Below are 144,179 nucleotides of genomic sequence, written 5' to 3'. Positions count from 1 at the left end.
ATTGCTTCATATTAATCGCGACGATTGATCGAATCTCTGTGGTGTGGAGGTGCGTGTGTGTTTGGGGGGGGATGTGATGGATTGTTCCACTGTGAATGGTAATAACGACGATGACTCTTCAACTCTTGAGCACTGCATCTGTCCGCAGCCGCCGATGGCAAGGGATAGAATAGACTGAGGCGCATTCATTCCCACGAGCACCTCTGCTCACAAAGACAAAGCTCCTCGTGTAGCCTTTAACAGACTAGTGGGGCAAGTGCTGCTCGCGAGGAGCAGCTAATGAAGGTCGGAACGACACCACGCCCGGCCGCATTTGTCTCCCCAGTGGCGATGTTTACGCACCATAACAGCTACTCATTTGAGGCCGAGTCGGCCTAGGGAAGGCCCAGGTCCGATTCAGACAGTCTTCAATGGCGTTGACCGTGAGCGGGATACGAACTCGGGTCGCCGGGTTCGTAGCGCAGCGCTGCCACTCCCCGCGCTCACGCGCACGCACGCACGCGCGCGCGCATCCCTCAGCAGAGGGCCGCGCGTGTCGCGAGGGCCCCTCGCTGTGCCGAGGGCAGCGCGATGACAGCCCGCGAGCGTAATTGGGGCTGGCGCGAGATCTGACGGTCATCACGGGCGTAGCCACGTGGCCCGCGGTGGGTGTCGGCGGCTCCGTCCGGCCAGCTCATCCCACACTGACGAGCTCTCATCAGCATCATCAGCATCATCAACAACAACAACATCATCATCATCAGCCATGGTCCTATGCACTGCTGGATAAAGCACCATCACGGTCTGGCGAGGTGCAACAATCGGTGGCTCAGCGCGCCCGACGTCTCACCAGTGGACGTCCTCTCTGGCGCGTTTCCCGGCCACGATTCGACTCAAGAATCTTTGTGTGTGTTTTTTTTTAATATATATAAAACATTACGGTCAATATAGCGGCTTGCAGCGGTTAGAGGGGATCACGTCGTAAACCCCCTAGACGGTGGCCACGCACGTGGCCTGTCATCCAGCACCGTGGAGGCGACGGTTGGGGGATAACACAAACGTCGCGAAACTCCCTTCCCTTGGGCGTCAAGGAAGGTGCCAAACCCTGGCTTGCCAGCAGAAGCCAGTACAGCAAAAATGTAGACTAATATCATCTTTCCCTTCTGTATGGGATAGACACCTTACCCCCCCTCCCCCCCCCCCCCCCCCCCGTGGACCGGCGTGACATTTTTCCGGGTGCTCAAGTTTCCTCCATGCAAAATAATCGCTCATCAATTCGCCGAATTAACAATTGCTTGGGCCAATGTTGGCCTCCCGCTACGATGTAAAAACAAAAAACAGCATCGATGAAAATGACCAACGCTGTGAGCGGCTGCTGCCGTGAATACCGCTTGGGATAGCGAGGTAGAGGAGACTTCTCCCACTCTTGGAAATCTCGCCTGGTACGGAACGCCGCAATGGCTCTTTGCGTTGACGATCTACCGTGTGCATTGACGACAGTCACCAACGGAGTTGGCCAAACATGCCATGATAGGGCCACAGAGCTCGGGGCAACTGTTGGTAGTGCTGCTTCTGGCTGCCTTCCCGCTTGTCTTTGCCACCCGGCGCCACCGTGCAAAAACTGCGCCGCGTTACAACTTCCACAGCATCCTAAGATGCAATCGAACTCTTATTAGCATGATGACGATAATATACGTATCGACCGTCGACTATCACATTCTAAATGCGTGCGTTTTCTAACCTCGGCCAATGCCCAACTCGAACGTGGGGTTGCTGTATGTCGCGGGCAGTACAGCAAGTAGTTTTTCACAAGGCTGTCCGTGCATCGGACGTTAGAGCCTTTTCCTCTGGTCCGCGCGGGTTTCACCCCGGGCCCATCCTGAGCAGGCCACTGCATGCGATGCGAATCGTGGCTTCGTGGTGGTGTCATCTTTTGCGGGGCTGCTCCGTCACCCATCGGAGGTTTCTGCAGGGCGCGGCTTCACCTCGAGGTCAAGAGGTCATCACGGCCATCGCCACTGATTCCGTCCCTCCTTCTCCTACATTCAGCAAATGTTGCAAAGACAACAAAAGTAATCACTATCACCACTGTCACCACCACCGTCAGGTCTCCCTCCTGATTGGAGACCTCTGGGTGCCACTCCAATGCTCGTCGTGTAGATGGCCTGCCCTTCTTCCTCCGACACGCGTTGGCCATCCATTGCAATCTCAGAAGAGAACTCGCCAATTTCCTGCCACTTCCTACTCCTGGACTTCCAAGTTGCTGACCGTATCGTGCCACCAAATACCCAGCCCCTTATCGACCACTACTGATGAAGTCCACGGGGAGACCCAAGTCCAGCTAAGATATCGCTCGCCAATCATGACCAGGAATCGAACCCGAGTCGCCGGAGTCACAGTGCAACGTACGGCCCCTGCGCCATGAGTTATGCGCACAGTGGCCGATAAAAATAGATGCGTTCGAAGAGAAAGGTTGACAAAGAAACGGGGAGGGAGGGAGGGAGGGAGGGAGGGAGAGAGGGATGAGCGCAATATGGAGAGCCCCAAGGAGGAGGAGACGAGAGGTCACAAAGAAGAGAGGAGTCGGAGAGAGAGAAGCAGAGGGAGAGAGAGAGAGAGAGAGCAAGGGAGATGGGAAGCGGCCAGGACGCACGGGGAGTGGGGCTGATGAGTGCGTGTTTCCAAAACACGGCCTAGCGCGTGGCACGGCCGGCGCGCAGTCAAAACAACTCCGTCTCGAGCGCGAAGACGGCGGTGATGTGAACTTAAAAGGGCAGGCACACCAATCGCCCGCGTGCCGACAGCCGGGTCAGACGCGGCTCAACCCGGGGGCGAGAGAGAGATAGGGGGGGGGGGGCGCTGGGGTAGGCGGCCCCGGGGCACACGGAGTGGAGGTCGTGGAGGCGTGGGGAGGTGGGGGAGCGGGGGGAGGTGGGGGAGGGGGGGCGCACGGTTCAAGTCACGTGGCGACGCTCCGTATCGGACTCCGCCGGGGACAGCGGTACAGGCGGATTTGTGAAATGGTCGGATGTGCGAACGTCTGCGGAGACAATGGCAGTTACGCCGTGGGCACAGATAGCTTGCTGGGCCCAATCAAAGGGCAAAACGCATTAACCAAAGGGCGGTGCTTCGTTGTGTTTTAGAAGCGAGTGATTAAGGATTACGGACGATATTTCTTTTTTTCATCCGCGTATTCTCACGGCTTAGAGGGGTCACCCAGACGCCGTAAGACATTTTTTTTCTAATTATTTGCAATTACAGATCCGTTCAGAAACACCGCGGTCGTTCACGAACGACTTGGGAGAAGACAAACAACGAGCAAAGTGCACAAACGAAGCGTAGGACAGATCTTATTCTGGGAATTGGACTGCGAGACGCGAAAGAGGAACACGCGGATGAGAGGAGGTACGCTGGTGAATGGCATCATGCGGACCGCGAAGAAAAGTGGGGCTTGGGCAAGACACAGCGCCCGTGGTCAAGGAATGGAACGCGTTCGAGCTGAGATGTTAGCTACCTCGCCTGGTATACAGGAAGGCGTGGGTTCAATCCCGACTCTGACGCCTGAATGTATGTTTGGAGTTTGCGTGTCTCTCTCTCTCTCTCCCCGTGGTCGTGTAGATTTCTCTCTGGGTCCTCCGGGTTTTCCCTTCCACATTTAGAAACGCGCGTTTGGAGTATTTGGCTGCTGTACACTTCCACACGATGAGCCCCTTAGTTGAGCTCTCATCTGTGGCCAGGTAGCTTCTGAAAAAGATCTGTATAGCTCATTGGGCCTTATCTGGTAAAATTAAAATAAAAACACCGTTAGTTGTAGAAGAGGAGCGATGCAATAAGTTTGTGACGCCTTTAATCCAGCAGTGAATAGATCATGGCTACTGCTGCTGATGATGATGATGATGATGATCGAGGGCAGTGGGCTCACGGATACGCAAAAAAATCATCTTGTGATGATGCACGCCTCATCTTAGATAACCGCAGCAGCAGCAGCGGCATCGACAATCATCTCCGCTCGTAAACATCACGGTTCTCATCCGGGAGTTTCACGGCACGGTACTTTAGATGCCGTCCATAAATGACGTCACGCACCTAGGGGGGGGGGGGGTCAGACATTTGTACCAATGTTTGACGAGGGGGGGGGGGTTGAGAAATGTGACGTCACGTAAAAATGCGCAACTTTAAATAAATATAGACAACACGTTCTACTTAATTAAATAGACTTTTTAATAAAAGTTTTTTCCTACAACATCAGAGCGCAGTGCCACAGTAAATACGCACTACAATGTCAATAGTTTTAAGCGATTTGAAGCATGTTTTATTTTTTGGGGGGGGCAGAGCTTTGTGACGTCATATTTGAGGGGAGGTCTGACTTTTTGTGACGCCGTGTGACGAGGGGGGGGGGGGTCAAAAATCGTCGAGACTCATTCGCTAAGTTGACGTCGTTTCATCGCAGCATCCGTGCAGAGGTGCGGCGACCGCCCGGTGACAGGTCCTCATCCAGCAATGGACCGATCACGGCTGATGACGATTATAATGATCATGATGATGATGAGGAGGAGGCGGGGGGAATGATTATTGTATCGCAATAGCAGCTCGACGTGAAACGGAGTCAATTTTGCAACGATCGGCGTGGTCGATCAATCACGCCGTCCCCACTCTGGGGGGGGGGGGGGAGCGATGGTGGGGGGGTGGAGACGATGAGTGGGGGGGGGGGGCGCTCTAGTGGACGCGTTTTGTTTGAAACCACGGTTCCATTTGTGCCCTAGCGCCGATTGCATAAATATTACCGTTGCGACCTCTTGGCTCATTGGTTGAGCGAGCGGGCGGGCGGGCGGGCTGGCATCTGACAGCACACACGACCCTCTCTGCGTAAACCTCGCAATGCTCTCTGCCATGGAATGCGTTCATGTGAGTGCGGGAATGGTCATGCGGTTATTATGGGGAGGGGTGGGGGGCGAATTTAGGGGTCAGTGGTGACGGTAGAGAGGAGCGGTGACGCTGGCTGTGAGTGTTCCAGTTGACCCCGAGTCGTGTGGTGGTTGTACCCCCCACCCCCACCCCCACCGTGTCACCCCTGTACTTGGAGTTCACACAAAGTGACGATTGTATTTTAGTGACATTTGACAGGACCTTGTGCCACAACGCACGGATGGAAAAGGCAAAGGTGCAAACCTGCAAATTGCTTGCTCACGCCATGTACTGGTGGAAGGGGGCCTCCACTAGATGGAGCTCTATAAAGAGCCCCATATAGAGGGTATTTGGCCTACTCTTCCACGCTGGCTAGATGCCTTTGGATGAGGTCGGAGTACCCGCACTTAACCCTACAATATGATCCCTGCCGTTCGACTCAATGTGGTGCATTCGTTAATGCTGCTGGGTGTCTCAGAGGTAAGATGATTTTCAGAAACTTGCGCCGATATTTCAGGCGCCGTGAAATGGAATCGAACCTCTGGCCTGCAAGTCCAGCGCGGCAACCACCGCACGCACCACTGTGGAATCATCATTTGTGTTGTAAGACTCCTGCTAAATGCAAGCAAAAATAAACAAACGCGTGTCCTTCCTAAGCCATAACCATTACCACAGGTGCTGAATTCCTGTCCAATTTCACTGCGTAGTAATTAATATGCGTGACTCGAGCATTGAAAATGGTGAACGCGTGTAAATATTTGGACGCCTGGCCTGATTCTCGCCTGAAATCTTTCTAGTACTCGTTCGGAAAAGCCTCACAATGGAAATTAAAAAAATAAAGCTTCGGTTTTCTCCGGATACTCTGGTTTCCTCGAATTCTCGCTGATGGAATAGGCCAAAACGTCTCACTGCAACAGGGCCCTCTTGATCAAAGAGAGCCTTGAGACCACGGTGAGCCTCTCTCCTAGTTAAATAAATTACATTATTATTATTCATGATTACTATTAAAGCTGGAATTTTTTTTTTTGACCGTATAAAGGAAAACAATTCCATGCTTGTGTTGTCATTGCACTTTAAAGGAATAACAACATTCGGGCACGCGTGGAGGAACCCAACTTGAAACGTCACGACGGAAAATGAATGCCCTTTGCACCAGTGTGGCATAGCGTGGCTGGCATGGGCCTTGGTGAAAGGAGTTAAATAGAGAGGCCCCTGTCCCAACCCGACCCCCCTTACCCCCCCTCCCCGGCTAACAATTCCCCTCCTGCACCGTAGGCGCCGGGTGCAGCTGCACCGCCTGTACACTCGTCGGCAGATAGCTCCGCCAATGTTTATTTGCGTCCAGACCAGAGCCAGCCACGATGTTAAACTCATCACGAGCATTTGGCTTGCACCGCAACGCTCACCGTTCCCTGTATCGTCGGGGCGATCTCGCTGCCTCTGGGAGCTAAATCATCGCTGCATTAGCGAGGCGATGAGTGGCCGGAGATAACGTGGGTACATAAAAAAATATATAACTGTTGAGAAGGAATGGCAGCCATCGTTTTAGCTGAAGGACCTCGACCGCTGTGGTGTGTGTGTGCTGTGGAGTAAGTGGTTGTGCCACGTGCGCGTGTGTGCCTGTGCGTGCGTGCGTGCGTTTGAGTGTGCGCGCTTGTGTCCGTGGTCTTTTTATTTGCTCGCTCGTGTGTTTACACAGAGCACTTTAAAACACTTAAAATAAGTCACTCACATTCGCCAGACCGCCGCCGCCGCGGGGAGATAATGCGAGCGAATGCGTGGACCCAGCCTCCTACCCCGCTAATACTCAACCCGGCTCCCATCGCTACCTACAACCCAGCGCCCATCGCTATCCACACTACAGCTCCCATCGCTACCGACAACCCAGTGCCCATCGCGATCAACACCACAGCTCCCATCACAACCCACACTCCAACTCCCATCGCGATCCACACCACAGCTCCCATCGCAACCCACACTCCAACTCCCATCGCTATCCACACCACAGCTCCCATTGCTATTCATCCCTGCTCCATCATCATCTACCATTGCCTCATCATCATCATCATCCACCTCGTTACTGATCATCCACCGGCGTGGAGTGACTGGCTCACGCCAAAAATCCAGTGCTGCAGAGGCAGGATTCCCGGTATCATGAAGAAATCACTCCACTGGCTTTGCGAGATGGCCAGGGAATGGCAGTACAGAAAGTGGGTTCCAGGGCTGTTGAGTGTCAACCCCTCGCATCGGTGTGGTGGGGATTCCTCCGGGTTCTACCGTTCAGACGATAAACGCTCCATTAAAAATAATAAACTCCAAATATCTCATTGGAGGCCGCTCGTGGAATACGAGTGTTGGGAATTGGTGAGGGCCTCCCGTGTAAAACAAGACGTGGGTTTATTGTGTGTTCACAGCTGCTCCAGACACCAACAGAATCCGCCGGCATCGCGCACACTCATCCACCTTTGTCTCCCCAGTGCTCATGTTCAACGCAGCGCCACGCCGGCCGTTCATTTGAGTCTGAGTCAACCTAAAGGGGCGAGGGGATAGGGGCTCAGGCGAAAATGGACTATCAATTGCCACCACCATTATTGCGCATCGTGGGCCTCTGTGTGGTTTATTTTTATTTTGAGATTACGGTAATACACCGATTTACGTCTCCCTCTTCTACGTCGTTTCGCAAATACGTCGTCGCTTTACTAATTGACACCACGACTTGATTTTTGTCGGCTCAGCCCCACACTTACGTTGCTGACAGCAGCATCATCATCCCTCCTTTCTCGTATCCGTCGTCTCTCAGCTTTCGCCTCCACCTACCCTGTACATCGCTTTGACGTCGTTTCGATATTCGTCGTCGCACCTTTCAGGAACGCATCCCCCACGTAAACCGGGGTATTCTTTTATATCAATTCCACGAGTTGTCATTGGCTCCGCGTCCTACAGGAGAAGATTTTTCGATTAAGAAATCATGCAGCGAGCCGTCCACCCACCACCTCACCTGGAGTCTGCGAACGGCCTCCGGAAGATGACGCCAAAGAAGCACTTCCGAAGTCACTGCGAATTGGCGTCTCTCATCCAAGACACGAGAGGGGCGCGACAATTTACACGCCCGACAAACTGTTTCCGTTCGTCGTATATCATTGCGTGTGTTTTATAATTCTCAGAGATGTCGTTCTCAGGGCGTGTCTTTTTGTCTCCGGGTGCTTCCGGTTTCCTCTCACGTGTCATGCACGGATTCATCGGACGATGACACCTCAACATGTCGAGGAGTGCAGAGCTTGGGCAATTGTATGGCGCCTGCTCACCCGCGCGGCTGCTGCCTTCCCAGAGGTCGCAAACGGGTTTTGATTCCTTACCCGTACCCGTACCCGGCCGCACCAGGGTCGCAAATGGGTACCCGTAACCGTACCCGGCCGGGTACGGGTAGCCGTTCCCTACCCGTACCCTACCCGAAATGAGTGACAAACGGCTACTCACCAGTGACTCACAGCCTACCCGTACCCGTACCCGGCCGCACCAGGGTCACAAACGGCTACCCGTACCCGTACCCGGCCGGGTACGGGTAGCCGGGTATCGGGTAGGGTACGGCTATCGGGTACCCGGTTGCGACCTCTGCGCCTTCCCCGCTTGCCCGTGGTTCCTCCGAGCGCCTACGAGTCGTCCCCTCCTCCTCTCCACGTGCGGTGGTGGCTGTGGCGCATCACAACGTTGACATGAATTCGCCCGAACTGAAAATGAAAATAAAAAAGACAACCGAGCGAACGCGATCGGTTGTTTCGCGCGGTCATTGGTGGCTGGGCTGAGCCCATCAAATGCGACTGCCACTGGTGGACGCGGTTGTAACCACTCGGGTGGCTGCAACCCGGATTGGCAGGCAGACGACCTCAGCGGCGCCCGGCTCGGCCCTCCACCTCAACGCACTCGTCCCCTGGACGTACAGTGGTGGTCTCGCAAAGCGGTCACATCTTAGAGGTATATTTATTTATTTAAAACATTTTAAACGGTACAGTTTACCGGGGGAGCGAACGCTACTCAATCTCTCGTGCGACAGGTGGACAACACCCATAGACTCGCACGCGACGGAACAGGTTCCCCGGGGGGGGGGGGGGGGGGGGGCGTGCAACCCACTCCGGCTGACCGCAGAGGGTGCGAGCGGTGGCGCAGCGGTTAGCGCACCGTGCCGCGAATGGATCCGGCCCCACGCGAAACGCCATTCCCAGCCACGGGCTCACATCGGTGATGACGAGCGATGTCTACGAGATTATTTTTGCCACCATCGAAATGGGGGCGGGGGGGGGGAATAAGACGAGGCTTTACGCTTTGCTGGCAATCAAACTGGCGTTAAGAAGTGCTAACACCAAATGGACAACCTATTACAAGGCTTCAAGTCCGCGTTAGCCGTCCATTCTTGTGTCGGGAAAAAAAACATGCTAACAAACATGCTCTGATAACTATGAATACAGTATATGGCATTGTCTTTGAAACTGATTGGCCAACACCAGAGACGGCCTTCTGCACGGTCTTGTCTCACTAGCAGTGTCAGAGCAGCGCCAAGAGGCGAAGCGGTCCGGGGCTTCCCCCACCTTCACCCACCCGCAGTGAGCAACATGGTGAAGTATGGTCAAACAACCCCCCCCCCCACCCAATGATTGACTACGGCGTGGGGAGGCATTCACCCTGCAGCTGGTCGATTGGCAGCGGGAGGCCAAATGTAGATTCTGAAAAAAGCAGGCAATACGTCTGCGTTATCGATCTGTCTCTCCACGTAACAAATAAAACAAAACAAATGTTTTCTTGACACGATTTCACCGATCCCAGCGGCCTTCCGTGAGTCCACAAGTTCGATATGGGGGGGGGGGTCATAGTTCGACGCAAAATTATGAATATAAACATATTTCTCACAAACTTATCTGCATTGTTGTGCAGAAGACGAATACTGTAACAAAATGAATAAAAAGCAAAGCCAAAACAAAACGTCTCGTTCACAAATCTGTATCTCCACGTCAAAAAAAACATTATTTCTTACAAAACCCATATATTATTATATTCGTTATATTTTCCGCACCCCCGACATACATCACCATCAATCAGTATCACTCGTCATCACCACCACCACCACCACACAAAGCCACATTTGTGTTGCACCTTTCTTCGCCAATCCAATGGACGTTGAAAGAAGTTCAACACGCGTACGTACCTCCACACATACAAATGTGAATGATTGCACAAACAGAATCGACGCGTCAGTATTCTCGTCGTCGTCTGTAGGGGGGGGGGGGCTGGGGTTACGCGTGCAGCGGCAGAAACATCGCCACCAGCCGACCGCTTTCTACGCCTCTCTCGCCCGCGAGGGTCGAGGCGAGCAACGCTGCGAGCGGCTTCGTCACGGGACTCCCGGGATAGCGAATTAGTTGGGCAAAGAGACGTTTCCCACGCAATTTCGGACCCTTCAAATCTCGCCTCCCACAAGCGGGCGGACGGGGGGTGGAGGGAATGCGCCCGAGAGGACACAGCAATGATTCAGCTCGCGCGAATGTGCCAGAAGGATCGCGGCGGGCATTGTTACGGAATATAAAAAGATCCGCCGAATTCGAACAAACAAAAATATCCGACATTGTCATGAGAAAAAAAATGTATCCCAAGATCCAAAATGTTTAAATGTGAAAATCATGCATTATATAAACATACGCCGCGACATTACCGCTCCCCATACAATGCACGGCACACGAGGGGGTGGGTGACCAACACCACGCCCGGCCGCCTTTGTCTCCCTCGTGGCGAGGGTATACACACCGCACCGGGCACACATTTGAAAGCTGAGTCGATTGAGGGGAGGCCCACGACCGGTTCAGATAAAAAAAATTGTCACTTTGGTGTTGGTGGCCATTTAGCGGAAATCGAACTCGAGTCGCCGGGTTCGTAGCGCAGCGTAGCGCTCGCCGCTACCACTTCCCACAACACCCACGCACGCGCACACTCTCACCCACGCACACCCACGCACACACACGCACGCGCACACTCTCACCCACGCACACCCACGCGCGCACTCTCACCCACGCACACCCACGCACACCCACGCACGCGCGCACTCTCACCCACGCACACGCCCGCGCACACTCTCACCCACGCACACCCACGCACACCCACGCACGCGCACACTCTCACCCACGCACACTCACGCACACCCACGCACACCCTCGCACGCGCACACTCTCACCCCCGCACACCCACGCACACCCACGCACGCGCACACTCTCACCCACGCACACCCACGCACACCCACGCACACCCACGCACGCGCGTCCCACTCAGCCCCTGCGCGTGGGCGTGCCGTCAGACCGAGCGGCACATTCCGCTTCGGCCACAGTACGTGACTGAAGCGAGCGGCGCGGCTCGAGGTGGCCGCTCCACCCGGGACCCAACTGAATCCTCGTCGCATGAGCGGTGTCAATGAAAGCAACCTGACAACCCACAGACACACGCGCACATTTTATCCAAGAGATGTGCAAGAATCCCTCGGTCGTGTGCACGGCGTGTGATGAAGAGTAACTGGCACGGCACGAAGTCCGCGTTGTTGAGTCTGGTAACGCATTCGATGGCATTGGGAGTCGTCGATTGGCGCTCTGTCTTCTCGACAGACCTGTTCTTCACCTGAGGGCGGCTGCTTGCGTTGTGGTCGAAACGTCGTGAGAATTATTTTATTGTTTAATTTTTATAATTTTATTATTTCCCTTCTAAGTGACTTTACCGAAAGAACCAAGAAGATATCTCTCTTTCGTTTCGTCTGGCTGCTGGTGGAGACCCAAAGCAACAGCGACAATGTCACATTCAGCTGCTGCTGCTGCTGCTGCTGCCCATAACTGCACGACTTTCTCTCGATCGATCCGGTCTGCTTTGAACCGGGTTGGACCCGGTTTGATTCGGTTGGGTCTTTTGGTCTGGTTTGGACCGGTTTGATATAGTTTGGTCCGCTTTGGTCCGGTTTGCAGCTGTTTGATCCGGTATGGTCCGGTCCCTCCTGCCACCCATCCAGCTCAGACAGCCAGCCCAATTATCCCAGCCAGCCAGATATCACCAATCCATTCGTACAGCGTCTTGAAAAATGTTCACATTTAGACCCCGTACAAATACATATTGTATTGTAAATACTCTGCTCACAAGAATCGCTTGGCCATACCTCACCACGCTGGTCAGCATGGTTTACTGTACAGGTTCGGTTCAGGTTTCACTCGTCGCGAATGTTGGTCGTGGCTGGGAATCGACCTCGGGTGGCCTGGTTTGCAATTTTGTGTGTGAACCACTGCGCCACCACTCCTCAATGCTGTAGAATTATAAAAACAATTTTTACAAGAACGACAACTGAATCTTATGGCGGGACCCCGGGGTCCCGAATAAACGGAAGTCAAAATCGTTATTAATTAATTACTTTTTGGCGACTCCGTCCCACCGCGCACATAAACGCCGTGGCCCACCTGGCGCGGATCGTTCTGTTGTCGTGTCGTCCAAGCAGCAGCAGCGAGGACGAATGCGCAGAAGAAAGAAAACTTTGATTATCGCATCGTGCAGAGCTCGTCGAGAGGAATAGATCGCCGTGTCGTTCGCCTTCAACAGACGTAAAATGACGTCGCAACGCAGTTCATGTGAGAGCCGGGGGCTTATGGGACCCCGGGGTCCCGCCATAAGGTTCAACTTTAATCTTCTCAACAAAATGCTGAAACAAGGCGGAGTGGGGAGATTACTCCGCTGGGAGGGCAATGTATTTGTCAAATCAAATTAATTTTAATCACGTGTTTTTTATTTTTAATCTGCAGCTAAATGTTTCCAAATTGGAATGTGCATCCTGTAAGTGCTGTGCTATGAATGTGAGAATGTTGGTCCAATTCCTGACCACGGCTAACATCAGGGGGCCAAAGTGATTCCCAAACTGCCACTGGGCTTCAAACGTCCTTGCCTCTGCCACAGCACTGTGGAATGCATCGTGTGCAGCGTCCGTGGCCTTCTGCCGAAGCGAATGATCAGAATCAGAATACGTGGTTACACGGGAGGAATCCGATGAGCTATGAAGCTCTCTCTCACAGATGTCCAGTCGTGGGTACACAGCGGCGGTCGGTCACGTGATGATGATGACGACGACGACGATGATGATGATGATGATCAGCAGATTGCAACTTCACAGCATTCACAGCATTCACGTTTCTGCGCGGGGGATGCCAGCCGTACACTTCGCCGTCCTTGCTCGCACACGCAAGTTGCACGCACCGGGCGCTTGCGTAAAAAATTCCCCAGCCTCCTCTCAAAGCGCCTGACATCGCATACCTCGTCTCCGCCGTGAACAAAGCCGGACTGCCGCAGTCTAGCCAGAGGGGACGCCCCCCCCCCCCCACCAACCCCCCCACCAACCACCCCCCACCAACCCCCCCTTCCCTCATTAGGGGCAACTGTCTTCTCGTGGGGAAATGTGTACCCAGCACCGGCCTGCAAATGGGTATATTCGGTTAGTTTTTCGGGGGGTTGGGGGCGATGTTGCCTCGTGATTATGTTTTTCCACATCCAAATGAAGTCACGTATTTAACATAATCCATGGTCAAACTGCTTGAATTCTATCGCCTCCACGACCGTAATTCAATCGCTCGCTTTCTTTTATTGTATATTTTATCTTCTCTCTCTCTCCATTATTTCAGTAACGCGATCACAAATAAAATAATGAAAGACAAACTCGGAGATGCAGCTTTAATAATACATCGCTCGGGAACACCGGCGCAAATTCGCAGAGCAGCGGCGATTAAAATCGCGCGAGTTGCGCAGGCGGTGAATTATAGCAAAAGTGGCTTTTCTTTCTTTCGGCCAAAACAACTGGTCCCACACACACACACGCGCGCGCGCGCACGGAGAGAGAGAGAGAAAAAAGAATTACTTTCACCAAATGATGGGAATGAGGCCAGTAACATTTTTTTTGTACTTTTTTTTTCCAGGAAGCGGCTTCAGTGATAATGCACAGCCCATCGAAATTGCACGCAGCCCCAGCGCTAAGTGCGCCGTGACAGGGCCCGGGGGCCCACGCCGCGGGCCCCGGGCGCGGAGATTTGGGGGGGGGGGGGTGGTGGGGATCGGCTGCGCGGAATCGCAGATTGAGAAAATAACTTCGGAGGCCGAGAGAGAGAGACAGAGAGCTGAAATTAACCGACGATAAGGAGAGAGAGAGAGAGCCCCGAGATGGACGTCGTCGCTTGCAAGTCATCGCCGTTTCCATTCCTGTTTCAGACTCAACCGTCATCACCATCACCGTAATCATCATCATCATCACTGCCATTGCCACCATACCCAATAGCATCATCAATCATCATCATTGCCATCACTATGCAACATCGTTTTCATCATAGCCACCACTTCCACTGTTTGTCTCATTGTCACGACCACCATCAATACCTTCGTCTTTATCACCACACTCATCACTACCAATAGCATCATCAATCAATCATCATCGCCACCACCACCTTTGTCATCGTTATCATTGCCACTACAACCATCATTACCGTAGCTATCATATCTCCCCACGCTTGCTCCTGACTCCACATCTTTCGCCTCCTCCTCACCACCACCTGCCCCCACTCCCCCCCACCCCACCCCCCGTTACCTCTACCCCTCCTCTTCGACCACCTCCCACCACGAAGATTCAATTCCCCTCCCGCACGCCAGCGTGAACATCTGTAAGAGCCATAATGCGCTCGCTCCACGGAGTTGGCAATGTTTCAAAAATGACTTTAAAGGTGCGCCTTCTCCCCGCTGTCTCAAATTCTGCTCGAAATGTGTTGCGTGATGAAGTCTCGGCTGAGTAACAATATTTTTTTTGGTTTGCTTTAGAATTTCAGTTGTGTGCGGTTTTTTCCCCCCTCTTTCCCTCTCTCTGCTGCTTGGGAAACGGACGGACTTGTGTTTCACACACACAGACGTGCGCACACACACGCACGCGTGCACACACACGCGCACACAACAAAAGACAAAGATCTCCCGTATAGACTTCACATACTCTTGGGGCAAGTGCTGTTATGAGCGAGCACCTGTGAAGGGCGACAGGGCACACCACGTCCGGCGGTGTTTACACACCGCACCCAGGTACTCATTTGAGGCTGAGTCGACCTAGGGGAGGCGCAGTCCCGGTTTAAATAATCGTCGCCGGTGTTAGCCGTGAGCGGGAATCGAACTCGGCTCGCCAGATTCGTAGTGCAGCGCGCTAATCGCCACACTACCGCTACCCACACGCATGCACATACACTTTTACACACACAGATATGCACACACACACACATATCCACCGCATCTTTAGCTACGTCAGGGGTTCGGCTTGTTGTACGTGCCTTGCAAAGAGTGCCCGTCGAATGCCAGACCAAGGAGTGCAATTCCCTGGGTAACGCCAACATCGAGTCAATACCTCGACTGGGCCGAGGGAGATTCGTGGCTCACGATTACGCAACACTTTCGTTGCCTTCAAGCAATAAATGAGTGGGAAATGGTTTATTTCGGCACTAAATATAAAATACTATTTTAGTCCCTCACCCTTGTGGTCTCACGGCCGCGTTGTAGGTGGCTGTTAAGGTTGGTCAAGTCGGTAGGTTGGCATGCAGGCGAGTGGGTGGGTGGGTGAGTAGGCTGGTAGCTAGCCAGGCGCGTGGGTGAAGCAGGCATCGTGGGTAGGTAGTTAGGTTGGCATGCAGGTAGACGTGTGCGATTGGTGGATAGGTATGGAGGTAGGTGGGTACATGGGTAGATACATACGTAGGTAGGATGGCAGGCAGGTAGGTAGGTGAGTGGGTAGATAGGTAAGAAGGTTAGTAGGCATGTTAGCAGGTAGTTGACCGGCAAAATCTCCGTGTCCTATTTTTCACGAGAGGAACTGCAACGTCACACGTGGCTTTGTGGCAAACCTCTCCAATTTAAAGCTTAAATCCACAGACCGTACATTCGGGCATGTATTGAGATGCGTGCGTCGACCCATTATCTAACTATAAGTCTGTACCCCCACAACATCAAACTAAAACTATTTTCCATTTTATTAGGTAAGGCCAATTGAGCTGTATCGCTGTTATTTCAGAAGCCACCTGGATTTCACAAATGATAGCCCAATGAAGTGGCTTATCACGTGGAAATGTATAGCAGCAAAATACTAAACGCGCATGTTTCTAAATGTGGATGGAGAACCCTGGAGGACCCGGAGAAAATCTACGCCACCACGGAGAGAGAGAGACGTGCAAACTCTAAATATTCAGGCATCGACAGGGTCGGGATCGAACCCACGACCTCCTGTATACCAGGCGAGGTAGTTAACATCTCGCCACCGTGGCGCCCAAACAGGCATCCTCCACCTCTCTTTCAGCCACGTCTGTGATAATACAAATACTAACAATAACAACGATGCACCTTGCTTACCCAGGAGATCGCCACCGAGTCTCAAGACACCCTTGCAGGAGGGGTTGCTGCTACATTGGGTTGCTTGGCCACTCCCATTGACGAAGCCGTTGCTTTCACGTGGGAGGAAAACCCGAGGGACCCCCCCCCCCCCCCGAGCAAATACCCACCAACAAAACACGAGAGTACAACACTTAAAGCTCCAAACACAGATGGAGTCAATAACCCAATGCTAAACTGCCACGTCCCGCGCCCTTCGTAGCCCACGTGTACAAACGCGTGGCGCCTACAGCAGGGACCCGGACACACAGAGAGAGAGAGACAGCCCAGCATTGTAGAGCAGCGGATAGCAACTCAAAAGCTCTGCACGCAATTGCTCCGACGGCGTTCGTTCGTTCGTTCGCTCCATCGCGGTGAATTCCACGGCTGCCCGCGCCCACAGCACCTGGTGCTCGCCCGTCAGGAGTACTGGCCTGGCTCAACCCCTTTGCTTCACCTCCGAGATGATCGGGCCCGTTCCGGAGGAGGTGGAGGGAGAGGGGGGGGAGAGGGGGGTGCAATTTTTGTCATCTATCGTCCCCGCGACTCTCCGAGCGATCTCACTCAACTCCCTCTCCAGCCGCCTCCCCCCCCCTCATTTCTAAACGAAACTATGACAAAATAATACAAATAAAACATAATAAAATAATTATCACGACGTTTCGGCCACAACGCAAGCAGCCGTCCTCAGGTGAAGAACAGGTCTGTCGATAAGACAGAGTCTGAATTTCAGACAGTGTCTTATCGATAAGATAGAGTCTGAATGTCAGACTCTGTCTTGTCGACAGACCTGTTCTTCACCTGAGGACGGCTGCTTGCGTTGTGGCTGAAACGTCGTGATAATTATTTAATTATTTTTATTTTTATTATTTTATTATTTCCATTCTACGTGACTTTACCGAAAGAACCAAGAAGATGAAACTATGACATTTTATTTGACCAATTAAGGCCCACTGAGCTACATCACTCTTTTTCAGAAGCGGCCTGGCTATCACAAGTGGCAGCTCAACGAATGTGGCTTATCATCACGTGGAAATGTCTCGCAGCCAAATACTCGAAGCGCGTGGTGTTGATTCTAAACGTGGAGAGAAAACCCGGAGGACCTGGAGAGAAATCCACGCGACCACGGGGAGGGAGAGAGAGAGACACCGCAAACTGCACATGTACAGCAGGCGCCAGGGTCGGGATCGAACCCACGGACCAGGCGAGGTAGTTCACGTCTCACCACCGTGGCGCCCCTTTCTCACTTGCCCCCACCGCCTCGCCCTCTGCCCTTCCTCGCAGTTCCACCACACGCATCCCTCGCGCTCCGCCCTCTCATCATCATCATCATCATCGCGACACGGGGCAGGTATGTGGCCGGGCTAGTCGGACCGACCTGCAGGCGGGCGGGCGGGCGGGCACGGCGGCAGCGACGTCTGATTATTATTGGACTTGCGATGAAACCCTGGGATTATGTCGGGAGGGAGAGGGCCCGTGGGGGGAGTAGGGGGGACCCTGACTGGGTGAGGTACCTGGGTGGCGTCCACGCTCCCCGTAACGCTTCATGATCCTGTAACCCGTGGGAGGGGGGGGGGGGGGGGGACTACAGCGCGGCGTTTCCCACGGGTGCTGGCGAGCTTGGCAGGCCGCTTGGGCCGATCTGCGAACCGCTTCTGCCGCCGCCCTTGCCCGGCTTGGATTCATCACCACGGCAGTCCCCGGCCAGGCCCGGCCAGCATCAACCATGGTCAGGGCAGCTCGTTTACGCACGGGACCTGGCTGGCAAATTTTTCTTTTTTCTACCTGGGGATGCACGCGGGTGTTTCTATAACAGCGAAGAGACGCATCCGTCAGACTTCTAGGAGGTGTGTTTTTTTTGCAAGTGGATTTAAAATAAATAAAAAAAATTGCTTGCAGGGCGGCATAACCTAACCCAATCCAACTATTACACCCTGCTGAGAAAAAATGTAAGAAACAATTCACACTTGCCTCTTTCGGCCATTTGGAGGGAAACGAGGGGGAGTGAGGGAGGCTAACGCGGGTTTGGAGCCGGACGGCTCTCGAAGCGCTGCGGGTAATCACCGGAGCTGCACTCAAGTTGCCGCTTGGGTCTGATTCAGAATCAGAGTGTGTATGTATATACTGGAGGAATCGTCATGGATTAATGTATTTTGGCGACTCCGTCCCACCGCGCACATAGACGCCGCGACCCACCTGGCGCGGATCGTTCTGTTGTCGTGTCGTCCAAGCGCAGCAGCGAGGACGAATGCGCAGAAGAAACACAACTTTGAAACTTTGATTGTCGCATCGTGCACAGCTCGTCGAGAGGAATAGATCGCCGTGTCGTTCGCCTTCAACAGACGTGAAATGACGTCGCAACGCAGTTCATGCGAGAGCCGGGGGCTTATGGGACCCCGGGGTCCCGCCATAAGGTTCAGATGTCCAGCAGCACAACAGAGGGCAGCTGAATAACGCAGAGGAATACCACAGAGGGCAGCTGAATAGTGCAGAGGCATATCACAGAGGGCAGCTGAATAGTGAAGAGGCATACCACAGAGGGCAGCTGAATAGTGCAGAGGCATACCACAGAGGGCAGCTGAATAACGCAGAGGAATACCACAGAGGGCAGCTGAATAGTGCAGAGGCATATCACAGAGGGCAGCTGAATAGTGCAGAGGCATACCACAGAGGGCAGCTGAATAGTGCAGAGGCATACCACAGAGGGCAGCTGAATAGTGCAGAGGCATATCACAGAGGGCAGCTGAATAGTGCAGAGGCATACCACAGAGGGCAGCTGAATAGTGCAGAGGCATATCACAGTGGGCAGCTGAATAGTGCAGAGGCATACCACAGAGGGCAGCTGAATAGTGCAGAGGAATACCACAGAGGGTAGCTGAATAGTGCAGAGGCATACCACAGAGGGCAGCTGAATAACGCAGAGGCATATCACAGAGGGCAGCTGAATAGTGCAGAGGCATACCACAGAGGGCAGCTGAATAGTGCAGAGGAATACCACAGAGGGCAGCTGAATAGTGCAGAGGTATACTACAGAGGGCAGCTGAATAACGCAGAGGCATATCACAGAGGGCAGCTGAATAGTGCAGAGGCATACCACAGAGGGCAGCTGAATAGTGCAGAGGAATACCACAGAGGGCAGCTGAATAGTGCAGAGGCATACCACAGAGGGCAGCTGAATAACGCAGAGGCATATCACAGAGGGCAGCTGAATAGTGCAGAGGCATACCACAGAGGGCAGCTGAATAGTGCAGAGGAATACCACAGAGGGCAGCTGAATAGTGCAGAGGCATACCACAGAGGGCAGCTGAATAACGCAGAGGAATACCACAGAGGGCAGCTGAATAGCGCAGAGGAATACCACAGAGGGCAGCTGAATAGTGTAGAGGCATACCACAGAGGGCAGCTGAATAGTGCAGAAGGAATACCACAGAGGGCAGCTGAATAGCGCAGAGGAATACCACAGAGGGCAGCTGAATAGTGCAGAGGAATACCACAGAGGGCAGCTGAATAGTGTAGAGGCATACCACAGAGGGCAGCTGTGGATGTCGATGCTCATGACGAGGAGCCGGGGAACAGTGCTCAGTCTCTCGCCTATCAAGCGAGACGAGTCGACAACAGCAAATGGGGATCGCAGTCATCGTCATCATCGTCATCATCGTCATCATCGTCAGCCGGAGATTTCCACACTGCTGCGAGAATGTTAATCGCCACGTCGATGAGCTGGGATTCTAGACCAGGCCAGAGCCCCGTTGGGACCAGAAGCATCTCTCTCTCTTCTCTCCTTCAAGGGACACGTGGCATTAAACGAGAACGGCAGAGCAGCGTAGAAATCCCAGTGAGTAAACAATGCCGATGTAACGTGGATGTGTGTGGCCTCTATACGGAATCGCACATCGAAATGATGTACAGAGCGCACGTTTTATTTGTATTTTAGAGAAAGAGAGACAGTCGGTCATAGGTAGGGGAAAGAAAGAACGTCATGAATCTGGACTTGGACAGGGAGGTGACAGCACGAATGACTGTGGGATGGGAGTTCCAGACGGTGAGGGCAGCAGAAGAGAATGAGTGACCCCCCCCCCGCCCTCCCCCCCAATGAGGAAAGGTTGACTTGGGTCTTCAACGGAAGGCCGTGGCTGCTGGAGCGTGGAAAGGAGAGTGACATGAGAAGGGACACGCGCACACGCAGACAGACAGACACGCATGCAAGTCACATACAAAGACAAAGATCCCCCGTATAACCTTAGCAGGCTTTTGGGGCAAGTGCTGTTAGCGTCACGGCACACGAGAGGGTGGGTGGCCAACACCACGTCCGACCGCCTTTGCCTCCCTAGTGACAATGTTTTCAAACCGCACCGGGTACTCATTTGAGGCTGAGTCGACCTAGGGGAGGCCCAGCACCGGTTCACATAATCGCCACTGGTGTCGGTGGCCATGAGCGGGAATCGATCTCGGGTCACCGGGTTCATAGCGCAGCGCTAGCGCTAACCGACACACGCACACACACAGACAGACACACACACGCGCACAGACAGACAGACACACACACACACGCGCACAGACAGACACACACACACGCACAGACAGACAGACACACCCACAGACACACACACAGACAGACAGACACACACAGACGACGCGCAGACGCGCGCGTCGCTGGGGATCAGAGCTGCGGCTCGTGTGTGTCCCGGCTTCGCCCCGGCTCGCAGATTTGTGTCGCCAGCGCGGCCGCGTGCAGCTGTCGCGGCTGTGTCAGTCGCAGCGCGTAAACCTTCACCCCGACTCAAAAAAAAAAATCCACACGCGCACACTGACGCACGCACGCGCACACACACGCACTCGCACACACTCACTCACTGACGCACGCGCACACACACACTCACTGACGCACGCGCACACACACTCACGCGCACACACACTCACTCGCGCGCACACACACACTCACTGACGCACGCGCACACACACTCACGCGCACACACACTCACTCGCACGCGCACACACACACTCACTCGCACGCGCACACACACACTCACTCGCGCGCGCACACACACTCACTCGCACGCGCACACACTCACTCGCGCGCGCACACACACACTCACTCGCGCGCGCACACACACACTCACTCGCACGCGCACACACACACTCACTCGCGCGCGCACACACACTCACTCGCACGCGCACACACTCACTCGCGCGCGCACACACACACTCACTCGCACGCGCACACACTCACTCGCGCGCGCACACACACACTCACTCGCGCGCGCACACACACACTCACTCGCGCGCGCACACACACTCACTCGCGCGCGCACACACTCACTCGCGCGCACACACACTCACGCGCACACACACACACTCGCACGCGCACACACGCACTCACTCGCGCGCACACTCGCACGCATTTCAGCCGCGCACACTGCCACAGACAGTCGCACGCGCATCCACAAACGCGCGCGCGCACACACTCGGTCAGACAAAGAGACACTGTCACACGCGCGCTCAGTCACACAGTCGCACGCAGGCTGTCACTACGCGCAACAGTCGGAGCAAGACAGATTTCACCCCGTATAGCCATGAACAGGCTGTTGGGGGGGGGGCAAGGTCTGTTAGCGAGCACCTATGAAGGCCGGAACGGCACACGATATGGGGTGGTTGGCCTGCACCACGCTCGGCCTGCCTTTGTCTCCGAAGTGGTGATATTCACACACCGCAACCAGGTACAGTACTCATTTGAGGCTGAGTCGACCTAGGGGAATCGAACTCGGGTCGCTGCTCGATACATTGTCACGTGCATGGCATTGCTGGTCTCTCGTCCCAGTGGTTTCGGTGTGCCCCGTGTCATTCGACACAAGTGTCCAATGGCAACTCTCACGGCATGCCAAGCCGTGCACAGAACGGCCCTTCTAGTGGCATTTGTCTTTTTTTATATACTAAAACTAAACGTTGTATTTAATTTATTTCCAAATAAGGCCCACTGAGCCACATAGCTCGTCTGCAGAAGGGACCTGCAAATGATAGCTCAGCGAATGGACTTAGCGTCACGTGGACATTTATAGCAGCCAAATACTCTAATCGCATGTCGATTATAAATGTGGAGGGAAAAGAACGGAGGACCCGGAGAAAAATCCCCGCGACCACGGTGAGAGAGACATTCAAACTCCATATACTGTATAAAGATTTCAGGGTCGGGATGGAACCCATGAACTCCTGCAAACCAGTCGAGGTAGTTAACATCTCGCCACCGCGGCGCCCCACACTGCAAACTTTCTCGCACGTTCCGCTCGATAGTAAGATACATCTTTCGTGTCGCATGACAGTTAAACCCAGAAATAAACATTCAGTTAAACCCAGAAATAAACATTCAGTTAAACCCAAAAATAAATTTTCAGTTAAACCCAGAAATAAACATTCAGTTAAACCCAGAAATAAACATTCAGTTAAACCCAGAAATAAACATTCAGTTAAACCCAGATATAAACATTCAATTAAAGTCAGAAATAAACATTCAGTTAAACCCAAAAAGAAACATTTAGTTAAACCCAAAAATAAACATTCAGTTAAACGCAGAAATAAACATTCACTTAAACCCAAAAAGAAACATTTAGTTAAACCCAGAAATAAACATTTAGTTAAACTCAAAATGAAACATTCAGTTAAACCCAGAAATAAACATTCACTTAAACCCAAAAAGAAACATTTAGTTAAACTTCAAAATGAAACATTCAGTTAAACCTAGAAATAAACATTCACTTAAACCCAAAAAGAAACATTTAGTTAAACCCAGAAATAAACATTTAGTTAAACCCAAAATGAAACATTCAGTTAAACCCAGAAATAAACATTTAGTTAAACCCAAAATGAAACATTCAGTTAAACCCAGAAATAAACATTCAGTTAAACCCAGAAATACACATTCAGTTAAACCCAGAAATAAACATTCAGTTAAACCCAGAAATACACATTCAGTTAAACCCAGAAATAAACATTCAGTTAAACCCAGATATAAACATTCAATTAAAGTCAGAAATACACATTCAATTAAACCCAAAAAGAAACATTTATTTAAACCCAAAATGAAACATTCAGTTAAACTCAGAAATAAACATTCAGTTAAACCCAGAAATACACATTCAGTTAAACCCCAAAAGAAACACTCAGTTAAACCCAAAAATAAACATTCAGTTAAACCCAGAAATAAACATTCAGTTAAACCCAGACATAAACATTCAGTTAAACCCAGAAAGAATAATTCAGGTAAACCCAGAAAAAATCATTCTAAATAGAGCTGACTTTTTTTGCCGACGTGAGAAAGCAAATTCAATGTGATGCGTGTGTGTGCGTGTGTGTTTAGTTTTATGTGTGTACAGTCCTTGGTGACCGGGGCTTAGACAATCAACTCACTGCCCTTGAGAATCCACGATTTATTCAGTGGGGAAACTGTGACCCGGATTCCCAAGCCAGGTTGTGGCCCGGTGTCTCTGATCGATGCTGCGAGTCGCAAATAAAAATAATAATATTCGAACCAAAAAAAGAAAACCCAATGCAAGTTAACTTCGTGAAATCTCACGTTGATGGAGCTAACAAAACTGCGGGGACCACGACACGAATGATCCGGCAAAAACACACGAGACGGGGGGGGGAGGGGGCATAACTCGATTATTGAATGGGATCACAACAATTTCATTGAATGACCGAATCGGGGGAGAGGGGGTGCATCATTACGCCTTTAACTATCATCGTTCTCGTTAACTGCACGGGGAATCGTTTTTGTTGTTGTTGTTGTGCGAAAGGCCACAGCCTCAGACGAGGGTTTGCGTTTGGGAGGAATTTCTCAACTCAGTCTATAGGCATGGGACCCCAGGGGAACTTTTGGCTGGCCTGGTTCATTGTGTTTCCTTATATAACCTGTCGTCTGCTGCTGTAAAAGCACACCTGTTAGGTTTCCCAAATTATCCACCGATGTGTGTGTGTGTGTTTTTTGTTGGGTTTGGGGTATGATTATTATTATTACGGGCAGTGAGCTCACGGCGTTGAGGCTCACGAACCTGGTTTCATTTAAAATCGCGCTCGTTCTAAAAGGCCGCGGAGAGGAGAGAGAGAGAGGAGAGAGAGCGAGCGATCGAGAACGAGCGAGACAGAGCGGAGCGGGGGGGGGGGCGGCAGGGACGAGAGACAGATGCCCTGGATTTTCTCGTCAAGAAACAGGAGAAATTACTCAACTTATTGGAATCAAATTTGCTTGTCCGGTTTTATTCGTACGACAAAGTCGAGCGGTACTTTTAACTATCCCACCCCCCTGCCCCCCCACCCCCCAAAGTGAACGATTTCCCCGTAGCGGCTACCCGTGGCGCCGTGTAGCTGTGAATCACCTCCTGATGACAACCGGGACGATTCGTCGATGAAGTCCGCTCATGAGCTCCGTTCATCGACACGGGATAATAATCGATTATCGCTTTCTTTTTGTGTTCAAATGCAGCAAGCATGACCGCGGCTGATGATGCCCATATCACACGACGCAACCCCCCCCCCCCCCGCTATACCACCGCATCACCTCCCGTCCAGCGGCACAACTATGCTGGTGTAATTCCTCGATCGAGTAATCGAACCGATAATCGGTAAAGGAATCGACTACTTCAGTCCACGGTGGTCCAGATATCTTGTGGTCGTTATTAAAATTATTTTAAAACTTAATATATATTTTTAAAGTAAAGTTTATTTCCAACAGAAATGAAGGAAAAGACATGTTAGGGGGCCAATGGATTGGGTGGTCACAAGACACCTGGACCACCCTGTTACATTCAGCGCCGATTTAGACAACCTCTGTGCCTTCGTCACAACTGTGTTTGGGTGGAATCCGTCACGCGTGGCTTATTTCGACTTCAACCATAATTCAGAATCAGAATATGTATTTCTCCTGGAGTAATCCGATGAGCTATAAAGCTCTTTTTTTCACAGATGTCCCGTAGGGTGCGGGTAAGAACGTCACAACAAGAATAAATACAAAAAAAATGACAGTGGTGCAAGGTACAAGAAAGGTAAACAAAGAACACCAACACATACACATGCAACTAAACCATCCCCATCCTACCAGGCAAAGCCCACTGACGTATCAACTTGTTTTTTTCGGAGGCGACTTGGCCACCCACAAGTGATAGCTCAACAAAGCGGTCCTGTCGTTTTGACATTCACATCACGAAAATATCTTCTTGGTTCTTTCGGTAAAGTCACGTAGAAGGGAAATAATAAAATAATAAAAATAAAACATAATCAAATACAATTCTATAAAATACAATTTTATTATGGCTTTTTATTTTATTTTATTATTTCCCTTCTACGTGACTTTACCGAAAAAACCAAGAAGATGAATCCCTGCAGTCACGAAAGCTTTAAATCGAAATCACGAAAATAATCAAATTCATCTCAACGCGCACGTTTCTAAATTCACTGTGCGTCCCGCGTTCAACTTTTATTTCCTCGACCAAAATTCGAAAAGGGCGGGCGGGGGGGGGGGGGGCGGACGTGCGAAACGTTGGACAAGTACGGCGAGATTTAAACCCAAACCATCGTACGCACGTAACTTTCTTTTTTTGACGGTGCCGTATCGATTTCCCAAACTATAAGACGAAGAAAGCGGATTGCAAATAAAACACAACACCACTCGGCAACAACAGACGGCGAAAGGAGAAACGCGTAAATAAATTAAAAAGCAGCTCTATTTACACGAGCAGAGCAGGTAAGGGAATCAGATGTTCATACTTGTTTATAATTAGTCATTGTGGTATGCGTGGAATTTGTGGGCAACCTGCAAAATTATGTTGGTGAGTTTGTGGGTTTTGGTGGTGTGTGAGGGTTTGTGTGTGTGGGTTGGTGGTGGTGTGTGTGTGAAGGATTGTGGTGTGTATGGGTGTGTGTGTGGGCTGGTGGTGGTGTGTGGGTTTGGTGGTGTGTGAGGGTTTGTGTGTGTGGGTTGGTGGTGGTGTGTGTGTGAAGGATTGTGGTGTGTATGGGTGTGTGTGTGGGCTGGTGGTGGTGTGTGGTTTTGGTGGTGTGTGAGGGTTTGTGTGTGTGGGTTGGTGGTGGTGTGTGTGTGAAGGATTGTGGTGTGTATGGGTGTGTGTGTGGGCTGGTGGTGGTGTGTGGGTTTGGTGGTGTGTGAGGGTTTGTGTGTGTGGGTTGGTGGTGGTGTGTGTGTGAGGGAGTGTGGTGTGTATGGGTGTGTGTGTGGGCTGGTGGTGAGTGTGTGCGTTTGGTGGTGTGTGAGGGTTTGTGTGTGTGGGTTGGTGGTGGTGTGTGTGTGAAGGATTGTGGTGTGTATGGGTGTGTGTGTGGGCTGGTGGTGGTGTGTGGGTTTGGTGGTGTGTGAGGGTTTGTGTGTGTGGGTTGGTGGTGGTGTGTGTGTGAAGGATTGTGGTGTGTATGGGTGTGTGTGTGGGCTGGTGGTGGTGTGTGGGTTTGGTGGTGTGTGAGGGTTTGTGTGTGTGGGTTGGTGGTGGTGTGTGTGTGAAGGATTGTGGTGTGTATGGGTGTGTGTGTGGGCTGGTGGTGAGTGTGTGCGTTTGGTGGTGTGTGAGGGTTTGTGTGTGTGGGTTGGTGGTGTGTGTGTGAAGGATTGTGGTGTGTATGGGTGTGTGGGCTGGTGGTGGTGTGTGGGTTTGGTGGTGTGTGAGGGTTTGTGTGTGTGGGTTGGTGGTGGTGTGTGTGTGAAGGATTGTGGTGTGTATGGGTGTGTGTGTGTGTGTGGGCTGGTGGTGAGTGTGTGCGTTTGGTGGTGTGTGAGGGTTTGTGTGTGTGGGTTGGTGGTGGTGTGTGTGTGAGGGAGTGTGGTGTATATGGGTGTGTGTGTAGGTTGGTGGTGTGTGGGTTGGTAATGTGTGCGGGCGTGTGTGTCTGTGTGTGTGGGTTGGTGGTGTGCGAGGGTGTGTGTGTCTGTGTGAGTTGTGTCAGAGTACGGCTTGCTTTGTGTGTGTGTTGGTGTGTGGGTTGTTGTAATTGTGGATGTGTCTGTAGCTTGGTTGTGTGTGGGGGGGTTTGTGGTGGTGGTGTATGGCGCTGGCCATTCACCCCCTCGAGTGCCGTGCCGGCCTTCATCGGTGCTTGCTAACAGCACTTGCCCCGAAAGTCTGTTAAGGCTATATGGGGGATCTTTGTCTTTGTATGTGCATATGTGTGCGTGTTGGGGAGCGGTGGTGTAGCGGTTAGTGCACTGCGCTACCAACCCGGTGACCCGAGTTCGATTCCCGCTCACGGCCAACACCAAGTGACGATTATTTGAACCGGTCCTGGGGCTTCCCTAGGTCGACTCAGCCTCAAATAAGTACCTTGTGCGATGTGTAAACATCGCCACTCGGGAGACTAAGACGGGCCTGGGTGTGGTACTGGCCATTCACTCCTTCGTGTGCCATAGCTGTTTGCAAATATCACTTGTCCCAACAGACTGTGAAGGCTATACGGGGGATCTTTGTATTTGTATGTGGATTAGTGGGTGTGTGTGGGTGTGTGGGTGTGTGTGGGTATGTGTGTTCTCCGCTTGTTTATGTTCAATATGGGAAAAACATGCGTAAAAACACAACTGTAACGAAACCGACCATTCCCTACACAGCACTTATACCCTAACATAAACAGGCTCCGTGCTTATTATTTTGAAAATCTGTGAGCAATTGTATAGTTCACACTTTAGCCACACACACACACATAGATGCCAACCCACTCACCCAGCCACTCACCCAGCCACACACCCACTCACCTAAGCACACCATCAGCCACTCACCTCACCACTCACCCAGCTGCTCGCCCATTCATCGAACCATTGACTCTTCTTCTCACCCAGCCATTAATCTAGCTACCTGGCCACCTATTTGGGCCAACACTTATCCAGCTAGCCACCCACCCCGACATGCATCTTACCACATGTTTAGTCACGTGGGCCCACATCCAGCAAGCCAACTAGCCACATGTCCACACACGGATACACCAATCGATCCAGACACCCATTCATCCATCCATAGAGCCACCCACCCAGGCACCGAGTTAAAGCACGTGTCCACCCGGCTTGAATTTCGCAACAGACACCCTGACATTTATACAGGGCATTAACAAAAAACGCCATCGAATGTAATACAGAGTACCTTAAAGACCCTGTTACATCACCCACTCGCAAGCGCAGGCCATCGCGCAACTGGTGTATTCACACCAAACAAAACAAAACTCCAACTTACAAAAAAAAATTACCGGTAATTAAATAAGTGCGGTAATAGTCAACGTGCGTTACAGAGAGAGCCAAGGTCCTCTCTCGCGAGAGACCAACCTGGGAAGCCGGCCCAGTGAGTGAGCTTTCGTTGAGTGAGCCTTCGCTCGTCAGCGGATGGAAGGGAGACCGCTCGCGTTCTGCAGCGCGCGCGCGCGAAGTCACGACACCGGTTCCCCGAGCAACGAGTCGAAACAAATATATATCTTTCATTAAGAGGCATTTACAAAAAAAAAAAAATCCCAGGTATTTCGTTGCCGTTCCTGCCCAAAAACGATTAAAGTCTGACAGTTAAAGTTAGACTGATGTGTTTTTGTTTAACCAGGTGAGAATCGGAGAGGCGAGGATGAGTCTCATCTACAACGAGTGACCTGGGACAGTGCCACGAGCCGGCGATGATTGCTGCCGTGTGCATACATCCCAATTTGTGGTCATTTGCGGTGTAATTTTAGAATGTTGCTAAATGTGGACCCCCTGACACCGGCACGCGATGGCCTGCTCTTGCGAATGACGTCAGGGGCTCTTCAACGTCCGCTCCACAGCGGACGGCGCGCATGGTACATGTCATCACCATTTGTGGTCGTTACACTCGCGGCATTAATCAGGGCGTCCATCTAGATTCGAACCGTGTTGACCCACCACTCGGGCGCGTCACTCGCCACTTCGTCCTGGTGAGCTGCGTGGTGAGTTTACGATTAGTGCTTGTGAGCTGCGTGGTGAGTTTACGATTAGTGCTTGTGAGCTGCGTGGTGAGTTTACGATTAGTGCTTGTGAGCTGCGTGGTGAGTTTACGATTAGTGCTTGTGAGCTGCGTGGTGAGTTTACGATTAGTGCTTGTGAGCTGCGTGGTGAGTTTACGATTAGTGCTTGTGAGCTGCGTGGTGAGTTTACGATTAGTGCTTGTGAGCTGCGTGGTGAGTTTACGATTAGTGCTTGTGAGCTGCGTGGTGAGTTTACGATTAGTGCTTGTGAGCTGCGTGGTGAGTTTACGATTAGTGCTTGTGAGCTGTGTGGTGAGTTTACGATTAGTGCTTGTGAGCTGCGTGGTGAGTTTACGATTAGTGCTTGTGAGCTGTGTGGTGAGTTTACGATTAGTGCTTGTGAGCTGTGTGGTGAGTTTACGATTAGTGCTTGTGAGCTGCGTGGTGAGTTTACGATTAGTGCTTGTGAGCTGCGTGGTGAGTTTACGATTAGTGCTTGTGAGCTGCGTGGTGAGTTTACGATTAGTGCTGGTGAGCTGCGTGGTGAGTTTACGATTAGTGCTTGTGAGCTGTGTGGTGAGTTTACGATTAGTGCTTGTGAGCTGCGTGGTGAGTTTACGATTAGTGCTTGTGAGCTGCGTGGTGAGTTTACGATTAGTGCTTGTGAGCTGCGTGGTGAGTTTACGATTAGTGCTGGTGAGCTGCGTGGTGAGTTTACGATTAGTGCTTGTGAGCTGTGTGGTGAGTTTACGATTAGTGCTTGTGAGCTGCGTGGTGAGTTTACGATTAGTGCTTGTGAGCTGCGTGGTGAGTTTACGATTAGTGCTTGTGAGCTGCGTGGTGAGTTTACGATTAGTGCTTGTGAGCTGCGTGGTGAGTTTACGATTAGTGCTGGTGAGCTGCGTGGTGAGTTTACGATTAGTGCTTGTGAGCTGCGTGGTGAGTTTACGATTAGTGCTTGTGAGCTGTGTGGTGAGTTTACGATTAGTGCTTGTGAGCTGTGTGGTGAGTTTACGATTAGTGCTTGTGAGCTGTGTGGTGAGTTTACGATTAGTGCTTGTGAGCTGTGTGGTGAGTTTACGATTAGTGCTGGTGAGCTGCGTGGTGAGTTTACTATTAGTGCTTGTGAGCTGCGTGGTGAGTTTACGATTAGTGCTTGTGAGCTGTGTGGTGAGTTTACGATTAGTGCTTGTGAGCTGTGTGGTGAGTTTACGATTAGTGCTTGTGAGCTGTGTGGTGAGTTTACGATTAGTGCTTGTGAGCTGTGTGGTGAGTTTACGATTAGTGCTTGTGAGCTGTGTGGTGAGTTTACGATTAGTGCTTGTGAGCTGTGTGGTGAGTTTACGATTAGTGCTTGTGAGCTGTGTGGTGAGTTTACGATTAGTGCTTGTGAGCTGTGTGGTGAGTTTACGATTAGTGCTTGTGAGCTGTGTGGTGAGTTTACGATAAGTGCTTGTGAGCTGTGTGGTGAGTTTACGATTAGTGCTTGTGAGCTGTGTGGTGAGTTTACGATTAGTGCTTGTGAGCTGTGTGGTGAGTTTACGATTAGTGCTGTGGTGAGTTTACGATTAGTGCTTGTGAGCTGTGTGGTGAGCTTAGCATTGGTGCTGGTGAGCTGTGATGAGTTTATTATTGATTCTGGTGATCTGTGTGGTGTGTTTTTTTAATTGATGCTTTTTGAGCTGTGTGGTGAGTTTAGTATAGGTGTTCGTGAGCTGCGTGGTGAGTTTAGGATTGGTGCTGGTGAGTTTAGGATTGGTGCTGGTGATCTGCGTGGTGATTCTCGTAGCGATGTATTTTTAAGTGTCGCAGTTATCCTGAACACGTGACATTGTGCACACAAACGGATGGGCGATCAGACGCACGCACGCACGCACACACAGACACGCACACACAGAGACACGCACACACAGAGACACGCACACACAGAGACACGCACACACAGAGACACGCACACACAGAGACACGCACACACAGAGACACGCACACACAGAGACACGCACACACAGAGACACGCACACACAGAGACACGCACACACCGACACAAAGATAAAGATCCCCGTATAGCCTTAACAGACTGTAGGAGCAAGTGCTGTTAGCGAGCACCTATGAAGGCCGGAACGGTACACGAACGAGGGGGTGGGTGGCCAGCACCACGCCCGACCGCTTTTGTCTCCCCAGTGCCGATGTTTACACACCGCACCAGGTACTCATTTAAGGCTGAGTCGACCTAGGGGAGGCCCAGGACCGGTTCAGATAATCGTCACTGGTGTTAGCCGTGAGCGGGAATCGAACCCGGGTCGCCAGGTTCATAGCGCAGCGCGCTAACCGCTACACTACCGCTCCCCAGGCACCGACACACGCACACACTGACACACAGACACACTGACACACTGACACACCGACACACGCACACACTGACACACAGACACACGCACACAGACACACGAACACAGACACACAGAAACACGCACACACTGACACACAGACACACTCACACAGACACACGCACACAGACACACAGAAACACGCACAAACTGACACACAAACACACACATACACTGACACACGGACACACGCACACACTGACACACAGACACACGCACACACTGACACAGACACACGCACACACTGACACACAGACACACGCACACACTGACACAGACACACAGACACACGCACACACTGACACACAGACACACGCACACACTGACACAGAGACACGCACACACAGACACACAGACACACGCACACACTGACACACGCAAACACTGACACACAGACACATACTGACACACTGACACACACGCACACAGGGACACACAGACACACGGACGACGGTGATGTTTCCCAGGCACAGCAGTCATCAGTAGCCCAGTGGCTCTGTCAATGACCCAATCTCAACGTCAATTTATCATTTAAAAAAATATACTGTGGTGATATAACAATAACGTTTCTGCAATGTTTAGGTTATTTTATATAACAGCGCACGTGCTGCCTCCTACTGACCAGCGTGGGGTCTTTTTTTTTTCCCCACCAACTTTCCCCGAGAAGAAAATTACAGCTTTTGACGTTTCGGCCGATTGGCCTTCCAGAAATGAGAATCATTGACTGCGGGAGAGATTCTCAAAGCGCGCTTCCACGTGTTACCCCTCTGCTCCGTGGACCAGACACCGCTTCACGAGAGCTCGGTGGTAGCCCTTCGACATCCGCTTCCGTGGACCGTTCTCTTGACACGAAGAAGACTCGCACCGCTCTGCGAGAGATCTGAACGGATCCTCGGTCACGTGGCACGATCTCGGTGGTAAATAATTAAAAAAAGTGCTTTTTAAACAAGAAACAACGTCTCCACGACCGCTCGGAAGGGTTGCAGGCTCGGTGCGTGAAGCTGCCTTGCAGGGTCGGGGCCGTGTTCCCACGGCAACATTACGAATCCGACAGACAGCGGGCCCGCTAAAGCGAGCTGTGTGGTGGGTTGAGTATTGGTGGTGGTGAGCTGTGTGGTGAGTTGAGTATTGGTGGTGGTGAGCTGTGTGGTGAGTTTAGTTTTGGTGGTGGTGAGCTGTGTGGTGAGTTGAGTATTGGTGCTAGTGAGCTGTGTGGTGAGTTGAGTATTAGTGGTGGTGAGCTGTGTGGTGAGTTGAGAATTAGTGGTGGTGAGCTGTGTGGTGAGTTGAGTATTGGTGGTGGTGAGCTGTGTGGTGAGTTGAGTATTGGTGGTGGTGAGCTGTGTGGTGAGTTGAGTATTGGTGCTAGTGAGATGTGTAGTGAGTTGAGTATTGGTGGTGGTGAGCTGTGTGGTGAGTTGAGTATTGGTGGTGGTGAGCTGTGTGGTGAGTTGAGTATTGGTGCTAGTGAGATGTGTAGTGAGTTGAGTATTGGTGGTGGTGAGCTGTGTGGTGAGTTGAGTATTGGTGCTAGTGAGCTGTGTGGTGAGTTGAGTATTAGTGGTGGTGAGCTGTGTGGTGAGTTGAGTATTGGTGGTGGTGAGCTGTGTGGTGAGTTGAGTATTGGTGGTGGTGAGCTGTGTGGTGAGTTGAGTATTGGTGGTGGTGAGCTGTGTGGTGAGTTGAGTATTGGTGGTGGTTGGCTGTGTGGTGAGTTGAGTATTGGTGCTAGTGAGATGTGTAGTGAGTTGAGTATTGGTGGTGGTGAGCTGTGTGGTGAGTTGAGTATTAGTGCTAGTGAGATGTGTAGTGAGTTGAGTATTGGTGCTGGTGAGCTGTGTGGTGAGTTGAGTATTGGTGCTAGTGAGATGTGTAGTGAGTTGAGTATTAATGGTGGTGAGCTGTGTGGTGAGTTGAGTATTGATGCTGGTGAGCTGTGTGGTGAGTTGAGTATTGGTGCTAGTGAGATGTGTAGTGAGTTGAGTATTAGTGGTGGTGAGCTGTGTGGTGAGTTGAGTATTGGTGCTAGTGAGATGTGTAGTGAGTTGAGTATTGGTGGTGGTGAGCTGTGTGGTGAGTTGAGTATTGGTGCTAGTGAGCTGTGTGGTGAGTTGAGTATTGGTGCTGGTGAGCTGTGTGGTGAGTTGAGTATTGGTGCTGGTGAGCTGTGTGGTGAGTTGAGTATTGGTGGTGGTGAGCTGTGTGGTGAGTTGAGTATTGGTGGTGGTGAGCTGTGTGGTGAGTTGAGTATTGGTGGTGGTGAGCTGTGTGGTGAGTTTAGTATTGGTGGTGGTGAGATGTGTGGTGAGTTGAGTATTGGTGGTGGTGAGCTGTGTGGTGAGTTGAGTATTGGTGGTGGTGAGCTGTGTGGTGAGTTGAGTATTGGTGGTGGTGAGCTGTGTGGTGAGTTGAGTATTGGTGGTGGTGAGCTGTGTGGTGAGTTGAGTATTGGTGGTGGTGAGCTGTGTGGTGAGTTGAGTATTGGTGGAGGTGAGCTGTGTGGTGAGTTTAGTAGTGGTGCCCCCCACCCCGCCCCCTGCCCCCCCCCCCTGCCCCCCCAGAACGCCCCCACCACGAACTCGCTGTCACAAGAGATCCGCAGACACTGAAAGCGGCACTGGCCGTGAGATTGTTGGGGTCAACGCAGGAATGGGGAGCGAGAAAAAACGACCTCCCTTCGCTGACGGTCAAATTCAACGCCGCGTGTCTTTTTCTGTGTTTTTTTCCTAAAACAAGAACATTTACAAAACGCTTTCCTTAGTTTGGGATAACAATAATAATAATAATAATGTCAACAGTGCGATTGCTAATGCGCACGATGTTTCACAGACGTAACTGACCGTGACTCATGCCACCCCGGGGGGTGCGAGACATGGCCAAATCAAGCACTGGCACGTAAGTACAACTACTTTGTTTCATCAAAGCTGTGTGTTCATTAACATTCTACACCTTTTTTTTACGATTGAGAACCAAAGGGATAGAAGGCTGCAGTGGAGGCTAAGAATCACTCGACTTTTTAAAAATTGTTCGATGTTTTTTTCCTTGGGTAAACGTTTATACATATGCAGAACTCCGTTCTGCCTCACAAATACATTTGTATAATTGTTATTAATTTGTAATTGAGAACAATTATTCTTTTAGAATCATTCCATCACCGTGTTGGCTGTACGGAATAGATTTTTTTGCATTGAGCAGGGGGGGGGCCCATAATTTCAAACGAGTGTTCTTGCCAATAGCATCTGGTAATCCAGCAGGCTGAATCTGCTGATGAGACCCAGAAGGACAAAACCCGGGCCAGAGTATGCTCGCCTCAAACACGTGCTGCTCAGTGACATCGGTCTGCCCATCGGACGACGAACTGAAACTAAATCGTGTTGGTAATTAAAATGCAGGGCTGCTGCTTGGATTTGCATTTTTTCAAGATGACCTTCACCTGGCGGGGGGCACTGCATCGTGAGTCGTGTCCACTTCATTATCCTAATTTTCACGTCGGCATACGAATTGCAAGCACGCTATCCAACTGGTTTCCAAAACGCACAACTCTGATGTGCTGCATCGTGGGGGTAACAATCGAGATAAAACCGACGACGAATCGATGCGTCGTGACTTGCCTCAAAACCCATCCATCGCGGACCCCCCCCCCCCCCCCCATACAAAACTCAGAAACAGGCCGCTCACGACCAGCTATTGAAAGCCGAAAATGAAAATGTTATCATCGTTGTCAGTGACGGCTGGCATCTGCTCCACTCCCCTTTCGATGCCCGAGGGGGAAGCACTGGGGGTTGAGTTTTAGACTCTGGCCCACACAGCTGCTCGGGCAATGTCGGATTCTCAGTCCAGGTCTCCCCAGAAAAAAAACATTGGCGAGCAACGCGCGCGGTTTCATGAATCTGTCAGCCAGAGAGCACAGCGGGCTCGGGGCTAACAGATTCAAGAAATAGACCAAAGAACACAAGTTTGGGGGGTTTTTCTTGGGCCAAAAATCTGACGAGAAATAATATTCGCTGATCGGAATGTAACGATCATCATCATTATTATTGTAATTATCATCGGCATCAGCTATTATCTATACACTGCTGGATGAAGGCCTCCCCGAGCAATTGATTAAAATCGATTCGAAAGATCAGGATATATTCAGAGGATCGTGTGAGTGAAATTATGTAATTTTCTGCTTGTACAAATTGTATGCCAATGATGGGGTGGGGGGGGAGTTGTTTGTGTACGCTTTGAACTCAGTAATCTGGGTTAGTTTCCTAGCCACGGCTAACGATCAGTAGCGACTGATACCTGAGCCAGTCCTAGGCCTCTTCCCCACTAACTCCCACTGATCAGCATGGTTAAATGTGGTCAAAAAGCACCCATGCCCAACAGGGTGTGGGACTTCATCCAGGATTCTATAGATAAAGGGCTGTAAACTAAACTAAACTTTTTATTTTACCAGGTAAGTCCCACTGAGTAATGTAGCTCTTTGTCAGAGGCGACCTGGCCACAAATGATAGCTCAACGAAGTAGCTTATCACGTGGAAATATATAGCAGCCAAATACTGTAAACGCGTGTTTAAAATTGTGGAGGGAAAATTCGGAGGACCTGGAGAATAATCGACGCGACCACTGGGAGAACATGCAAACTCGAAATATACAGCAGGCCTCAGGGTCGGGATCGAACCCATGACCTCCTGTATACCAGGCGAGGTAGTTAACTTTCCCCACCGTGGCGCCCATTTAAATGAGTAGTATACGTCTAAATGGTACATTTAAGCAAAGGAAGCTGTTCAAAACGGAACAAAGAGAGAGAGAGGGGAAAAAAAAATCTGAAAATATAAATGTGACAACAATAACAAAACAATATCACTAATTCCTGAATCGAATCAAGGGCCTGAATTGTGGACATTCATTTAATTATTGGGCCACATAGGGGGCGAAGGGGTGGGGGGGAATAGTTGGGGCAGTTTGCAAAGAGCCTCAGATGTGAGGCGACCCAGAAAGTCCCAGAGGGCATCAGATGTGGCATCAGTGGTGGCTCCTGCAAAATCTCTCAGGGGGGGCAAATGTCTGGATGATTGATAAGGATAAGGTCCACCCATGCAATGGATAAATTAACAGCTTAAGCATGTAAAGGCAACTTCACTTCTTTAATATTAATGAAAAATAAAGTGACTCTTACAATACATCTTGTTGGTTTATATACTCACTATTAAAACAAACCACTCAAGTTTCTTTTATTAAAGATTCCATTAGGTGGCCACAAATTATATTGTTGGATGAAACGTGCTTACGTATGATGACGTAAGCACGTATGATGACGTAAGCACGTTAGGGCGAGCCCTCCCGGAAGCCATAGAGAATGCATTGGAGCGCCCCCCGATCGAAAAAAAACATCTTTGAATGTAAGTCTATGGGGCCACTCGGGGCGATTCTCAGCCGGAGTGAAATCGCCCAAAAAGAGGCGGTACTCCACAGAACGTAGCATGACGCTGATTGGACTATATCCAGAGGCTGCAGTGACGGCTAGCGTGACTCTGTGGTTGAATGACATTGGTGGTGCGTCGCCCAATCGCCCTAATGAAGAAACCGCCCCTGTGTGGCATCACGTGATATTTTACTCCGGGCCTCCAAAACCCCTTCAAGGTGGTAGCTGCCACCCCCGAAAGAAGGAGGGCCACCTCCAAAGACCTTTCAGCGGCCCCGGTGGGCAGTACGCGGAGGCCACGCAGCCAGCAAGAATCGAGAGGGGGGCCCTCTTCTCACGGACTGCCCCAGCGCACGCCAGGGATCCAACTCTCACCATCTCGGCGATCTTACTCCAGAGGGTCAGCGAAGACGTTTGGGACGTTGGTAGTTGTTGTGGTGGTTGCTGTGGTGGTTGAGGTGGTGGTGGGTGAGGTGCTGGTGGTTGTTGTGGTGGTTGTTGTGGTGGTTGAGGTGGTGGTTGTGGTGATGGTTGTTGTGGTGGTTGTTGTGGTGGCTGAGGTGGTGGTGGTTGTTGTGGTGGTTGTTGTGGTTGAGGTGGTGGTTGAGGTGGTGGTTGAAGTGGTGGTGGTTATGGTGGTGGTGGTTGAGGGGGTAGTGGTGGTTATTGTGATGTTTGTTGTGGTGATTGAGGTGGTGGTGGTTGTTGTGGTGATTGTTGTGGTGGTTGAGGTGGTGGTTGAGGTGCTGGTGGTTGTTGTGGTGGTTGTTGTGGTGGTGGTGGTTGTTGTGGTGGTGGTTGTTGTGGTGGTTGTTGTGGTGGCTGAGGTGGTCGTGGTGGTTGTTGTGGTGATTGTTGTGGTCGTTGAGGTGGTGGTGGTTATTGTGGTGGTTGAGGTGGTGGTTGAGGTGGTGGTTGTGGTGGTGGTGGTTGTTGTGGTGGTTGAGGTGGTGGTGGTTGCTATGGTGGCGACCACAGGTCGCTTCTTGAGACGGAGAGTCTGTCGGCAGCCTGTGACCACAAATCAGAGCCGTTTCTTTTTGTATATACACAGCGTAGACAAAAAAAAGTCACCTTCAGTACGAGCCCCTACCACCGCCACCATCAAGGGGAAGAACGGCAATCTGATACGTGACCCCTAGGGTCGGGTTCGCATATTTTGCCGAGCATTTCTGTGAATTCCTGGGAGGAGGAGGAGGGGGTACAATCCCCCTCCCCCGGCCCCGCCCCCCCTGACCCCCGCTGCACAATCGTGGGACAAAAACGAGTGAAGGTGACCCCGTTGTTCAGGGGGATGCAGCATTCCCTCGAATTGGAAGTAGTCACCCAACCCCCCACCCCCCCACCCCTTGCCAGTGGCTGGCTCCCACAATGCTCTCCTCCGCCGAGGTCTCCGAGCAGGACAAAAATCGCCGGGGTTGCGATGACCTCAACCGGGGGAATCGTGGCGGTCGTGTTGCAGGCTGCCTCTCGCGACGTCATCGCAGCTGCTTGGACCGCAGGACGAGTTGCGCACGATCGCAAGGTCGTGCCGCCTCTGTCGAAGACACCGGACCAAATGTACGGGAGGGGGGAGGAGAGGGCGCATCTCTCTGATCGGCGAGTCAACAATCCTGGTGAGGATTGACCAAGATCCTCTTTGCAAGGGTGCTGAATGGAAGCCTCACGTGGCAACAACAGTGTGTGTAGACAACTGGGCCACGTGATTTTTTTTTCTCTTCTTGTTTTTTCAATTCACCCAACGATTTGTTGAATTGTCGCGGTTCACAAATTTGCTTCAAGAACCGATTACCCGTATGAAAATGGCAATTAAACAGGTGTTAAGATTTTCAAACACAAAATAACCACACGTACTTGCGTGGTTATTACAGACATGATGCCTTGCAAAAGGTTTCTATTTGGTGTTTGAACGTCTTAACACCCGTTTTATTGTCAAAAAGGGTAAAATCTATTCTTAATTTTTCATTCTTTGATACTAGCAACAAAAAAACTACACTGTTTTGTTGTTTTGGTTGTTAGCACTGCTTTAATCGGTAGTGCCTCTAGCGGCAACCCATATTAGCCACGAATCAAACTCACGTGCTGCTATTGTGCAGTAGCACGCCAACTGGTGCGTCACCGCTCATCACACACAAAGGCAAAGATCCCCCGTATAGCCTTAACAGAGTTTTGGGGCAAGTGCTGTTAGCGAGCACCTATGAATGCTGGCACGACACACGAGGTTGTTGGGTGGATAGCACCACTCCTGGCCGCCTTTGTCTCCAAAGCGGCGATGTTTACACATCGCATCAGGTACTCATTAGAGGCTGCGTCGACCCACGGTGAACCCAGGACCGGTGCAGATGCTCGTCAGTGGCGGCGCTAGCCGTGAGCGGGAATCGAATTCGGGTGGCCGGGTTCGTAGCGCAGCGCGCTAACCACTACACCACCGCTCCCCAAACAAACGCACGCGCGCACACACCACGGACGCTGCCCAGGCCGGCATCTCAAATCTCCCTCCCCACCTCCACACTCACCGCTTCACCCCACCTCACCCAACCATTCACCCCACCTTCATCTTATTGCCCCGGAGGGCTTCTTTGCAGACTGGGTAAGTACTTTAACACACACACACACGGAGCCTGGCAATATAACAGTTGGCCCCAAGGCATCTTAGGCTAAAGGGGAGCCCGCAAAAGTGTTCCACATGTGCATTCGCGGTTGGCCAGGGAAGTGCACGCGACGAGTCACGTGCACTGTGTTAGCGAGCACCTGTCCAGGCGGCGGTGGCGACGCGAGGGCGATTGTGAGACGGGCAAGACGACGCGCCGCCGATTGGGTTAAACTCTCAAAACCCGGTGGTCAAGGGGGAAGGCAGCACAGCAAGTGGGATCGTGAAACCAGCCCGTGCGGAAAACAAAAACAAAAACCTTGAGTGTTTATCTCATCGTTGTGCGTTCGGTCTCTTCCCGCGCCAAACCAAACGCCGGTTAAAAATAAAATTTAATAAAGATGCAATATCCAATCATCTCAAAGTAGCAAGACCCCTCTCCTGACGACGAAGAGCCCCGAGACTCTGCGAGACATTGTTCTGGACGGCCAGAATGACAAGGCCATTCACAATTCTGGGCCGATCGTCCACCAACATTCCGAGCAGAACTGCTGGAGAACAGTGGCTCGGATAGTGGTCGATCAAAGACATTCCCCGTGACGTCAAACGATCGCGTATAACGTGGCGCCCCGCTTATAACGCGGCGAAAATGTGCCCCCAGAGTTATTAAACTAGAGCCACGGAGCAAACACGGTTGGGTGGTGGTTGAATGACTGGATGTATGTATCCATAATACGTGTTTTTTTGGGGGGTTAGATCGCGTAAATGTGTCGTTGAACCCGTCACCACCCAACACAGCCAATTTAGTAAGGTTTAATCTTCTTGGTTCTTTCGGTAAAGTCACGTAGAATGGAAATAATAAAATAATAAAAAGAAAACATTATATTCTTTTATTATGTTTTATTTTTATTATATATTTTTTCCCATTCTGCGTGACTTTACCGAAAGAACCAATAAGATGAATCCCTGCAGTCACGAAAGCTTTAAATCGAAATTTAGTAAGGTTTGTCATGTAAACAGAACATGCCAAACGACAAACCTTACTAAATTGGCTGTGTCGGGTGGTGGCGGGTTTGACGACACATATATATATTTACGCAATCTAATCCTAAAAAAACCTGTATTATGCAGGATATTGGTCGCGAAAGCCTACGTGTTAAACGTATGTATCTATATTGAACTTCTTCCGCACAATGTACGTAGCCAACCGCGCTAGGTGCGGGCGAAGGACGGCAAACTAAATACAAAAGGCAGTTGTAAGGAAATGAGTTTTCAATCTAGACGATTTTAAAGTGCACAGCTCCAATGGCTTCCTTTCAGTAGGAAGAGCGTTCCAGACGGCCGCAGAAGTGCATCTGAAAGACCGTCTTTTCTCGACGGTTGAAATAAACAGCCGCTGCTGCGAGGATGACCGGAGTTCACGCGATGATTCATGGACGCGAGGTGGCACGGTGGATGAAGACAACTCAACCACAAGATCAACAACAACAAAAACATTCACGAATAAACCCCATCACAAATCCAGTGTGGAGCTATCCGATGTGGTGCCCCACGGCTCCCTCCGCACGCTTGGGAGCTTTTTCGGGAATTGAATTTCAGGAATTTCAACAACCCCCCTCCCCCCACCCCGAAGAAATCTCCCAGCGCACGTGGAGCGAAGCGTCGGACATCGTGCCGCTGAACAACGCACGGGACGACCCGCCCGAAGACGCATCGCAGAGGCGTGCGGCACAAACAAAAAAAACACACACTCGGTGCTGTAAATCACGATGTTTTTGTTTACTCAGCAGTTGGAGTCGCCCCGCCGCTTGGCAGGAGCGAGCGAACGAGCGATCGAAGACCGCACGCGCGCGGCCGCCCTGTGGGGCCCATCACGCCCAAACGCACGCCTACGGCGCACGCACGGCTCCTCTTCGGCTCATCCGCCTCGTCGCTATTGTTTGGAATTCCTGCAGCCGAGCGAGACAATTGGAGCCTCTTAGCGCCGTCCGTAGCGCGACGCTCACCACAAAGATATCACCCACTCCCCCTTCCACGGCCCATACCATATTTGCCTTTCACCGCTGAGACTCTAAGGGTTAGTGGTGATACTCTAAGGGCAGTGCCCTTAGAGTATCACTGCTAACATCAGCGGTGAGTGTTCGCTAAAGTGCCCTGAGCGAACACTCGCCGCTGATGTTCGTAGTGGCCCGGGAATCGAACTCGGGTCTGCGGTGTTCGTAGGCACCGCTCACGAACATCATCCGTGCACGCCCGGCACTCCCGCGACGCCTCCATCTACGGCCACCGCGTGGGCCACGAAGTTCGCCGTAGCGCACATCCGAGTGCGCGTGTCACCCAACTCGTGCGTTCGCTGCGTGCAGGTGCATGGCCGATGCAACATTTAAACGGCGCGGCTCAAGGCCCCGTGACGCTCCGTCGCTCGCAGGCCAGGGATGAGCGCGTCTCTTTCGCTTGGCGGTTCTCAGCTGGGCAGCACGGCGGTGGCACTGGGAACTCTAAAAAGCGAACAAAGTGAAGGAAAATACGACAGCCGGGGACCGCGCGCAAAGCACGCGAGACACGGTTCGGGTGAAGAAAATGAATAAAACGCCCACGGTTTTTCACATGCACCCGGAAAAAGGAGTGTTTAGAGCATTTTTTGTTGTAATAAGATCAATTAAGTGAGAATGTATATGTAACGATGGGGGTTTGTTTTGTGTGTGTGTGTTGAGTGATTGGTGACTAGGCTGGGACCATAAACTCGCGACACACGCGGCTAAGAACCAGGACTCAAATCCAGCGTTTGACTCCAGTGGTTTCGACCCCCGAGTAACACAGACAAAAGACAAATACAAAGGTCCCCCGTATAGTCTTAGCAGACTGTTAGGGCAAGTGTTGTTAGTGAGCACCTATGAAGTCCGGCACGGTACACGAGGTGGTGGGTGGCCAGCACCACCCCCGGCCGCCTTTGTCTCCCCAGTGGCGATGTTTTACGCATCGCACGAGGTACTCATTTGAGACTGAGTCGACCTAGGGGAGGCCCAGGACCGGTTCCAGATAATTGTCACTGGGTGTTGGCCGTGAGCGGGAATCGAACTCCCGATGCCGGGTTCGTAGCGCAGCGCGCTCACCGCTACACCCAGACACACACAAAACACTCCGTTCCCAACTACTATATCTTTCAAAGTGTTTTGGTTAAACGTAAAAAAGTGCGGTCTTTACAGGCTGCCGACAAGACTATTATTATACGAGCCCGCTAATGAAAATATATGGCACTTGCACCACAGCCACGTCACGAGAACGCTGTGGATTTTCCAAATCTCGGTGGGGAACGTAGAGACTGGCGGAGATGTGGGACCCCCGCGCGCGCGCGCGCACACACACCACGTGCAAGACATCTGCAGCAGAAGGAGCGCAGATTCATGTTGCACGAGTTTTTTAGTTTTGTTTCAGCAGTAATTTTCATTTTTTTTCTCCCCTTTTCCCCGCCGCAAAAACAAATCACCCCCCGAATCCACCGGGGAACCCTCGTCGGATCTCGGGGGCCGAGCCCGGTTCGTTGCTCGGATGAATGGTGACTACCAGCTAGGGGGGCTTACCGGGTGTCGAAGGCGTGGGGTACGAGCTGAGGCTCGGAGATGGGATGGCTGAGTGTCACTCCTCGTATGCCCGGTGGGTTTTCTCCGGGTTTCTGTGTTCTACCCTCCCCTCCACAACAATCAAACACTCCTTCATGGCATTGGCCAAATTATCCCAATGTAGCAGGCAGGACAGTCTCCTCGCTAAGAGACTTCAGCACTCAGTGAGGCTTTCTCGGGCAATTCCATGGCAGAGGTCGCCGGTTCAATCTCCCAGCGTGGCAGGCGGAGCAATGGAGGATTTCTTAAATGCCCCTCCCCCGCCTCTGTCCACCCAGCAGTTACACACGGGTTATACCGCAGTTACACACGGGTTAAACCGCAGTTACACACGGGTTATACCGCAGCTAACCGATCAGCAAGCACGCCTGGCCAGTGTGGAAGAGCAGACCCACATCCCCTCGAGACCGGGCACTCCAGAACTCTCTCCACTGGAGCCCCCTTTCCGCCAGCGGGCGTGCCGTTGCAGGGCTGCCCCTTTATTTGATCCCTCGCTATCAGTGTTATTAGTGTTGTTGTTGCGCCCGTTCATCGTCGACGTGTTGTTGAGTTACACTCCGCTGGCCGGGCATGACCTAAGCGGGGCCCGAGGCATTTTTTGCAACTCTGGAATCCAGAACCCCCCCCCCCCCTACACTCCCCGTGCTTGGCAAGGACTGCGAAGGCAATTAATGCATCCTCAGAGACACACAGAGAGAGGGCTTGGAGAGGGGTGGGGGGGGGGGTTTGAGAGAGCTCCAATAAAACACGAGCACCCCCGCCAGCAGTGCGGGCGTGCGCACCCCGAGTCAGGCGAAAGCTAATTCATTCCTGACACCAGCAAGACGTCCACGTGGCCATGCGATGGTGAGTCAGGTATCATCATCAGTGGTATCATCATCGTTATCATAATCGTCATCATCAATATCAGTATCATCAATATCAGTATCATAGTTATCAGTATAATCATCAGTATCATCGTCATCAGTATCATCATTATCGGTATCATCATCAGTATCATCATCATCATCAGCAGCCAATGTCTATCTACCGATGGATGAATGCCTCTCTCTCTCTCTCTCCCCCACGATGTAATCATCCTCCACATTATTGCGACGTCACAATCCGCCTCGTGGTTTGGTTGGCCATCTCGGGCAACGTTTGCAACCTTTGGCTCTCATGCCGTGACCAGTCTCGTTCCGCTGGCTTCCACCATCGCCTTCTCGCGACGTCTCCTGCTCAAGCCCCGACAGTAAATGTCGTCCCTGACGTTACCGCTGATGCCATATCCGTGTGCGCCTCTCTTCCTATCCCTCGGCGTGATCCCCACCCACCAGGATCAAAGTCACGTGCCTGGCCACCGTCCTTGAAGTCGCGCGGTCCCTTTTGGAAGCACGTCGCGTAACCTTCAAAAGTGCAACTATAGCCCTGCTTGTTGTTGATGATGAGGCTGATGATGCTGGTGCTGCTGGGAAATCCAGAAAGGAATTCACAAAAAGTCACAAATAACCTCGTGAAAGACCCAACGATCCAGAAGATCCCTCCCTGGCTTCGATCTCTCCGCGAAACGTCTGGGGCCACAACCCCTAAACCGCTACCCACACACAAACCATGGCAGCAGCAGCAGCAGCTGATGATGCGGATACTTGATGCACAAATAGAAAGTAAAAAAAACACATCTCTCGACGGTCAAGGGCCGTCCATAAATGACGTCACGCGATTTTGATCGATTTTTGACCCCCTCCCCCCTCGTCACACGGCGTCACATAAAGTCAGACCCCCTCTCAAATATGACGTCACAAAGCTCTGCCCCCCCCCCAAACCATATTTCCATTTTGAAAATGAAACATGTTTCAAATCGCTTTAAACTATTGTCATTGTAGTGCGTATTTAATGTGGCGCTGCACTCTGATGTTGTAGGAGTGTTGTTATAACAATTAGTCTTGTTATAACAATTACATATTTATTTAAAGTTGCGCATTCTAATGTGACGTCACATTTCTCAAACCCCCCCCCCCCCCTCGTCACACATCTTCACAAAAATCTGACCCACCCTCCCCCTATGTGCGTGACGTCATTTATGGACGGCCCCTCAGTGCGCGACTATGGTCACCCAGAACGGAGTCTCACGTCCCAGTCCCTGACGTCCACACTTATATAAACTCCTTAGCCTCGGCATTTCTCCCACTTTAGTAAAAAAAAAAATCTAGCTGTGATTTTCACACCTGATGACGATTGCTTTACTTGTGTTGCAATCGAAACGTCGTAATTGAAATTCACTTTTATTTATTTTTTATTTCTATTTTCATCTCCTATTTTTATTTTATTTTTTATCTACGTGACTTCACCGAAAGTGATTTATTATTTTATTTCTATTATTTTTTCAATTATATTATTTATCATTAACTTTTTACCGACGTGACTTTACCGAAACACCTAAGAGTATGAATCCTTGCAGTCACGAAAGCTTCAAATCTAGAATTTACCGAAAGAACCAAAGAGTACGCGAGGAGGAGGAGGAGGCATCATCATCACAGCGATGATGATGCGCCACCCCTCCACGCTCCTCCTGACGCAGTCAGTGTGAAATGCGCGTCGTGGCTTTACGCGAGCCAAACCAAGGAGCCCTCTTCCAAGAAGTGCTCTTCTATTCACGCTTCGTTGACTGCTCTGCACCTTTTGTCCCACGTTCATTCTCAGAAAGATAAAAAAAAATCTTCCCAAAGGGATGATGGATCGTCACGAATCACGGGTCGCGTTACGATTCAATCATTATTATCAACCCTCTTTGAAAACCCTGCGGTGATTGTATAGCGGCCTCCGTTACGTACAAGAAGTATTGAGAGAGAAACAAAAATCCGTTAGATTCGATACACGCAGCGTGAGCTTCAGCATTGCCGGTAATCGATGCATCGACCCGTAAGCATCGGGTGAAAGTAGCAACTTGCATCGTTTCAAACGCCGCAGTGATGTCGCTGCATGCTGCCCCCTGCTGTTGGCGGAAGCCTTCAGCAGCAGTTCGCCCGTGACATATCTGGGGAGGAGAGAGACAGCCCAGGACGCCAGATTGGTTGTGGTCTGTACCCCCTACGGTGGCAATTGCTACCAGTGTCCACCACGAGCAGTGTCCACCACGTGCAGTGTCCACCATAGTCAGTGTCCACCACGTGCAGTGTCCACCATAGTCAGTGTCCACCACGAGCAGTGTCCACCACGTGCAGTGTCCACCACGAGCAGTGTCCACCATTGGTAGAGTCCACCACGTGGAGTGTCCACCACGTGCAGTGTCCACCACGGGCAGTGTCCACCATGGGTAGAGTCCACTACGAGCAGTGTCCACCACGTGCAGTGTCCACCACGGGCAGTGTCCACCACGGGCAGTGTCCACCATAGTCAGTGTCCACCACGAGCAGTGTCCACCATAGTCAGTGTCCACCACGAGCAGTGTCCACCACGGGAGTGTCCACCACGTGCAGTGTCCACCACGTGCAGTGTCCACCACGTTGCAGTGTCCACCATAGTCAGTGTCCACCACTCAGTGTCCACCACGTGGAGTGTCCACCACGTGCAGTGTCCACCACTCAGTGTCCACCACGGGGAGTCAAGAACTGACGTGTCTGAATACAGTACTTTGATTGAACATCTTCAAGTGATCTCATAGTGTATCTCGGCTGCGTCATTTACAGTATCACCGATGTGTCTGCCTGAACCACTATTTGCATTTCAACTCCCAGGTCTCCAAATGTTGCACATTTTTGGGTTATCACCACGGTTCCAAAACAGGGCTCGAAATCAATTATATCTCCTTCAATAAATAACCTGTCGGTTCCTTTAACATTCTATACATCACTTCCACCAAACCGCCCAATATGCAACCCAATAATGTATTGATCGCAATTCCTTCAACCACGAATGCATACCAACCATGCGTCTATGAAATTGATCACTTTATTTTCCTAACTCAGTCATCAAACCATATATTAATTCACCAATTCACCCACCCTTCCATGCTATGTATTAGCTATCCATCAATAATTAACTCACTCACTCAAATCCATGAATTAATTCATTATAAACTCACTCATCCACCCATTCATTCACCCAACCACGTGGATAAGACGCTGCCAACCGATCATTCGTGTACCGCATTCGTCAACACATTCACCCGATATTTCTGCCTTACTTGACGCAATACACAACATTTGCATATTTGAAAACACCCCCCTACCCCCAAAACATTAATTATTTATATGTACACATTGGAAACGAGATTAAACCAATACTTACGATATTTTAAACGTAGGTTTTTAAATTGTACCGTGACCACCACCACTCAATCGGCGTCGTGACGAAACTGCTTGCGTCGAAACGGGCGGCTTGTCGCCCCCGTGTGTTGCAAAGCCGCTTTCGCGGCAACTCCGCAACGCGTTAATCACTAATTGTTTATATTTTATTAATATTTAACGTTCACTTCCCTCACGTTTGAGGAAAATACCCTCATCGCTATTGTTACTGTCGTCACCGCGGCTCTTATCCGCGTGTTTTTTTTATTATTTCATGCGCCGTGACCGAAAGGCAGGCAGGGCCCTCTTTCTTTGCCTTCACCGCCTGAAGCGAACGCGAAGTTCTGCCGAGCTGCGGCGATTAATGAATGAGCGCTATTTAATTAAGAGTTGGATTGCTCGGCTTAATTGGTCGCGTCGGTTGTTTTATTGGGGGGATGAGCGGATTTTAACTTGAATCGATATGTCCCGATCACTCAGGTACGTGAGCGGCAGTGTCTCTGTGAGCTCGGTGTTCATTCATAATAAGAGGTTGTTTTGGGGTTAGATCGCGTAAACGTATAAATGTGTCGTTAAAACCCTCCACCACCCGACACAGCCAACTAGTAAGGGTTGTCACGTAAACAGAACGTGCCAATTCGTCACTGGTACAACACTAGTGTGTAGTGTATAGTAGTGTAATGTATAGTAGTGTATAGTGTAGTGTATAGTAGTGTAATGTATAGTAGTGTAATGTATAGTAGTGTATAGTGTAGTGTATAGTAGTGTATAGTAGTGTAATGTAGTGTATAGTGTAGTGTATAGTAGTGTATAGTATAATGTATAGTAGTGTATAGTATAATGTATAGTAGTGTAGTGTATAGTAGTGTATGGTATAGTAGTGTAGTGTATGGTATAGAGTAGTGTAGTGTAATGTAGTGTATAATGTAGTGTATAGTAGTGTAGTGTGTGGTATAGTAGTGTAGTGTATAGTGTAGTATACTAGTACAGCACACCGGTGTGTTGGAGAGCCAAGCCACAACATTTACCATCTGAGTCCGACGTTTCGCCAGTAAATACAACCAGCTATGTGGAGAAGTCCACCTGTTTCGTTCCTTACAGAGAGGCGTAGATGTGGTGACCACGCTTGTGTTAATTGATTTGCACTGTTAATTAATTGACACTTAACTCTTTGGCACTGTTAATTAACACTTAATCGATTGGCACTGTTATTTCATTGCCACTGTAACTTGATTAATTGCCGCTGATTATTGATTCACTGGCACGGTTAATTGATTTACAACGTGAATCGCTTTTTTGACACTGTTAATGAACAGTGCATTCATTGGCAACTTTTAGTAGATGTATACACGGCTCGCCTACATTATTGGCACGGTGTAATGTTCATCGATCGTCCTTAATTCATTACGCATGAACGTTGAACTTCTTTCGCTCCGTACGTCGTCAACCGTGCTCATCGATTGGTTTGGTGCATCGATGTTGATTGACCGATGGTGGCCAAACGCTGCGTCACGTTGACTGATCAATCGATGATATTGGTGCGTCGGATCAGTTGGGAGAGTTGTTGGTGGGCTCCGTGTTATGTTCATCGATTATGACGAGTTTCAATGCGGCGTCAATGTCATTGATTGGCAACTTGCTTCGCATTGTGTCATTGTAATTCAGTGGCCACAGGTGTTCTGGCAGTACAGCAAGTAGGCTCGTGAATTCCGTGTACGTAATAACGCGAGTTATTCCTGAATTAATCTTGAATTGTGTTTTTTTTATCCCAATGATTGTTGCAGAATCAAGAAAGCAGTTGATTACACTCAGCCTAAGGACTTTGAAGACGATGGTGAGTAGAATGTGGGATATCTATTTATACATGATGTTTATGGGCAGATGACGTGATGGACAGTAGTGATGGTTATGATTATTATATTGTTATTATGGTCCATTGACTCATTCGCTTATTTAAATAATGAAAAGTCAAATTTCATTGTCAATGTTAAATAACATCAGATCCATCCACAAGGGAGCTACCGTGGTGCAATGGTGAGCACGATTGGCTTGCAATCCATAAGCCGCTGGTTCAATGTGGCAAGTTTTTTAAATCCCCTGAGGACCTCTCTTCCACCCAGCAGGGTAAATGAGTCTACCGCGCTTGATCGCGTGTGGTCGAGGAAAGTGTGGGCACTTTTCCACCTCTACCAATGTGTCTGACCAGCATGGAAGAGTCGGCCATTTACTGTTTACAGCTCCTTGTGGAGGCCCTTTCCACCAGCAAGTGATTGTAAGGTTGCACCTTTACCTTTTGTATGTTGTGTGCACGTTTGTATGTTGAACTTCTTTCGCATCGTACGTAGCCAACCTTGCTAATCGGAGGTGCGCACAAGGGTATGGTGCCACAGTTTGTACGTTCACACGTGCCAGTCAATGCATTCATCACTAAAATCCCACTGTAAACAATTGCCAGATCCTAACTTTCATAACCGCGATTTGATTCTGAAAATGGTTATCGGTTTAACAACCCTGCGATGTGCACGCATCAATGTGTCTGTGTGCGTGTGTGTTACATCACCACAGACGATGATTTCTCATCGGCCTCTCTTCCGCCAAGCAAAAGATCTCGGGTGGTGACCAATTCTGACGATGGAGATGGCGACAAGGCAAAGAGAAAGCCTGAAAAGAGGGCCTTGAGCGGAACCAAGAAGTCCAGTCAAGACACGGCCTTGAACACAGCAGCAAAAACAGCAAGAGACGAAAGGTAATAAGAACAGTGAAACTAATAAATGAACGACATGCTTACAAGACATTTCAAAGAGTACATTATAATTGTCCCGTTACATCATGTCATGAGATAAAAATTTAACCCGTAAAAACAAAGTTTTTCACTCTAAATCCTTTATATGCGTGGCGGCTAGAGTCCTCTCGTCCTCTGGCTTGAGATGGCTGCCACCTATGGGTAAGATGATTGTCTGCCAGCATTAAGCAATTGGTAATTAAATATTAAAAAAATGTTCCCTAAACAGTGTAAAATTTTAGAAAATTTTTTTTATGAAAATTAATTGTCACGCACAACGAGTCTGTGTGGAAAATGTCAGCTCGATTGGATCACGGGAAGTGGGTTAAAAAACGACCGAAAGATTTGCACGGTCGTAAGCAAGCAAGCAAGCAAGCGAACTTAATATAAAGGATTTAAAGACATGTCCCTTTGGAACGCTCACCAGGCGGAGTGCATCGCCTCGTCATTTTTTCCAATTCAGCGTTTTTTGGATTGTATATGTTATATCTCATGGGTTCGTAGTTGCTTCCTATAGTCACTAGTAGCCACTACATTCACTACAATGGTAACAAAAGAACAGATTCTTCAGCCGAATTTCAATCCTAAATCATGACAATTCATTCATCCATCAGGAGGGCAATTCCTTCCATACATAGTTTGGATTCCCTCCTTCCACCTGCTCCATCATGTTAAGTAGCAACCTCTTATTTATAACATTATTGCACTGCCCACACCAACCTATGTGCATTGTCGTCGTTTGCAATCGCACTTTACGCCACTCTGCGCAGACCATCCCTGGATGAGCGTCTCTTTGAGAGGGACCTCAAGAAGGTCCTTGCCCTCGCTGGTGATCAGACGGAAATCGCGGTGTCTTCGCGGGAGAGTTCACAGGAAGCCATGGGCAGTGCCAACGTCAACACTGACGACGCAGCCGGTATGAGATTCTGGCTTTCTGTATGTTTACAGGTGTGTGTGGACATGCATAGTGCTCACTGCCAACACCAGTAACGATTATATGAACCAGTCCAGGGCCTCTCCTAGGTCGACTGAGCCGCAAATGAGTACCTGGTGCAAATCCAGGCATGGTGCTGGCCATCTACCCCCACGTGTGCTGTGTCAACCTTCATAGGTCCTCGCTAACAGCAGTTGCCACAATAGCCTGTGAATGGCTATACGGGGAATCTGTGTTTGTACGATGGCGAGATGTTTAACTACCTTTCCTGGTACACAGGATGTCGTGGGTTCGATCCCGACACTGATGCCTGTATATTTGGAGTTTGCATGTTCTCCCCGTGGTCACGTGGATTTTTCTCCGGGTCCTCCGGTTTTCCCCTCCACATTTAAAATCAACATGCATATTTGACTGCTATACATTTCCACGTGATAATAAGCCACTTGCTTGAGCTATCATTTGTGATAACGAAGTAGCTTCTGAAGAATAGATAAAAAGCTCAGTGGGCCTTACCTGATAAAAAAAAAAATTGTTTAGTTTACGTGGCCGTGCAAGGCCACTTATGATGCTGATTTGTTGCCCTCTGTGCAAACCAAACAGGTCTGTATCTTCTGCACCAAATTCTCCTGCTGGCTTTTTCCTAAATTGTCTTCTTTATTTGTTTTTATAGTCGAGATACTTCATGTCTAAATGCAACCACATTTTAAGATGTGGGATGAAGTAGTCAGTTAGTTAAGGATCCGCACAACCGTTACATCAAACAGCTCTTACCTTGCAGTTACACACGTAGGCTGTGTACTCTGGGATGTATCTTGTGATGCTGCAGCATCATTAGTGAGAAAAATTATACACTATGGGGACCTCATTTGCCAGTAAAAATATGATAATTGGTTCTTTACCCTTCTATCTGGCAACAAAACTGACACCTTTTTGCAAGGAGTCATGTTTGCATAGACCGCAATACCTGCAGTCATAATACAAACAAAAGAACATAACTCTGATAATGTGAACTTCAAGGACAGTGCACATTATCAGAGTTATGTTCTTTTGTTTGTATTATGACTGCAGGTATTGCGGTCTATGCAAACATGACTCCTTGCAAAAAGGTGTCAGTTTTGTTGCCAGATAGAAGGGTAAAGAACCAATTATCATATTTTTACTGGCAAATGAGGTCCCCATAGTGTAGATGCTTGCCCCGAGCTCTCATACTCTGATGGTGCATTGTCCTTGAGTTGTGCGCCTTTTGGCGTCATCTGGTCCAACCCATATGAGACTAGGCTCGAAGGAAAGCTGTCTCGGGTGTGGACCAATCAACTTCAAGGACAGTGCACATTATCAGAGTTATGTTCTTTTGTTTGTATTATGACTGCAGGTATTGCGGTCTATGCAAACATGACTCCTTGCAAAAAGGTGTCAGTTTTGTTGCCAGATAGAAGGGTAAAGAACCAATTATCGAGAAAAATTATTTTAAGTTGACTTTGCAGCACTTACTATCGTACTATGCCTGATGTACATATTATGTTTCTGATATTTTTTTTTAAAAGTAATATTTGCCAAACATTCAATATGTGCCATGACCACATTGGAATACGTGGTTTTATTTTGAGTTGGAAAGTAATTCTTATCGATCAGAAATATGAAACTACAGTGACCACAATGCAATGACCACAACCTTTTTATATGTATTTGTTCCTCCGAATTATATTCCCGATCGCGTCACGCCGCACCAGACGACGAGACGGGCGAGTCCTCCGAGTCTGCTGGGGAGTCGGACAGCGATGACAGCAACTACAAGAAGCCCGTCAGGAGGTCCAAGGCACCCAGGTCCACTGCTGCAGCCACCGCCGCGGACAGGAGAGGGACCAAAGCAGCCGTGGCCAGGGGCAGCAGAATAAAGGGCGCGGCACGTGGAGCCAGGGCGGATGTTGGGCCAGATCCTGCACCTCGACAATCACCGAAACGCAGCCCCCCGCCTGTCCTCAATAAAGCCGGTGTCACAGCTCGTGCCACGGCATCGCGTAAACCCAAGTGGGTTCCTCCAGGTAAGGAAAAAGCATCGGACCACAACTGGCACAAGCACACGTGTTTCTAACTCGCATTTCTTTCACGTTTTCCCACGATGAAACCATCCATGAATGTGCCTGATCTCCCCTGGGTCTAGGAAGCTCAGTAGGAGTTTGAGCCTGCTTAGTCCCTTGATAAGTGATGACCACCAGAGCTTTCCAGGTGATGTAGGTGTGAGACTGCGAGATGGTCTGGACGTGGCAGTGCTGAGTGTTATTACCTCATATGCGAGACTCACGACGGAGCGGAAACACTAGGGCGTACACTGCGGAGATGGAGCGAGGATATCGGAGTGTGTGCTAGATTCATTGTTGTGTGAGCGTGAGGGATGGTGACAGCTTGGGGAGGCCTTCATCTAGCAGTGGATAGAGAATGTCTGATGATACGTACGATATGCTAATGGTGCAGACAAAACTCTTTAAAGGAGGCAGAAAACACAAAAAGAGATGCAAAAATAGAATATATTTTCGAATCGAATTGTGACTCCAAATAAAGACATGATTCTAATTACTTTGGAGGAGTCAATGGTCACTTGGCAACTACATATGTGTAATCCTCAAGAGTAAATAGAATTTTTTGTTTTTAAACCCCCGATAGCTTGCAGTCCTTTGATTATCCACTCATGGACGAAGGCTTCTCCATGCCACGGCAAAAATAATGATGACTTAAAAAATATTAAACGTGAGTTAGCATGTGTTACTCTCCTAGCCTAACCCCAACAACACCCTTTAACCACCCGTCATGCGATCAAAATATTTCACATCTGAATTTCCTTTTCTGCTCAATTACAGCTCCAGCGAGTAAAAACAATGGCCTGTCACCGGGCACAACAAACCAATCGCCAGGTCCGACCTTGCGTCTTGGCCTCTCGAAACGAGCCAAGCTGACGCCACTCCACCCCGGCTCTACGTGAAACTGCCACGGACCAACACGGCCCGCCACAGCCGCCAGCCACTGACTCTTTCCACATGCCATGGACTGTCCCACAGTCAACATCTAAGCCATTCCACTTGCCACGGTCTGCGACTGAGCCATTCCAAATACCAATCACTGCCACAGTCTGCCACTGAACCATGGCCTTGTCTGGGACAACCACTGACCCATTCAACTGCCAAGGGCTACTACCACTGACAGCCCAAGTGCAACTCAACTTGCCATTACTCAACATATACAAGACCCGCCATGCCTCACTAGGTATGGTCTGCTATAAGCTAACCTGACTTGCCACGAGTGCACACTGCCATACAAGCTACCGTAGAGATTGCCACAGCCCGCTGTGAGGTGACTGCTACCTGCCTGCAGCGACGGCCTAAAACGTGGCTTCTAGACTGACTTGAACCACCGCCGAAGTCAACTTCACCTGCCATGGCTTTTCCCTGGCTGCCCTGACCGGCCATAGCTGAAATCTGAGGCACGGTTTAATAGTGAAAGCCCTTTATTCCATTTTAATAGCACGGCTTTTTTTAGCACGTGGTTGAAAATCATCTGAATAACTTAGTTTTAATGATTTTTGTTAGAGTCTGTAGAGCAGTTTAGTACTGAATTTTGCATACTGTTATATACCACGAGTATTTTGTGTAAACTTTGACGCAAGACTGGTTATAATTACGTATGACGTCGCAAGATATTGCCTGGACTCTCACTCGGTTTCAGGAAACTAGAAATGTTTTCATCCTGGGCTCGCTGCACAACTCTCAACCCATTGTCCTGAAATTTAAAGATGTGACCCAAAACTCAAACGGCTGTTATCTTGCAGCTACATACCGATATTGTGTTCCCAGGACACGCAGCCTAGGGATGCGTCTGAAAGAGAAGAGCTACAGATTTTCCTCGCAATATGCGGGTTCGGTTTGTGCGAATTTGCGCTGTATATTTATCCCCAAAATTCGTTATATGCGGTTTCACGGCTATGCGGTCGGACGTGGGAAACATTGTGTGCGTGTACTGTACACGCTACTCGGCAGGCAGCTGTATTCTTGTGCGGTTTCGCTTTGTATTCCCTTTTTTTGGTACGCATCTACTACTACCGCATAAATCTAGGAAAACCTGTCCTTGTTATGTTTTGCTTGCATCTAGAAGGGTTTAGGGGTCTGGATGCAATGTGGCTTCGTGCTCCTTTACCACAAGACATTCCAAATGCCTGCCCTCAGAAATACAATCCACGTTTTAATATACAGTGTTACCTCGGTATACGCCATTAATTTGTTCCAGAAGGTAGGACTTATACCGAAAATGACGTATACCAAATGAATTTTTTCCGTAAGAAATAAAGGGAAAGTAAATAATCCATTCCAGAGTATAAGAAATAATATTTTATATGGCATATTATACATTAATGGGGTTGTATAAAATAATTTAGACACTACTTATTACTAAAATGCATACGTAAATTAAAATAAATGCATGAATCAAAATACATTTAAATAAAATGTAACATCACTTTACCTTGCTTAGAGGAGTTGATAGCCTACGAGGATGGTGGTGAGTAAGGGGAGGAGACGTGAACGGGGTCTACGCGGGTACGCGGTGACTCGTCCCGACCCATACAAGGTCTAGCAAGCGCGTCGTATCCCAAGCAAGACGTCGTATCCCAAGACATTTTTTTCTCAAAACACGACGTATACCAAATTCGACGTATTCCAAAGTGGTCGTATACCGAGGTATGACTGTATACACAAATAAGATTAGTGCAGCAGCAACAGGTAACGGTTTTAATTTGCATTTTCATAGAGAAGACCGGTCAGTGTATAAAGCTGGACTGTACAGGGGCCCTTAGATGTGGACATTTAATGTATCTTTTATAAGACATTGCATGAGAATACTGTATTATTATGTCAGTCTATATAAAGCAATTCGGTTGATTTAAAAAGAACGGTTTTTAATATGCTTTGTGAGTGAAAAAGACAAATCTCGACGTCAGTGGCCTTCATGAATAAGAATGGCCTCAAACGGTTGTTGTGATGGTAGTCAAGGCAGCCGTGGCTGTGAGACCTTGCTAATGCTTTACCTATGGTGAGAGGCCTCTCCCTGGAGCTGATACGTTGCACTGTGTGCTGGGCATGTAAATTGTTCCATCGATTGACATCGATTAGGGTTACCTACATCGATTTCGGCATCTTAAAAATGTCTTAACTGTTTACGTAAATTACCTGCAAATCATATACTCGTGGAATTTTTGTCTAATGGAACAAGCAAGATGTGACGGAATACAAAATACGAAACAGGAAATATAATAAATGAGTATTCAAGAGACAAATACAAATGTATTGAATCATAACACTGGTCAACACACTTTTTCTGGCAAAAAACGGTTTTAAGGTAATTTTGGGATGCTGATTCCAAATCTGCATCAGTTTTTGTCTATCACATCAGGTTTTTGAAATATCAAATATTGCATTTTTAATAAAAACTGCAGAAGAAAAATATTAAATAAATGTGGATATCTACATAAAATGATATTATAAACACACTATCCTAAAAATACAGCACCATATTTTAACACTAAAGCAGTCACTGACTCGCAACAACTTGCAATCATAAGTGAGTTAATTTCGGGTAAAATCAATGAAAATGGGGTATGCCGATAGCATAGAATGAGATGTGATAGAGCAAATCTGAGATCAGATTTGGAATCAGCACCCTGAAATTAGTCTAAAACAGTGTAACCAGTGTAATCATAGCTCGAATCCTGACAATTCATTAAATGACTGGCAAGGTGAATCGAACTTGATACATACACACAAACACATACTGGATTACCGCTCCGTTTTCGGCTTGGGAACTGCTGCGTAACCGGGCGTGTGAGTGCACGCACAATTACTGTCGTGCCCGCGAAAGAAGCTGTTTGCATAGTTGCGTGATTTTGTTTTCTTCGTCGTACCCATTTGCTGTGAAGCGTGTGCCAAATTGGCTACTAAAGCCACGTTTGCAGAGTTCACCATGGAAACGACAAACTAATCAAAACTGTCATTTTGTTGTTGCGTGGCATGAAGGATGAGAATCCACGATCGCTCGCCAGTGTTTCGTCAGGCTTGGCCGCGTGTTGCTCGGCGTGATGTCCGATGTTTCGCTGCACGTGGTACAACCCGAAAACGATCGAGAGAGCCACACAGCAGCATAACCGCGACAACCTCCATTGCTCCTCCCGCACTACTGCACAAAAAGTGTGCAAGCATGGGCATAAAATTGTCTTCTGATAACACAAAAGAGAGTAATGTTTCCAAGTGGTATTTATTTAAGTTGTGGCAACCTTGTTAACTCCGTTATAATCGTACTTGTAATCCACCTAATTGCGTCATAATTTATTTACCCGAGGCAGCCTCAACGAATCTTAAAGTGTTTGTTTTTGGAGGATTCCTACTTTGCAAGGTTTTGCTATTTCATGAATATTTTTCGTCACGTGTGGAAGACGTTAACAGCTTAAAGTATCGTCGTTTTCACACGCTGTTATGATCCAATGACCAATGGTGTTGCGCATATCTATGCTGGGAAGTCCATGTCGCTCTGAAATTCCACATTCCCATGGCAGTGCAGTGCGAATGATAACAGAGCCCTTCTAAATCGTCACGTGCAGCCTCTATGCCTGAATTGTACTTGCAAATCATCCAATGGCATGTCAAATATTAACTTGACCGCTGACTGTATGTTGACTGTACGGTTTCCTCTGTACTGCGACTACATCTTAAAACGCTGTACACACAACGCGAACGTGTACGTAGTGGGAACATGAGACAGATATGGTTGTTTAGGCTGTGTTCAGAGAGAATGGGAGATAGAGGAGACGTCAGGGAAGAGAGGGTAGAAGGCACTTCATTGGGGAGTCATAGACAGAAGAGAAGAGGGTGGCATTCAGTCTGCCACCTGAACGCTTAAATATTACCAAAGCAGAAAAGTATAAATTCGTCATGTTCTGGATACTTCTGCATCATTTATACGTTTGGGTCCCAGTATTCGCAGACTCCTCAATGTTCATAGACCCGGTGCCGTTTTCCGAACAGGCCACACCGTGCTGTCTGTGCAGTTAAATAAATGCCGCTTGGGAAATATTGGTCAGTCAGCTGGACGACTTGACAGACTAAACTTAGTTAATGTACTGTATTATCGATTGTGTGAACATCTTTTAAAGCATGTTTTATTGTCAAAGAATATATTAAATTACACATGCATCTTGTAATGAAGAAGAGGTATTTGTGAATAAAACGTGTTTATTGGCGTTGTTGAGTGTTTAGTAATTCATATCGCTTGTGGCGGTCAAATGCATCTGTGCGTATGCAGTTATATTCATGCAACCCGCATGTCCAGCCACCGCAAGACTCAAATTCAGCTAAGCTCAACAAATGTCCCCGAACTATTGAGCCCATCCAGCAAGTCACCTGTCGCGTGGTGTCACGCTATAAAAATGTGAACGAACATCTTTTTTTGCTTCTACTACACGTGGAGTGACGGGTTTACCTTGTTTACGTCTACACGTGTGCGCTCGTCACCTTTCGACTTTGCGTTCAGAGAGAAACCCCCCCCACCGCTGCCATCGGTCAAAAACGTCAGCAGTGACGCTCAGCAGTGACGCTCAGCGCAACGAATGGCCTTGGGGGGCCCTCTCGGGAGGCACATGGCCATACGACAACATTCAGCCTCCCGAGCCATTGGTGAGAAATTCTACCCCTCCCGACGGTGGAAAAGCCAGACCTTCGTTGGCTATGGGCAACGACTTGTAACAATGATAGCAATGCCCGTTCGTTTTACCCAGGATAGGCTGACGGAGTCTCAAGAATCTTTTTTTTTTAACGAGGGTCTTGCTAACAATTTGGATGTTTGGCCAATCTCCGTATCAAATCGGTCGATCCATGGCATGCATCGTTCCACCCGTAAAAATGTGCGGCAAGGTTTCACCAGCCTGCAATGACAAACGTGGGTGAAGTATGGCGAAATTACCCACACACACACCACCTCATGCTCTGCACAGCGTAGGGAAACCCTCACGCAGCAGCGGATTTACAAACGGGCCACCTTGGCAAATGGGCAAGGTGTAACACAGACACATATCTCCTGCCCCCCCCCACCCCGTAACATCTGAAACAGACTGTTGAAGCAAGTGCTGTAGGCCGGCACGGCACTACGAGGGGGTGTGTGGCTTAACAACCACGCCCGGCCGCCTTTGTCTCCCCAGTGTTGATGTTTACACATTTAAGACGGGATTCAACCTAAGGTGGTTCGGTCAGGACCGCTTCGGATATATTCATCAACGATGCTGGTGGCCGTGGGCGAGGGAATCGAACTCTGGTCGCCGGGTTCGTTGGCGCAGTGTCGATCACCCCCAAAGCAACTGGGTGAAGGGGTCGGCTCTTGAAAGTGACTGCTTTGTGAACTTATCAATTAAGGACGACCCTCTCGTGTTCACCATTCACAAACAAAAGCACATGCTCTTCTTGTTATTTTCTGTTTTTCGATCTCCCCTGGGTCTATGATTATAACGACGACGACGCATCATCATTACAAGCAACACCGATCGTTGCGGCTCACGACTTTACGTCGCTGGGGACAACAAGAGTTTGTGGTCAAAGGTGAGGACCGCCACCCCTTTCCTCACCGGAGAGAGAGGCTATAATGTCCAAAGTCGTAAAAACCTCCGTCTATAAACCGAGTTTCGCACGGGGCAATGTCCTCCAACCTTTGCTACACGGCAGACAGCAAGTCCGGCCCCTTTAGAAGTGCTGCCTGCTTGCTGCTGCTGCTGAGGCTGATGGTGGTGGTGGATTGGGCTTTCGCATGATTCTCTCTTGCTTTCTCATCTGCCAGGAGATGCTCAAAGAAAAACCCAACGCCCAACGAGACTCTGCGACGCGTCACGCGTGTGACACACCCAGGTGACACAGGTGTGTGCATATATAGACCGGAGAGGCTGGCAAGCTGCTTCAGTATCGCCCGTGAACAAAACAAATCGCTGCCTCTGTTTAAGCGTGGCAGAAAATAAGAAGTATTTCTAAATATATACACACACTGCAAACTGTAGGGTTAAGATGTCTCTCAATCAACTTGACCAAGGCTTTGGGAAAACTACGCTCTTTGCTGGCAGGTGAGTCCTCACTTCGTCGAACAAGTTTTACACTTAATCAGTTCTGGAATTCAATATTTTTTTGGTGAAACAAAGTTATACGGAGGTTAAGGCGCAGCCCTGCAATTGCTTCCTCGGGCCACTGCTGGTGGAAGAAGGGCCTCCTCCACTTGACAAGAGCTCGAGTCTAGAGAGGAGGGATGTTTGGCCTACTCTTCCACGATTTACCCGACCGCACGTGACCCGCCGATTGGCTGCGATGTACCGGTTTACACTGCTGGGCGGATAGATGCCATGAGATGTAATGAGCATCTTCATCAACGCGAATGGCTTTGTTTGGTGTCACTCAGGCTTAAGTATAATGACGACGAGTGTAATTCATGCTGTAGAGTAAAGCTCGCGTCTGTCTGCACGGCAACGTCTCAATAAATGCCATAGGCTTTATCAGGTGACACACTGTACCGCACTGTTAATGGAGAGAAAAAAACGTAACCCAAAGCAATCGTAAATTGATAGTATTTTGTTTGTCATTAACGAAGCTTCAAACTCACGTGGGGCAACAACCCGTTTATCAAGCCTTCTCGCTTGCACCGTCTCCCCGTGTGCAGCGTCTATCTCGTTTGTGCGTTCTCGTTTGTATTGTCTGTCTCGTTTGTATTGTCTGTCTCGTTTGTATTGTCTGACTCGTTTGTATTGTCTGACTCGTTTGTATTGTCTGACTCGTTTGTATTGTCTGTCTCGTTTGTATTGCCTTTCTCGTTTGTATTGTCTCGTTTGTATTGCCTCGTTTGTATTGTCTCTCTCGTTTGTATTGTCTCGTTTGTATTGTCTTTCTCGTTTGTATTGTCTCGTTTGTATTGTCTTTCTCGTTTGTATTGTCTCGTTTGTATTATGTCTCGTTTGTATTATGTCTCGTTTGTATTATGTCTCGTTTGTATTGTCTGTCTCGTTTGTATTGTCTCGTTTGTATTATGTCTCGTTTGCGTTGTCTGTCTCGTTTATGCTCTCTATCCTTTCTTCTGTATCGGACTTTTCCCATCTCATGCGTTCCATTCACCGAGATAACACATTTGCATTTCCTTGCATATAAATCGCGCGGCGTGACACGCGGCACTCACTTTGTGAGTAACGCAAATGATGACAATCGATGGCCGTACCCTGTGCACAATAATGACAGAACGACATTGTACTCCAGTCTAATCGATTGTTACTGCGTAGTCGGTGAAACCTTGCCCTTTGGTGGCCCCTGCTGGTATTGCTTCAGATGCTGAGAACGAGCCACAGAGGAAAAGGATGCGTGTGAGATGTTTTTTTCTCTCTCGAGAAGTGTGTGTAAACACACAAATACGGGTCCTCAGAATTCCAGTTGGAATGCATCTAAGTGGAAACTTTTCATGACTTTCCCATTCACGATGGAGGCTGGTTGTAATTACCGGCGAAACGTCGTACTCGAATTGTAAATGTTGTGGATTTACTCGCCAACACACCGGCGTGTTGAACTAGTAACGAATTGGCATGTCTTTTTTACATGACAAACCTTACTAATTGGCTGTGTCGGGTGGTGGTGGGTTTAACGACACATTTATATTTACGGGATCTCACCCAAAAATCCTCTTATGGATAATATTGGTCGCGAAAGCCGACGTGTTCAACTTTCCAATTCAAGTTTCCTTAAAAAGGTGAAGGAAGACCCTTGCACGAGGTTATCTGCGGCATTGGGATGCTTGGGCAATTAACTAGAATTACTTGGCCAATACCACCTTCATACATAGAGGACTGCAGAGCTTGGGGGAGTAAGGGAAAACTTGGTGCCTGGCTGCTGCCTCTCCCGCTTGCCTGCGGCTCCTCCTTGCGCCTCTTGAGTCGTCCTCTTTCTCTCTGCAAGAGCGAGCAAATACTGTGAGGTCAATTACAAGTTCAAATCGTTCGTATGATTTCATACCATTAGCATCCGTTATGTATATTCGTCAACCCTTATTCTTTCCTTATTTTCTCTCCATTACCTCTCCCCTCCCTCTCTCCCCAGGTCCTTGACGTCGACGGGAGATGACGAGCCGAGTTCCTCGGAGTCTCCGCACCTGAGTCTGATAGCCTTGCTCCTGCGGGGGCTGGGAGATGACTTTTACAAAGAGTGCAAGCTAAGGAGGTGAGATGCGGTGGCATTTATGTATCTACACACATCCACACTGCATTGTAACGGGGGCCTCTGAATCAGAATCTTTATTTAGACTGGAAGAATCCGATGAGCTATGCAGCTCTTTTTCACAGATGTCCAGTTGGGGCGGATCAGAAAGTTACCAAAGAACCAATACGAAAACGATAGGAGTGCAAAGGACATGAAAACTAAGCAAGTCACTAAATGAAAATAATAAATAAAACACTAAAGTACAAATTGCATAAGCATATCAATTCCTGTAAAATTTTCAAGACCAAATGCAATCTTGGCCAAGGTAGCAAAACAAAACAGTCCCAGATTACACCAAGACAACACAAAGTCCCTCAGTAAAATAAAAATCTTAACTATCGATACATGGGTAAGGATGAAAGTTACAAATGACATTTGCAAATCCGGGCCTGGCTAAGGTGCGATGTCGTGGCATTAAGACACGATGTATACATCCACATTGTATGTAGAACGCGGGCCTAACTTGTGCACGACTCTTTCCCCCGCTAGGACGTGTGGTGTCAGGGCTGCCCCATGTGTCCCATGTTCCGTGATTTCCCAAGGGACGCTCCTGCTGCTGCCCTCCTCTTGCAACCGGATTCTGCAGGTAAAACGTCACCTGGGTTCCCATCGTCCTGCAACCTACACCAAACCATAAAACGATGTATAGTTCGATTTAAAGCTTAGCGTGACTGCAGGGATTCATCTTCTTGGTTCTTTCGGTAAAGTCACGTAGAAGGAAAATAATAAAATAATAAAAATAAAACAATAAAATAATTCTCACGACGTTTCGGCCACAACGCAAGCAGCCGTCTTCAGGTGAAGACCAGGTCTGTCGAGAAGGCAGAGTCTGATGTATATTCTTGGTTCTTTCGGTAAAGTCACGTAGAAGGGAAATAATAAAAAGTATATTTATATTATTTTATTATTTCCCTTATACGTGACTTTACCGAAAGAACCAAGAATATAAAAAAACATAAAACGATGGTCAAGCCCATCAGAGCTCAGACGGAGGTTTCATCCTTGTTAGTTTTTTGGACGGGTGGTGACCATCACCGGGGCTTGCCAAAGTGTTTTTTTCGTTGCGCTGTGAGGTTGTGGCCTTCGGATGGCAGTGCCGAGCGGTAGGTTTTCTCCGGGTTCCCCAGTTCCCTACGACATGAAGCCAAACTCACATTCATGGAATTGGCCAAACGTCCTAATGCAATCATCACCAGCCATCAACATGGTATTGGGACTCGGTGAGGCTTTCGTGAATAAACAAATAACATCAATTATTATTAATGGAGACAACATGGTACATATTCCCTTTACAACTCTTCAGTAAGCATCTATTAAGGCCATCACGATGTGGTGGGTGGGGGTGAGCCGGAGAGAGAGGGGGAGCGTTACATCGTCAAGACGGCGAGTTATCGGCGTTAACTCTCGCTCACTCAATTGGACATCTTTGCCACCCTCTTCATTCCAGTCGCTGTTCAGCTGGGCGGTGGGAGACTACACGGCGGCACCGCTCTTCGACTGGAGGCCAAAGAAATGATGGCGGCTGTCGGCGGCGTAGCGTGTGGTTGGCACGGGCTCCTGGTGCAAGGAACGACAATGGGGCATCCCGTGCAATATTCCGCCCCACTCTTTGCAGCCTGGCGCCTGGGTCTGAGCGCAGTTGCACCGCCTGCACACTCGACGGCGACGCCACCGGACGGCATTATGATTCATTCGAAGACGGCAGATGAACGACGACAACTTCAACTACCTATTAATGTTATATTTGTTTCGCCCCATTTTTGCCTCCAACAATTGCGTTGCCCTCTGCATCATGTGTTGACGAAATGAAGAGGTTGACATTTGGAACTTTCGCAATGAGCAGTGTGAGATCAGTGTGATGTCGCCGTGCGCCAAGGAAAATCCACCGCAAGACGATGTCACACGTGACACCTCCTTGTGGATGTCCTGAAGCGGGTTGGAAGGTCTCACGGCACCCCGAGGGTGCCCTAGGACTCATTGGTACTGCCCTGGCTGCCCTGGGGCTCGTTTGTTGTTAGTGCTTGGCATGAGGTTCGCTCCCCCCCCCCACCCCACCCAACTGTGATTAATTTCATGTCGGACAAGTATCTTGAGATGTCATGATATAGATGCTATATTTAAATTGTTTGAGCATTTTATTTATGAACTAAGTACCGTATTTATTGATTTGCACATTACGTTAAGCATGTAATAATTCGTTCTACCTCGTCACGATAAGAGGTCATGATTCGATTGAAAAATCGCTATTTAAGTAGCATCAAGACAAAGCTGCGTGACATTTTTGTGTTTTCTTCCAGAATGTTCATCAGCTAAACGCAGACGAAAGATAAACATTAAAATATAAAAAAAAAATTGAAAACTTCATATATTTTTGCACGTGTTTATTTCGTACAAAGATTACAAAGAAATGATGAACAAAGCACTGGTTAGAGAAACAATAGCAATAATACATTGTCTATATCTGAACACAGTCTACACGCGTTTTACACTCGCACACATCGGAAGCCTGTGACTACAAACATTAACAATGATGGAATGTATTGTACCAAGTAATGCACACTCAAGCCATAATGCCTAAGCTTGAAGTTGATGCTTGCTGGCACCCGTGGAAAGCACACGCGTGGGTTGAGTCCGTGGGAGGGCCCGATATTCATGAATTGTGTAAAAAAAAGTAGAGGGTGTTTTTTGCCGATTTTTTTTTGTTTGCTGCAAAACCTTAGCGAAAATATGCCAAAGCATAAAGCGCGTTTCCCCGTAAACCTTTCACGGCTACCGACTGAAGCCAGCCACGATATCACGGAAAAACCCTCGCCCAATTCCGACTACGATAGATCTCCTTGCGGTAGTCAAAATGTCACAGCAGGTGCTGATTCACTTGCTGTCGTGAGCTTTCCTCGAGTGTTTATACATCAACGTAGCTTGCTATCCGAGAGGAGCTTTCCACAAGGACACTAGTAAAACGGTAAATATACTGACAGTATATATATAGAAAAAACAATCTAACAAAAATATACAAGGCCACAGTTTAAACATTTGCAAGACCAGTGACTAACAATCACAGTCGTCCACATGCAGGCCAACAGGCGGCATTGCGGGCTTCTTTTGGACATATCCCCATGCCGCCTCACAGCCCAAGTGCTGTCCCACGTTAGGCCCTGTGCTCATTCCATGGTCTCAATGTCACTTCGCGGGTGCAAGTTGCTGGCAACATCGGATGAAAGGCAATTTCAGGCGGAACACAACAAAGACCGCATGGTTCTGAACGACACACGGCGGATTTGCTACTAAACAGACGAAAGAGCCGTGCCCACGTTAAGTAAATCGCTGCGGCAACACGATGTTTAGTACAACAACCGCCCCCCCCCCCTCCCTAAGAACAAACTGGAAGCGCAACTGCACCTTCGAAACGATCACTCCTGACGTCACCGACCACCAAACGTAGTCACACATTGATCTCAATTCATTGCACGCAACTCAAGATATTGCGGTCGGGTCACACGATGCCATTGGCGGTGTGGTCACACCATCACGCTATTCCTCATAACAAGTGCACGCAATGGGCTGTTTTCAACATAACGGGAATATCAGCACGCCCCCCAGTGTCAAGATGACATGACCAGTCTTGAATATGGCTGTTCCTGAGCTGTTCGTGTAAGAGGGAATATATTCCTGGACTTCACAGGCTGGTTTAGAACATTTTATTTAAAAATTTCAAGTGGTCAAAAATGGCTTCTTTGCAATAACAAAACAGGCACGTAATGATTAATTTGCAAGATCAAGAGATGGCGACGACTAGGGAAGGCCTTCATCCAGCAGTTGAATGATCACGGCTAATGATAATGATTTAGAGATTAAAATCCATCCTTATGCTCACGAGACAAGTATAAATTAAAGCATATGATAATTATTTATTTCCAAGTAATTGGATGAGATTGTTTGAAAGGAACTCTACAGATGTATGGAGCGTGATGAGGGGAATACTTGGAATGACACACCCTCGCTTTGGAAGGCCCAATTGGAATTGGCCCAATTTGAATCACCATTTACCAGGTGTGAACAAAGTCTCAACACTTTGAGTGGCCAGCTGCTGGCCAGCTGATGTTCGGCAGAATGATTTCGGATAACAATTGAGACGTGGGTGTGGGAGTGGGTGGGTGAATGTGGGATTTGTCTTTTATGATCATTCTACAATCGCCCAGCAGCCTTTCTAAAACTTATATCAAATCAAGCGGTTTCCCGTTAAAACGAGTAAGGAAATTCCACATTCCTATGGCAGAGCCAAGTTTTCCTTTATATGACAACCACTGTTAGCTTTCCACAAAGCGGTTGCACTCATTTTAAATCGCTACAGAAGGATGGATGATGAGCCAAGTCCGACCATTATTTAAACCCGCAGTCTTCCGAATACTAGTTTCACACTCTGATCACAATGCCACTCGCCTGTCTATATTAAACATAGGAAGAGGTTCACATTCGTTACAAACAGTGCTGTACATGGAAGGATGCCACACCGGGCAAAAGAGGCCCACTGGAATTAACGCCGTGTGAAGTCATTACAGATACAAGACAGCGGGAAGCAGATGAACCAGATCTTGCATTGGGCAAAGTTTAAGAATTATGGATAGAACAATGCATCGACTCACAGATTAATATCGATCCTGATGGCCAAGATGTACACACATGCATGCAATCACGTGCGTAGGAATCGATGTGTTTTGAATCGCGTTGATGTACGTAAATGAGTTCATGACACCACAGAAGGCACTATCCTTCACCATAATGTTATAAAAAAGAGAATATATTTTAAGCCGAATCGACGACCCTGAATCATAATCATGACGGTTCATTGTCTCGCCAGGAAGGAGAGACGTTCAACCATACCACACGTAGCGGAATGGCATGTGTCTGGCTGATGATTTCATCAATTGCTAAAAGTTGGGTAAAGTGTTATGGAATCAGACAAATAATAACGCTCTTGTAGCAATAAAAGCCGCAGAGATTCTTAAGAATTTCTGGTGGGTCCTACTGTCGAAGTTTAGCCAAAACCTTTCCTTTTTTTTCCTTCCAATACGAGAAACTTTGGAACACCCAGCAAAGTCGGGGAAGTGAAAATAGTAAAAAGTTCCGTACAGACAGGCCAGCGACTTATTGCACTGCTTTCTACAGCCACCTCTTCCGATCGGGCGCCGTGCGTGGACTGCCTCAGGCACAAGGACAATCTCCGTGCGATACACCAACCCTGCCCCACAAAGCACTGGATCAAACCTGTGTCGCCGTGCGGGACTGGCGCACGTACGGCGCAAGATCAGGGCATGTACGGCACAGGATCGGCGCACGTACGGTGCAGAATCGGTGCAGGATTGACGTACGCACGGCGCAGAATCGGCGCGTGTAAGTGAAGCGAATTCAAAGTATTTCATGTTTACCCAAGTAGATTGGGGGGTGAATATGTATATAGTCTGTTTTCGTTGTGCTTTTGAAAGCAATCGGTTTTACTTTCCGACACGTCTGCGGGTCGCGTGCGCTCCGAATCCGCAGACCCTCGATGAGGAGCAGCTGGTATTTGGACCAGAATGACCATAAAAGTGTATTTTAATTACTTGTAAGCAAGGTCATCTGCAACAAGGATAATCTGCCCACGGTTAATCGAGTTCGCTCGCAGCTACTGTGCGCTTGTAAAACAGGGGTGTCAAAGTCATATTGATCTGCGTGCCACATTAACCAATATATGAACATTGTAGAGCCTCATTATATGGCCTCAAAGAGATTTCACCATTCACAGTTCGCATCAGTTAATCTCTTCCACATTTACTCCTCAGAGGAGCCATCTCCAGCCAGAAGCACGAAGAATTACAAAGAACACTTTTCCAGTTTAAGCAACGATTAATTTATAATTTGGATTCATGAAGCATCTACATGCAACCCAAACTCAAGATGCTTTGGGCCATTGATGGCATATTCGCAGAATGATAATAATGTACTCTATGCATCAAGGACAGCATCAGTCTCAATATTATTTTTCAGCGCTGTGTTTGACCGAATGCTTATTAAGGTTTTGGCACGCAGGGAGGAAAGCGGAGTACCCAGAGAAAAATGCCCAACGGCAGTAGATGGATTAATGTGGATCAAACAAATTACTCGAGACACTGGTATGGCAGCAAGAGCAGTTGATGCGAATGCTGTCGCACGAGGTCACACGTTTGGCGCAACGGTCCTTCGCTGACTACGCGTGTTGAATGAGGGTGGATCGTGCAATCGGTTAAACCCCCAAACCTGTTGCACTAAGAGGAGGCTGGAAGGGAGTACAGCAAGTGGGTTCATGAACCTGTCTGTGTGGACCTGTCGGTGTGTCATCCACCCCACACTTCTAATGAGGCCAGCAGGCCCCGCACGTTTGACAACCCCTGTTCTGAGAATTCCGAATGGACGGCTCTTCACCCCCGAAACTATCCCCCCAAACTTCCCTCCCCTCCCTACCCCCGAGCCTTAACACAGTTCATAGTACACGGACTTCACTGCTTTAAAACACAAACACTCATTGCACATCACAATTAACACTGTGTCCACGGTGGCCTGCACTCAAGCACATGGCGTGAGCAGCTGGCAGCCACACTTTTGAACGAGGATGTCTTACAAACTTAATACCATCGCAATACACCAAACACAACGTCGTAGACGCCGTACGGGCAAATGAGAAACGTGAATGGGCTTGGGCAGGACGCATTGCCAGGTGGGATGATGGCTAACGGATAAGACGGGTGGCGGAATTGCAAAGGAAAGAACACATCCGAGGGGTCGACCACCGGGGGAGATGGAGTGATGGGAGCAGCTCGTTCTGTAGCAGTGGGATGGACGGTAACAGCACTTGAGATCGTGAGGGATGGTGATGGCATGAGGGAGGCCTTCATCCAGCAGTGGTAGACACAATTGCTATGGATTTCATTTTAGATATTTGTGACGTAGGTATTTTTTTTTAAAGGAAACAGCAATTTGATGTTTTGTGAGCATTTGTTGAATTAGGGTCAGCGAGATTTACGTAAAAAAGATACAAGTTTAACAATTGATTAAGCAATGCACTGCGAGGCCTGGAATGGGGAACTGGTGAGAATGGCAATCAAGTTGTTTCAACATTTGTATTGCGAAAACGTCGTGTAAAAAAATGTAGCCTTGCTCTACATTAAGTTGCTTTGATATCCTTTACTTGTCCGCGCAAATAAGACAGTCATTTTATTTTACTATTGCCGATGCACTGGCGAAGGGCAATACTTGAAAATGAGGCGTGTTATCTAAATGGCCTTCAATTAAAAAGTAAGTAATTTATTAATGCGAGTATCTTAATAGCGCACAATATTTTGAAAATGTGTTAGTCCACGATCGCAGTGGCCTTACTGTTTTGGATCTTTAGAGGTTTTAAAGAATCATCAACGACGAAGCACGTGCTGCGTACTGCGGTTAAGTCATTGCCCAACGCAAACTGAAACGTTAGTTCCGTATATTTCATGAAGGTATTGTTGTATTTACCGCGTCACCAATGATTTACGTTTTATTTGCATAAAAGTTGTTCGGGAAATTTATAGGGCGGCTAAAAGTGTGCATGTAATAAACCAAAACTTTTGTACGAAGAAAATACATTTGGACTCAATTTTAATCAGAAATAAGCCACACATGACGGATTCTACCAAACGATTATAATTTGGATGGAGGTGCAAACACGCCGTGTAAATCAATAACCATCGCATGGCACCAGCGGCAGTGGATGGATTACCATTCCGTCGTGGGAAATAGTTCAAGTCAACTTGGCTTATTCCGGACAAATGTTTTTTATTCGAATCGGTGGAGTTGTTCAGCCTCGTCCCTTAACCGTCCACCGAAACATCGAGCGACTGGAACGCCTCTTGCGCTAGCCCACTTCCATAAAGTGTCGACCGCACTCACTGGCGGTGAAAGCAGACGGTCGATACGCGGGGGGAGTGCTTTGCAATCATTGTCTTAAAAGCGTGACAAATTAACGATGCTTCACAAATGAACATACTTATCTATAGGTTTCTTTGAAATACATCGATCGTGTATTTATTTCATTTGTTCCCCAACATTTTGATATTTAGCAGCTCAAGCCAATGTAGGTGGGAACACATTGTGGTCGAGGAAGCCTATTTGTTGACGGACCTAAACGTTATCGTTTGGCGGTGAAACGTACCTTTGCTGTCTACGGATTCACTCTTTCATTCAGCGACAAATATTGACTGAAAACACATTGCCAACCGCTGTTGTTAACTGGCATTCCTCACAAACTGGGATGCAACGCATCGTCTGATGTTTCAGACAACTTCCCTATTTTAACGCAGAATGGCCATTATTCACCCCGAAGCAAAAACCACTGCCAAACAGGGTCAATGCTGCCGTAAACTAAACAAACTATTTTTTTTATTTGACCAGGTGAGACCCACTGAGGTATATATTGCTCTTTTTCAGAAGCGACCTGGCCACAGATTATAGCTCAACGAAGTAGCTTATAATGTGGAAATTTATAGCAGCCAAATGTTCTAAACGCACGTTTCTAAATGTGGAGGGAAAAACCGGGAGGACCTGGATAAAAATCCACGCAACCACAGGGGAGAACATGAAAACTCCAAATATACAGGCATCAGGGTGGGGATCGAACCCATGACCTCCTGCATACCAGGCGAGGTAGTTAACATCTCGCCACCGTGTTCCCATGACCAGGGGGGGGAAGCGAGCTGGCCCACGTACGTGGACCGGGCCAGTGGGCTCACTCAGCCCAGATTCGGCACCAACGAGCTGATAAACCTGGCCGGTTTACCAGGCGGCACACGAAACGCGTCGTGATGCCGCGGGCTGAACGCTGTAATGGCACGAGTGGTCAGTGGCATCATTCGCATAGTTCAACTCAACGGTGGCAAAACATTTTTATTATAACATATCACATCTTTTTTGGGATGATGTCACCCAACCCAAAGCGTACGGTAAATGTTTTTTTTTTTAGATTGTTTCCCCACCAGCGATGGAGGGTAGAGGACAGGGTGGGCGGAGGTGACGGTGTGGGGAGGGAGTGTGATTGGGTGGGGAGATGGAGCGGGACAGGTCGAGTCCATATGCAGCTGGACAGCTCATGTGGCGCTGGGACAAGAAATCAGTCGGTGGTCATGGGAACGCAGCAGGAAATTGTTCAGTTTACCGATGATGATGACGACGATGACGACGACGATGATGTCTGTAACTCAGTAATTGGGGATGACGATGGTGGGAAAATACATTTCAACACTGGAGGCGCTATAAGTTTACAACAATAAAAAGACTGAGCAAAGGTGGCTGCCAGCCAGGCACACTAACGCGGCTCTTAAATCCGTGCTGCCCCTGACACCTTCACCAAGCACATGGCTCAACAACCAGGAGGCAATTCGTTGTTCCACTGTAACAACACACTAAAAACACCACCGGCACATCCTTTTCTGTAAACGTTCAATTTCTTCCATCCTATCGACTTAAAAGAAAAGTGTTGTATCGCAAGCCAAGACAAAAACCTCACAGTAGTAAACACGCAAAGGTGAAAACATAATAATTAAACACACAGCATTATGGAGGAAAACCCACATTGCTTCGCAGGTCCGACAGATGGCGTTCATAAGCCGATCTGTAGCAACAGGTTGGTGGAGATGGCTGTTTTGTGTCGACAAAGGCGGAGCTAGCGGATGTTGGCAGGGGGACGCCGAACTGTTGATTATCCTGGCACAGTGTGCTTGTGTTGCACTGGTCAAACGAGTCTTAACACGGCTACGGTCCCTAACAAGGTGTGAAACCACGAGAAAACTGCTAATTACAGACGCAGTGCTATGTTGAAGTCATCTTCTTCTTTCGTATGCCTGATGTCGATGCAGAGCAACAACTACAAGCTCACATTCAGGTGGTCAAGCCAGATAACCGCTCCAGAAGCAGCGGAGTGCACGGGTATCGCTGCGATGTCTCCTTTGTATTTGTGGATCGGCCATTGCGTTATTACATGTTGTACGGTCTGTTCTGGATGACCACAGTTTCCATTCGTGCATCAGGTATCCGCATCTACAATGGTTTGTGCGGATGCGATTTATGGCGGACCATGAGCTTCGCGGAATATCAAACCCAGGGATCTTCTGCATTTGGTCTTTCACAAGGTATTTGTTTGCGAGTTATTTTGAACTCCATTCAGCTCTCCAAAGACATCATCAGTCGAACCGATGATCTCTAATAAGCGTGAAACCGGTACAAAGTTGGCATTAACCTCATCGACCATTCATGTTAAACACGTGCACACATTCGATGTTGGTGGGATAGCAATCGGGCTGCTCTCTGTGAACCCGATGCCCTCCGCAAGGCTCATGTGGCATTGTGGGACTATCCATGATGCTGTGCGGGCATCAACGTCATTCACTTCAGCTTGTGTCATCAAGTGGTAAATACACAACCGCCCTAACGACACAAGTCTCGAAATGCTCCTTGGCTCGGCTCCGATAACATTTATCCAACTCCCAATAGGCGCTTACCCAGAATCTCCGAATCGCCCAATTTGGAGTTTCGTACTTTTGTTAAGTGCACGGAATAGCATGCTGGTAATCGCCTCAATAACAACAACAAGAACACGAGGCGGGGGGAGCGACGCGCACGGCGAGCAGTGTCGGAACGTTAACATGCAGGGGGCGATGGCACTGATGAATGCAAAAGAGGCATTCGTTGTGGTTTAGCCTCCCTACCATGATAACACCTAACATCTTTGTCTCATTCCATGGTCACCCCCCTTTCCAGCACTTTACCAATAATAACCTAGGTCTGTCCTTTGTCTTGCTGCCCAGAAAGTTTCACCACTGCGGACCCCATCGTGGTGTGTTGGCGGATTCTGTTGTTGCTGCTACTGCTGCTGTTGTTACATCTGCAGCAGCTCAATACAATAAATAAAAAATGGTTAATCCTACCGCCTTCTTCCAAGACATTTCGTCAGCAGGCAAGTTGGCCTCCAGGGGCTCTCCCGAGCTCCCTCGCTTGCAGGCCCTTATTCGGCCTGCAGTGGCGTGAGCAAGACACTGCAGAGATGCACCTTTAGCTTTGAAACAAATTCGCCAGGCGCTTTCGCACGATTCCTGCGCATCGTTCCGAAGAGTGGCACCACACCAGGGCTTAATTTCAGGCTCAATATTTTTTGGGTTCGGTGGTAAGACTTGTACAAGCGTGACTAGTAGCCACAAGCCATATTGAGAGGTATACTGGATGTGGTATGTCGGGCACAGAAATATTGTCTGGGTCAGCGACCCGAACAGAAGTGGCTAAACTTAAAACCCCTGGACCACACCGTTACGCGCACGTAACAACAACGTGAACACGGCGAAAACACGATACAACAACTAAAACCTTCAAATGCATTTGTTACAAATTATTGATTAAAGGTATACATAAAAAATAAACGATGAGCGTGAAAATTAGCTCAACGCTTAATTTTCCTGAGACGTTCCTAACACCCGTCAGTCGTATCTCCCGCCCCCCCCCCCCTTCCTTGCACGCCTTCTCCCTCCGTCTGTTCCAGTGACCTCCCCCCCACACCCCACCACTGTCTCCACACACGGCACCGTGCAACCCTAGCTTCCCACCGCAAACACCGTTGTCTTTGTGCTTTCATTGTAAAACAAAAATTTTCCCTCGGAGCTGCACGAGAGAGGCTCGGGAGGCGATCACTGAATTCTTGTTAACAAAAAATAAGAAAAAATCCCCCACTCCCACCTGAGATTAAAGAGGTTCGTATTTGTAGCATTTAACGGTTTTAGCCCCGGCACTTGAAGGCTACGCAAAGAGAGAGTTGCATACGTTTGTGTTTATTATTAGTTGTTAGTCCCAAGCACCAAGATAAAGATCCCCTGTGTTAGCCTTAACAGACAGTCGGGGCAAGTGCTGTTAGCGAGCGCCTGTTTAAGGCTGGCACGCTGCACGAGGGGGTTGGTGGCCAGCACCATGCCCCGCCTTCGTCTCCCTAGTGGCGACATTTACGTATCAAACCAGCTACTCATTTGAGGCCGAGCCATCCTAGGGCAGGCCTAGGACCGGTTAAAATATAGTTTTTTGGTCGTGAGCGGAAATCGAACTCCAGCCCTCATGTTCGTAGCGTGGCGCGCTGACTGCTACACAGTCTCATATCACTCACACCACTCACGCATCTCAAATGGCCGAGCCGCGCCATGCTCAATTTGGTGATGAGAAGGGCGATCTCGACGGGGTGTTAGGGCAAGGCTTGTAACGACGTCCAATTGCGATGCCGCTCCATCCCGATTTAAATTGCGCTGCTGCTCTGCATCTATAAGCCGAGGGCATGATCGAGCGCTGATTAGTTCATTAAAAAAATGTTTAGTAAAAAGCACACTTTCTACTACAGTTCCCGTAAACCGTTAAAATACAAATTTGGTTCTTAGTCCGTTAAAATAAACACATTACTCTCTATGAATGTTAATACATAGTCGATGTTTGTAAAGGTGTTATACCTGACACTAATTACGAAAATTAGGCTGTTTTAAAATAAGTTTGATTAGTAAAGAAAAATATGACTTTTATTATTGTAATTACTGCCATTATACGACTATGAAAATTATAATTTTTGCTACCGGTGTGAGTCCTGCTAATCAAAGTCATCCGACATGATCACGTTAAGTCAACAACTCCATCAGCCGCCTTCAAAAAAACCCCATCAAGTTGGTTAAATTCACAGTGTCTGGGCTTACAGTAGAGCCAAGCAACAAGAACTCTTCTTCACTCAACATCGGCACGAGACGGAAAGACAAAACTGACCGACAGACTGACTTCGCTTCCCATCACCACCAGCGGGGCCTATCCACCGATGTCAGGAGCTCACGCCCCAGGAAAGCAGTGACCACACGGATACACACGCGAGGGGGAGGGGGGCGGCGGACGCGTTAAGACTTGTCCGGCGAAAGAGTGGTGCGGACGGTCAGGGACGGGATACTAAACTTAACTATTTAAACATTTTTTTATTTTAACAGCCAAGGCCCACTGAGCTATGTAGCACTTTTTCAGAAACAACCTGGCCACAAATGAAAGCTCCATGGAGTGGCTTATCGTGTGGACATTTATAGCCGCCAAATGCTCTAAAAGCACGTTTCTAAATGTGGAGGGATTAACCAGAGGACCCGGAGAAAAATCCACGTGACCACTGAGGAGAACATGCAAACTCCAAACATGCAGGCGTCGGGGTCGGGATCGAACCCACGATTTCCTGCATACCAGGCGAGGGAGTTAACATCTCGCCACCACAGCGCCCGCAGAAGAAGACGAAGAAGACGGTAGGATACCCCTGGGAAGAAGACGGGAGGACGACAACGTCGCAAAGGCGGCCGCCGTCGTGTAATCGCGACAGGTGGCGGTGGGATCGGTCGGGGAGGCGTTTTTCATCTTATCCTCCACAAGACGAGGGCGCTCACCAGCGCTCCGGCCGCGAACATGGTCAACGAATGCCAGGTCTGGGTGCCGAAGTATGTCCGCACGCCCTCCTGCAGGAACGCGAGAGTGAGAGAGAGAGCACCGTCACTTGTGCATTCAGGAATGTTTCTCCACGTTTAAAAGTGCGAGCAAGTAAACCGATTTCTGTGTCCGTCTTTTCTTGATGCGGTCAAACTTAAAACGTTCATCAGCGCAGATGTAATCGTTTCATTCATTTAAATAATATCACGTAACTTGTAACTCTTATATAGTACAGTACAGTTTTGGTAGTGCTGTTGGTTGCTGGCTGCTCGACGCTTTGGGCCTTTCGGCCTTCACTCAGCAACTGTGTAAATAAAAATCGTAATCTCTTCACTACCCTATTCCACAGCTAATATTAATTTTACTGTTAATTGGTACATCCTTTAACATGTATATACCCTATTCTGTGTCCTTTCATTTGCTGACATTGTAATTGTCATTGATATATCAGGTTTATGATATTAAATTGGTTATTTGTTTATTGAAAAATAAACTCGTAGCTTCAACGGGTTCTGAGCTTGTGAAAAAAGTAAAATAAAGGCTGTTACTAAACTGTACACCACGACTCTAACTAACCTGGCATTTGTGTCTCCCTGCTTGTAATTTCCTATATTCCTATAGGTGTCTCTTGAAAACGAGATGTGTAACAATAGACATTGACCTGGCCAAAGATATATATCTATACAAAATTCATGAGCGTGGGCGCATGCTTCCACGTAAGCACGCCATCTTCCAGGAATGACGCACCATGTGGCCTCCGACGTGTGCGCGCGTATACGCAATGCTCACGACAACGATCGGAGCGTCGGGTGGTTACAACGCAGGAAGTGGCCGCAGCGAGGAGCGGAGGTTGGTGCATCTGCCGGTCGCCTTCGTCCCTTAAACCCATAACAATCCATGTCCATCCTGCGACTTCCTGCTCAGCAAGCCGTCGACACTTCCAAGTGGCCTCGAAGTGCGTCTAGCCTGGCGCAAGCGCCGTGGTGGCGTCGCCATCAAATGGTGGCGAATGGCAGCTGCTGTTGTTGCCATCGTTATGCGTGAGTATGCGTGTGTGGAGAGCGGCAAAAACAACCCCCTACCTCCTCATTGGTGCCGGACGGCAACGCTGTGGTGAGCATTACCGTGGGGGGAGGGCCAATTTAGATTGGCCATTCCCCTCATGGCGTTTGTAACCACCACAGCGGCCAAATTGGGGCTCTGGACGGGTGCGAGGGGCTGGTAACCCCTCCACATTCAATTGATTACCACTAAATTAAAACTTTAATTAAGCTTCTGCAGGAGGCCCAGGGGGGACAGGCGTCGATGACGTCTCCTGGCCAAACCCCATTTGGCGGAGCCAGGAGACTGAATCCTTACCCTCGGAGCTCCTCCAGAAACAACAAAAAACCACTGCGGGTGGCCACGTGGAATGTCCGAACGCTCACTGTGGAGGAGACTGCCACTCCTCTGTCGGGAGCTGGACCGGTACCGCCTGGATCTCTGGTATTCAGGAGGTTCGGTGGACCGGCTCTGGCTCCTGCCACCATGAGGGGTGGACAGTCCTCTACTCGGGGTAGGAAACTGCCTAACAACAGGGAGTGGCTCTTCTTCTGAAAAAATTTATGAAGGGGGCGTGGGAGCGTGGCAGTGAGGTGTGGGAAGCAGTAAGCCCCAGGCTACTTTGGGCTCGCCTTCCCATCAACCAGATGCGAGGAGTGGTGGTCGTGGTTACTTATGCCCCCACCGAAGACGAACATCCGTGGAGGGATGCAGGCAAGGCCGATGAGTCAGAGATGCCTTCTATGACCTCCTGTCACAGGTGCAAGCTAAAGTAGCCCCTCGGGATAGAGTCATCTTGTTGGGCGACTTCAATGGCCGAGTAGGAGTTCGATTCTCGCTCACAGCACAATACGAGTGACTATTATATGAACCGGTCATGGGACTCCCCTAGGTCGACTCAGTGTGTAACACATCGCCACTGGGAAAGACAAAGGCAGGCTGGGCGTGGAGTTGGCCACCCACCCCTTTGTGTGCCGTGCCGGGCTTCTTAGGTGGTCGCTAACAGCACTTGCCCCAACAGTCTGTTAAGGCAAAACGGGGGATCTTTGTCTTTGTGCACGAGCTCGCATCTCAACTCACCCATCCTCCCTGTTCGCGTATCCATTGAATAACGTTCTCGCGAATAAAGTCAACGGCCCAGCTGATGATCGTCTTCACAATGTCCAGCAGTTGTCTACTGTAGGCCTACACGCCAACACGCACAGCACACGCATGCACACGTTAGCGCACGTATTAGCGCACGTGTTGGCACACACGTAACACACGCAAAACTCACACATACGGAGGACTGACAACCAGTAAGCCTGCACACGCACTGTTTGCATTTGATGCACACACGACACGCACACACAGAACATATGACAAGACAAAACACATTAAATGCACACTAGACAAACGTGACATGTCCACGCACACACAAATATTAAATACATAATTGGGAGCACAATCAACCTCCCCCCCAGTTTGAGGAACAAAAGCGAAGGAAACAAAACACAAATTTTTTTTATGAGAGCATAACAATGAGTGCCAACATTAAACACAGACATTGGTCAATAATACCAACTCTGTCAAAATATGCCGCCAACACTAAAATGTAAAAAACCCAAAACACAAAGTCATCGTAATAATAGAGTAAAGTGCTTTGTGAGCATCTGTTGTTGACTGGCTGGTAAGAAAAACTCATTACACACAAAGTGCTTGCCAAAAATTAACCTTAATACCTTGCGGATATTGTCAAGGGGGCATAAACCATCATCATGCGAAACTCCAGTCATCCTCGCAGTGGCTTTTTCCCTAAGCATCGAATAAAGACGGTCAATGTGTAGCACTTTCAGATACGCTTCTGCGGCCGTCTGGAACACTCTTCCTTCTGATATTCGGAAGCCACTGGGAGCTTCGCACTTTAAATCAAGTAGATTTAAAACTCATATCTTTAGAACCGCTTTATTTTGTTGTCCTTCCCCCGCACCTCCAATAATCACGGTCGAATAGATACGGTGCGAAATAAGTTCAACCATATTTACGAGTGCATGCCGTGTACACATTTGGGAGGTGGGTGGGGGGGGCGGTGTGCGGAAGTCACGTCTTGAATAAGGACTGCAGTAGGTAAATGTTACTGTGGACAATGGTGTGGCTGTAGAGGGGCAGGCGAGGTCTGCTGCACGCAGACCGCTCGAGTTTCATTACTCGCCGACCGCCCGGTGTAGCGGTGGGGGGGCGCCAGTGAGTCATCGCGTTTGAATTAACGACCGCAACGCCACCGCCCGCTCGAAAAAAATCCCTCTTGGCCGCGACCCCCTTCGCTTGCAAACACCGGTGCGCTGCCAAGCGTTCGTTAGAACTCGTGCCCAACGGGTGCGTTTGTTTTTTCCCCCACCACACGCTTCTGGATGTAGGCATCCACCCCCTCCACACCACGCCTCGTCAGTGATGAATGTTGCTTTAAACCATACTTCACCGTGCCGGTCATCCGTGTGAGTTGCTGAAGTGGGTGGGTGGGGACCGGGCTCAGATATCGCTCACCCCCCCCCCCTCCCTAACACCTCCCCATGTAGCAGTATTGACAACGCATTGACGAGTGAAGCACTCCGACACAAACAGGGGGAGGAATTAGAATGCGTCACATTGAGAGCGGCCCAGCCCGCGGGCAAACGCTAATACAGCTGGCCGAAGCAATTCCGAGGTCTTTGTTCGGATGACGGGCTCGGCAAAGGGGGCAAAAGCAAACACCTCAAGCTGACCACAAGCGGCCTCCTACGAGCCTGCGGAATGACTAACGCTGCCTCAAAGGTCGCACAACACTGGACCGGTGTGAGTTTCGCCACTGCACAGTTAGGGGGGGGGGGGGGGTTTGCGGGGCGGCGGTGCGGGACAAAGTAGCTGCAAGCGAAAGGCCATCGTTACTGATCTCATGAACCTCACGAGTTGATACCGCCGCCACCGAGAAGGCAGAGAAGAATGTGGGGGGAGGATGCTTCGCATCATCGATTAATTCCGATTTTCAAGCGCACGATACGCGCATCGGGAGTGCGTAAGAATGGACGTTTTTCGTTTCGTTTGTGTTGCAATTACAATCAACGATTTGTATTTTTACCGCGTCTAAATTGTGACCGAGTCTCTGAGAGCATGCAATGGGTTTGCATCAGCCCTGCAGCCACTGGAGGCAGAACCATTCACAGCGATGTCAAAAGCACGACGCTTAAATTGAGTAGGCACGGGGGTGAATCGTCCCACTGCAGCAGACCCCCCTCGAGACTGCGAGAGCTGTACGCAGCAGACAGCACGATGTACACACACAGGAGAACAGACACACGGCAGAGGGCAGAAGGTCAGGCTGAAGCCACAGAAAGGAGCAGTCCCCACCCTGCTCAGGGGAGAAACACAAACCAGGCGGCACTACTTTGACAGAATACAATCTCGTGATTTGCAGCCAAGCAAGCAATCATGATCATACGCCCTGGATTCAGAACCTATGTGGTGTTAAAAAATAATAATGTTCACTGAAGTCAAAACAGCTGCACTGTAGGAAAATTGGCAAGGGTCAGAGGTCGTCACGGCTAATACCGCCGATGCCACCACACTTCGCCATCGCTTCCTTCTGCACGAGGCTGTGATTCAAATAGAACCCCCTTACCTTGTTCAAACAAAAAACGTGACGAAATAAAAAGAAAGTAACCAATGTTTATCCTGTTAGCAAGTAGGATAAAAAAAAATTGGAAGCACACATGCATGAAGATCCATCCTATAAACGACTTTCATTCGAATCAACCACACTCACTCAATCAGAACAAGTCAAACAGATTAAATCTGTCACGTGATCGCCAAAGTGAAACCGGCCAGCGCGACCGAGTTACAGCAGCGCGACACCTCGGCAGCAAAACACGCTCCTGGCTGCAAACGGCAGCCCAGTGCTGCTCAAGTGCGCAGCAAGACCCAACGACGCTCTGCTCTCAAGGGCGCCAGAGCGACAGGACGCAGCGCCCCCACAGGGAGGCGGGGATGACTCACGCAGCGGCAGCAGCGGCGGGCCAAAGGCTCCACTCACACCTGCGGGTAAACGCTCGCAGCAGACGCTTGGACGCCTCTCCCACACGCACTGTGACCTTTGCTGGCGTGCAATGTGGATTTATATACCGCGTAGAAATGCGACTCCATCTCAAAATGCCATTACAGCGGGAATACTTGTTTAATAGAGAGAGAGAGAATAAGCGACTTCCCATTGAGGGTTGACGAGAGGCTTCGACAGGAAGCTTTGGCTGCTGCTGCCGCTGAAGCGGAGAGTGCACAGAGGGGAGTAGAGTGCGATGAGGGTAGAAGTAGGGAAGGGCTATACGATACAATATGGTTAGTGTTGGGATTAATACAGCGCCTACATGTGACACAGGTCTTTAAACTAAAAACTAAACTATTTTATTTAACCTGGCAAAGCCCACTGAGCTATTAGCTCTTTTTCAGGGGTGACCTGATCACACATAACAGTTCATCGAAGAGGCTTATCACCATATTTGGGAATTTAAAGTAATAGTCTAATAATCTCAACGTATGTTTTCTACGTGTGGAGGGAAAAACCAGAGGACCCGGAGAAAAATCCACGCGACCACCACGGAGAGAAAGAATACGCCAACTTCAAAAATGCCAACTCCAAATATACAACAAGCATCAGGGGTCGGGATCAAACCCACGACCTGCTGGTTACCAGGCGAGGGAGAAAACATTTTACATGAAACACTTCAAAGTCTCAACAAAGTTAAGCACCACTGATCATGATCAATCCCCTGCTGGATAAAGGCCTCCGCAAGCGACCACCATCCCGGTATTATTTATTACGAAAGAATTAGACCGCAGTTTGAGAGACGTTGATAGAGTTATGCAAACACGCGCACAGGGTACACGCTCGGCAGTGTGAACATTTCATCGTACAAGGCCAATCCCTCTAAACCGTTGTGGTGTAAGGCCACAGCGGTGGCATCACTCACACAGCGGAGGTGGGGATGACTCACACAGCAGCAGCAGCAGCTCGCGGCTCCATTCGGGTCGCCGGGTTCGAAAACGAACCCCGTGACCCGAGTTTAATTACTGTTCGTGGCCAACACCAGGAACGATTATCTGAACAGGTCCTTGGTCTCCCCAAGGTCGACTTGGCCACAAATGAGTACCTGGTGCAGTGTTTAAACATCGCCACTAAGGAGACAAATATGGCCGGGCGTGGTGCTGGCCACCCTCCCCATGCCAGCCTTCATTAGGTGCTCACAAACAGCACTTGCCCCAATGTCTGTTAAGGCTCTAAGTGGGATCTTTGTTATAATAAATTAACAGACTTTGTCAATTGTCCACAAAGTTCATCAACATCATGGGCAGCAGTGAGAATAATATTATCGGGCAACATTTGTTTGATTATTTTAACTAAGTAAAACTCTGGACCGGGCATGACCGCCTGGGTCTCGTCAACAGTCATGCCTGAACAAAAAATGCTGCAGGGTTGCCAGATGTTATTGCCGAGAGCACTGCATCTCAACAATGCGGACCTTGTCAGCACAGACCAATGTCGCATTAAAAATCATTATTATGCCACTGTAGAGAATTGCGTCAAATGAAATCGACTTAATTAAAAATAGACACAAACAAATAAAATAAAACATTCAGTCCATCGGCCCAGGGGTCTTCCAGTCTTATGTTATACAGTAGAACGTCACGCAGTGCAAAATGAAGTTTTTATATGCTACAACTTGTCGTGCTGACAAGACTATAGAGACGCAGTGTTCCTGCCAATAACGTGTGGCAAACGCACTGCGCTTGCTGCTGATGAGACCTAAAACGATCAAAACTGACTTGCAGTCAGCTTCCTAAACCTGCCTCTTCCGCTCCTGCATCGAACGCTCTGCCCCCTCTCTCTCTCTCTGTGCTGTGGAGGGCCATCGCCCGTAACATTACCTATTATATACCTTTTCTTTTGTATGGCGGTGTTATTGACGTAAATGTAGAGTTTTGGTTGTTGTTTTGGGCTATTTGTGGCCATGGACCACTGCCAACGGCCTGTCTCACCAAATTATTTCTCAAAATTGAATCATTACATACCTGTCAACGAGTCACAACAACTACATGAGTCACAATTGCACCTCAAGACGTTTCTTAAAAATTAAGAAAACAAAAGGGGGTGCGGCGGGAGGTGTTCAGTGCGGGGAGACACGGGAGAGGGGAGAAGGAGCAACGCTGGCGACACAACAACAACAACAACAACGACGACAATGGTGATAATGACGACAAACCCCACAGACAGCCAGGGCAGCCAGGGCAGCCAGGGCAGTACCAACAAGTCCCAGGGCACTTCCAGGCCACGTCGTAAAGTGCTGACTTAAAACCAGACAAGCAGGTGCATGGCCAATGTTGTACTGGAACATGATTGCACAAAGCTGGAAACAAAACAATTGCAATGTATGCCCGGCAAAGTTGGGGTAGGTGCGTGGGTGGGGGGAGGGGTAGACGGGGTTAGGTGGAGGTAGGCGAGACTCCCAGACTCTGCCCTGCGTTGTGCAGTATCAGGTGACAACGAGCACAGGTGGGGGATAACACGGAGCAAAATGAAAGCTCATAAAACAAGCATGTAAGAAAACATTCTCCTGCCTGCAAAAGCCTTTGCTTTTTTTCGGGAAGTGAAGCGTTGCTCTGGCCGCGCCGCTGCGGTTTGTAAATGTATTCACCGCTGACTCAACACAAGCAGCGGTCCCCCCCCTCCCTCATCCACTCTAATAATCAGTGTCACGGTGCTTCGCTCTCTTAAGGCCTGTGCCACAAAGAAGCTCGGCAACTGGGCACAAATCAACAAACAACAGGCGCAGGCATTAGACAAAGGACGAAGGTGTGACGAAGGTGTGACGCATGCTCGCAAGCACGCACGCACACGTGCGCGCACGTGACCCCCGACGACCTCCCCGGATCACCCCCACACACACAACGAACTCCACAAGAGTCCTCACCAGCAAACGAGATCAAGTCACCCAAATAGTTAGATTATTCCGCCGAGTCCCAGGCCAGCCATGGATTAACCTCAAGAATGCACTCGCCCGTTTAAGTCAAGATTCTCCGTGAGCTCATCTCTGCCTACCTCTCTCCCCCCCTCTCATCTCGCACCAAGCCTTCGACGGAGCTCTGTGCTGCAGCAATCGAGGTCCCGTGTCAAATCCCCACTTCAATCCTTGCCCGATGGAAAAATCACTCTTTCTCTGCCGTTTGCCACCTTTTTCCGGAATTCCTTTACCTCTGGAAATTAATACTGTTGAGATAATTCCCCTGGTCAGTTTGCAGTTCATTTTGTTTAAAAGCAGGTGAGAACCCACGGAGACCAGGATAGTATAATTGTGACCTGGGGCATTTGGTCTGCCATTAGGGAGCAATCATTGCTATGGATAATTCCAATTGAGTAATTAGTGGGAAATATTAGAATTTGGAAAATTCGATCCCTAACGCTGGCAAAACAATGGCCTACTCTTGCAAATGACGTCAGGAGGTCTTTAGCGTCCGCTGTGAGGTAGACGGCGTGAATTATTACGGGTGCTACACCTGCAAATATGACCAGGGCGGCCACCGGATTCGAATAGTGAACCTCTGCTACAAGTGGCGAACGCACAGACGCTGGGCCGTGTCAAAGCCAAGATCTCCCTCTCCCCTTGTGTCCATGACTGACGGTGTCTATGACTGACGATGTAAATAATACAGGTGGGAACAACAGTTCCACACTGCCCACCAGGGATTATTTGTCTGTCTGTCGTGCATAGCCACGCCCTCCATTTGTATTTCATAGAGCGCTTCGGGCGGGATCAGCACCACGTGACGCGCCGCCCCACGCAGCTTGCGCCGCGTGACACGGATCGCACGAATGCGCTGTCCAACCAAGTTCCTACCTGCCCACTCCGAAGGAACGTGTTGAAATGTTGCATTGATTAAAGTCCTCTATTATGCTCACAGTAGATGCACTGAATCTATAGGCGGGTCCAGTGCAAATTGCATGCAAATGTCACCTTTAGGCTAACCTAACGATGCAGACAGAATAAACAACCCAGAACGAAGGAGACAGACAATGAAATGGAGACAATGCAAACAGGACAAACGTGAATAAATACTGGAGCCTGAAAATGGTTATTTGGAATTACAAACGGTTCTCTATTAGGCACAATGCATCTTTGATTTCAATAAATTCTCACACTCATGATGAAACAAGTCATGCACGCAAGAATACATTTTGTTCCTAATCATATATAGCAGAGGCCGGATAGAAGCATACCCGTTAGGAGCAAGGCCAGCTGTGATGACATCCACAGCCATGTGCTTGTAGCAGAAGTTGCCCAGTGTAATCTAAGCATGTGGTTGCTAATATGACAGCTGTGCTTAAATCCAGCTTCTACTGTATGCTAGCAGAAACCTGCCCGAGAGAGCACCCACAGTGGAGATGGAGCGATGAAATCAGCTTGCATGTAGGGAGCTCGGTGGATTGTTGTATCGACGATGAGACCACGAGAGACCCTATCTCAGCCTTCCCCTCGCCACCCCTGCACTGACCAGCGCGGTAAAGTACGGTCAAACAGCTGCTACAACCGACACTGCAAGAGACGGCTTTTGTCCAGTCGTAGACGGACAAAGGGCTGTGGATTATCATCATTAAAGTGACAAGATGTTCACTACCTTGCCTAGCATACAGTAGGTCGTGGCTTCGATCCAAACCCTGACGCTGGTATATTTGGAGTTTGCATGTTCTCCCCATGATCGCGTAGATTTTTCTCCGGTTCCTTCAGTTTTCCCTCCACATGTAGAAACATGTATTTAGAGTCTTGATTTGAAGCTTTCGTGACCGCAGGAATCCATACTCTTTGGTTCTTTCGGTTAAGTCACGTAAGTAGAAAAATAATAGATCACGACGTTTCGATCGCAACACAAGCAATCGTCATCAGGTAGGACAACCACGGAAAGAAAAACTGTTTTTCTACCTACGTGACTTTACCGAAAGAACCAAAGAGTATGTGTTTAGAGTATTTCGCTGCTGCTATACATTTGCACATCTGCCACTTCATTGAGCTATAATTTGTGGCCAGGTCACTTCTGAAAAAAAGCTATATATAACTCAGCGGGCCTTTACCTAGTAAAAAAAAAAAGAATGTTTATTATTGTAGTTTACCATCGAGCCAAAGGGTCTGGTAGCGTGCGTGTGTGTTCCCCCAGGGACGTACCTTCATCACAAGGCGATAGGCAAAGTAGAAGAGGGCAACGACGCGGCCCCAGTTGAAGGTTCCGTCGGCAAAGATCTGTATGGCGACCCTCATGAAGAGCTCCCGCGGAGACTCGATGGGCATATTGCGGATCATCCTGCGTGAGAAAAACACAACGGCGGTGACAGACAAACGGGTTACCGTCGTGCACCTCCGATATAGCGCAGTTGGCTACGTATGGTGCAAAAGTTCAACGTACGTACAAAGAGTATCACCGGCGGAATTTGTTTAAATAGGCCGTACTCTGCTGGTGAAGCCACGAAAGTCGAAACTCAGTGGCAGGGGGTTTTTTCTGCAAAAACAAATGCTGCTGGAAGACATGGGCCTGGAAGGTGTTTCGAACGATGCACCTAAATGTTACTTATTCCTTATGTGGTGTAAGTACATTTTTGGTGGTAGCAATTAAGATACAAAATTTGGTGCATCGTCTTCAAATTACTGGCACGTTGAAATTGTTGTACACGATGTGGAATTTTTATTTTAATGTTGGGTGATGCAGCATCTCAGGACAGAAATTTGGCCAGATCATGACGTGGCTTCAATCAAAAAAATATAACTACGAATCGTAATATTGGCTGCGAAAACCTAAGCGTTAATTTAATAAATTAATCGGTGTATCGCTTCACCCCTCTACTTACAAAGTAAACACTCTACAAATATATACTTTAAAATCACTGCCCTAAACTATGCTAAGGGCTTTTTCAACGCAACACAATGTTTGCCAAGCAAAACACATTTGGACTGCACTTCTTACTTTAAAGTTATGACTGATTAAAGGAAGACAACTCCCAAAAGCCAAGCAGCTCTTATTCTGTAGCTGCATCCCCCGAGGCTGTGTCATCTCAGAATGTCCCACAAAGGAAGTTAAGCGACTCTTAGGAGTGCTGTCAAAACTGCGGCGCGACTGCATTTCATAGAACACGATCATAAGTGGTGCATTGTGGGACCCGGCACGATGACAACAACAAGATACGCAGTGCATTGTGGGAGTTGGCAAGATAGCATTCATGTTGGCAACCACATTGAGCCAATCAGGCCAATTAAGCTCAGTGTGCGCACATGTAATTGAAAGAAAAGATCGCCATATTTGTATGACGGAACCCATTGGTTTAGTATGACACGGAATAAGTTTGTATGTATGTTGAACATGCTTTGCACCGTACAGAGCCAACCCTGCTAATCGGATGTGTGAATATCTCTGGGGTACATTGCATCTGCACATCTGTAAAAAAAACTGCTTCATAGGCTCATCGGATTCCTCCAGGATAAATAAAGATTTCTGATTCTGATTTCGATCCGAGTCTAGCATTCAATTTAAACCATGCCATCTGGGAAATAGTGTAAAATGGTTGGGCCAATATCCGATTCACTATGGCACTACGGGACTTTGCCAATGCACCTCATTCATGCCAGGCCGGACTGAAGGAATACACAACACTACTTGGTTTATAATTAGAGGATGACAATTAAGCTTCTGCAACTGCCTAGGATTTAAGCTGCTTCGACAGCAAAAGAAGAAAAAATGGTGTTCTGGAGATGCCACTGCCGCCGAATGTGAACAATGTCTTAATTGTAGTGCTACGGTCAGCTTATTTCTTCAAGGACTAAAACTCCCCGTGCATTGGCGTATTTTGCAGTTAATCCGACACTGATAAGCACGTGCGTACGCATGTTGAACTTCTTTCGCACCGTACGTAGCCAACCGTGCTAATTACCGCGGGCGGGGGGGAGACTTCACATGAACGGGAGGGAGAAATGAAGGTGCGGGGGAGGAGGAGGGAAACAAAGGCTGATCAATGAGCGTGAGCGCGTGCGTGGGAGCCAGAGCGGGCCGCCAATGGCTTCGCAAAACATTGAGCTCACCCACTTCTAGCTAACAAATGAGCACAGCTTCTGTGCGGTTCGCTCCAGAGCACTGTACGCGTTTTATAATGTACCCTCCTCTCACCAAGTGGCCCGAATGGGATTTTGTTGTTTTGCGTGCGACAACAGCCACGGTGTGTCTGGAGGAAACCAGCGCACACGTGCGATGATCACAGCACTCTAACACGTCACAACAGAGATACGAACCCCCAACTTGCTGTACCACATCGTGACAGTCACTCTGTAGTGGTGCGTCACGTCGTCGTCGTCAATCCATATCTGCGTGGACCCACAAGGCCGAACCTGTGCGGCATATCGCAAGGAATTACACTTGAAGAATCCCCGCTCAAAGTACTCTAATCTCCGTAGGGAATAATTCTAGTCCGTGCAGCTTTAGCTCTACATCGACTACATTCAGCTCTCTCGTGTGTTTTCGGGTCGGATCACGTGGCGTTTGGCACGACGTCCGACGTTTCGCTCCACGTGATGGGAGCTACTCCAGGCACCGAACAGCGCGTGAAGCGATACGTTGGGTGTCAGAGCGGACAACGTGGGGTTACAGCATGCGGTACAAGCCGAAAGCACACCGGTGCTCAACTAACGTTGAGCAGGGGTTCAACTATATTGAGCACTCTCCTGAAGTTGGCACTTAAAAATTAGACACTCTTTGTTGGTCGGTTGTAGTGGAACAATAAATAGCGCAAGCTCGTAGCCCGGCCTTGTGTGGACTGTACTATACAAATATTCTTTGAAACATGCATACGTTTGCCAGGACCCACCCCCCTTCCTTTGTAGATGAAATGCAAATCTTCAAGGGTTCATCTTGCTTTCAGAATAACATTATTCTTGATGTTGTTCGCGAGGGTATATTGTGATTTCAATTACGGCTCACAATCACAAAAAATCGATCGAATCATCGACAAGACTGGCAATCATATCAAGCAGCTGGAGTAACTCTCCTCTGCAGTCGTGCATTGTACGGCAGTGTTATCAACAATTGAGGCGCATACTCTAAAAACGTTGATAACCCCGCACATATATATTGTAAAGATACCCCACCACGTTAGCCTCATTGTAACATAAATACAATCGGACTCTTTGATTGCAGAATAACCCTACAGGTGGCTGCACTATGAACGGCACACATTCACTCGCGACATCCACTCAAATCCGCAAACCTCGAGCGAAGGAAGCCCATTGTCGAATCGTATCGCTTTGATGTTGCCGTTTTTGTTCTGTTCCGATGCACCACAGATCTCCCTTGCAAACTCAGGCTGGGTAACTGGCTAAATGTGACTTTGCGTGTAACAAATACAACATCGATCGATTGGTTTTACGAACGTTAAACTTTAGTCGGTTAAACTGTGCAGATGTAAGCGGGAGAAGTCGTCAAAAGGTACGTGGCATCGCAAAGACCCAATGAGTGAGCACATGCACAGCGCCCGGTCAATCCACTGCCGGAAAAGGGTGTCCCCTTTCCCATGACGTTTAACCCTTCGGGGTTATTTGACCATACTTCAACGTGCTGGTCCGTACAGGCTAATCAAGGCTGGGAGCACAGAAGTACAGTAGAACAAAATTATTTCTTGCACTATGCTCTGCAACGAGTACAGAGTCATATTCCAAAAGCATTGCAGACCCGCTAGTTACGTCCTCCCTATGTACCTGAAAGTCACTTAAAAGGGACTTTTCTCACTAACGAAGCTTTAAATTCACATCGTACAGCCAGGGACACCTGACGTGGACGTGCAGACATCTCTACAAGGTCGGTGCCTTTTGGTTATTTTGGGCTTCGTCTCACTTTAAACGAGCGTTCTTACTCGTCGGCCGCGATCGTCAGCCCAAGGGAAATAGCAAAAGGAAGAAACGGGAGTGGGAAGGAAGTGTGAGTAGCGGAGGAGACCTCACCTGCGGGTGAGCAGCAGAGTCTTTAGGGGTGAGCGGCAGCGTGAGGAGACAGACACAATCCGGCGTGAGTGAGGCGAGGAGTTTTCACTCACGCGCAAAAAGCCAGGAAATTTCAGCATTCACAACGCGACAAAGACGTGTTCCTGTACGGCAGGGGTGGGGAACCCTCTTACATTCATTTCACACGGCCTGCAACAACTTCCATTCATACAATGGTGCGGCCACATAAGGCGGTTCGATCCCGACTGTAAGGCCTGTCTATTTGGAATTGTGTATGTTCTCTCCGTGGTCGTGTGGATTGAGAAACACGCATTTAGAGTACTTGCCCATAATACAATTTCACGTCATGAGTAGCTTCGTTGAGCTATCATTTGTGGCCAGGTCGCTTCTGAAAGAGAGCTGTATAGGGGCCATCCATTTAGTAGGTACGCAAAAATCTGTCAAAACTTGACCCCTCCCTGTACACACACGAACTTTTTACACCCCCCCCCACCCACCACCTGCGTACGTGCGTGCGATTGACGCACCCCCGCCCCCACCGAATCCTATAAAACGGTCGATATCTAATCCACGCAGAAACGATCAATGATTAATCATATTAACGTGTTTAAGCAAACAGATAGTCCACCGCCGGCTGCATTGTTATTATCGAGGCTTCACCCCCCCCCCCCCGTTTGCTATGACAATGCATGCCTGTATCAAAATCGCCATCAATTAATCAATTAATTCACTACTTTAAAGCAATTTACATTTTTTATGGGCGCCTTATTACTAATATATATTTGTGTAGGTAAAACACGCCGCGGTCCCTAAGCTCTCGAATCGCCTCGAACAACCGTGTGAACGAGTTACGGAAGGAATCAATTAATTGAAGTCAGCGTTGATGTTGGAGCAGGCACCGCATCATTGACGCACTTCTCGACCGTGAGTTAAAGGACGTTGCTAATAAAACCGTTGTTTAAAAAAAAAACTTTTTAAAGGAGTTTATCTGGCAACAAACAGGTGTTAAGATTGATTGAAGCTTTCGTGGCTGCAGGAATTACTCTTTAGTTCTTTCGGTAAAAGTCGCGTAGAAAGAAAAAATATCCCCCCCTTGTCTCTCATTGACATGCTAATTTCTCTGTCCCCCCCCTCACTCTCCCCCATGCTGCCGATCTCTCCTGCTACTGCAGCCCCTTCTCCCCCCCTCCCTCCCCCTCTGGGATCTATATAATACCTCGTCACAGAGGCGTTGTTTCTGTCTGTGTGTGTCTCTGTCTCTCTCTGCGTGTGTCTCTCTCTGCGTATGTGTCTCTCTCTGTGTCTATCTCTGTCTCTCTCTCTCTCTGTGTGTCTCTCTGCGTGTCTCTGCGTGTCTCTCTCTGTCTCTCTCTGTGTCTCTCTCTGTCTCTCTCTGTGTCTCTCTCTGTGTCTCTCTCTATGTGTCTCTCTCTCTCTCTGTGTCTCTCTCTCTCTCTGTGTCTCTATCTCAATCTGTGGGTCTCTCTCTCTCTCTGTCTTTCTCTGTGTATCTCTCTCTGTGGGTCTCTCTGTGTCTCTCTCTGTGTATGTCTCTCTCTCCCTGTGTCTCTCTCTCTCTGTGTCTCTCTCCGAGCTTACATTAACATACAGTTCCCACCTGACGGTTGCTTGTGTTGCGATCCAAACGTCGTGATCTATTTTTTTTCTACGTGATTTCACCAAAAGAACCAAAGAGTAGGTATTAAGATGTTAAAACACCAAACTGAAACCTTTTATAAGGAATCATGCCTGCAATAACCACAATACCTGTGGTCGGAATGCAAACAAAAAAGCGTACTCTGATAATATATGCATTGTCTTTGAAACTGATTGGTCCACACCAGCGATAGCTTTCTTTAAAAAATAGTCTCAAAACGGTGTTAGACCAGAGGACGCCAAAATGCTAACAGCCCAAAGGCAATGCACTATCAGAATAATGAGAGCTCGGGGTGAGCATCTACATCATGGGACCTCCTTCCCCATGAGGTAGACACTTTATAAAACGAGTAACAATTGTTGCAATTACAGCCCCGTTTCAAACCACTGCTGCACAAAGACCTCCCCGCTGTGCCGTCCACGTGGGGCCGTCTGACCAGACCTCACCACGCTGGTCAGTGCGGGTTAGTTTGTATCTTTTCAAAGATTGCAAAGATTTATGGTTTATTTTTGACCTCGTGAAAGTCAGTCATGAGAAACGAATTTGCGAACAATTGTGGGTGAAGATAAGCTTTAAAAAAAACACACACATACACACCACAGAACTTACAACACAAGTTCTTCACAAAGCAGAAGAGGGAGCTTTGAAATGCGGCCAGCAAATGGCTATGCGCGATGTGTGTGCGCGCTGTGTGTGTTCCTTGGCATGAGTCACGGCTGAGGTCCCGGATTGCCCCTGGGGAGGATTTCATGCCAAAACACTGAGTCGACACCAACGGTGAGCCTGGGTTCAAATCCAGGTTCAGCCACCTGTGACTAAACAGGGCTCTCTCAAGCGTAGAGAGTTTTTGATGGTGTCAGTCCCAATCTTGATTTGAAGCTTTCAGTAACTGCCGGAATCCATACGCTTAGTCACCTGATGACGATTGCTTGTGTTGCGATCGAAACGTCGTGATCTATTATTTTTCTATCTACGTGACTTTACCGAAAGAACCAAAGAGTACGGTGTCAGTCCCAGTATATTGATTACTGCATAAAAAAAACATCGTATTACCTTTGGTTTGCCACCTTATTAGTGGGGTGCAATGGTGAGTTAATGAATATCGATGCGTTAAGCAATCACTTGTGTCAGAATAAATGTTTCTAAATTCATATATGTTGCATGCAATGGGGTTCAAGAGGCTCCCGCTCTGGTCATTGGAGGCTGCTACGTTCCCCCCCTCCAGCAAATTCTTGAGTCTCGTCACGACAAATAATCAAATCGCCAAGGCCGGCGGTGGGGGTGGGGGGGAAGGATGCCCTGTCACACCTTAACTCAATGCATCATATTCATAGTTAAATGTTGCTTTAATTTAATGCGACCAACACTCTTGTCAGGGAGTATACAAGGTGTGTGCAAAGTGTGGATAACAGATCTATTGAAGTGATAAATGGACATTCGAAAATTAGTTGTGATATCGGCATCCACGGGACCCTCCTCTGAAAAGGTGATCCACTGCTCACTCGACGAGTTCCTAATGGAAAAGTTATTTACCACTTCAAATGAGGCCATCAGAGGGGCCTCACTCCACCGTGGGCATCATCGGGGTTATTTGACCATGCTTCATCATGATGGTCAGGGTGGGTTGGAGGTGGGTCGGTAAGTACAGTACAACAATAGATTTTGCCGCAATGCACCTTGCGGACAATATAGCCCAACAGCTGCCTAGAATACCTCATTTGTGCACAGTGGCTGAACATGCAAACACCAAAGTGGGTGTCCTGAGGTCAGGGCGCCGTGGTGGCGAGATGTTAACTACCTAGCCTGGGAAACAAGAGGTCATGAGTTTGATCCCGACCCCGACGCCTGTATATATGGAGTTTGCATGTCTCTCTCCCCGTGGTGGCGTGGATTCTTCTTGCAGATCCTCCAGGTTTTCCCTCTGCATTTAGAAACATGGATTTGGAGTACTTGGCTGCCATAAATTTCCACGTGATAAGCCACTTCGTTGAGCTATCATTTGTGGCCAGGTTGCTTCTGAAAAATAGCTAGAAAGCTCAGTGGGCCTTATCTGGTAGAATAAAAATAGTTGAATGTTTTAATAGTTTTTTGTATGTTTAGTTCATTGGGTTAAATAAATTCAGCAACAACAAAAATAGAGAGATGAGTCACGCGTGTTCCTACACAGCAGCAGCAGCAGCTCAGTTTCATCAACACGGCATCGCGGGGTTTGTTTCAGCCGCTTTATTATTATTTTGTTTTGTAACTGCAAGCGGTAATATTTTCCACCTCGGTGGCTCATGCGCACACGTGTACGAATGTGCGGGTGCAAGTCGGGAGTGGTAGCGTAACAAGTGGCACACTGCGCTACGAACCCCGAGACAGGAGTTAAATTTCCGCTCGCAGCCAACTTCGGTGATGAATATCTACATTGGTCCGGAGGCCTCCCTTAGGTTGACTCCGCGTTAAAGGAGTACCTTGTTCAATGTGTAAACATCACAACTCTAGAGGCAAAGGCGCCCGTGTGTGGAGCTGGCGACTCACCCCACTTCTGTGCCGTGCCGGCCTTCATCGATGGTCGCTAACAGCATTTGTCCCAAGAGTGTTCAATCTTTGTCTTGTGTGATTAAGACGTGAGTGGATCGGTAGTGTCGTGGTTAGGGCACTGCACTACAAACCTAGCAACACGAGTTTGATCCCCGACCATGGCTAACACCAGTGGAGGTTACCTGAACCGATTCCGCGCCTCGCCTAGGAAGACCCAGCCTTAACGGAGTACCTTGCGTGGCATGTAACCATTAGTGCTGGTGAGACAAAGTCGGCCCATTGCAGTTCTGGCCGCCACACTACTCCATGGTGTGTTGTGCCAGCCATCAATAATGCGTTTGCAAACAGCAACACTTGCCCAGACAGCTTGTATAACTATCGGGAGATCTTTGTCTTTGTACACAGCTATTCCATTACACGGCACAGCACCTGGTCAAACCGGTTCTGGTCCTATCGAAACGCATGCTCCCCCCCCTCCAGCTCGGAGAGATGCCTCCGGCATCCACAAACCAGTGCCAGACACAATCTCCTGCTCTCTGCCTTCCAAAACCCCTCCTTAGCCTCCCCTTGAATGCACTTCGAAAAGTTCCCCCCCCCCCTCCACAATTATATTCAAATGAGGCTGGTTACGCAGGAGGTAGTGCCTCGTGCTGTAAAACCAGCAAGCCGAGTTTTATTGACGAACGGGCCTCGGCAAATATCAGCGGCGAGTGATAATCTGACGCAGTTATGGGCCTATCCTCCCTTCACCAAGCTGGACTGACCACAGGATGTTGAAGTTTGGTCCGACAAGCCTCCCATAACCAACACGGCGTGGCGAGGCCTTCATCCAGCAGTAGATTGATTAAGGGCTGAACAGCAATTGTGCTAACGGAGCTCTGTTGTTACGACACAAATACATCTCATTTCCCAAGCAACGCAGCTAGCAGTGTACCACCATGTGTTACGAGAATGGCCCCGGGAGATGACGTCACAGAAAGGCAGGCAGCGTCGCATTCATTCGTCGATGAAAATCGATCCTAACGCTCAGGATGTGTGCATTCGATCACGCTCAGAATTCATATTTCTTTTGTGTATGTTGCATGTACTGGGTTCACACCAAGGATCTACCAATGCTACATTCACCAGAATGTTTAACAATTGACTCTTTAATTCATACTTAAAATCATGACACTTAATTGTTACATTCCGAGTCCCTTAATGAGGGGGCATACAATTACTATGCCACGAAGCATGAAATAAGTGAAACTCCAAATGTAAGTTTAATGGGGGGGGGGGGGAGGGGGTTCTGAAGCCAAACCTACAATAAGTGATGGTCATGCTGAGACTACCAATTCACTCCACTTCAGAACCCGGTGTGTATCTGTGGGCGGCTGAAACCCGGATTCGGATCCAATATCTCACTCATCAGTCACTCGCTGTCAATGCGCCTGACACGGTATTAACCCACAGAGCTACCTGGCCACCTCGCTCGGCACGGCTTCCTGGACGCACGGACATCTGGGCACCGTGCCCGTGGGCCCATTTCCTCCTCTTGCCACAAAACCAGACCGCAGTCCTGGCACCCATTCACCCACCAGCATCCTCCGTGGTGTTTCCATGGAAGGGTCACGTCAGGGAAGACCCAAGCGATTTGGTATTTTAGAAAATGTGAGCGAGTGTGTGTGTGTCTTACCGAGTGGAGTGGTGGCTTAGTGGTTAGCATAACGGTGCTATGGACAAACCGCATGCTAACCACGATTCGTGGCCATAACTTATATCTGTGGCGAATATCTGAACCAGTCCGGGGCCTCCCCCCTTGGTAGACTGAACTTCAAATCAGTACTTGGTATGGTGTGTAAACACCGGCACTTGGGAGATAAAGGTGGTCGGATGGAGTGCTTGTCACACCACCCTCTCGTGCCCCGTGCCATCCTTCACATGTGCTCACTAATAACACGATCTGCAGCAGTCTGTCAAGAGATTCGAGGATATACGCATTTTTGCCTGACCTCCATGTGTACGCATGTGTGTGTGCGCGATCATTTTCATTGTGTCTGAGTGTTGCATTGCACGGACATGTGTGCGTTACATGGTGTGCGCGCCAGCATGAACGTCGCACGCATGCGTGCCGAGCGCGCTTGTACAAGCGTGCGAGCGAGCGCTTGTGAGTGAGCGAGCAAGCGTGTGCATCGAAGCGTGCGTGTGTGCGGGGACACTGACTCCTGCAGTTTCTGGTCTCGGTCGAGCTCGTCTCCGATGAGGCGCAGGCAGTTGGCCACCTCGATTACGCCCTTGTCCTCCTGCTCGGCGGGCGACCCCCCCAACTCCTCCAGCGTGGGTGCGGGCCCCACCGTCTCCGTCTCGCTCTCCGCGCGGTCCAAAATAAACCTGACAGAGACAAGCCAGGGTCAGCAAGAGATATATACAAGACAAAGGTATAGATCCCCCTATAGCCTTAAAACTGTCGGAGCAAGTGCCGTTAGCGAGCACCTATGAAGGTCGGCACGGCATAGCACCACACCCTGCCGCCTTTGTTTTCCCAGTGGCACTGTTTACACACCACACCACGTGTTCCTTTGAGGTTGCATCAACCTAGGGAAGGCCAAGAACCAGTTCCGATGGTTTTGGCCACAAATAGGAATCGAACTCAAGTCCCCGGTTTCGTAGTGCAGCACGCTAACCGCCCGCTACACTACCGCTCCCTGATATATATAGACACACACACGTCTTCGCAAAACAGCTGCAAGCGGTACTTATTTTATGCACCCCAGGGAGGCGTGATTTTATACATCGCAGGACAATGACGTAAGTCAATGGCTTGGAGAGGCATTTATCCAGCAGTGGAATGTTCATAGCTAATGATGACAAAGATTAGGAGGTTGATGGGCCGAAATTTACTCCAAAAACCAAGCCAGATAACATACACGACCAAAACTATGAACCAGATTTACAACACACAAGTGGTAACTTAATTAATTACAGCTTTTACACCTTGACGAAATGGCCAAAACACATCGCCTTGCCGATTTTCCCCATCGTCTGTGATGATGGAGACAGTAGTAGCACATTAGGAGTTTCAACCGATCAAAATATTTGTTTTTTCCACTGCCTCATGCCTGCCGATAAAGATGGGCACGTGGCTTCGAATCGATTCTCACACACGACACGTGTGTGCAAGTAAAGTGACCATTTATAATAAAATTGCGTCGGTCTTAATGAATATTGTTAATATCAACCCTGCAGCCAAAGAGGCTGCACATTCACTACAAGGTATATGGGCAAGGTGGTAGTTAAATGTGGGGCCTCTGATTTTTTTTTTACAACAACCATTTTTAAAGTTGACTCGATTATCCGAGTTGTGGTTGATCCGATTTGCGGATTAACTGCGTACCTGAGATTTTGACATTAATTAATAACTGATGGATTTTCCCTTAAGCCCAGGTTAATAACCTAAAAACAGTTATACTTTGTTATTCTTGGAAATGTTTCCACAAGTCACTGTGCTTAACCTGAACAAAGATGTGCTCAGGTTAATCGAAAATCCACATGATCGCCGCTACAGTACAGTCGTTGCATATCTTTACAACAGCAGGGGTGATTGATTGATTTTGATTGGCGTGGCTCTGCTGTCCACTTAATGCACGGGAGCAGGAAAGTATGATCACACGGCACAAGCTGCGATCGGTGATCGTTAGTATTTGTTCTGAATCGAAAGAGGAACTATCAAAATTATCAGTTGTGCTTCATTTTGAGTGACTTATCCGATCATTTATTTTGCGAGTTTCAATTTACTAAACTGTGCGATGGCAGAGGAAACGGAAGAGTGTTGTTTTAACTTTAAATCAGAAATTAAATTTTCTTAACCTAAACATAATTTCAACCTATATTTGTGGTTTTTGGCATCGAGATACACAGAAATTAAATTTTTTGGGATTATTTTATTTATCCCCGGCCGTCTTCCCCGTCATTTGTGCGGAAAATCGAGTCTACTGTATCAATTCAGGATGCCCCATGCTCGCTTAATTTGAAAATGCTTACACTTCACATTCAACCTCTCGTTACATCACCTCCACACGGATGGCCACACTCAATAATTGATTTAATAATAGACAATTTACATCCTCTGAAGCTGCCAATTCCCAACACAAAAAATCCAACTGCCTTGGATTATGAGATGTTACGGGTCATCAAGTTTTTCTGGGACACTCCTTCCCCACATCTCAGGCAGCTGTGTACCCTGGCAGTCAGCATTCTTGCCTCTGAGTCAATATGCCCATGCATAAACGGCCGACCGATGGCCTGATCCCAACCAAAGCTAAACACGTAATTGCAGTTCGAGGTTATTACGCCCGCCGTTAAACCCGGGGAGAAGCTACGGACGACATGACACTGCAACCCAAACAAGCGTGATGCAATTGCTCAAATCAGCATGTAAGTAAACCGCCAGGTGTTAATAAGTGTCTATACACAGCTGTATTCACTCAGAAAACCGACGTAAAAAGGTAAGGCATTGGCAATGAACTTTCACACAGTTCAAGGACACTTCTTTCACAATGGGACATGCTGTCAGAGCGCATCAAGTTGATGTTGTTCAGTAGATGTGAAAGACCATGGTCAATTAATTAAAAAAAAGTACGACATTGTCCCATTGTCATCAACAAGATTCTTGAAAAGAGCAAACATGAAGTGCACCGGCATTATGTCATAATGATTGTCCCGAATGTGGCAAAATCTACTTCACAAGTGGGTTATTCTCTCAGGGTTCCCTTTTGAAATGAATACGACAAAATCCCCTTTATTAATTGCAAGTTTTTTTTTTTGCAGCAGGCATGGCCTGGCATGGAGAGTGGGCAAACACTTTTATGGGACCAAATTAATAGCTCAGAGTCCACCGCCATCCACCATCTGCAAGTCGCAAAGCAATTTGCATTGGGCAAATACCAGAGCAGCAGCAACAGTTGGGTGTTTGGACAAGGCAAGGAGACAGGATGGGGATTGCAGGTCATTCAAGATTCATAGATCAACCAAGGCGGATAGATTACAGCTATGCTCATGGTAGCTAGACGGCGCCAAAGCCGTCAGCGAAGCGAGTAATTTATTACCGACGAGAGTTGGGTTGACGCTAAGTGGCGGCGGTAGGGTAACCGATGACAGTGACGTCAGCGATGGTGGGGTTAAGGGCTGTGGTGCAAGTGTCAATGCAGCATCACGCTTTTTGCTAATTTTATATATTCCTGCATTGATGTCTATCTGGAGTGCTTTTGAGTCATTTCCATTGTTTTTCAACGTACAGTATTATAATATCAATTACTTACGCAGGAATGCACACCGAGTCCTAGGACTTTCTTTCAGGATTATAGCAAACAAGACTTTAAACCTGTGTCGTACAGCTCAGGATGCATAAATTAGGGAAGGTATTGAAAACATAATATCACTGCTCGGTGAACTCAGCGTTTGGTTCAGGGCCACAGCTAACATCGGTGGCGAGCGATGTCTCAACTGGTCTTGCTGCCCCCTCCTCTCCTCACCAGCCCCCATGATCTACGCGGTATAGAAGACACCATCCTCCAGCAGGGCATCGACAAAAGGGGCTAAAAACGAGGGTCATTTATTTAAAGAATCGCTCCCAAGAAAGGCGAATTTCTCATGAACATGAAGCAACGTGGACCGAGTGGTTTGACGAGCGAGACAAGGAGTTCTGGGTGAGAACTTTGGAGATCGGCGATGATGATGACTGACCAAGTAGACTGCACTTCAAGGAGACCATGTACAGACATAACCCAGTTTCATCAAGGTCACTCCACGTATTGTTCTCTGGGTCAGACCACAGACTTTTACAACACCCCTAATATATCCTGAGTGGAGACAAGAAAATAATGAAATTGTAAAAAAATATATATATATAAACTCAATCCATCAGGTTTTGTCGACTACAAAGAGAAAGCCCTGCAGTAAAAGGGCTGAACAAACACTGAACGACACACGACGCAAATAATACTCAACTCAAAGATGGGAAAGAGCGAAAATAATGTAAATCACTACAGCACGCACCTTATTCTCACCATTCAGTTTATATTTAACCGATGATTCAAGACACTCCACCGCTTACTGCCGACAACATGCTCAAACGTGATGAAAGCGAGTGGGGATCTCGAAACAAATGGTCACAAGCGCATGCAGCCCTGCGAATCTGTAGTAGTGATTCAGGGTGCGGTTATAATGAAAAGAAGAACACTTAAAATCGGGTTTCCAGTTCATACGTTCATTTGAAGACGTGCCATTTTAGTTGACTAAAAGTTGACAGTAAAAATCGATCGAACAGATAACAATGGACATGTCCTTCTAGGATGAAAATGTGTGTGTCCTTTATGTTGGTCAAATAAATGCACAAATACTCGCGCGCACAATTTGATGCCTGCTTAGCGAGCGTAGTAATCGAATTGGAAATCGATACGTCGTTACTTGTCCAGCTTTAACATCCACTTTACAAGAGCGAAGAACCTTGGTCGTGTTCATGATGATGCAGCACACACTTCAATTGCAGGCTGTGTGGTAAATTGAACTGTCGGATGTGCAAACAGTCTCGGCAGCAAGCACAGACTCCTAGGCTCCCCGCTCAGCCACCTGTCTTTCTTTTGTTTCAGCCTTTTATCAATCCACTGCTGGATGAAGGCCATTCCATGCCGTATCAGTCATGGGACCTGTTTGACCATACTTCACCATGCTGACCTGGTCAGTATGGGTTGGTAAAGGCTGTGACCGAGCATCGGTTCAGATATCGCTTGCTACTGATATTATCCGTTGCCAGGAATCGAATACAAGCTTCGTACTACAGTGCACCACTGCTCTACCCAACATGTTTAAAAGTATACGTGTGCTCATTTTTGTTTAATTTACAATTAAAGCAAATAAAATGTAAATGGAGGTGCTACTATTGCTTTTAGGCTAAGGGAGCGAACAAAACTGTGCAAACGAGAGAAAGAAAATACAAACGAGATGATAAAAACAAGAAAAAAATGTGCGATTATTTTATTGTTGTGATTCATAGAATAGGAAAGGAATGTTAATGATATGTAGCTGCAGTTACTCAACAACCACGTAGAAAACTAAAGTATAAACTACATAAAAAACTAAAGTATACTTTAGTTTTTTATACTTTAGTTTTTTATGTAGTTTATACTTTAGTTTTCTACGTGGTTGTTGAGTAACTGCAGCTACATATCATTAACATTCCTTTCCTTTGTTACTGCTAATCCTTGCACCCCCCTTGGTTGCTGCTGATCCTGCATAATGCATGGGCATAATATGACTTTGACACCCCCCCGCCCAACGCCTACGCATTTTCCATGAATATGCTAAACTCCTCTTCACATGCACATTCTTTTTGTTAAGGCGCTCTTCAACCCCCAATGCAGCTTATATATAAGCTCCTAGTTTGGTAGTGTCTCATTCTTCACCTGAAGACGGCTGCTTGCGTTGTAGCCGAAACGTCGTGAGAATTGTTTTGTTATGTTTTATTTTTATTATTTTATTACTTCCCTTCTACGTGACTTTACCGAAAGAAACAAGAAGATTCATAGAATTGTTGGGGGGCTATGAATTGGTTACACGATTGATAGATGTTACCGTAACACATTTTTAAATAATGACAACGCACATGTTTCACAGATTACATTTTAAACCAAAATTGCAAGGCTGAATCTGCATTATGTTTAACTATTAGCGTAGTGCATTTTAAGGCACAACAGTGAGTCAGTTACGATTGCACTTTGTCTCTATGAGCTCCGGACAAAGGGCCCGTTGGCCTTAAACATTAGCTTATTTTATATTTTTAACTCCTTAAATATAATTAATTATTCAGAACAAGTGATACAAGTGTTGGGCTGACATTTCGTCAGCAGAGCTCAGTGCAGTAAAATTCATTATTGTACCGTACTATGCTACCATTGGCTATGCTCCCCACCTTCACCAATCCGCACAGCAGCATGGGGAAGTATGGTCAAATAACCCTCCACGACCCGTATGGCATGAGGAGGAACTCAAACAAATGAAAGTGGTATCCAACATATTATTTTGCGCTGAACATTCTAAGGCTATTGTATTAAGATATATAACATTAGTGAAACATTTTACTGCTATAAAGGATTAATTACTAAAAGAGTGTTTTCAGATCATGACAAAATACCTAAAAGTAACAATGAAATACAATGTGTCGTGTTCTATCGGCTTATGGGGCTTTTGGAACCAAAAGCCCCGAGTGATCAATTTACGGACACCCCACCGATTACTAATAACCCTCGTCTCATGCAATACATTTGTGTGTTGAACAATCGCGTAGGGTATCTGTAAATGGATTACCCTTCATTTTACCAGCACCACTTATTTAAGGAAGCAAACTCTGAAACGGTTTCAACCATCCGAGTCACATCGGCGGTGCACAATCCGAAGGTTATGCTGCGCGTAAAAGGAAATAGCAAAAAATTATGAAATAATTCGTGATGTTGTTTTGGTTAGAGTGCAGTCTTGCCTATGAGTCAGACCAGGCGGGCAACTGACACACTTGTGCAAACACAGGCTCTGAAAGGCATTCAAAGTTCACACACCTGGGCATCAATCACCGCAACGCATGTGCAAACCTAGCCACCCATTAAATACAGATAAGCTGTCCACTACGGCTGGAATATAACGTATACAGTAAGGTCACGGTATAATGACACATCGTGCAATATCGCATCTTAGGTACACGATACGTGCAAGTGGCGATTTTATTATATTCGTACATGTTGTGCCTCTGTGTCGCTTCGTATTGTTGTAAGTTTCTCACCCGCCCCTACTGGGCATCTGTGAAAAAGAAGCTTAAGGATAAAGATTCTGATTATTCCCAGCATGCACCTCTCCCCTCACTTTTCTTGCACAATGTTCAACTTTTTGATGCATTTTCTGTCGGTGTTATTTTTTTCAAGGCAGGTAATACGAACTGATTGTGCAGTAGCAGGAGGGATGGCAATGGCTTGGGGAGACCTGTGGACAGATCATGGCTGACAAAGATGGCAATGTTGTACGTAACAGGTTCAGGTCACGCCAGAATCCGCTAATGAATGCTGCGTTCACACGAAGGTTATAGAGAGTGTGTGCTTGGTTTGAATCACGACAATTTATCGTTTCACCAGGGGAGGAATCATCACATCCCCTACAGTAAGCTCGGCATTGGACTTGGAGCGATTCACCCCCACTGCATCACAATTTGATTAAACCTACATATTTGTTGACATGTTCATATTGTTTTTCGTTTGTTCAGCCTCATTTGTCATTTGGGCTAAATTAAACTATGGTATATAACTTCCATGAATCGTACATGCTTAACATTGACAGAAAGAAGAACACATGGATTGAAACCATACGTAGGTTAATAACATCGTCAAAACTCTGAAGAAAAGGGGGCTTTCGCACGACACGTGATGGCGAGAGGGGACGATGTACAACAGTCAAGAATGATTACAAAGTGGCAGCCACCTGATGACGATTGCTTGTGTTGCGATCGAAACGTCGTGATCTATTATTTTTCTACCTACGTGACTTTACCAAAAGAACCAAAGATTATGGATTCCTGCAGTCACGAAAGCTTCAAATCCAGATCACAACTTGCTTTTAATTATGTTTAAACTGGAAAAATTGCGTATTTTTATTTATTTTTACGTTTAAGGATAAGATGGCCCTTTGGGTGGCAGATTTATGCCAGAAAGGTGCCACATGTTTACCAAAAATAAACTGACTTGGCTTGACCAATCAACATTCAGTGAAAAAACAAACATGTAAATGATTGGCTCTTTGGTACAATCCCTGGTGAACGAGCGGATGGCTTGATTAAATCATTCACGCGCAATTAAAGGAAAAATAAAATAAAATTTCTCAATCATTAGTGACCAGGCTGAGACCTTCAACTCACGACACTTGAGCACCCGGTTTAACCACGGATGGCTGAAGTCAGGGATATGAATGCAGGGTTCCTATTATTGCCGACCTTGATTGCTGAATTATTTTATTTAAGTGCATTCCTGGATTTCGATTGGAATATTCATATTGCATTGTTTCAACAAATTGTCAAGTTTCAAGGTCTCGGTTCGATTTACAAATTTTTTTTTTTTTTTATCTGTAGTTGTGTGACTATAGAATGTTCAATGGTATAAACCTATAACATCCATAGGTGGCATTAACCTATACAATATTATTTATAGCCCTTTGTTATTCCACTACGACGTGAAGGCCTTCTCATGCCAGGTCAGTCACTGGGGATGTTTGAGCATACTTCACGCTGGTCAGTGCGGGTTGAAGGGGGCCCAGGCCTCACCACCGATGTTAGCCGTGGCCAGGAGTGGCTCCACGTGCCAGACCCTGGTAACGTCCCAAATGACAGGCTGTCTTGACTGTCGTGAGTCTCCTGCTGTTTGATTAATGCTTTCACGGCGACAGGGTTACCCTAAATCTGCGCAACTCTTGTTCACCATAATATAGTCACGCATGGGCAACTCAGCTCTGAGGCCAGGGATCAAACCCAGTTCGCCGAGTTCATAGCGCAATGCGCTCACCACCATGCCACCACTCCACCCGTACATTTTTGTGTTGGCAGTGGAGTCCAAGCATAAAGTTCACCCTTTATTTAAGTACTGTTCAAAGGATAATTTATTGAAATGTCAGCCTGCAACTATTTGCATTTTTCTGTCATAAAGCACAGTCAGTGATAAAGGTGGCGATGATTGTTGGCATATCCGAATGAAGCCGCAGACCTGTGGTCAACCACAGCCTTACAATGCAGAATAACGATCTCACTGCTAGTAATAAACGAGTCTGCATCATCACCACTTAACACTCAGCTCCCAACATTTGTATGTAGTGGTCCGGCATGCCCAGATGGCCACTGGCAGATTCATGCTGCCAAGGAATGTCAACAACAATTAACAGACACAAGCAGCTACATGCTTGGGGACCTAATCTTTCCAATAATCCACCCAGCGAGTGCCAACCCTCAACGTTCCGTGCCAGTTGTGTGTGTACACACACGGCTAAATTCATGGTCTTCACCGACTGATGAGTCTCATCCCCGAGTATGCTTTGGTTTTTTTCTGGGGGGTTTTCTATGAACCCAGAGATCACCGGTTCAATCCCTCAGTGCAATATTTGAAAGAATGGACAAGTTTCTAAATTCCCTCGGGATAAACTTTGGGTAGTCCCTCATCTACCAAGATGATTACGCCAGTGTGGCAGACAATATGCGTAGTGTCCTCTAGAGGGAGCTCTCTCTCTTAGATGGCCTTCCAACAGCATTGACGTGAACAAGCAATTGCAGGGTCGTTCCCTAATACTTTAAATGTGATGCCTTTTTACTCAATGGTTTTTCATCTCCGTACATGCTGATGTTTTGTCTCACCATATTTTACTGCTTGGTGGGTGAATTTCAAGGAATTAACAGCCTTAGGGGAGGTTACGAGGTTTCTACACATGTCTTGCACCACATCCACAATAAATATGTTTACGACAAAGCGACTTCACACTTGACGTCACAAGTATAAAGGGAGGGTATTTCCCCCCCATCTTCGATAGGGACAGAATTGTTCGCTAAAAGCTTCCCCTGGTCAGCAATACCGCGCGCCACAGGAAAAGTCAAGACCCTTCAGGCTACTTACACCAAGCGAATGATAAATATTTCAATGCAAGCTTATCCAATATTTTGTACATATTTAACAGTTATTGCACCTGTACTTGGCGATTTAACTTTTTATTGTATTTGTTGCGCATGCGAGTACACAATCAACTACTTACACCACTATCAATTCAAATTGCCCATCCATGTATGACCGGGTAATGTTTCAACCACACTGATGTAATGTGATTCTAAATCTTCACCATCATGATCATAATCATGATCTATCTACTGCTGAAAATACTTCCCCAAACCGCCAGCATCTTTCATCATCTTTCCTTGCAACTATCCACATAGCTTCACACAAACGAGCTGACTTAATCGTTCCATCTCCACCGACAATAGCCGTGTTCCCTACTTTGAATGCCACTCCACTGTTAAAACCAAACTAAGACAAATACCAAACAAAAGCACATTTTGTGCTGCTGTCAAGCACTGGAGGTAGTAATTCTATCAAATAACTTCCTTCTGTCTACACGCTTAATTAAATAAAATGTTGAGTCCATCAGCCTATGGGTCTTCCGTACCAACAATATCCTGTGCTCTGAGACAATTGAGATGTTGTGAGTGCATGAAAAATATAATAAAATATAATAAAAATCGAAGAATAATTTCAAATTGTAATGCGACGCACAGTCTCAAATAAATAGAAGAACTTAGAGGTGAGAAGAACAACGGACAAGCGGGAAAGGCAGCCAGGCGGTGAGTTATTGCCAATTTCCCCCCTCCAAGCTCTGTGGTCCTCTATACATTAAGGTACTATTAGCCAATTATTGAGTGTTTACATGTGGGAGGAAACCGGAACATCAGGATAAAATCCCCACGTGAAAGGGGGCCACACTCTATCCCATAAAGGTGGAACATATGGAGTCCACATTTGCTGTGCAGTCTTCTGGCAAAGCCATGTTGACACCCTACGGAAATTGAGTTTGACAACATCTTTGTGATCCAACAACCAAAAATATATTGTTGTTGTACCCAGCAGCATCTGTTCAAACAATGGGCCAAATTTGACATGCTGCATCTCCAGCTACATGCCATGGGTGTGGTGGTACTGCACGCCTATGATTTACAGGCAAGGCTAGGTGGTTCACGCGCTGCAAGTCTGTGAGACTCTGAAACCCACTGTATGTATGTTGAACTTCTTTTGCACCGTACGTAGCCAACCGTGCTAATCGGAAGTGTGGGGGAAGGACAACACTGTGCTGCGAGGTGGCAGCAAGTAGCTTGATCAACCGTTACATACGTACTTCACACAGGTTCCCAAGTCCATACCTGCGGAGGAGCTGCCCGGCCTGAACGTTGATGTGGTCGCTCACGGAGCCTGCGAGGGTGACACAAACACAGGAACGTATATGCCTTAGACACACTTAGGTTCCCTAGGCTTCTGCAATCATGCCCCAGGCTTCATTAGCTAGACTGAGGCACATTGGGAACGTTTATAATTAGGTGTAAACATCTGAGGCTCAAAGGCAGGCAGACAGCTTAAGGGTCTGTAAATCGTAAGAATAATATAAATGTATTTACTCAGAAGAACCTCGCTGAGCCTCAAGACTAATTTTTAAGAGAGTTTTGCATTTGTTCTATTCGTGTGGGAGGAAACTGGAATGCCTGGAGGAAACTCACAAGCCAGAGGGGATACCATTCCAAGGTTTAGCAAAAATTGGGTTCACAAACCCACTAACTGGCTGTTGTTATCTGGTGGCAACCTCCCAGCCCGTAGGCAGGCCAGTTTGCTAATATATCTCAATCTGCCATTCCTCACAGTAATCACAGAAAACTCACAAAGTTTTTTATTTAACCTGTAAATTTACAATTATCATCGAACAAAGATGGTCACTGCATCTCGCGCTTTCAGATACGCTTCTGCGGCCATCTGGAACGCTCTTCATTCCAATATTAGGAATCCACTAGGAGCGATGCACTTTTAAATCATCATCTCGATTGAACACTCATTTCTTGAGAGCTGCTTTTTGTGTTTAGTTTGTGGTCCTTCACCCGCACCTCCGATTAGCACAGTTGGCTATGTACGTTGCAAAATAAGTTCAATATACATACAATATTTAGGTGTATTTCCTGAAAAAAGCCAGTGGGACAAAACGTCAAGATTTTCGTTTCCTCTAGGTAACATTAAAACATGTGTTATTTTAATCAACCAGCTATTGTTTGTACAAGTTTACTGCAGCAAAATAATGTATGTTCATCTTCATCAGTCATGACCAATCCACTGCTGGATGTACACAACATATAGTATGTAGTGCATGTGTGTCGTCAATGTCTTTTAGCATATAGGAGTATATACAACTGCCCTGCATGCTTTTTCCCCTTTACATATAAACGTGCATTCAATGCATGTCTACGTTTACCAAATATGCCATCATTTATAATCATACAAATATAAAAACGAATATGAATACACACATTCTTTCGTGTGTATTCTCAAAGGCAGCTAGTTAATGACCGATACATTTTTTCAGTGATCAAAACTCAAGAAGTGATTTATTTTGAAATGAGTATCAATATGAATTTCCTCTCCTGTTCAACGTTCTGAGCCAGTGGTGGAAATTCCACATTCTTATGGTGGGAGGCTTGTGCAATCATCAGACACATATTGATGATTGCTTACCCACACTCGATCCTATTTCATCCATCTAGGAGGGATGATGGGCTGCGTCAACCCCTAACCAGGATTTTAACTGGCAAACCCTCCCCTGGTTACGAGAATCTCGCTCTAATGCCGAGTCGCCCAGCTGGAAGTTCAGTGACGAGCAAACTCGTCTGGTTAAAGTTGGGCAGACACATGAGTCATAAATCGAAGTACCATCTCCTGATAAGCGCTATAAAGGCTGTCATCTGCAGGTCAGTATGGGTAGAGTCTTGGGTGTAGGTAGAGGCATAATTTCTTAAATCTGATTCTGGCTTACATGCGTTTCCAAAATACAACACGTGCTATGAAGAAGGGTCATTGCCCGAAACGTCGCTGATTTTGTATTTGTTGACATGTGTGTTGAGTATATTTGTTCATGACCACTATAGTATGAGATTAATAGTTCGGATGTCAAAGTACATACACTATAATTATGCTAAGAATCCTCGATTGATATGTATGTTGAACTTATTTCGTGCTAATCAGAGGTGCAGGAGAAGCACCACAAACCAAATACAAAAAGCAGTTCTACAGAAATTCGTTTTCAGAGATACATGCATGCGGGGAATTACACAGAGAGATAGGAAGAGGAACACGTGGATTACACAACATACGCGAGTTAAAGACATGATTTTTTTTTTACTCTAAGAACCGAAAGTGCGATCGGGCAGGGGGCACGTCGCTAGAATGATGATCGATGGCGGGTGGTTTCAGTTCACGGCAGCGCGGCACGCCAAGGAACGGGAACGAGCCCGCGATGCTGTCCACCGAAGGAGAGAGATGATGATGGCAGGGTCGGAATAAGTTGGGAATGTTTTTTGTTTAACAGGTAAAAGGCCAACTTGAGCTGTGTCGCTGTTTTTTTTAGAAGAAGCGACCTGGCCACAGATAATAATAATAATAGCTCAACGAAATGGTTCATCGTGTGGAAATGCATAGCGGACAAATACGATAAACGTACGTTTCTAAATGTGGATAGAAAACCGGAGGATCCGGAGAAGAATACACGCGATCACGGGGAAAGAAAGACAGACACGCAAACTACAAATTTACAACCGGTGTCACAGGGAGGTCGGGATCGAACCCACGACCTCCTGTATGCCAGGCGATGTAGTTAACATCTCACCACCGCGGGAGGCCTCCATCCAGCAGTGGATTGACACAAAGCGATGCGCGTCTGTGTTTACGAACTCTCACCTAAACACTTCAACCCCCCCCCACTCCTACCACGGCGCCAGACGAGCCCCCCCAGTCTCAGTTGGTACCCTGTCTTGTCAATGATCATCTCATCACCTGCAAAGCGCCTCACCTTGGAAGAAGCAAAGCCTGGCCGATCACCGTGCATAGCCAGGCGCTATAGGCTACGTTTTTAGCGCATGACAGCGCAGCAACAATCCACGGTACCTTTGCTCCAAACACCATCCCTGGGTGAGTGGGTGAGTGGATGAGTGGATGAGTGGGTGAGTGGGTGAGTGGATGAGTGGATGAGTGGGTGAGTGGATGAGTGGATGAGTGAGTGGATGGGTGAGTGAGTGGGTGGGTGAGTGAGTTAGTGGGTGGGCGGGTGAGTGAGTGGGCGGGTGAGTGGGTGAGTGAGTGGATGAGTGGATGAGTGGGTGAGTGGATGAGTGGGTGAGTGGATGAGTGGATGAGTGGGTGAGTGGATGAGTGAGTGGATGGGTGAGTGAGTGGGTGGGTGAGTGAGTTAGTGGGTGTGGGCGGGTGAGTGAGGGGGCGGGTGAGTGAGTGGGTGAGTGAGTGGATGAGTGGGTGAGTGAGTGGATGGGTGAGTGAGTGAGTGGATGGGTGAGTGAGTGGGTGAGTGGGTGAGTGAGCGGGTGAATGAGCGGGTGAGTGAGTGTGTGAGTGGGTGAGTGAGTGGAAGACCATAATCCAGCAGTGGATAGCCAAACAGCCGTGTGTGTGTGTTGTACGTCTCTGCAGACCGCCGTCTCACCTCTCCTCGCCGCTCTCCCGGCTGCGTCCTCCCCGCCTGCCGCCAGCGCCCGGCACCCGCCGCCGGCCTCGGCGGTCACCCGCGCCGCGTCCCCCGACGCTCCCTCGGACATGGCGCGCCGGTCTTAGAACCTCTCGCCTCCCCTCACTGCACCGGCGACGACGGCGACAAGGGCGACTACGACGATGAAAGACGACGACGGCGACTACGGAACAAGTTGAGGGAGTTTAGAAGTTGTTGTTGTTGTTCTTGAGCACGAAGCACTACGGAGCCGCGCACACGCACACGCGCGCGCGCGCGAGCTACTTCCGGGGGGGTGGGGGGTGTACAGGGCGGGGCCAACTCCGCGTGACGTCACCGGGAGGTCAGCGGGGGTGTACAGGGCGGGGCCAACTCCGCGTGACGTCACCGGGAGGTCAGCGGGGGGGGCGGGGCATCGTCTTAATAACGGTGACATGACGTCACTTAGCGCGATGGAGTTCACCGGTCACGACGTCGTGTCGCTGCTAGAGAAGTAAAATAAGGGGGGGGGGGGCGATGGTGTTGGACTCGAAGTGCACCTAGCCTGGCACAGGCGACGTGGTGACGTTACCGTCACTTAGTGGCGAATGGCGAGGGAGAGGGGGAGAGAGTCTTGACGTGACGTCATAGCGTGGCATCGTAGTGGCAATTTTTGGAAAGCGAAATTGTTTCGCAGATATCAGAGGGGTGCGTAAAGCAGGTAGTGTGGCCTAATTACGTTGGGGGTTAATGTTAACAACAATAACGGCGACAATAATGCGGTCTGGAGTGTGGAACCAAGCAGCGACAAATGACAAAAATATAGCCATAACCGGTTCCCAGTTGCAACACACCCTCAATATGTTTGTGTTCTTAAGTACAACACTTTAGCCGTCGTCCAGCAGCGGATTGATCATGGCTGATGATAACAGTGTATGGGCGTTTCTCGTACCGTAATGCTTAAGATAATGACTAAAACACATACACACGTCATACATGTCAACCCCTTATCAGTGCCCTACCTTAGTACAGACCAATGCAGACCTTATTGCTCACCCCGTGCCCTTATAAATCTCAATGTTCATCCCACACAGTCCCACCACAAGGGAGAAACACAAACAAAATATACAAAACAAATATTACCCGTATTGACGACGGCTGTACACCGTGTTGACCTGAACACTCAATTTCCCTCTACAAGAATGCGGATAAAACGTATGGGTCGACAGGTATGCATACGTACGCCTCACGAAGACTTCTCACAGATCTCCAAAGTGGTTATATCCCGATAATATCACCGCGATGAAATCAAAACTCTTTCTCCCGAGAGAAGCGTGCCCTAATCGCCGTCCAAAGTGCGTCCCAATTGCAGACAGTGCCCTGGCGGGCATGCCTGGACATGCCTCACAAAATGCCGACTGCTTCAAGTCCAACTCCCAATGAACCCAGTCAACGTGACGTTCGCCCAACGCTGGCATCCTGTTGGGTCAACGTTGGCACGAGGTTAGGTCAACGTTGTCACGAGGTTGGGTCAACGCTGGCATGAGGTTGGGTCAACGCTGGCACACGGTTGGGTCAATGTTGGCACGAGGTTGGGTCAACGCTGGCATGAGGTTGGGTCAACGCTGGCATGAGGTTGGGTCAACGCTGGCACGCTGTTGGGTCAACGTTGGCACGAGGTTGGGTCAACGTTGGCATGAGGTTGGGTCAACGCTGGCACCCTGTTGGGTCAACGTTGGCACGAGGTTGGGTCAACGTTGGCACGAGGTTGGGTCAACGTTGGCACGAGGTTGGGTCAACGTTGGCACGCTGTTGGGTCAACGTTGGCACGCGGTTGGGTAAACGTTGGCATGAGGTTGGGTCAACGCTGGCACGCGGGTGGGTCAACGTTGGCACGCTGTTGGGTCAACGTTGGCACCCTGTTGGGTCAACGTTGGCATGAGGTTGGGTCAACGTTGGCATGAGGTTGGGTCAACGCTGGCACGCGATTGGGTCAACGCTGGCACGCGGTTGGGTCAACGCTGGCACGCGGGTGGGTCATTGCTGGCACGGGGTTGGGTCAACGCTGGCACCGTTGGGTCAACGTTGGCACGAGGTTGGGTCAACGCTGGCACGCTGTTGGGTCAACGCTGGCACGCGGTTGGGTCAACGTTGGCACGCGGTTGGGTCAACGCTGGCACGCGGTTGGGTCAACGCTGGCACGCGGTTGGATCAACGCTGGCACGCGGGTGGGTCAACGTTGGCACGCTGTTGGGTCAACGTTGGCACCCTGTTGGGTCAACGTTGGCATGAGGTTGGGTCAACGTTGGCATGAGGTTGGGTCAACGCTGGCACGCGATTGGGTCAACGCTGGCACGCGGTTGGGTCAACGCTGGCACGCGGGTGGGTCATTGCTGGCACGGGGTTGGGTCAACGCTGGCACCGTTGGGTCAACGTTGGCACGAGGTTGGGTCAACGCTTGCACGCTGTTGGGTCAACGCTGGCACGCGGTTGGGTCAACGTTGGCACGCGGTTGGGTCAACGTTGGCACGCTGTTGGGTCAATGCTGACATGCTGTTGGGTCAATGTTGGCACGCTGTTGGGTCAACGCTGGCATGAGGTTAGGTCAACGCTGGCACGCTGTTGGGTCAATGTTGGCACGAGGTTGGGTCAACGTTGGCACGCTGTTGGGTCAATGTTGGCATGAGGTTGGGTCAACGTTGGCACGCTGTTGGGTCAACGCTGGCATGAGGTTGGGTCAACGTTGGCACGCTGTTGGGTCAACGTTGGCATGAGGTTGGGTCAACGTTGGCACGCTGTTGGGTCAATGCTGGCACGCGGTTGGGTCAACGTTGGCACCCTGTTGGGTCAACGCTGGCACGCGGTGGGTCAACGTTGGCACCCTTTTGGGTCAACGCTGGCACGTGGTGGGTCAACGTTGGCACGCTGTTGGGTCAACGTTGGCACGAGGTTGGATCAACGCTGGTACGCTGTTGGGTCAACGCTGGCACGCGGTTGGGTCAACATTGACAGGCGGTTGGGTCAACGCTGGCACGCGGTTGGGTCAACGTTGGCACGCGGTTGGGTCAACGTTGGCACCCTGTTGGGTCAACGCTGGCACGTGGTGGGTCAACGTTGGCACGCTGTTGGGTCAACGTTGGCACGAGGTTGGATCAACGCTGGTACGCTGTTGAGTCAACGCTGGCACGCGGTTGGGTCAACATTGACACGCGGTTGGGTCAACGTTGGCATGAGGTTAGATCAACGCTGGTACGCTGTTGGGTCAATGCTGGCACGCGGTTGGCTCAACGTTGGCACCCTGTTGGGTCAACGCTGGCACGCGGTGGGTCAACGTTGGCACGCTGTTGGGTCAACGTTGGCACGAGGTTGGATCAACGCTGGTACGCTGTTGGGTCAACGCTGGCACGCGGTTGGGTCAACATTGACACGCGGTTGGGTCAACGTTGGCATGAGGTTGGGTCAACGTTGGCACGAGGTTGGGTCAACGTTGGCACGAGGTTGGGTCAACGCTGGCATGAGGTTGGGTTAACGTTGGCACCCTGTTGGGTCAACGCTGGCATGAGGTTGGGTCAATGCTGGCACGAGGTTGGGTCAATGCTGGCATGAGGTTGGGTTAACGTTGGCACCCTGTTGGGTCAATGCTGGCACGCTGTTGGGTCAATGTTGGCACGAGGTTGGGTCAACGTTGGCACGCTGTTGGGTCAATGTTGGCATGAGGTTGGGTCAACGCTGGCACCCTGTTGGGTCAATGTTGGCACGAGGATGGGTCAACGTTGGCACGCGGTTGGGTCAACGTTGGCACGCTGTTGGGTCAACGTTGGCATGAGGTTGGGTCAACGTTGGCACGCTGTTGGGTCAATGTTGGCATGAGGTTGGGTCAACGCTGGCACCCTGTTGGGTCAATGTTGGCACGAGGTTGGGTCAACGTTGGCACGCGGTTGGGTCAACGTTGGCACGCTGTTGGGTCAACGTTGGCACCCTGTTGGGTCAACGTTGGCATGAGGTTGGGTCAACGTTGGCATGAGGTTGGGTCAACGCTGGCACGCGATTGGGTGAACGCTGGCACGCGGTTGGGTCAACGCTGGCACGCGGGTGGGTCATTGCTGGCACGGGGTTGGGTCAACGCTGGCACCGTTGGGTCAACGTTGGCACGAGGTTGGGTCAACGCTGGCACGCTGTTGGGTCAACGCTGGCACGCGGTTGGGTCAACGTTGGCACGCGGTTGGGTCAACGTTGGCACGCTGTTGGGTCAATGCTGACATGCTGTTGGGTCAATGTTGGCACGCTGTTGGGTCAACGCTGGCATGAGGTTGGGTCAACGCTGGCACGCTGTTGGGTCAATGTTGGCACGAGGTTGGGTCAACGTTGGCACGCTGTTGGGTCAACGTTGGCATGAGGTTGGGTCAACGTTGGCACGCTGTTGGGTCAACGCTGGCATGAGGTTGGGTCAACGTTGGCACGCTGTTGGGTCAACGTTGGCATGAGGTTGGGTCAACGTTGGCACGCTGTTGGGTCAATGCTGGCACGCTGTTGGGTCAATGCTGGCACGCGGTTGGGTCAACGTTGGCACCCTGTTGGGTCAACGCTGGCACGCGGTGGGTCAACGTTGGCACCCTTTTGGGTCAACGCTGGCACGTGGTGGGTCAACGTTGGCACGCTGTTGGGTCAACGCTGGCACGCGGTTGGGTCAACATTGACACGCGGTTGGGTCAACGCTGGCACGCGGTTGGGTCAACGTTGGCACGCGGTTGGGTCAACGTTGGCACCCTGTTGGGTCAACGCTGGCACGTGGTGGGTCAACGTTGGCACGCTGTTGGGTCAACGTTGGCACGAGGTTGGATCAACGCTGGTACGCTGTTGAGTCAACGCTGGCACGCGGTTGGGTCAACATTGACACGCGGTTGGGTCAACGTTGGCATGAGGTTAGATCAACGCTGGTACGCTGTTGGGTCAATGCTGGCACGCGGTTGGCTCAACGTTGGCACCCTGTTGGGTCAACGCTGGCACACGGTGGGTCAACGTTGGCACGCTGTTGGGTCAACGTTGGCACGAGGTTGGATCAACGCTGGTACGCTGTTGGGTCAACGCTGGCACGCGGTTGGGTCAACATTGACACGCGGTTGGGTCAACGTTGGCATGAGGTTGGGTCAACGTTGGCACGAGGTTGGGTCAACGTTGGCACGAGGTTGGGTCAACGCTGGCATGAGGTTGGGTTAACGTTGGCACCCTGTTGGGTCAACGCTGGCATGAGGTTGGGTCAATGCTGGCACGAGGTTGGGTCAATGCTGGCATGAGGTTGGGTTAACGTTGGCACCCTGTTGGGTCAATGCTGGCACGCTGTTGGGTCAATGTTGGCACGAGGTTGGGTCAACGTTGGCACGCTGTTGGGTCAATGTTGGCATGAGGTTGGGTCAACGCTGGCACCCTGTTGGGTCAATGTTGGCACGAGGTTGGGTCAACGTTGGCACGCGGTTGGGTCAACGTTGGCACGCTGTTGGGTCAACGTTGGCATGAGGTTGGGTCAACGTTGGCACGCTGTTGGGTCAATGTTGGCATGAGGTTGGGTCAACGATGGCACCCTGTTGGGTCAATGTTGGCACGAGGTTGGGTCAACGTTGGCACGCGGTTGGGTCAACGTTGGCACGCTGTTGGGTCAACGTTGGCATGAGGTTGCGTCAACGTTGGCACGCTGTTGGGTCAACGCTGGCATGAGGTTGGGTCAACGTTGGCACGCTGTTGGGTCAACGTTGGCATCAGGTTGGGTCAACGTTGGCACGCTGTTGGGTCAACGCTGGCATGAGGTTGGGTCAACGTTGGCACGCTGTTGGGTCAACGCTGGCATCAGGTTGGGTCAACGTTGGCATGCTGTTGGGTCAATGCTGGCACGCGGTTGGGTCAACGTTGGCACCCTGTTGGGTCAACGCTGGCACGCGATGGGTCAATGTTGGCACGCTGTTGGGTCAACGTTGGCACGAGGTTGGATCAACGCTGGTACGCTGTTGGGTCAACGCTGGCACGCGGTTGGGTCAACGTTGGCATGAGGTTGGGTCAACGTTGGCACGAGGTTGGATCAACGCTGGTACGCTGTTGGGTCAACATTGACACGCGGTTGGGTCAACGTTGGCATGAGGTTGGGTCAACGTTGGCACGAGGTTGGGTCAACGTTGGCACGAGGTTGGGTCAACGCTGGCATGAGGTTGGGTTAACGTTGGCACGAGGTTGGGTTAACGTTGGCACGAGGTTGGGTCAACGCTGGCATGAGGTTGGGTTAACGTTGGCACACTGTTGGGTCAACGCTGGCACGCGGTTGGGTCAACATTGACACGCGGTTGAGTCAACGTTGGCACGAGGTTCGGTCAACGTTGGCACGAGGTTGGGTCAACGTTGGCACGAGGTTGGGTCAACGCTGGCATGAGGTTGGGTTAACGTTGGCACCCTGTTGGGTCAACGCTGGCATAAGGTTGGGTCAATGCTGGCACGCTGTTGGGTCAATGTTGGCACGAGGTTGGGTCAACGTTGGCACGCTGTTGGGTCAACGTTGGCATGAGGTTGGGTCAACGCTGGCACCCTGTTGGGTCAATGTTGGCACGAGGTTGGGTCAACGCTGGCATGAGGTTGGGTTAACGTTGGCATGTGGTTGGAAGCGTTGGATCAACGTTGGCCCGGCGTACCGTGGTTTACAGAGTACGTTCTATATATTTACATATCTTAGGGCCCAATGAGCTAAATAAAATCACACATTTCGTCGAGTGGTAAAAGTACAGCCCTGTAATTTCTTCATCACAGCGCTGTTGAAGGGTTATGTATTTAGTCAACTCTTCCACACTGGCAATACGTAACGATTTAAGATGGAGAGTATCCTCAATTGACCCCCGCGACACGCCACCTGCCGATAGACTGCGGTGCACCCATCTTTATACGTCCCCCATTGACTGATGTTGATGTAGAACTCTACAATCTTACATTCCAGCGGTTGACCCAGATAATTGCGTAAGGAGTAGCGGACCGAGGTGCTACTTAGTGGACAGAGATAGGGGATAAAAACAACTTGATAATTGTTAAAAATTAAAAAGCAACCACTATACAGCTTGCTTTTAAAAAAAAGTTGTGCTTCCACTTGAGGGTCTTTTAATTTCCGCTTTGACGTTTGGAGGTGTATTCAACTCAAAAGGTGGGATCGTTCAATCTACGGCAGAGGCCGACCGAAACTGAATTTCGGCCGAAACCGAAAGTATTCCGAAAGTGGCCATTTGCCAACTTTCGGCGCCGAAACCGAATTTCGGTCGGCCTCTAATCTACGGTATTTAATCCTGACTTGAACTCATCTTATTAGTGCATGTACTGTACAGCTCCATTGACTGCTGGATGAGGGTCTACCCATCCCAATTAACATTTAACGTTGGGCCAATCACATGCCAACCTTGTCAAACGTTGCATGTTTACTGGGCTGCCGTGTGGTTCATGAGGGCGACTTATCAATACTTCACCATGCTGGGTAATTGTATCGCTGGTTTGTGAAAACAGGGAGCGGAGACGTTGGGTACAACACACTTTGCTGCACTGCCCTCTACTGGGAGCCTCACACTTGTGCAGCATTGCATCTGTTCAGGACACGCAAGTCATTGCAAAATTAAGGTTGTGCATGTGTAAAACTGCCAAAATGGTATGGTCATAAAAACTAAAAACAAAAAGGTAATACTGTAGTCGTGCCATGTATTCATAGATTTAATAACCCTTACACTCGCAATAAAATTACTTATTTCTTTCACACAAATGTATCCAACATTTTGCTTACACACTGTACTCAATATTATTTAAAAAATATTAGAATAAAAACGATGTTGCAAGACACTGTATGACCCTTGTTGAATTCAGGGTCCCAAGCAGGAGGAGGAAGCAATGCCTCGCCCCTACAATGAGCACAGTTGACTATGTACGGTGCGAAATAAGTTCAACTAACATACTCCAGCGCAAAAGTTGCGTGTGGCACAGTACTCCGTGGGTTGTTGCAGTTGTCTTCAGCTCCCAGCACCTAAAGCGACACATCAGTATAACCAGAACAAAGATCTAAGTGCACAAAATGCATTCCAAAGACACGAAGTGTCACAGTAAGTGGGCTGCGACGTGCTGAAACCGAATTAACGTCTCTCCTCTGTGCAGCCTGCTCCAGCCTTACCCAGGAACTCATTGTTGTCGTCTTTTTCCAATATGTCCGTAATTACCCACCCCTCGGCTACATTCGAAAACACTTAATACGCAGTTAAAGGCAGAACAAATACGGCAATGTCCTTCACAAAGATATATTTCGCACGTTTTCCATCATTTCAACCAAACCGCCGCACGCCTGCCCTCCGCCCTCTGCCACCTCGGCCAGTTCAGCTTCAGCTTCCAACGATGGGCCTTGCACAACTTCGTCGGTCGTGCCTCCATCCGGCCGAATGCTCGCGTTGCCTGCACGGCGGGCGCCATCGCCCTGCCCTCGCAACGGGCTCAGGTCATTCGCGGTCGAGCCCGTCGTCGTCTGCTCTTCCCTGGCGAGCAGGTTGTTCTTGCGAAGGCTGCAGGCCTCACGGTAGGGTGGGTTGATGGGTGGCTGCGTTGGCGGCGTGTACACGTACTGCTTGCCATCCTCGAGCTGTGCGCACGTCAAGGTGGGTGAGCATTAACAGTTACATCGACAGATCATCAAGGCCCGATGTCACCGCACCTCGCTAAATGTGTTACGATTCGCCCTTGGCGCGATTCAATCAAGTGTCAAGATACAAGGTCGCGAATTAATTTTTAGAATTGGTTTTTTGATTGAATTTATAATATTTGGAATGTATATCGCAACTTAGAGCAAACACATCAACTGAAGCAACTGGGGCCCAGCATCATTTGTGGTGCCGTTCCATTCTGCCGTTTTGCCTCATTTGGAATAGGTCAACGGTTTGACAAATACACAAAACCGAATACATCATCCTTCCCCTTTAACATGTTTGCAATGTACGTCCACATAGCCTGGGTGTGGAACCAAGAGGTAAGAGCTGTTTGTTTTTTGGACTGTGTCCTTTCTTTAATAAGCAGGCAGGTGCTTATCAATCAAGATGCTCTATAACAAAGGCACAGCGGGGCTTCTGTGGGATAGTTACCGTACCTGAAGTGGGTAGGTGCGATCGGAGTCATAGGCGCTGAGATCCCCACATGCTAGGAACGGCACGATGATTCGGTTGGGTCCTTCCAGTTGGTTAAAGTCCACATCTGCAGAGAGATGCACAGGGGAGCATTTTTTTTATATATAAAAATATTTTTGAAGAATAAAAAAAAAAATCTCAATCATGCTGCATTGCAAATGAGGTAAAGCTGTCACGTCAGGAGATGAAGAAATTTACAAACCGAGCTCTCGCAGACAGCAGTGCACGGTCGCTGCAAGCTGATGTAACGTACTTCAAGTGACAATCCAAAAGGCTTATTATCACACATTAGACTATGTATGTTGAACTTCTTTCGCACCGTACGTAACCATCCGTACAGATCGGAGGTGCAGCCTATGGTCTTATGTCCTTGATAAAGTATTCCTTGGTAGAGCTTACATTTATTGTTGAAACATCGGCAGGAATTGATATACTTTTACAATTTATTGAATTCTTTACCTTTCCTATACTTTACAGTCCTCTCGGTTTTTGTTTTGTTGTTGGAACTTTTAGACCCGCCCCTACTGAGCATCTGTGAGAAAGAGCTTCATAGCTCATCGGATTCCTCCTGTCTAAATAAGATTCTGATTCTGAAGAGCGTAACATGACAAACCCATATGTATTATACAGATTTAAACATTAGTGAACAAAGTTTTGGGTTTTCAATACCTATGTCAGTCTTGTTACTTTCTTAAATTCACAAAATACAGTTGAAAAGTATTCTGGGTTGTCTCCATGATGCTATGAGACTTTTCTTTCTCTTTCATCACATGGATCTATTTATGTTTTTATTTCAGTCTGTAACTTTCTTTCCAGCTGATGGATATTCCCAAAAACATTATAGGAAGTTACCTTAGCTGCTTTCGAGTATTTTAAACATCATCACCTGACTGTTAATTTACTGGAAAATGTTTGTTTCAAATTCATCTTACTGTTGATGTATGGAAAAATGTTTGTCCGTAACTTGAGAATCAGAAATAAAACAAGGATGAGTACACGGAAGCTTTCCTATGCACGCGGTCACAATGATACCCAAGGCACTACCGAAACCAGTATAAAGCAATATATAACAGGCAAAGTAACGTACTTCATCACCTAAATAAAATAACAGCTGCAGGAACAATCATGTCAAGTTGTGCGGCAGAGCCAGACTGTACTGATGAGTGCGGCAGAAAGATTGCCGAGTGGGCTCCTACCGTATTCATGGTCGAGTAAGGGGTTGCACATGTTGGGGATGTAACCTTCGGGAGGATCGTAGTTCTGGCATACCACAAACGCCTCTGGGACAACAGGCAAATGCAAAAAAATGTCAACAGCCGCCCCCGGTACTTGTCATTGCGTGGAAGTATGCATGTGAAAATTCACTCCATTCCCCCTATATTCTATGAATTTTCATGCTTCGGGGTCAGGATTCCATTCAAGAATCAAGCAATGTTTGTCTCTTTTCGATTAATTGCCTCAAGAAGTTCCGTATTTTTATTAAATATTTTTTATTTCATATCACCATCAACCTTGCTCTTTTCACTGCTGTAATGAAGGCCTCCCCACATCATCACGCATGCGTTACAATATAAGCACGTGGGTGTTCGTCCATGTGCCAACGTATGGGTATAACTACTTTGTGCCTAAGAGAGACTGTGGAAGACGTCTTCCACCCAAACGTGCAAGCTCTTAGAATCGCCAGAGGACGCCATTCTTCCATTGTCACACACCGGTATTTTAGTGTGTGCAACGTATCTGTGTACAGAGATGTGCATTTTTATGTTCTTAACAGCCTGAGAATTTTCTAACAAAACAGAGGTTCCCCGAATGGACTAGACTGGCAGATTTTTTTACTGTTGTGTTCGTTGCCTATGGCCAAATCACCCAGAATGTGCCGAATCTCATAAAATCTCAGAAAAACAGTAGGTTTGAGCCACTGACCAGCATGGTGAAGTAAGATCAAATAATCCCTATGACCCGCAATGCATTGGGAGGCCTTCATCCAGCAGTGGATTGTCAAAAGTGTTGTACATGTTGTAGTTTTTGTGCGTACTGCTGCCCTAGGTGCTACTGTCGCTGTTGCTCTGAATGCTGCTGTGGCTGTTGCTCAAGCCGTTGCCCTAGATGCTGTTGTTGCTGCTGTAGACGCTCGCACCTATGCTGGAGTGGCGGCTGCTGCGGGGCTTGGCACACGTCACGAGCGGGAAGAAGACCTTGAGCTGTGAGAAGAGCAGCGTCACGTCCTTGCCACGGAAAATCTTCGCCACGAACGTGCCTCCCCGCTTCAGCACATGGCTGGTGATATTCAGGGCCTGCAGTAACACAGCGGCCAAAATGGAAAAGCTGAAACCGGAAGTGTGGATCAAGGGGTTTGAGGGGTAGGAGGAGGTTGTTACTTTGCCAGGGCAGAGGCATGTTACTACTGATATACTGGGTTTAGATCCGGGATCCTGCCCACAATTATTAAATTGGTTTCTCAAATCTATAAATAGCACCATTTGCTTAGAGAAGCAATGATAGGTGTGTAATGATGCATCCAATACATTTATTAATATTGATTATTCTGCTTACTTGTGAACTAACCACTTGTGATAATTGTGAGGATTGTATTCAATATGAACTCACCGCCAGAAGCAGCTGTGCTTGAATGTACTCGTCGATATCATGAAGTCCTGTGACTGAAACATAAGATGCACAGTAAATAGCCAAATATACACGATCATGACGACAACAGATTCTTGTTCATCCAAATTTTTCACAAGTGCACCAGCGGTGCCATATCATGAGTTGGGAGAACTTTCCATTCGGAACTGTCGCAGAAAACAATCCTGGAATATGACGTTACAAAACTACATCCAAGCCACTTTAATAGCAGAATTATCCCAACAAGACACTGGCGACACACCTTAGATTTGGCATCTAAGGAACGTTTCTGGTATGTCAATTAAATTGAGCAGTGTTAATTATCAGAAGTGGATTAAGCCAAATTACGTGAAAAATTATTTAATGACAGGTTTTTTGTGTGCAATCATTGGTGACCATGCTGGGACCATCAACTCCCTACACATGTGAAACCAGTTTCATCACGGCCGGCTTAGAGGTAGCTGGCTCAGTGCTGTAACACACTATGGCTCATCTGTGATCTATCAGTTTCTTTTCAACGTGCTGCATTTCTCACTCAAGCACTCAAGCGTACCATCTGGAGCTCCGTCGCAGACCACCAAATCTGCTGGCTGTCCTTCAAAGTGCTTGATGATCTCCTGAGCTGTGGAGACCTATCAACAAAATACATTTTGGTCACAGACGATAAAATAACCTAGAACGAATGAAACATGCACACAGTCATTATAGACATGGTCTCTCTAGCCCACCTACAAAGCCAGTGGTTAAATGTGTATTGATTTGTGTCAAGTAGTTTTGGCGTGATTAAACCTGCCTCTGACGTATGAATATGGCATTTCCAACGCTGGCTCAGCTGCCAGCAGAGATGAGCCCATTCACATTATAATTTGAGTAAGGAGACACTTCTTGGTTCTTTCGGTAAAGTCACGTAGAATGGAAATAATAAAATTAAAACATTATAAAATAATTCTCACGACGTTTCGGCCACAACGCAAGCAGCCGTCCTCAGGTGAAGAACAGGTCTGTCGAGAAGACAGTGTCTGAATGACACACCCCAGGCTTGGAGCGTCTATTTAAGCTGGGTTGGTGGGGGGGAGAGCGCCTTGCAAATTCTTTTGTCAAGGCGCCTTGCAAATTATTTTGTCAAGGCACTCCCCCCCCCTCCAACCCAGTTTAAATAGACGCTCCAAGCTTGGGGTGTGTCATTCAGACTCTGTCTTCTCGACAGACCTGTTCTTCACCTGAGGACGGCTGCTTGCGTTGTGGCCGAAACGTCGTGAGAATTATTTTTATTATGTTTACTTTTTATTATTTTAATATTTCCATTCTACGTGACTTTACCGAAAGAACCAAGAAGATGAATCCCTGCCGTCACGAAAGCTTTAAATCGAAATTTAAGGAGACACTTTTACCATTTCATGTTTTACTGTTACTCATTTGTACGATCTAATTTGTACTGTAGGGACTGTGTCTTTTGTACCTTTCCATTTTTACGTTGCTATGTTTTCGGCTAAACTGTGTCATTTGGTCATGATGCAAACATTTCCATGAATTTCCACTTAAAGTGAAATATTAATTTTTACACATACCATTCACTTAACCTGGCTGTCTGCTCACCTTAGTTATGTCTCCCTGCAGTTGAATGACACCAGGCAGGGGTGCCATGGCCTGCAGATCCACAGCGACTATTTTGGCATCGGACTTCTTCCCATCTTCCCCACTGTGAAATCAAGAATGACAACTTAGGCATGCATAATTTATGTTTTCCATCATTTGCTGGGTGTGGTGGCATTCACCTGTAATGGAGAGCTTTCGAGGTGAGGGTTGGTGAAACTCCTAAACTCACAAAGCTGGCAGGTGGCCAGAAGATGGCAGTGCAGCAATTTAGTTCACGAACCCATCTTTGCAGGCTATTAATCACATCCAGGCGTGGTTACCCACAGTGGTTATTCCACTGCAGAGCAAAGATTATTTCAGACCTCTGTTGGGCATTGGCTCAGCTGGAGTGTTGATAAAATGAATAGTCATGTGGAATATGAAGTGGTCAATCCATGGATACATTATTTGATCACGTTCTATGAGGGGCCATTGCCCGAAACATCACCTTTTATATCCTGTTCCTTATAAGGCAGTGTTGTAGATGTTGAGATGTTTTTATTACATGTGTAATAAAGGACTCGACCACGAAGTCTGGCTTGGTGTCCTTTATTCGGTTCTTCCTCGCAACCCACACGGCTGTCCTTCTATAAGCCTTCTGCACCGATACAGATACTGCTGTTAACCCCGTCACGCCAACAGCTCCTCTTCCTGTTTCCCGTTGTTCTCGTAACCTTCCAGCAGCCTCGCCGGCTGTCACCCTCACGCAGCCCCCACTGGCTGCACTCGCTGCTGTTTCTCTTCTCGTCGCTCTCGTAGCCTCTCACACACAGCCTCGCCGGCTGTGTTCACCGCAGCTCCTCAACCACCCTCTCTCCAGCAGCCACTCTGCTGTCTTCTCTCGCAGCTCCGCTGGCTGCTCCCTTAGCGGGCCACCGCTGGCCGCCGGTGCCACTCTTCCTGGCTTCGCCCAACGTGGCCTTACTCTTGTCCTGTCTCTCACTCTCTCCCCTCCTCTTCCGGACTCATCCCTTAAGAACCTTAACCTTGCTCCCACGTCACCTAACTCCACCTCTCCGTGACGTCACATCCGGGAGGTCGCCCGCGCCCGCATTACACCACCCTCCCCCGTGGAGAAAAACCCAGCCGACCTCGGCTGAACAACACCAACAGTAATGCGGGCGAAACCGACCCTAACACACCAAAGGACACCAAGCATGCAATATAACAGTAAGAACAATCAACACAACTCAACAATCAAGTAACGTAGCAGAAGCAGGCAATAAATACACAGTAAGAGCAATAACGCAACGTAACAATCAACGAAACACAAGGGATTTAGAACGTGTGCGGGTCGCCGGCCCGCCCCGGACGGTCGGCGGCCCATCCGCGGAACGGGAACGTGATGGAGTTTGAGGAGTGACAGGGTGAAATCCCCCTGTCGCTGTTGGAAGTCCACCAACGTCCCGTGTCCCTGAAGGATCAGTCTCGGGCGTGTCCCGCGGATGTGTCTGCAGCGGGGTCGGAAGGGCTGCAGGGCTCGAAGTTCCCGCAGATCTGGCAGGCACCCTCCGAGCAGGGCGCCTCGTCCCCTCTGGTGTCAAGGCCGGCCTGGTTCGGTGGTTCCTTGGTCGGCTTGGCCGTTGATGAGGCCTCCTGTTGCGGCGGACCCGGGATGCGGGCCCAGCAGTCCTTCGCGTAGTGGCCCCTCCGTCCACAGCGGAAACAATCGGCGTCGTTGCGCCGAAGCGCAGGCCTTGCATCCCGCCGGCCCCGTACCAGTGGTGCAGCGCGAGAGGCCGGCCCACCGCGGCCTGACCATGGCCCAGAGGCGGCCGTCAGCTCCTGAGGGCCCTCCCCATCCGGCACGTATACCGCCTTCGTAGGGTCCCAACCCAGAGCGCCACCCTCTGCGACGGGCCCCCCTGTCCACGCCGCGACTTGTTTCCACCGTCGGAGGTTGAATTGTGCATCCAGACATTTTGCCGCTGCCCGGGAAGTGAGCTTCTCATGCCCACACACCGGCATGGGAATCCCAAGATCCCGCGACAGCTCGAGCATCTTGCCCAAGATGAGAGGCTCGAGCAGGTCAGGTGTTGTTTCTGGATACGCGGCCATAGCCAAATCAAGCACCGCACCCCTGTATGCCACGGGCGATTCCTCGGGCGCTCGTTGTCGTTGAGCAAATCGCCGATGCGCGTCGTCAGGTGGCTCGTAGGCGTCGGCCATTTCTTGAAAAACTCCATATAATGTCTTCTTCTTTTCGGCCTTAATGGAACGAAAAAATCGAACAGATTCGTCGTCCAGAAGAGTCGGCAACACTTCTAAGGCCTCAGCATCGGTCCATCTCGCAGAACGGACCGCCGCCAAAAATCTGCAGGTGAAAGCGCTCCAGTCGCCCCCAATGGCGAACTCTTTGACCGTGGTGAGATGGCGACTCCGACTTCTCTTTACTCCGCCCTCCGCCGATGGCTCCTCCGGTGGCAAATTCAAAATGGCGTCGAACCGCGGCGTGGTCAAGATGGCGGTTTCCCGCCGCGGAACGCGCAAGATGGCGGCCTCCTGCAGCGTGGCCAATGGCGCCGGGAGCGAAGATACCGTGGCGGCCTGTGGAGCACTCTCCGCCCTCTCCGTCGCCGTCCTTGGGGTGACAAGATGACACAATTGGCCCAGGACGTCCCTGAGAATCTCCAGTTGCTCCGCCACCTGCAGCCATCGCGGATCAGCGTCTGATGTTGTCGGCGGCCCCGACACTACGGCTACATCTTCAACCCCAGTCCCCGCACTCGTTTCAGCAGGGCTCTCCTCCACCACCCCGGCAGGATCCATGTGTAATAAAGGACTCGACCACGAAGTCTGGCTTGGTGTCCTTTATTCGGTTCTTCCTCGCAACCCACACGGCTGTCCTTCTATAAGCCTTCTGCACCGATACAGATACTGCTGTTAACCCCGTCACGCCAACAGCTCCTCTTCCTGTTTCCCGTTGTTCTCGTAACCTTCCAGCAGCCTCGCCGGCTGTCACCCTCACGCAGCCCCCACTGGCTGCACTCGCTGCTGTTTCTCTTCTCGTCGCTCTCGTAGCCTCTCACACACAGCCTCGCCGGCTGTGTTCACCGCAGCTCCTCAACCACCCTCTCTCCAGCAGCCACTCTGCTGTCTTCTCTCGCAGCTCCGCTGGCTGCTCCCTTAGCGGGCCACCGCTGGCCGCCGGTGCCACTCTTCCTGGCTTCGCCCAACGTGGCCTTACTCTTGTCCTGTCTCTCACTCTCTCCCCTCCTCTTCCGGTCTCATCCCTTAAGAACCTTAACCTTGCTCCCACGTCACCTAACTCCACCTCTCCGTGACGTCACATCCGGGAGGTCGCCCACGCCCGCATTACACATGGATAGACTGTCTCCCACCTAAGGGAATATGTAATTTCTATCACTAATTCAGGGTCGCTGATAAAAATTAGTCCTACCCAGCTTGCTCGTTTGAACAGGGAAACACTTTGACTTACATGCCATTCAATGAGAGGTCATGCTAATAACAGGACCCTCCAGAATGAGAGCGATGAGGTCAGTTCATGTGCAGGAGTAAAAATGCGCAATGGCATTGCAGGACCATCTTGCCTGGTGAGAGCATGTAGAAGCCTTCAATCAGCATTGGTTATACATTGGCTGAAGATGGTGATGGGTGATAATGATGAAAGGATGTTTGTCTGTTATTGTTTTTGTAAATACTTAAAACTAGTACTGACCGCAGTTTCCGGCTCAAGACCTGGCTCCAGCTTCCTGGTGCTGCACATAGATCCACGGCGTGGCTTACTCCTGCGATCCGATGCGCACACACGAATACACGCCGTACATGTACAACCCAGATTACTCCAGTTGGCTACGTACAGTGCGAAAGAGGTTTAACATACCTACATTTATAGTTCCATGATTCCCTATATTCTTTACCATATAATTTGCATATGCACCACAGGGTGGGGAATAAGTTATTTTCAAAATCATAGAAACATCAGGGCCATGTTCCGCAATAAACTTATTCTAACGCTGTTTTTTTGTAAGTAAATCATAGATGTTTGTGGTCAAAACAATATTGTAATTCATAAATCAATTATCACATTCTCGTGATTATAAGATGCTCCTAAATGTCAGACGTACACCTAACTTGTGCCTGGCGTCAATAAAGTTATTAAAATCTGGACAAATAAAAAGATCCCCTGGTATAGCCCTAACAGACTGTTGGGGAAAGTGCTGTTAGCGAGCACAAATCTGGTATCACACACACAGACCAACCTACTTTTGCTTCAATATTCAACATGTTATGGCCGATGTAACAAACGTCCCCTGGGACTTCCATTGTCTTTGTACTGTTGGCCTTTTGGCGTTCTCTGGTCTAACAATGGTGAGACAAGGCCATAAAGAAGGCTGTCTCTGGCGTAGGTCAATCAGTTTTAAGGGCAACGCACATAAATTATCAGTGTATGTCTGTTTGCATGTTTTGCTACAGGTATGTGTGGTTAATGCAGACTTTATGCCTTGTAAAAGGTACCCGTTAGGTGTTTGAACATCTTGACATTAAAAAGGTTTTAAAACAGTCTGCCTCGGCAGCAGACCATGCTTTCCCACCAGATGACGGACGCTTGTGTTGCGCCCGAAACGTCGTGATTGATATTATTTTTATTCTTAGGTTTTTTCGGTAAAGTCACGTAGGTAAAAAATTAAAATTAATAAAAGTAAAATAAAAATAAAAATCACGACGTTTCGGAGGCAACACAAGCTTCCGTCTTCAGGTGGAACCGTCACCGAAAGAACCAAAGAGTATGGATTGCTGCAGTCACGAAAGCTTCAAATCAAGATCTTGACATCTCTTGTATTGCCAGAAAGGGGTCAAACCTATTTGTATTTTGTCATCACCTTGGAACAGATTAAATTCCTCGTCCAGCTGCAGGAGCTTGAACGCACTGCGAGCACGCCAGCCCTCCTCCTTGGCTAGACGGTAATAGATGTCTCGCTTGTCCTTCGAAGAGCGCCCCATTGTCCTGTGGGTGGCCAACACTTTGGAGTGCCCTTACTTTTAGCCACACTCTCCTGCCATAAAAGAAATCAAGAGATCATTAAGCACACGTTATGGTTTTTTTTTTCCTCTCTTAAATCTTTGAATACTCGTCTGCTGTGTATGTTGTCGATACCGTATTGTTTTTGAACATTGTATTTGGTCTGCAATCGCGGCTGCTTGCTAGGTGATTTTTTCAGGGTGTTTCAAAAAGATGGACCCAATTTCAGAGATAGTGATTTTAAATCGGGTCCATCTTTTGCAAACACCCTGCATCTCAAATATGGTACTGCTTTAATAATAGGGGGTTCCCCCTTTTTTCTGGCAACAAAACTGAAACCTTTTTAGAAGGATTCATGTGTGCATTAACCACAATACTTGCAGTCAAAATGCAAACAAAAACATACTATGATAATAGATGCATTGTCCTTGAAACTGATTGGTCCACACCAAGGGACGGCTTTCTTTTGAGCCTCGACCCGATTGGTGATCTACCAGAGGACGCCAAAAGGCGTCCAAAGCTCAAAGACAATGCACCATCAAAGTAATGAGGGCTCGGGGTGAGCATCTTCTACATCATTAGACCTCCTTTGCGATACTGCTTTGTTCTGGCACCACGATATGTGTAACACGGGATGACAGAGAGGTGCGATTTCATGAGTAACTCTCATGATGAACACGGTAAATACCATCACAGCCATCAGCTCCCAAGCAGCACGTGCTCCTATCATCCTTGACTCCGATTTTACTCAGGAGCCCATTCGCTCCGGGGAAATCCCATTATCCGTAAACTAAGTCTCCCTAAATGATCCGTGTTTTGCAGATCACAGAAGTGATCTCTATAAGTGGCGGGAAATGCCAATCATTACCATCATTACCCCACATTTACCCTCGAAATTAGCCGGTGTCTCCTGGAAGCGTAAACAATTCAAAATCCGCGTTTTCGTTGGTAAAAGTATCTCTGAAGTGGCAGATTCATCCTGTTGTCAATACTGTACCGGGAATAAGATGATGATAAGGGTTTTTTTAATCAATTATTTTGAAATTATTAATTAAAGCGTTACCACACTCCCCGCCACCACCGCGTTATAAAGTCACGGCTCTCATACGGCAATGATGAATCAATGTTCTCGAGGGATATTAAATACATTATGAACGGTAAACTTAAAACATTTTTAATGAATATACAGGCGTTTGTATTCGGCGCTGTATGGGTTTAAACTACTAAAGTTGTAACAATCGACACAGCAGTGGATTGACAAGAGATGCACAATTAAAAGAAGGCAATAATAGCGTCGATTTACGTGCGTACGGTAGAATTCATAGACATTCTAACAGCGCTAAGATAAGCAAAGGGGTTTAGTGACCCGTGGGGGCTTTACACGCCGGAAATCGTGGACACATCGACTGCGGCCTTTTTAACAACAAACACACAACGAAATAAAAACACACAAACACATCTTTACCCGCACCCTTTAACGAAGGCTTCCTTTTCAATCAGACTGGCTAAGCTCTTCACTAGACTCCACAGGACTGTCCATGTTAGTGACTATAACAGACGCGTGGTCGTCACGACGTCGCAAAGCAATCGACATTTAACGGCCATCTTACGTAGGGGAGGCGTGCGTATTGTGATGCGTTGTGACGTCACCAAGAACACGTGACGGATTTCCCCACTAATTTCCCCCCCACCCCTCCAATCCACCCCCACCCCTCCAATCCCCCCCCCACCCCTCCAATCACCCAATCACCCCCCCCAACCCCTCCAATCCCCCCACCCCTCCAATCCCCACCCCACCAATCACCCAATCACCCCCCCCCACCCCTCCAATCCCCCCCCACGCCTCCAATCCCCACCCCTCCAATCCCCCCCCACCCCTCCAATTTCCCCCCCCTCCAATCCCCCCCCTTTAATCCCCCCCCCTTTAATATCCCCCCTCACCCTCCAACCTCCCCCCCACCCTCCAACCCCCCCCACCCTCCAACCCCCCCCCACCCTCCAACCCCCCCCCCCCCCACCCTCCAACCCCCCACCCTCCAACCCCCCCCCCCCACCCTTCCAACCCCCCCCCACCAACCCCCCCCCACCCTCCAATCCCCCCCCCACCCTCCATCCCCCCCCCACCCTCCAATCCCCCCCCCACCCTCCAATCCCCCCCCACCCTCCAATCCCCCCCCCACCCTCCAATCCCCCCCCACCCTCCATCCCCCCCCACCCTCCAATCCCCCCAATCCCCCCCCCCTTCCAATCCTCAATAGTCAATCCCCCCCCTCCAATCCCCCCCACCCCACCCCCCCAACCCTCCAATCCCCCCCCCCCACCCTCCAATCCCCCCCCCCCACCCTCCAATCCCCCCCCCACCCTCCAATCCCCCCCCCTCCAATCCCCCCCCCCACCCTCCAATCCCCCCCCCCCCCACCCCCCCCCCCCCCACCTCCCAATCCATCCCCCCCCCCACCCTCCAATCCCCCCCCCCCACCCTCCAATCCCCCCCCCCACCCTCCAATCCCCCCCCCCACCCTCCATCCCCCCCCCCACCCCTCCAATCCCCCCCCCCCCCACCCTCCAATCCCCCCCCACCCCCTCCAATCCCCCCCCCCCAACCCTCCAATCCCCAAGCCACCCCCCCCCCCCCCTTCCAATCCCTCCAATAGTCCAATCCCACCCCCTCCAATCCCCCCCCCCCACCCTCCAATCCCCCCCCCCCCACCCTCCAATCCCCCCCCCACCCACCCTCCAATCCCCCCCCCCACCCTCCATCCCCCCCCCACCCTCCAATCCCCCCCCCACCCTCCAATCCCCCCCCCCCACCTCCAATCCCCCCCCCCACCCTCCAATCCCCCCCCACCCTCCAATCCCCCCCCCCACCCTCCAATCCCCCCCCCCCCACCCTCCAATCCCCCCCCCCCCACCCTCCAATTCCCCCCCCCCCCCCCCCCACCCCCAATCCCTCCCCCCCCCCACCCTCCAATCCCCCCCCCCCACCCTCCAATCCCCCCCCCCCACCCTCCAATCCCCCCACCCTCCAACCCCCCCACCCTCCATCCCCCCCCCCCCCACCCTCCAATCCCCCCCCCCCACCCTCCATCCCCCCCCCCCCACCCTCCAATCCCCCCCCCACCCTCCAATCCCCCCCCCCACCCTCCAATCCCCCCCCCCCCACCCTCCCATCCCCCCCCCCCCCACCCTCCAATCCCCCCCCCCCACCCTCCATCCCCCCCCCCCCCACCCTCCAATCCCCCCCCCCCACCCTCCAATCCCCCCCCCCCCCACCCTCCAATCCCCCCCCCCCCCCACCCTCCATCCCCCCCCCCCCCCACCCTCCAATCCCCCCCCCCCACCCTCCAATCCCCCCCCACCCTCCAATCCCCCCACCCTCCAATCCCCCCCCCCCACCCTCCAATCCCCCCCCCACACCTCCAATCCCCCCCCACCCCTCCAATCACTCCCCACCCTCCAATCCCCCCCTCCCCACCCTCCAATCCCCCCCCACCCACCCTCCATTCCCCCCCCCCCCCACCCTCCATCCCCCCCCCCCCACCCTCCAATCCCCACCCCCCCCCACCCTCCAATCCCCCCCCCCCACCCTCCAATCCCCCCCCACCTCCAATCCCCTCCCCAATCCCTCATACCCCAATCCCCACCCTTCCAATCCCTCCAATAGTCCAATCCCCCCCCCCCTCCAATTCCCCCCCCCACCCTCCAATTCCCCCCCCACCCTCAATTCCCACCCCCCTACCTCCCCCCATCTTGTCCCCCCTTACCAAGATGGCGACACCTTCACCACGCTCGCCTCTCTCCCTCTCTCTCTTCCCGCGCTTTATCGACCCCCCCCCACCCACCACCCCCCAACTCGCATTCACATTTCCCACAGCGGACGCGCGCGCGCGCGGGGCCCAACCACCCACCCAACCACCCACCCACCCACGGCGCTCACCATTCTCACCTCCAACAATCTCCGGGCGGCGATGGAGGCGGCCGTGGAGGAGTCGACCACCACGGCGCCTGACTCTGCGGGCTCCTCTGCGCCGACACGCGGCTCTCCCTCCCCGCCCGGTAGCAGCCGCCCAGGCCCCGCCGCCGCCGCCGCGCTCGCCGAACTCGGTCGCGTCCTGGACGCGTCCAAGGCGCTGTGAGTGCCACCGCGGGCCTCCAGCGCTGTGGTGTTGTTGTTGCTGTTGTTGTGGTTGTTGTGTGCTGGGGGGGGGGGGGGTTTCTCTTCGCTTGCAATGATCACTCGGAGAAAGAAACCGGGAGGGGGGTGGTGGTGGTTGCGTTTGGTTTGTTTTCGACGAGGCGCATCGCCTGAGCACGTGGCTCCAACGTCGACGGCGACTCGCTGAAGATTTAATTTAGAGAAACAAAAATGTTTCAAGTCTCGAATTGGGAATTAACGCTGATCCCACCCCTTCCCCGCCGCTAAGAAGTCTTACATATACCCACTGAGCTGTGTGAATTAACACGGGAAGAGTGATAACCAAATGGTTATCCCATTCTGGCGCGAATAAATTTGGTTATTTGCGATTTAGCTTGGGAATTATAAAACTGAGTTTGTTTGGTTCTACAAAAAGTAGTAATTTTAAGGGTGTGGAAGAATAAAAGTTATTTAATCTGTCTCCGAGCCGTGGGCTTTAACATAAGAATCGTCAGGGTTCCTTGGCCTGGTTATGCGATCCTCAATTGTTAAAACAACCCTGAGAAACATAAATGTAACTTATTCTGCCTTTGGGGAGGGTGTATAGTATGAAAGGCCGAAACACCCTAAGAACCAAAGGTACACTAATGACGATGCGCTCCCCAAATTTCACCAGGCTCACTGTTCATGAACTCTTGGAAGTGCTTGCACAAAGGATAGTAACATCTCATCCTGTGTTCTTGGAATCTGCCTTTCAGAACCCTTAAACTATAAACATTCATTATTCCAGCTCCCTAAGAGCCCCTTGTTTTAATAGACCGGACTGATGTGCAAGATTTAAGTTTCATAATGACACTGATAGCTCAACCACTGCTCTAGATATTCGTGGGGGATTAAACCGCTAAGGCCACGTGGGGTTGTTAAAGCTGCGTTAAGATGCCTCCGTACATTACAAGTGTGTATTGTACGGATTTTTATTAATGACACAATGAATGAGCCACCTGATTCGCACACACCGCCTACCTATATTTGTAATGTTTCCTGGGCTACTTCATGGTATGCCCGAGTCGTACGTCCCACGATCAACATGCGGAGCTACGTTGTGGGTGCAGAAACATACATTGGTGTTGTTATACCGTACTTCCATGCTCCCATGTGGTGTATGCGCTCCCACCTTCAATCAGCACTGACCAGTGTGGTCAGATGTCTTACACACCGTGGAAAGGCCCCACATCTCGCTGTGAATTAAAAATAAAAGGCTGTACTTGCATATGTACGTACACATTTTGTCACATTACTTTGCCAACACGTGACATTGGTTTCCTTGCAGTATAACTGATTATAATTCTCTCCCCTTACGCTTGGCAGGGTGTCGGAGTTAGAGACGCTGGTCGCCTTCACGAACCCGGATGGAGAGTTCGTAAAGACCCTTGGACAGGTGAGCGACACCTCACCGTTTGTACCCAGGAGTTGACGCATAAAGCTGTCCTGTTGATAACAACAGTTGTTGTTGACCGGCTTCTCTGTCTAACATAGGGTGCAACACTGTGAAAATAAAGTTACATTATGGTCTACAACAACATTCCAATGGCCTTTGACGTTTTTCTTTCGTCGCATCAGGGACATGTAATGACTTAATTTGTATTTTAACAGAGGGACATTGGCAAACACTACCATGGTCGATCAAAACCAATGGAGTTATAAAAGCCCAGCTTACCTCCTCTGTTGAGGCATTGCGTGATCACCCATAGAGGGCACTACGCGATTGAAAACTGCAGGAATGTAAAAGAAGATTGGTTATTTTAAAAAAGGGCTTCCAAAACTCTCCACTAACATCCACTTGATGTGAGGACACTCCTCTGCTATCTTGAATTCTCTTCCACTGCCCATCCAAGCTGCTAACACCCTAAGTCAAGGCTAAAGGCCTTCCAGTTCTCTTTATTCACACCTATACATTGTCCCTTTTCCCTGTTGCCTCGTGTATTGTGCACTTTATTCTCTGCACCACAAAAAATACTCTTCTGGGGTATGGAGGTGCGGTTGGATTTCATCGTCACCAACCGAGAATTATCTGATACTGGATGAGGGCCTCCCCACTTGTGTGCATTGACAGGAATTATAACACGTTTTCTCCATGCCTCGGATGAACATTCACTTGTGCTCCTCATCACCCCTGTTGGCCCTGAACCAACTGTGGAAATTCCACATTCTTATAGCTGGGCCTAAGCCAGTCTCAAACAGGAATTGAACGTGCAACATTCTGAAATGGGGCTCTAGCTATCTAACCACAGTATAATTTCACCAGTATCTAACATTATTGACCAGAGGTTCAATGATGGTATCTGAAAGTGCAGCGTTTAGGCTTCCGTTTGTGGTGTTCATTTGTGGTATTGCAAAGATTCAAAGGAACCAAGTTCATTTTCACAGCATCTTATATTGCCTGCCACAACCCAACGCGAGCCTGCATATATTTTCTGTCACATATGCATTAATAAATGCACACCCCTGAACAACCAACATATAAGTAGTGGCATTTGTAAGTAAAAAATAAAAAGTCATCGATATATATTTCATTTAGGTAAGAAGGAGGGTTTTTCATTTATTTGTGGAACCTGGGGTGGTTTCACAGCTGTAATCCCAATGTTTTTTAGGCAAAAGTTGATTTGAACACTTAGACTGTATGCTGTGGGGTGGCCAGATGACAGTACAAGAAGTAATTCTTGATACCCATCTCTGCAGACCTTTCATTGTGTTATCCCCTCGTATGGGATTGTTCTGCGTACTCTTGTTTCCTCGCACGAGCAAAAACTCAGTGCATAAAGGAATTGGTTAAACATGCTAATGAAGTACATTTGTCAATTGATCGATGCGGGCCTGTCCACACCATGTGGGTTATAAAGTGCCCTCATGAATAAGAGTCATTAACATGAGTAAGGATTTCCTGGATGAATAACAGACAAATGGTTGGTTTCATTTCAGGCTAAAGCGTCAGGTCACATCTGGAAAGCCCTCTTCCAGCTGCCTGTCGACGAGGACGAGTAGATTTGTACGCATTTTAAAATGGCTGCAAATCCTCCCCAACTGGACTCCGAATCTAGCAGTGACAGTGACGTGGAGGATGCTCCGGTCGAGATCCCATCAAAGCCCAACGTCCCGTTTATGCTGATGGGCACTTCGCTTGCCTTCAGCTCCCGCACCCGTGGAATTTTTGACAGTCTGGAGACTGCGGCCAAAACCTCTCTCCCCTCTCTGTCCAACGACAACCTGCTCGATGGCGAGTTCAAGCGACCACCGCCGGCTGCTCGGCCACCGAGGAGTGGTCGAGGCAAGCGGAGCTGGGTGGCGTCCAACGAGACCGCGGGCCGCGAGCCACGCACGCCGCTCGACAGCTTCAACAGCCTCCCTCCACCAGCGCCTGGTGCCACGCCGGACTTCCAGGTCAACCCATCACGCTGGACGCGCTACTCGCTAGAGGATGTGGAGGACGACGGCACCAACGTGTCCAACGCCTCGGTAGCGCACGCTTTTCTGAGCGAGATGCACGGGAGAAACGCGCACAGCAAGGGGTCACGGGTCAGGGTCAGGAATGACCGACGACGGTGATGGAGAGATCGCGTTTAATCAACCGCTCACAGGTGATGCTTCCAAGAGGATCAGGTTCTCTAAGCCAATGAGGGAGCAGGAGCCAGCGGAGCATCAGAAGGGCTCAATTGAAGCAGCCAATGCAGGGGATGGAGGAGGCACGTGGGAGCCAAAGGGGCACAGTGCGGGATCGCTGGGCGTGGACGAGTTTCCAGGGAGAGGAATTACTCTGCAGCATTTGGGCGATATGGAAAGCCACATGGCAGAAGAGGAAGATGCAGAGGACAGTGGAAAGAAACCCAAAAAAGCAAGTGGAACGGGAAGCGGGTTGGCACCATCTGCGTTCCTCACGAGCAAAAAGAGGAAGATTGCCAACATTCGTGCCAAAGAGGGCTCGGATAGTGATTAAGATTGTGCAAAGAAACATTGCATTTCATTGGCTTTGTTTTTGAGTGTTTGGATTATAATTAGCTTTTCTGTTTGTTTTTCCAACGTCGTTTAGCCTTGGTGTCTCCGATTTATGGAAACGTTTCATCATAGTAAATGGAAAATTAAATGTCCATTCCCGGAATAAACATCACTCATGAGAAATGTACGTGAATTTGTTTTTGAGACTCGTTTGATTTTATATCAGCTTCCTAAAGAAAAATATTCTATTGCAGCATATGGATTATGGGCATACACATGTAATTCTGCCTTTAAAATCCAGGTGATGGTGGATTATTCAGAAATTATTATATGCTTTGATTCTACTGGATCGTTTGAGCTACTAGGTGGCCAGGAAGACGCCAATGCAGCGAGTGGGTTCATCAACTCATGACGTTTTGAGTCTTACCCCATCACCCTCCTGATGAGTACTGAGACTGAGATTTCCTTTTGACATAAGGGGACATAAGTACCACGTGTTTCAACAGAACAGCGCTTCGTATTTTGGAAATGTCGCTCATAACTGCGATGCAAATTTACAAATTAAAGCGAGCATTGACGCACTGTTTCGCGTAGTTTTACGTTTCGTCCCGCAAACACTAATAAGGTTCGGATAATATTGACCGAAATCATATTGCTTTTGGTGGGTGCTGTTCTTGCGTAGCTTAATTTTATCGCGCCACGCTTTTAATTAACCGCACGCAATACACACCGGTTTCTGTGCAAATATTCACGGTATCTGTTTACAGACGAACCAGAGCAAGAGTCCATCGTTACAGGGTAGTGGCAGTAAAGGCTCCAAGAGAACGAAAGCTAGGCCAAAGTCTTCCAGCTTGGCCTTCGTTATATTGCGGAGGTAAACAATGCCCACAGATAACGCTCATAATGTAGCCCTTATTGGAATCCTATATTTATCAGAGTGACGTATACGTAGTGCTTGACTAGGCAACATTAGCAACTTGCAACGGTACACTTCGCTTTGGTCAAATAAACCTCTCGCTTTTAATCAATATACTCGCTGGTTTGTGTAATTCATTTTGTATTAATAGCTTTTGGTTTCAAATGGTGCCTGCGGTGTTCAATACACACACGGCGAGCATTGAGCAGTGCTCATTCCAAATTACTTGCTATATGCCAGTAGTGAAGATTCCACCTTTCTGTGGCTAGGGCAAGTCTCTTTTAGGACAACTAATGTTGACTTCTCACGAAGTGGAATTCATTTGATCAACCAGAGAGGTGATGCACTCGGCTCCCTCCAATCCCATTAGAAATTGAACTCCCGACCTTGAGATTGCAATTATAATGAGTGACCCACACCTACATTCAACAACGTCACTCATAAAAAGATTACACCTGAAAGCGTTTTTCTTTTGCTCCATACGAATCCACTGAGACTGCTGTTAAGTACAGTGCCTGAAAGCTGGCCAGTTTCCACGTTGCAGTTAAAGTTTCTGGTCTAGTATTGTCTCATAGTTTGTTGATGATGGGCTCACATGTTGGATTGGCATCGTCACCTTGCAACAAATTCACGGATGACAATGAGGAGTGTGACGCTTCCATCCGTGACTGACGGTTGCCCTGTTAAACTTCCTTCCCACTGTAATTAGCCAACTGTTTTAATCGGGGGTGCGGAGGAAGAACAACAAACCAAACACAAAAAGCGCTGCCCACTCTTTACACTTGGCTTTATCTCTGGTGGAAACTGGATTTTTTTTTATTTGTGGTCACATAGCTTGGTGTCAAATCTCCAAGCCCACCGACAAAATTTTGTTTCATGTCACGCAGCTTGCGCCGCGTGACACGGATCGCACGAATGCGCTGTCCAACCAAGTTCCTACCTGCCCACTCCTAAGGAACGTGTTCCATCTGAGTCTGACTTAGTCTAAATTGTCAATTTTTATGGAGAGTCCTGCATTAGAATATTTATCCAATTCCTTGAGCATTTTTGTATGTCGGAAGAAACAAGAGTACATGGATATAACCTACACTGGCACGGCCTTCTTCTAGCAGTGGAATGACAAGTCGCTGTAAATTAGTTATTTACTATAATACCACCTTTCACATTTATTGAAAGATGCGTGTCGTTTCGCGTGGGGACCAGGGGATGTAATTTTAGTGCACTGCGCTACGAACCCGGTGACCCGGTGACCCGGGTTCGATTCCCGCTCACAGCCACCACCATTGACGATTATCTGAACCGGTCCTCGGCCTCCCCTAGGTCGACTCAGCCTCAAATAAGTACTTGGTGCGGTGTGTAATCATCGCCACTAGGGAGACAAAGGCGGCCGGGCGTGGTGCTTGCCGACAACCTCCTTGTGTTCTGTGCCGACCTTCATAGGTGCTCGCTAACAGCATTGCCCCAACAGTCTGTTCAGGGTACACGTAGGATCTGTGTTTTTTTTTTTGCTTGAGCTGTAGGTCGCACACGCTTGAGCCGATGTTCACACTGCCGCTTTCCTGCCTACGCACTTGCGGTAGCAAGACGGCCCAGAAGGTGCCATCAACCATCAGCATTGTGCCCTTCCATGAAATATGCATTTTTGTTTAGTATACTATTTTGCTGAATTAGTCAACAAAGTACAGTACAAGTTCCTTCTTCACAACTGGTCTTCCTCAAATATTTTATCGGCAGTTCACTTTCATGGTTTTAAAAGTTTAACATTGAAAACAACATATCCGCGTGGGTTGTTGCGAAAGCAAGAAACATGCACATTGGACTGATAATGCCTGAGCAGAACACAGGAAGACACCCGGATGTACAAACACCACGGACTTGTGCATCCGTTGGGTTTGTTGTGAACAGATGAGGCTCCTAGAGGGTCTTAAATGCACAGAATTCAGAATCTTCATTCATATTTGAGGAATCTGATCATCTACGAAGCTCATCGGTTTCTGATATCACGTTATGGTTCATTGTTAATGTCTTGAGGTTCAGAGCGAGATTAAGGCATAATTATGTTGCGAGATGTTAATTCCAAAATGCTCTTTAGGAGCCAGACTAAGGCATCAACTTGGGATTCTCAGTGCTCGGTGTTCATGTACAAACCCACTGGTCATGGCCATTGTTGGGGTTCATTCAGGGGTTTGGTGTTCATGTCCGCATCTCGTACAGCCAAATGTAATGCACGATTAGGATTCTGATGGCTCACTTGTTAATTATTGAGGACGAGGAGACGCAGGTTTAAGAAAGAGTAAACAGCTTTGTAGCCAAACAGCTTTGTAGCTTTTTATCTGTTTACCATCGCACATCAACTCGAACGTTACAACTGTGTTGTCCATTGCGTGTTACTTGATGTCATAGCCCAGTTCGAATTGCTAAAAATGTACCCACAACTAAACTCAGTAATAACCACAATAATAATACTACTAGCTGCACGTTGGTTACTTCTTTGTTCGATGTCTGTTGCATAAAGGAGTATCTCAATGTGCTCTCATCCACAATGACGTCAATGACAGGAGCAGTGCATTGTGGTCGACGTGTGTCGATTCTATTTCTGGATGCATTTGCTGAGGTCGAAAATATATATACTAATGAGGGATATATAATATTAATGTTAAGGACCTTCGTGACTACATATTTCTTGCACGGTCCCTGGCCCCTTGCTCTCAACAAGCCGCACTGACCAGTGTGGTGAAGTGTTCTTTAAAAACCTCCATGGCTGACACGAACATGGGGTTGTTCCCTTCATCTAGCCGTGGATTGACAAAGAGCATACAAATTCGTATTAATGACAATGTAGATTTTAAGTTTTCGTGACTGCAAGGATCCATACTCTTTGGTTCTTTGGGTAAAGTCACGTAGTTGAAAAAAGTTATAAAATAGAAGAATAAAATATAAAATAAATAATACATAAAAATAAGAAATAAAAATAACTAGATTTATTTATTTTTATTTTATTCCTTTTTTCACCGACGTGACTTTACCGAAAGTACCAAAGAGTAGTGCCAATGTAGTGTGAGGGTGCAGACTTTAATATTTTAAAGATTTTTCTTTCCTCTCTCAATATTCCGTCCATACAGTTGTGGTCATGAGATAATTAATTCTTGCAGTGAATATTGTTATTACATCACCGCGTGTTAGAGAACGGCCTCTGGAGGATTACATCACGCAGAACGGTGCTCATTCTCACACGCTGTTTGTCGCATGCCTATCCCACATCGTGCCCCAACCGTGATCAATCCACTGCTGGAAACATAGTCCTCCCAAAGCTGTCGCCATCCCGCATCATGGTCCCAGGATGTATAACAATCCACCCAGCACCTGCACACGCGCGTATCTCATCGCTTAATCGAAAGCTCTCTAAGGTGCGTTCCCTCCTCTCGCTAATCTCGCCCACCGACCTTCATTCCTTCTAGCGGCGTGCCCTGCCAATCGCCCTGATCATTTTCAGTCCCAATAGCCCAAATGAGCCGAATCAAGTAACAACCAATGTAAACAACATACAGCTTAAGTGCATTCATGGGTGGCATGGCTGAAAAACCATCCATCTCACTACTTTTTGACAATGCCGTTTAATCGTCGGTGGCTCGAAACCCGAATTGTAACCGAGGGTCCCAGCGATGCCGTCTCAGTGGCACGGACACAGCATTCGTCTCCCGAGTCACCCAGCTCTCTCTTGGCTTGCACGCACACTTCACAAATTGTGAATTATTTCCTTAAAGACTGCGCAGCCGGCACTGCGTGTCGGGCTTCTTATCGCCAGCGATGTGACTGGACTCGTTATCGCCTTGTCCTCTCAACGATCGTCAGTTGGCCTCCTATGGGAGCGGTGTCTGTGCAGTGCATACCTTTGGCAGGGCAGTATAAGTATGCACGTAGAGTTTGTACAGGCGGGGCCCTCCAATTAGCTGAGCTCACGCCACTGCTGGTCGAAGGGCCTCCGCTAGTCTGAAGAGTCTAGACGAGCTAGTGGACCACGTGTGTGCCTCTTCTTCACCGCAAGCTTGACATCCTGCGTGTGCACTAATCATGAACCTACGCCTCAGCCGAGCCAGGGGTGGGCCAACCAAGGGCCAAAAAGTACCCGAGAGTTCTTCAAAGAGCCCAGTGTATATTTGTGTATATGTAGACAGTTTTTTTGACAGCGCGGAAGACATTCGATACTGTGACAGTATGTTCTACTAATAGGGTTTTTCCCCTTTTTTCTGGCAACAAAACTGACACCTTTTGCAAGGAATCATGCTTACATTAACCGCAATACTTGCAGTCAAATGCAAACAAAAAACAATACTCTGATAATTTATGCATTGTCTTTGAAACTGATGCATAATTATCAGAGTATTGTTTTTTGTTTGCATTTGACTGCAAGTATTGTGGTTAATGTAAGCATGATTCCTTGCAAAAGGTGTCAGTTTTGTTGCCAGATAAAAGGGGAAAACCCCTATTAGTATATTTTGGTACTGGCAAAGGAGCCTCCTTTGCCAGTACCAAAATATACTAATAGGGGTTTTCCCCTTTCATCTCCTTTAAGGAGGTCCCATGATGTACGTTCTTCGTTAGAGTCGCACGTGGTGGATTAAAAAACCGCATGCGGCTCTGGAGACGCCAGTTGGCCACCGCTAACCAGCTCTTTAACTCATTCATTCACTTTCGCTAGAGCCAGGTGAGAGCCCATTGAGTTTGCCTCTTTAACTCATCCATTCGTGAACTTTATTCGTAACCATGCGGGAGCCCATCGAGTTCACGCCTTAATTCACATATCTACTATAACCCAAGTGAGAACGCACTGAGACGAACCATCTTTTCATTCACTCATTTATTGATTTGTGAACTCGATTTATCACCATGTGAGAATTAATTGTGTCTAATCATCACGAGAGACCTGGGTAAAAGCGCAAAGTACCATAAACACCGTGAAAATAGGTCATGTGTGTGTACAATTGTGTCTGTTTGTGCCCATAACGTAACGATCGCCCAGTGGCATTGGTTTATGGAGGCCACGGCTTGCTGATGAGACACAGCGAAATTGAAACCGGTCCAAAGTTACCTTGCTTAAACGTTACTGGGATACATAAATCTGGCAGAAAGTCAACGGACTCTTCATTGTCTTACGTGCTCCGGCATAGTTCACGGTCAACAACAATTGGTGTGCATCTTCTTGGTTCTTTCGGTAAGAACCAAGAAGATGACTCCCTGCAGTCACGAAAGCTTTAAATCGAAAAATTGCTCTGCAAGTTAAAATCCCAATTGGGGGCGGGGGGGGGGTCGAGTCGACTCAGCCCATCGTTCCTCTAGGGTCGATAAATCAGGTAACGTGGAAAGTAAAAAATGTTGACTTGACCTGTGCCTCCTCCTAGATCGGCTTCGACGAAAACAAGATAATAAATACCGTACCTGTTTCGATTTAAAGCTTTCGTGACTGCAGGGATTCATCTTCTTGGTTCTTTCGGTAAAGTCACGTAGAAGGGAAGTAATAAAATAATAAAAATAAAATAATTCTCACGACGTTTCGGCCACAACGCAAGCAGCCGTCCTCAGGTGAAACCAGGTCTGTCGAGGCGACAGCGTCTGAATGAGAGCAACATCAGCAGTGATGAGACAGCAGCGGCAGGACTTGGCGGTAGTTTGTCGTCGAGCTAAATCGGTGCTCACTAACAGCACTAACATCCGACCGTGAGTCCGTGTGCGCCTCCAATTAGCACGGCTGGCTACGTACGGTGCGAAAGAAGTTCAACATACAGACTTAAGGGCAGAAGGGGAATATTGTTACGCGTGTCTGTTGTGTTGTGTTAAACTTTCCACCCTAACCCGCAGTTCCGCTATGATGGGGTTTTGTCGTCATTGACAGATTTTATGAAAAGGGAAGTGTCCGTGTGTCTGTATATGTTAGGGTCTTTGAATGTGCGTGCTTGCTCGCTAACAGCACTTGCCCCCCCTCCCCTAGCAGTCTGTTAAGGCTATACGGGAGAGCTTTGTCTTTGTTGTTGGAGGAGCAGTGGTCGTCCGAGCCACAGAGAACGAATTTATTTGTTTAGATTCCAGACCACTGCCGGCGTCAGTGGCGAGGGATATTTGCAC

At 48.8% G+C, this 144,179-nt stretch overlaps 4 protein-coding genes across 12 annotated transcripts; 2 read left to right on the top strand and 2 right to left on the bottom strand.

Annotated features, from left to right (window-relative positions):
* Nucleotides 1-47,637: 47,637 nt before the first annotated feature.
* Nucleotides 47,638-64,897, top strand: RAD51AP1 (RAD51 associated protein 1). Of its 4 annotated transcripts, XR_009755739.1 has the most exons (10): nucleotides 47,638-48,020; nucleotides 49,325-49,374; nucleotides 50,106-50,286; nucleotides 51,093-51,238; nucleotides 52,987-53,298; nucleotides 54,112-59,880; nucleotides 60,116-60,192; nucleotides 62,398-62,517; nucleotides 63,046-63,142; nucleotides 64,004-64,896. XR_009755739.1 is itself a non-coding variant. In XM_061560025.1 (6 exons), the coding sequence occupies exons 1-6, from the start codon at nucleotides 48,004-48,006 to the stop codon at nucleotides 54,231-54,233; spliced, it is 828 nt and encodes a 275-aa protein (XP_061416009.1). In that variant the 5' UTR covers nucleotides 47,638-48,003; the 3' UTR covers nucleotides 54,234-61,167. The 4 variants fall into 4 exon arrangements, 1 of the variants encoding a protein (XP_061416009.1); XR_009755737.1 differs by having other exon boundaries at nucleotides 54,112-60,192; nucleotides 64,004-64,897; XR_009755738.1 differs by having other exon boundaries at nucleotides 54,112-60,392; nucleotides 64,004-64,897.
* Nucleotides 64,898-69,038: 4,141 nt separating this feature from the next.
* Nucleotides 69,039-111,969, bottom strand: BAX (BCL2 associated X, apoptosis regulator). Of its 3 annotated transcripts, XM_061560031.1 has the most exons (7): nucleotides 111,845-111,969; nucleotides 110,602-110,806; nucleotides 107,273-107,321; nucleotides 96,520-96,687; nucleotides 86,325-86,460; nucleotides 78,187-78,291; nucleotides 69,039-76,094 (listed from the first exon to the last, which is right to left on the bottom strand). In XM_061560031.1, exons 2-7 carry the CDS (start codon nucleotides 110,711-110,713, stop codon nucleotides 75,993-75,995), a joined length of 672 nt encoding a protein of 223 aa, XP_061416015.1. In that variant the 5' UTR covers nucleotides 110,714-110,806; nucleotides 111,845-111,969; the 3' UTR covers nucleotides 69,039-75,992. The 3 variants fall into 3 exon arrangements, with proteins under 3 accessions (XP_061416015.1, XP_061416014.1, XP_061416016.1); XM_061560030.1 differs by lacking the exon at nucleotides 111,845-111,969 and having other exon boundaries at nucleotides 110,602-110,907; XM_061560032.1 differs by lacking the exon at nucleotides 111,845-111,969 and having other exon boundaries at nucleotides 107,248-107,321; nucleotides 110,602-110,616.
* A 6,328-nt stretch (nucleotides 111,970-118,297) lies between these two features.
* On the bottom strand, nucleotides 118,298-133,177 carry FTSJ1 (FtsJ RNA 2'-O-methyltransferase 1). 4 transcript variants are annotated; one of them, XM_061560000.1, is made up of 10 exons: nucleotides 132,965-133,154; nucleotides 128,879-129,052; nucleotides 127,714-127,783; nucleotides 123,996-124,098; nucleotides 122,953-123,031; nucleotides 122,382-122,434; nucleotides 121,912-122,068; nucleotides 120,971-121,054; nucleotides 119,738-119,841; nucleotides 118,298-119,236 (listed from the first exon to the last, which is right to left on the bottom strand). In XM_061560000.1, exons 2-10 carry the CDS (start codon nucleotides 128,997-128,999, stop codon nucleotides 118,892-118,894), a joined length of 1,116 nt encoding a protein of 371 aa, XP_061415984.1. In that variant the 5' UTR covers nucleotides 129,000-129,052; nucleotides 132,965-133,154; the 3' UTR covers nucleotides 118,298-118,891. The 4 variants fall into 4 exon arrangements, with proteins under 4 accessions (XP_061415984.1, XP_061415983.1, XP_061415981.1 ...); XM_061559999.1 differs by lacking the exons at nucleotides 118,298-119,236; nucleotides 119,738-119,841; nucleotides 120,971-121,054; ... (2 more) ...; nucleotides 122,953-123,031; nucleotides 123,996-124,098 and adding an exon at nucleotides 124,628-126,615 and having other exon boundaries at nucleotides 132,965-133,177; XM_061559997.1 differs by lacking the exons at nucleotides 118,298-119,236; nucleotides 119,738-119,841; nucleotides 120,971-121,054; ... (3 more) ...; nucleotides 123,996-124,098; nucleotides 132,965-133,154 and adding exons at nucleotides 124,628-126,615; nucleotides 130,490-130,628.
* Nucleotides 132,905-138,171, top strand: TSSC4 (tumor suppressing subtransferable candidate 4). The gene is given in 4 exon segments (XM_061560024.1): nucleotides 132,905-133,074; nucleotides 134,522-134,591; nucleotides 136,133-136,723; nucleotides 136,725-138,171. Coding segments are annotated over 2 exon segments (930 nt in total). The 5' UTR covers nucleotides 132,905-133,074; nucleotides 134,522-134,591; nucleotides 136,133-136,213; the 3' UTR covers nucleotides 137,145-138,171.
* Nucleotides 138,172-144,179: the final 6,008 nt, after the last annotated feature.

Source organism: Lethenteron reissneri, chromosome 26 (assembly GCF_015708825.2).
Source record: "Lethenteron reissneri isolate LAM-NWPU_2019-01 chromosome 26, ASM1570882v1, whole genome shotgun sequence".
In the NCBI taxonomy this organism is placed as follows: Eukaryota; Metazoa; Chordata; class Hyperoartia; order Petromyzontiformes; family Petromyzontidae; genus Lethenteron; species Lethenteron reissneri.
The sequence above is the reverse complement of the archived record's forward strand: the minus strand, read 5'-3'. Positions and strand labels throughout refer to the sequence as shown.

Excerpts from the sequence above, each read along its gene's own strand:
- RAD51AP1 (XM_061560025.1), top strand. Across the intron at positions 49,375-50,105 it reads TAAGGACTTTGAAGACGATG|ACGATGATTTCTCATCGGCC; the intron begins GTGAGTAGAATG and ends ACATCACCACAG. Across the intron at positions 50,287-51,092 it reads AAAACAGCAAGAGACGAAAG|ACCATCCCTGGATGAGCGTC; the intron begins GTAATAAGAACA and ends CACTCTGCGCAG.
- FTSJ1 (XM_061559999.1), bottom strand. The coding sequence starts at position 128,999 with ATGGGGCGCTCTTCGAAGGACAAGCGAGACATCTATTACCGTCTAGCC. Across the intron at positions 127,784-128,878 it reads GGAATTTAATCTGTTCCAAG|GAGTAAGCCACGCCGTGGAT; the intron begins GTGATGACAAAA and ends ATCGGATCGCAG. Across the intron at positions 126,616-127,713 it reads GTCTTGAGCCGGAAACTGCG|GACGGCGACGGAGAGGGCGG; the intron begins GTCAGTACTAGT and ends TGTCACCCCAAG.
- BAX (XM_061560031.1), bottom strand. The coding sequence starts at position 110,713 with ATGTCCGAGGGAGCGTCGGGGGACGCGGCGCGGGTGACCGCCGAGGCC. Across the intron at positions 78,292-86,324 it reads CCTATCGCCTTGTGATGAAG|GCCTACAGTAGACAACTGCT; the intron begins GTACGTCCCTGG and ends GTTGGCGTGTAG. Across the intron at positions 76,095-78,186 it reads TACGCGAACAGGGAGGATGG|GAGGGCGTGCGGACATACTT; the intron begins GTGAGTTGAGAT and ends GCGTTCCTGCAG.